Source organism: Eubalaena glacialis, chromosome 10, assembly GCF_028564815.1.
Source record: "Eubalaena glacialis isolate mEubGla1 chromosome 10, mEubGla1.1.hap2.+ XY, whole genome shotgun sequence".
NCBI lineage: Eukaryota > Metazoa > Chordata > Mammalia > Artiodactyla > Balaenidae > Eubalaena > Eubalaena glacialis.
In genome coordinates, this window is record NC_083725.1 from 23,674,111 (window position 1) to 23,818,289 (window position 144,179).

At 39.4% G+C, this 144,179-nt stretch overlaps 2 protein-coding genes and 3 pseudogenes across 5 annotated transcripts; 4 read left to right on the forward strand and 1 right to left on the reverse strand.

The window, feature by feature from the left end:
• The first annotated feature begins 15,167 nt into the window (after positions 1–15,167).
• On the forward strand, positions 15,168–25,137 carry LOC133099811 (ankyrin repeat domain-containing protein 17-like; annotated as a pseudogene).
• A 1,321-nt stretch (positions 25,138–26,458) lies between these two features.
• LOC133099812 (thimet oligopeptidase-like) lies at positions 26,459–30,009 on the reverse strand (annotated as a pseudogene).
• A 785-nt stretch (positions 30,010–30,794) lies between these two features.
• On the forward strand, positions 30,795–33,738 carry LOC133099813 (serine/arginine-rich splicing factor 3-like; annotated as a pseudogene).
• A 23,097-nt stretch (positions 33,739–56,835) lies between these two features.
• LOC133099104 (large ribosomal subunit protein uL1m) lies at positions 56,836–108,901 on the forward strand. Of its 4 annotated transcripts, none has more exons than XM_061202566.1 (9): positions 56,836–56,930; positions 65,582–65,693; positions 75,750–76,008; positions 78,476–78,559; positions 79,688–79,759; positions 83,116–83,227; positions 89,081–89,187; positions 107,242–107,323; positions 108,741–108,901. In XM_061202566.1, the coding sequence occupies exons 1-9, from the start codon at positions 56,891–56,893 to the stop codon at positions 108,857–108,859; spliced, it is 987 nt and encodes a 328-aa protein (XP_061058549.1). In that variant the 5' UTR covers positions 56,836–56,890; the 3' UTR covers positions 108,860–108,901. The 4 variants fall into 4 exon arrangements, with proteins under 4 accessions (XP_061058549.1, XP_061058553.1, XP_061058552.1 ...); XM_061202570.1 differs by having other exon boundaries at positions 75,750–75,900; XM_061202568.1 differs by lacking the exon at positions 56,836–56,930 and adding an exon at positions 56,951–57,019.
• Positions 108,902–126,227: 17,326 nt separating this feature from the next.
• On the forward strand, positions 126,228–127,280 carry LOC133099814 (pro-neuregulin-2, membrane-bound isoform-like). Its single transcript, XM_061203684.1, has one exon. It carries the CDS (start codon positions 126,228–126,230, stop codon positions 127,278–127,280), a length of 1,053 nt encoding a protein of 350 aa, XP_061059667.1.
• Positions 127,281–144,179: the final 16,899 nt, after the last annotated feature.

The following is a 144,179-nucleotide window of genomic DNA, read 5'->3' on the forward strand; positions in this document are numbered from 1 at the left end:
GGATTGCTTTTTCACACCTCTGTTTTCAACTTTTATGACAAAAAAATTTAGATCTCTCTCTTGTAATAGCATATAGTTGAGTTTTTTCCTTTTTTTTTTTTTTAATCCTAATCTACATGTCAGTTTTAAAATAAGAGGAATTTTCCCATTCACTTTTATATTAACTTGGTCTTTTGGTCTTTGTTCTTTTTCCTAACATTGAAGATTATGGAGAAGATGTATTTTCTTATTATCCCACCCCCCAACCCCTTGTCTTTAACTGAATTGGAGTTTTTAAAATTCTGTTTCCCTCCCAGTTTGAAAAATATGTTTTCTTCCTGTTCTTCAGCAGGCATTGGATTGAATTAAACACTGTTTGTAACTAGTTGCTCCCTTTCCCTTAACGTAGGCTTTTAACATTATTTCATTCAAACTTGACTTTACTATTTTTTAAATAATTTGAAATTTTAGTAATATATTTGTTTTAATATGCTTTTACTTTTTTAACTTTAAGGAATTATTTATTAACAACTACCTGAAATGTTAATGAAAGATTATTTTCTACTAATTTCTTTTCTAACTCCTTAGTCTTATGATTCCAAGGCTGTCCTTTTCTTGGATTCATTTTTGTTGTTAAGGCATACATTCTCTAAATTGAGACATGTTTGTGGTTTTTAAATTTTCAGAGTGCTTACATCTCTAAAAAATTACCTTGTTCTACAGTTTAGACTTTTTAGAAATAATTGTGCTTCATTTCTTTTCATTGCAAATTGTCTTCTAAGATCTAGTTTTGTATTTGAAAAGTCTAATATCAATCTGATTTTTAATTCTCTTATTAACAGCAGCCCCCTGGAATCTTTCTAGACTTTATATCCTTGGAATTCTCACATTTTACCAGGTCACGACTCTGTGTGTAGGTGTGTAATCTGTATGTGTGTGTATATCTGCATGTGCATTTTAATGCCATCTTACAGGAAATTGTTTTATTTTGAGGCTCTTTTTATGATAATTGATGAATAATGATAAATAGCAGAAGTAGGCTGAATTTATAATTAAATTGCATTGTATTATTGATATTGAACTTAAGGAAACCCTTGAAATAATCTATAACTAATTCTGTTAGCAAAAAATCTACTTAAAAACTCTAGATTTGAGAATTCCATACAATTTTTACTTATTTTAAACATTAATAATTTGTTCACTTTATAAAGTTTATAATTAATGTCAAAAATTTCATATTGTATTGATAATTCAATACTGAGTTGTTGCAGGCAGGTAAGTACTTTGAAGCATAAGAAAAGACGTCATGTCTTGTATTAGCTCTGTGAGAACACTGCTGTGTTTTCCAGTATATCACTGATGCTTAGCACATTCCTAGATCTTAACTAAAATTTATTAGATGGATAGATGAGTATGAATGAAAGAATATAGGTATAAATCAGTGTTTTCTTAATGAATAGACTTTTGAAAGCTAAATTTATTTTAGTCAGGTTCACTTTAGTTTTATTTGCTTTAATCTCAGGATACCAATACCATAATGTCAGACTATTAATTGATACTCTTCTTACAAGGACTTTAAGTGGGCTTTTATTTTATTTTCTTATTTTATTTTAATGTATACATAAATCAGTATTCAGGGACTCCACTAGTACAGAAAAATTATACCCCAAATATATTAATTTTGGGATAATTTACTCTTTATTAAGAGTTGCGGTATTTTAGCTGAGTTTTACCCTATTTAAGACTATATAGAGTGGGATGAATTGGGAGACTGGGATTCACATATATACACTAATATGTATAAAATAGATAACTAATGAGAACCTGCTGTATAACACAGGGAACTCTACTTCACTTTGCTGTGCAGTAGAAACTAATACAACATTGTAAAACAACTATACCCCCCCACGCCCCCCCAAAAAAAGACTATAAAAAATACAGAGCAAAGAAATTTTTATTAGATTTTAGGACCATGTACAGAAGAAAATAATTATGATGACTATGATGATGACTATTTCTTATAATAATAAATATGTGTTTGTATTCAAAGAACTAGGAAGAACACATACCATATTTTTCTGGGCTTGTTTGAGAGACGTAGTGTAAACTATTAAGAATTTATTCAATCAGTGTTATAAAATTATCATAGATTCAAATTAATCTCTTTTTTAATATTTACCTTTCTATATACAGCCTTTTAATATTATTATCATCTTGAAATTCAGATTACCAGCTTGACATTCAATGATAAGTGGAGGGTGGTTTCCAGAACAACAAAAGCAGTAATAAATTGGTGGATAGTGATGAGATGGGAGGATGGGGAGTGTTAAAGGTCAAGAAATCCAAATTCTGTAGTTGCTAGCATTCTCGTTTCTTAAAGTATGTTTACTCTCGAAGACTGACCCTTTTTCCTATCCCCACCTTGCATAATCTTTCATTTGATATATTGATCAAATGATTGATAATTCCTAATTGGTTTCTTTGTCTCTGTTGTCCTGTCTATCCAAAACCATCTTTCACGTGGCCTCTATCTTTCTAGAACACTGAGTATTTATTTTAGTGCTTAAACCCTTCAGTAAGCTCCCATATAAATTCTGAACTTCTCAGCAAGATACTGAAAGACCCCCATCTTACTTAAGCATTATTCTTTTTACTATTTTCATTCAGAATTGTCTTTTCCTTCCTCTGTACAATCACTGTATTAGTATCTATTTTGTACTATTTTCCAATCTTGTTTGATATAGTTAGCTATTTGTACATAGAGTTGCCTTTCTATATTTATATTTGTGGAAGGCATTGATTATTAAAAAAAATCATTTTGTATTACCATTCTCCTGTGGCTGTCCTGCTGCTTTGCACATAGTATGTAATTGGCAGTGAATTTATTCATTAAATTGAATGGAGTTTGTATATATGATGTCTAGTTAATCAGAATGTACTGTATCCTTATTCTTTGGAGTGAATACCAGTTTATTACACTACCAAATGGACTGCTCTTCTCTTATATAGCAGTGATAATACATTTGTTCTGAAGAGGAGTTAGTTTGAAATGTTATGCTAATTTTCACAGTTGGTCCAAATGACGCTGCATTTCCACATTTTCATGTGACTTTGTGTTTTGAGTATACAAGGATTGGGAATACCATTAATAGCATAAACAACTTCATTCAGCTCTGACCATTGTTAAAAGACCTTGCTTTTTATTGTTAAGCATTTGTGTTAAGTTTATTTTGGGGAGCAAGTAAAAAATCCTTTTTTTGAATTTTATTATTTTTTTTATACAGCAGGTTCTTATTAGTTATCTGTTTTATATATATTAGTGTATACATGTCAATCCCAATCTCCCAGTTCATCACACCACCACCCCACCCCCACTTTCCCCCCTTGGTGTCCATACGTTTGTTCTCTACATCTGTGTCTCTATTTCTGCCCTGCAAACTGGTTAAAAAATACTTTGTTAATCGAATAGTATTACCGTTAAATAATTTTTTTAAACAAAAGCAACCTCTGCAGTAAAACATCACCTTTAATCTTTAAAAACTAAAAGGATTTAATGTGCACAAAAGTATAGAGACTAATAAAATAAAGCCTCTATAAATCTCTTTTTCAGATCACCATTATCAAAAATTTGCCACACCACTTTGTTTTAAATTCCTGACAATATTTCTGTAGACTACAATATGCATCTCTAAAAGATAAGGGCATTTTCTTACCTAACCAGAGTAATTCCTTTATACTATTTAATGTACAGTTCATATTCAGATTTCTTCATTTTCCTTGAACATTTCAAATAAGGTCTATATTATTTTGATGGTTATGTCTCTGGAATTTCTTTAATTTAGAACAGTTCTTCCCTTTTACTGTCTCTCTCTCTCTTTTAAAACATGTTCTAGATTTTAGTTTAGTCTGTGTGCTTCTGTTTAATTCAGTGGTTCCCAGTTTCCCACCCCCAGGGGTTTTTTTTGTTTTTTCCTCCAGGGGGACATTTGGCAATGTCTGGAGATATTTTTAGTATCACAACCTGTGATAGGGTTGCTACTGGCATGTAGTGGGTAGAGGCCAGGGATGCTGCTAAACAAACGTCTTGAAGTGTATATGTAGGACAGCTCCCAACAACAAAGAATTATCTGGCTCAAAATGTCAGTGGTGCCAAGATTGAGGAGCCCTGATTTAACTTTTTCCTGATATTTGCCTTAATAATTTTTATAAACTGCAAGTTATTTCAGGGAGGCAAGAGTACTTCATAGGAGGTACTGTGTATTTTATGTTGCATAAATCAGGGGCATATAATGTTTAGTTGTCTCACTTTTAGTAATTAAACATTGGGTTCAGGTGTTGACAGCTTTATCCCTTAAATATAGAATTTAAAGTCAGCTTTTCTAGAGCAGAGTCAAACAACAGCCTCTTTTTCTGGTGGAAAGAATATTGAACTTGTTAATTGGATAACTGATCTCTTGGTGTTAGATCTTTAGAAACTTGCTATTTATATAAGGATCCTGTGCTTCTGTTTTCTCATCTGTAGCAATGAATTGAACCTGGTGATTTCTAAGACCCTTGCATTTTGATGGTTCTTTGTATTAGACAAGAATTTGATGCACAAATACCATTTCATAAAATATCCAGCTAGTCAAAACAGCATATCCAAAATAGCTTAGATATAACTTAAATTGTCATGCTTTGAATATTGATAACTTTGACAGATTATTTCCCTTAGGGATGAATAAACTTAGTAAGGCCATCCCTTTCCTTCTGTCTCTCCCCTCTTCAGGAAAGTTATTTATACATTTCATTTAAGGAAAATGTTTCAGAATATTTATGTGAATTTCTTATTCAGACCATTTTTAATGTTCCAGAACTTGGCCATTATTCAAAATGAATTTTTTTCTATAGAAATAATATGATAAAAATGAGTTAGGTTTCAATGGGAAAATGCATTTTAGTCTTTCATCTGAATTTCCTCAACTAAGGATATGTTAAAGAGGTATATGCCCATAACTTAGTTGACATTTGAATAAAGGGTTACTTATTTTTGTATTTTTATAAGACTGCATCTCCTTATATCAGTCTCTCTACTTGTTCTGTAATGTAGCACAAGAATTTTTCCAGGTGGGAAAAGAGGAATTGGTGTTAAAGGAGGAAGTCCTCTTCTGCTTCCTCTTCAGAACTCCTATGGCTCTTTTTTTTTCCTCTCTTCATCTTATGCACTTTCTACCTTATATTATTGTTATTGTATACTTTTACTCTCACATTAAAGAAATAAGCTCCTAGGTAGTAGGCTTAATTTTACACATCTCATAGTAGTAAACAGCAATATCTCTTGTACAAAGACTGTTTGTAATAAAAGTGTGTTTAATAAATCAATGAAGATAGCATTTTGCCCTACCTGCTACCTAATATTTGATTTTTCTATATCTATAAAATATACCTTTAAATTTATTTTTTGTAACTACCTCTCCCTTCTCCAAATACACTGCAACCTTTTAGAATCTGAAAGGGAAGGGTCCCCAAACCATCTTTTTATTTATTCAAGAGTTATTTGAGTCCTGACAATGTGATGAGCATAGTTCTAGTTGCTGTATATATATCAGTGCTCCAAACAAAGTGCCTAGTTCCATGGAGTTTAGAAAGACAGTAAATATGTATAATAAGTCATGTGAAAAATTCATGAAAAAATTACGCAGAATAAGCATCTAGAGATGGCTGAGAGACTTGCTTAGGTCTCACAGGTAGCAGATGAAGCAGTAATGGTACCTAGGTCTTTAGATCCTAACAGTATCCTTGAAATTAGTTTATTCTTCATTAATCTTAAACTGGGGGGTGGGAGAGAATATAATAGACATCCTTTCCTATTCTTTTCTTTCATCCTAATGTCTTTTTAAAAATCTATATATAGAATTTCATAGTCACTTGAATCTACTGATTTTTAAGTTATCAAGTTTTTCACATATCAAGAATAGTGGGCTTTAAAAATCAATATGAACACTTTTATGGATGGGAATTCCCTGGCGGTCCAGTGGTCAGGACTCCGGGCTCTCACTGCTGAGGGCACGGGTTGGATCCCTGGTCAGAGATCTAAGATCCCACAAGTTGTGCTGCGCGGCCAAAGAAAAAGAACTTTTATGGAGACGTTTTAAATCAATAAGAAAACATATTTCTTCTGCACTTAGTATCCCTCATGAAAAGACTGAGATGCATTTTTCTTAGTAAATTTACACCAAACTTAGTTAAGATACAATGTGGCATAAGGGGACCTTGTGTCAGAAAAGCACTTTTGATTGAAATTTAATACCTTCTGTGATCTAACTTGTAGCTTTGACTTTTCCTATAGTAAACCCTGTGTTCTAGCATCTAGAAATGTTATGCTCGTCTACCAGTGCTACACTCCTTCTCTTTTTTTCTTATACCAATTAGTTATTTTGGTCAAAATCCTTTCATATTCTTTCTGCATGCACTGTCTCCTTTAAACAGTTTTAGTACCTTTGATCTGTACTTTTGGTTTGGCACTTTGCACTGCTCTTTGATATCTTTTGTTTTCTTAAACCTTAATCTGAAACATTATTTAATTTTTCACTTATTCATTTTAACCTGTGTTCATTTTTCCATGATTATTTCCTCTTTTTTTTTTTTTTTTTTTTTGTCTTCTCCCATTGGGTTGAAAAATTGTAGATATTTTAAGAGAAAATTTCATTGGGATGCAACTTTTTCTCCAGAAGGCTCATTGTCTGGACCATGGTTAAAGATAGGAGGACGTAGTTTTTACCACTCTATAATATTGAATCACATGTGTCTATGACCAAACCATGCTGAAAAGTCCCCTTCCTAATGTATAACACTTATGCTTTCACTACTGCCTTTAAAAATAAAAGTTTAAAAAAAACGATTGTCTCGCGAGCTCGCCAGCCTGCAGGCGGGTCGCTACCGGGCGTGGAGCCGGCCGCCCGGGGCGATGGGTGAGTACAGGAAGCGGCCGAGAGGAAAGCACGGGGCTCCCCCGGCCTCCGCGTGGAGTGAGCGGAAGCACGAAGGAGGGTCTGAGGAGGCCGCCTGCACGGCCCTCTGGCGCGGCCGTTGAGGACTCACCACCCCCCGCCCTCCGCGCGCGCGCAGTGCGCCCCCTGCCCCCCGGTGCGCCCCGCCGTTCCCGCGCGCGCCGTCCGGGGTGGGACCTGCAGCCGCAGGGCCCAGCTCTTGCCTCCCAGCTCTGTCGCCCGCTGCCGGGCTTCGCTGGGCCGGGAGCGCCGTCCGACTGCCGGAACGAGCCTTTCCGGCTGAGGAGGCAGTGCGTTCATTTGGGCGCGCCCCGGGAAGGAAGGTGCCTCCCGGCGCGCATCGAGAGCGGGGCGGGGAGGGGCCGGGCTTTGCCTGCGGCCCGGGAGAGCGGCGTTGGGACCGCGGAAGGGCGCCTGCCCCCTCGGGGTCTGGGATTCCGGGACCCCTGGCTCCGTTGAATGTCCGGGACGGAAGGGGCCTGGTCGACCCCGTCCGCCACCCTCCCCTCCCCCTTACCACAGACTGGGGAAATGGACGCCTGGAGAGCGGAAATCCAGTTATCAAAGTTGACTCCAGAAGAGAGAACCTAACAGACCTAACAATGGAAGAAATTGAGAAAGTTATCAAAAAGCTACCATCCCCCAAAACACCAGTCCCAGATGGTGTTTCAGGTGAATTCTTTTAACTTTCAAGAAAAAGATAATGATAAGATTTAAATTGTTCACCAGCTTAAAGAAGGAAAAATGACAGATTTCTTTTACAAAGCCAGTGGAACATTGACACCTGAACTTGACATGAAGATAGTACTGGAATTGGAAACTTGGTTAAAAAAATCCTTCCCGAAGAAGATCTTAAGCAGAGTTAACGTGTTTCTTTTGGTATTTCTGATTGGAATAAATTTTTTTTAAGTAAAAAAAAAAAAAAAAAATTATTGTCTTTTTCTTAACTCCCTCCTATCATATAGATATTTAAGGTTAATATATAGCAAAATATTTGAAAATTTTCAAATATTTACGGAGATTATTTTCAGAGTGTTCTGTGTCTATTTATATTTGAAATACTAGAAATCTGAAATGTTATTTCATATTAAACTGCATTAGCTTAACGGAAATTTAGAAAGAAGCATATTATTTCCCCCTAAACTTAACATTCAATATTAAATATGTATTGATTAAATATAGGATTTATGCCTGGTTGCTAGACAGGTGACTTTTAAAGATGGAACAATAGAGTTTCTGATGTTAGGTTGGTTAAGAATTTTATTTCCGAAGTTTTAAAATCTTATTTCTGACAGCTAGATACTAGGCATGAGGGTAATTGTGTTCTAGGTTGTTAGTAACTTTTATATCTATTTTAGTTATTACAGTGTTAGAAGTACTTTAGACTTGTGAAATAAATTTCACCTGATCATGTTAGTGATTTTTATATAATAATTATCAACTTTTGATCAGCAAACTGTAAAGAATTATATCTTTATACCTATCGGTAAGTAGCACTATGACAAGGGATGTCAAAACAAAACTTTTCCCCGTGTCTTAAGAGTTGCTATTTCTAATTCTTTACATTTCTTTTAATTGAATCTGGTCTATGTTACTGTATCAGTGGTTCTCAGTGTATGGTCTGCAGCCCTCTCAAGTTCCCAGAAATCATTTCAGGATGTTCAAGAGGTCAAAAATGTTTTCATCACAATACTAATATGTTATTTGCCTTTTGACTGGATTGATATTTGCACTGATGATACAAAAGCAATGGTAGGTAAAACTGCTGGCCTCTTAAGGCCATGGCACCAAATTGTGCTAGTATCATTGTAGTTATCACTGCCATATACTCACAGTTAAAAAAATAAAATGAAAGGCCAGTTTCACCTGAAGAATAATCTTGATAGAGCAATAAATGTTAATTTTTTGAAATTTCCACTTTGGAATACATGTCCTTTTAATGTTATTGTGTGACAAAATGGGAATTACACATAAAGCACTTATGCATATAAAAGTATGGTGGTGTTTGAGGGAAAAGCACTTGGGCTTTTTTGAGATGTGAGGTGAATAGTCCACTTTTTTTTTCATGAAATGTCTTTTTTGCTGGAAAAATATAAAAGACAGACATACTATGCCTGTCAAACTTGGGCATTTGGCAAATGTTCTCAGAAATGATCGAAGTGAGCCTATTACTTTAAGGGAAACAATCAACAGTATTTGTCACCAATGATAAAATTAAGCTTTCAAGCACAAACTAGAATTTTGGAAATTTTATTTGCCTGGGCTTGACAGCGTTCCAGTACTTAAAAACTTTTGTAATGAAACCAGTAGTGATATTAATGTTTTGATTTTGTGATATTGTAGTTTGATTTCAAATACGGTAAATATTAATAAATATAACCCTTATATGAAGTCCTTGGGAGCAGCACAGTACTTTATAGGTGTATAAAGGTGTCCTGAGAACAAAAGATTTAAGAACAGCTAATTTAGGTCCTCTACCAAAGTCAAAGGTTTCACGTCTAAGTATTAACCTCATAACCTCTCCCATCCACTACCCTTCCCCCATGAAATTAGAATAGAAAAGAATACGTATGATTTCAGTAAGAAAAGAAAATAGACTACATATGATATGAATAATACATTCCTAAATTATTCTACAAATGTAATTTTCTCCTTTAAACTGTGGGCTTATCTATCCCATTGAAATTATTCAGGATTGCATTGTATTTATCATTGATTTTGATGTTAAAATATTTTTCTCTTCTCTTCCTTTTTCTTCTGTTTATTGCTCTTCCAACTTTCCTTTTCTCCTTTCATTCCTCCCTTTCTTCTTTTTTTGGTATTTGTTTTCTAGGTGGAGTCTTTCATTTTGGATCAGGAGGATTTGGAAAATCCAATGCTGGAAACGGCTTCCAAGTTCCTCTTGTCAGGTGCTGCTGATGGTGCAGACCTCAGGACAGTAGATCCAGAAACACAAGCTAGACTGGAAGCTTTACTAGAAGCTGCAGGTAAGTCTGCAAACTCTACATATATAATAAGCCTAATTTTCCAAAGTTCTACATAACTCTTAAAAATTCCGGTTATTATAAATGTATGATGTTGTATATTTAGTATAAGACTATTCATAAAGGTTAATGGATTACTTTCTAGAGCATTACATGCAACATTTCATATAAGTATAGTTTCATTACCTGAATAAAATTGACAGGTTGTTGTAAACCTTATAAACAGAGACTTCTTTTTTAATTTTATTTATTTTGGCTGCGTTGGGTCTCCGTTGCTCCGCGTGGGCTTTCTCTAGTTGCGGCGAGCAGGGCTACTGTGTTGCGGTGTGCGGGCTCCTCATTGCGGTGGCTTCTCTTGTTGTGGAGCACGGGCTCTAGGCGCGCGGGCTTCAGTAGTTGTGGCACATGGGCTCAGTAGTTGTGGCTCATGGACTCTAGAGCACAGGCTCAGTAGTTGTGGTGCACAGGCTTAGTTGCTCCGTGGCATGTGGGATCTTCCTGGACCAGGGCTCGAACCTGTGTCCCCTGCATTGGCAGGTGGATTCTTAACCGCTGCGCCACCAGGGAAGTCCAAACAGAGACTTCTTATACAGTTAGTTTTCGTTAGTCCTGAATTCCATCTTTGCAAATTCACCTACTTTATAAAATGTATTTATACCCCCAAATTATAGTGCTTTCTCAGTCTTTCATAGAAATGCACAGAATGGTGAAAATTTTGAGTTGTTCTGCGTGCATGTTTTCTGCTGAAGTGATGCTCTCTGCCTTCTTGTTTCAGCTCTCATACTGTAAACAAGTGTCCTTTCCATGGTCTACTTAGTGCCACATTTTCCACATTTTTGTGCCTTTTGTTGGTGATTTCAAATGGCCTCCAAGTATAATGCTGAAGTGCTATCTAGTGTTACTAAATGTGCGAAGGCTGTGATGTGCCTTTTGTAGAATATACGTGTATTAGATAAGCCTCTTCAGCATGAGTTATAGTGCTGTTGGCTGTGAGTTCAATGTTAATGAATCAAGTATAATATATTAAATAAGATTGTATTTAAACAAAAACACACATAAAACAAGCTTATGTATTGACTGGTTAATGCAAATGCTGTGGCCAGAGACTTGCAGGCACCTAGCCCCGTATTTCCCCTTGGAGCAGTGGTTCAGTATTCATTAGTTCAGTGTTCCCAGTGACTTTACAGAACATAACTACCATGAATAATAAGAATCGACTGTGTATAATTCCCTCCACTTTTTTGTCACAGATTGTCTTTTAAAACCTTGTAAAGTGAATCATCATTATATTTTTGTAAAGTGGATCATCATTATATTGTCCTCATAGGAAGTGTTTTAGTTAGAGTTTATATACATAACCAAGAGTAAGCATCATGATATGTAATATGCCTTAAATATAAGGGAACAGTAACTCTAAATCTCTATGATCATTTAAAATAACCATATTTTCTTAACTTTCCTAAAGTGGACATAAATATATGGTGAACATTAATTGTTCATGGCTTGAGCACCCTGAACCAATGCTAGATTCTGTACATTCAATGCATATAAACTGATATTTCATTATAGCATAAAACTGACCTATTGCTGTTTGATAATCCTTTCAATAAATATCTCATAACACAGCATCTAAATATTTGAAGGACTCATGGTTAAGTTTGATTTCTATCCTGGGTAAAATTCTAGAATGGATTATTAAGGGAATCTTGACCAAATACAGATGAAAACATAGTAGGGGCACATGCAAGGTTCTTTCCTTGAGTATGGAAAACTGTACAGGGTAGCAGTGATATAATTTAACATTTGCCTGAAATTTGATGTTGCTTTAGGAGTTTACCTGAGAGAAATGAGGATTGTGAAATTATTTGAAACCATGTCATAAGAGGAACAGGGAATGTTTCTCCTGAAGATGAGAAGACTCAAGTTGAATATAAGAGGGATATTTGTTTTCTGTGGTTCGAAGAGGCAGAACCAGGCTTAAAGAGGCTACATGAAGGTAGATTTCAGCTGAAAGGAGCTACTTTTGGAGGTAGAGTTCCTTTTTATAGGATGCTAATAGTTGCTTCCTTTTTCTCATTTCTGTGTTTATTCCCTTTTTTTTCCCGTTTTCTTTATAATAGCTAACAATCAATCAAGGTGTCAGCTAAGCTGAGTTCTCATCTGTAGGCTGTAGAAGAAAATCCATTTCCAAGTTTATTATTGTTGGCAGCAGAATTTAATTCCTTGGAATTGTGGGACTGAGATCCTGATATTCGTACAGACTGTCAGCTGAAACTGCTCTCACCTCTTTGAGGTCGCCCACATTCCCCCCATCTTCACATCAGCATGGCATGTGGAATCCTTGTGCTTTGAATATCTGACTTCCTCTCCTCCAACCAGCCAAAGAAATCTCTTTGGTCTTGCTGCGGTCATGTGATAAGGTCAGGTCCACCCAGATAGCCTTCTTATCTTCAGGTCAACTATGCCATATAGCATAACCTAATCATGGGGATAAAATCTATCAAATTCACAGTCCCAAAGATTATATAGAGTGTGTACACCAGAGCTGGGTAATCTTGGGAACATTTTAGAATTCCTAGTTTACCAGTGATTGGACAGAAGCCTCTCCATTTCTTTGAGAACCCCCAAATGTCAATATCTTTAAGTCTTTTCTCTGTGGCTGTTTAATTTCTTTTTTTTTTTTAATTTATTTATATTTATTTATTTTTGCTGTGTTGGGTCTTAGTTTCTGTGCGAGGGCTTTCTCTAGTTGCGGCAAGTGGGGGCCACTCTTCATCGCGGTGCGCGGGCCTGTCACCATCGCGGCCTCTCCCGTTGCGGAGCACAGGCTCCAGACGCGCAGGCTCAGTAATTGTGGCTCACAGGCCTAGTAGCTCCGCAGCATGTGGGATCTTCCCAGACCAGGGCTCGAACCCGTGTCCCCTGCATTGGCAGGCAGATTCTCAACCACTGCGCCACCAGGGAAGCCCCTGTTTAATTTCTTGAGAGACACATCTGCCTGTTTTTGTCTAGTGAATTATAAATGCTGGCTGCCAGCATTTGGGGAGCTGAGAGTAGAAAAGGGGCTAAGGATTTCACTGGTTATCACGCATATGTTCACTTAATCCTCATTTTCAATTTAGTACTATCTCTTCCTCATCTATAGCCAATATCTTCTAGCCCAGGGTCTTTCTGGCTTAGTCTCTTTAGAGAATAATTATCTGGCTGTGCAGTTTGGGATGGAGTCTTAAATGTCTGACTGCTCCTCACAGGTGTTCAGCCAGTCTCTCTGTTTTCCAACCCAAGCCTCACCCCTGAACCTGGAATCTGTATATAACTCCTGAGTCCTATTGGGCTGATCACTTTGTTTCTCGCTGATTTCTATGTTTCTGCTTATTCTGTTCTGCTAAGTCAGTTACTCTCCTCTTTACTATGTCTTCATGAATATTAGCTTTGATTTACAAATTTCTTCTAGTTTTATCAAAGATGGAGTTCCTGTTGTATTTTAGTTCTCCTTTGAGTAAGTTCTGAGAAGAAAAAGGGGGGAAATAATTTTCTTAAAATCATCTTGAAATCAGAAATCTAGATAATCATTTAATACACCTTTTCTCTGAAATTATATGGTTCTGTTCAATTGATTAAATGTCATAACTTGGAAAGAATAATTTGGTCATCGTGTATCTTTTCTGTTATTGATCTTCACTGATTAATATCTAATAATTGAATAAGACCAGTAAAAAAGATCACCATAATCCAGAGTAGCTAGATAAATTCATTTCCAATCACTGTTTATTTATTTGAAAGGTTACAATGTATTTCTTAGGTTACTTCCTAGTTATTTTTACTAAAATAGTTATCTTTACTTATGAAGATATGAGAAGTTCATAAAAATTTAATATGGAATATTTTATTTTAAATGTTATTTTTTTTTAAAACAGGGATTACTTTCTTCTGATCCGGACGTATCCTCTTGTTTAGTTCTTTTTTGTCACTGACAAATAGTTGTTGTATAGCCCATCTGAGTTGGCTAAAATATTGGAGCTAATTCTCTCATGTGAGAATGCATCTGTGATATTGGTCTCAATAATGTTAGGATACTTAACTAACCACAGATATCTTATTGAATAAATACTACTATAGCACGTTCAGACTACAGTTGGCTTTTAATATTAGTGACACAAATTATGCAGTAGGTATCAGTCTTACCAGATTAAGACTGTTTTTATCCTTTGTACATCTTGATTGTAGCAGACACTAAATTTGACTGCTCTGAACATTTGTTGTATCTAAATATCTAAAATCAGAAAGGCTTTTTGCCATATTTATTCCATAAGATGTAATATTTCATATCTTGGATTTGTCAGAAGGAAAAGCAAACACGTATAAAGTTTTCTTAAAATAAACTTCAAACACAAACTTATATGATATTATTGAGTCCTTCCACTATTAAAAGAAATCTGTACAGATATGTTTATTATCACTTGGGAGATCTTTTTGGTCTTTGTCTTAGTTAAATAGTTTGTTTTAAAACCTCTAATAGTGTTTCTTAAACCTTAATTGCGTTTGAATCACTTGGGGATCTTTTTTAAAAATGCAGGTTATTGATCAGTAAATTTTAGGGTCTCAGATTCTGCATTTCTAACAAGCTCCCAAGTGACAGTAATGCTTCTATCAGTAGTTCATGAACCACATGTCGAGTAGTGGGGTTCTGTAATATCCATTATAACATTAGATGTTTTATCTTCAAGTTAGAGCAAAGGTTCTTAATCCTGGCTGTGCATCAGAATCTCCTTAGAGCCTTTAAAGTATGTAGATCCCTAGGCCTTCCTTTTACTTACTGAATTCTATCTTTAGATATAGGAGAGTTCAGCGGTCTGTACTTTTGAAAGGCTCCACTGATGGGCAGACTGGATTAAGCAGCACTGAGTTTAGAATAATAAAGGTTAGAGATCAGCTTGCTTTATAGTGATATGTAGAATAGCAACAAGTTGTGTTTCATGTACATGGTAACTAACCATTTCTGCTTTTGAAATTTAAAAAAAAATTGTCTATTCTGAATATTTTTTAGATATGGTGTTTTTAGACATGATTTTGGGTGTATGTAGTAAATTGTAGTCGTAATTTGAAGCAAATAGGTACTCATAGATAGGTGATCTTTTATATAACCTATAATGGCTTATATGGCCAGTTTTTGGTCACAAGTGGTAGTAGCCCAACTAAACATTCTTAAACGAAAATGGGCATTTACCAAAGGTATAGGGATGGTGCTGGCTTCTGGCACTACTAGTGTCAATGAGTCAAATATAACTTGATCAGAACTGTCTCCTTCCTATTTCTCTGCTCTCCTCTCCTCTATGTTGACTTATTTTGGGTAGTCTTTTTCTCTTGGTGGTGATAAAAGTGACCAAATAGCTCATGACTCACAATTTAGCAACCTTTGAGCATAGGTTCTTCTTGCAAACGTACGGCAGAAGTCTGAGTGAGGACACCCGATTGTCCCAGCATAGACCAACGACCCATTTCTAGAACCAGAGAGTCACAGAGTTGAGCACTTATGGACCACATGGAAGGAATAAGACTACTAGAAAACTGGAGAACAGTGATTTCCCAGAAGATTCTGGCCAGGCAATATATATGTCCAGTGTATCATTTGGAGTTTAACATAAATAGAGTTAAGTAACTTGAATTTTGCTTTGTTTCTCCTTTTGGGTATATCCGAATTGGTGTGAAAATAATAGAATAGGAGTAGGCAAATTATCTACGGCTGATGGTAAAGCCTTTGCAGATCCTGAAGTGCTTCGGAGGTTGACATCATCTGTTAGTTGTGCGTTGGATGAAGCTGCTGCTGCACTTACCCGTGTGAGAGCTGAAAGCACAGCAAATGCAGGGCAGTCGGACAAGTAAGTGTGTTTCCACTGTGATCAGTATAAAAACATTTTCTTAAAAATAATTAAAATAGCTAACATTTACTGAGCATGTATTTTGTGCCTGGCACCATGCTAACCACTTTACCTGTGATATCTTACTTATACTCACAAAAAGCCGTAGGCATGGATTTTGCTTTTATTCCCATTTTACTCATGAACAGCTGAAAAGAAGTAACTTAAGATTGAATAGGTAACAAGTAGCAGAGGCAGGACACCAGTGTCTGTCTGACTACAAGGGTGACTTCTTAGCCAATATGTTATAAAAGACCTTTTGCTTATTTAGATTTTGTTTTCTTTTAATGTTTTGGTGACAAAGAAGTAAATGATTTCTAATTAGTCATGCCATTTTCTACTTCATGTGCATAGTTCTGACCATTTTAAAGGGCAGGGCTTTTATTTGTTTATTTGTTTGATGAATGTTCAAAAACGTCAAAGATCTAGTTTCCGTAACTTGAATGTAAGTGAGTTCCAGGGATGTTATTTTTATTTGTCCTATAATTCCTTTTATATAATATTTCACGTTTAGTAAGAACTCCGTAAATATTTTCTGACTTGGCCTTTAAAGTTTTTCTGATGATGTTATGCAATAAGAAACAATCACACCATCTTGTATATAAAACAATTATGGATAGTATAATGAAAAATACAATGCCAAGGAAGCAGCTGGAAAAGAACCATTAATACATGTTACTGTCTTCACCCTTCAGAGGCTTCTTTTTTTTTTTTTTTTTTTTAAACATCTTTATTGAAGTATAATTGCTTCAGAGGCTTCTTTTTTTTCCCTTTAACTGAAAAGAAGCCATTAAGCCATTTTATTTACAGTTGACTCTTGAACAACACAGATCTGAACTGCACAGGTTCACTTATACACAGGGTTTTTTTCTTTCTTTTCTTCTTTCTTTTTTTTTTTTTCTTTTGTCCACGCCACGTGGCTTGTGGATCTCAGTTTCCCGACCAGGGATTAAACCCAGGCCACGGCAGTGAAAGCCGAATCCTAACCACTGGACTACCAGGGAACTCCCAGCACAGGTTTTTTTCAGTGGTGAATACTACATTACTGCACAGTCTGTGGTTGGTTGAATCCATGGATGCAGAAACGTGGATATAGAGATTTGGAGGAACTGCATTTCTGGAGGGCAGACTGATTAAGTTATTTGCAGATTTTCAGCTGAGTGGAGTGTGGTTACCCCTAACCCCCGTGTCGTTCAAGGGTCAACTGTATTTTAGCAGTTACCTTTAAATAGTTGAAAAAATGAGAATACTCTTCTATATATGAGTTTAGAGAATAAAAAATAGCATTCAAGAATTGTCTTTTATATAATAGTGTTTTTATGCAACGTCTTTTAGTATTAACAAGAGTGTGAATTTGCTGTTTCTCTTAACTCTGTGTTTGTCTTCATTCATCTAAGTTTTCCGTTTTCATTAATTTATTTTACCATCCTTCTCATAGATTGACTCTCCTTCTTTAGTTAACTTCCAGTTCTATTCCTTAGTTAACGTTCAGTTTTTCTAGCCTACGATATTATTGATATTCTCCAGATATTTTTTAATGTGCCTTCTGGGACTGGCAGGACACCTTGAAGAGTATATTAAAGCCAGTTCAAGCAGGAAATAGAATAGAAAAAGAAAGAGTCATAGATTCTTTGGCACTGACACTACTAAAAGTGATCAGCAAAACACTAGACCATGTTTGTGACGTCATATTTGTTCAGCAAAGCTTGAGAAACAGTGGCGCGCAGTGGGTGTTATGTGCCAGGTTTTACATTAGTTAAGGGTGGTGCCACGTGCCAGATTTAACATACCCTTTGCTCAGAAGTTGTGAAGTTCAACCGTTGCTAGAGTAGTTCCTGAAAGGCTCTTTTAAAGCTAACACACCTAAGGAAATTGAATGAAAGTTCCAATGGGAAAATAAAGGAGGATGTGTGCCTGAGGGGGAGAGAGAGAATGAGGACCACCCGAAAGGGAGAAAAAGTATGTTCTTATACATGAAATGTCTTGTGGGAGGGATTTGTCCTGAACTTCCTTAAAGGTGATAGAGAACATTGAGTCTAGAGACTGTCATTGCCTATAAAATGGGAAATTAAGAGACAAACTTATTAAGTGCTATTTGAGACTTTCACTTTGGCCGGGGACAGTACAGTTAACAGGTAGACAAAATATATAGTATGTCATACAATGATAACGATTATGGGCAGAAGAAATTGAATGGGGAAGTGCTAAGGCAGTGTTTGGGGTCAGGGATCATGTTGCATTTTTAAGAGGGTAGTCAGGGAAAGCCTCATTTAAAAGGTGGCTTTTTAGCAAAGACCTGAAATAGATAAGGCAGTGAGCTGCGCCTGGGAGAAGCTTTTTTGTCAGAGGGATAGCAGATACATAAATCTTGGAGTTGCAGCTTAATTAGCATTTTTGATGAAAAACAGGAAAGCCAATTTGGCTAAAACGGAAAGAGTAAGTGAGAATAGTAGGTGATGAAACCAGAGAAGTAAAAGGAGGAGTTTGAGATCCTACCACTGGACAGGTCTTACAAGGATTCTGACTTTTACTGTGGGTAAGGTTAAAGGCCAGTGGAGGATTCTGAGCAGAGGAGTGACAGGTCTACTTCCTTTTAAGCAAGATCTCTCTGGCTCCTTCACTGAAAAGAGCCTGAAGGAGAGCAAGGGTAAAAGCAGGGAGACTGCTTAGGAGACTTCGCCATAATCTTGGCTAAGGATGATGTTCTTAAAACTGGGTGGTAGTGATAATATGGGTGTAGAAAACAGGTTATCCATGGATGATGGCTTTAGTACCTGAAGTGACAGGGCCACGTTTTAAGAGGAGGTTGTAAGAATTGAAGTATATTTGAAATAAAGAGAATATTAATGAAGAGACTTGGATTTAGTGTTTTTCTAAGAATGAATTGTAGCCGCAAGTGAAGGAATCTTTAGAAATGTCCATAGTTGAAGTTCTTTTGGAAGATTTACAGGGCAAATGCTTTACTCTAAATATAACTTTCTGTTGTTCCACCACTTTTTGCACTCTCCTTTTGCTTGAATTAAGCCTTTGCCTTACCTGGATATTTTTCATACTTCCCCAAAACATGATGGCATAAGTAAATACTTCAAAAAAAGAATCTCCTTCTCAGTTATTCATAGATTAGTCAAAATTACATGCTCACAACTTTCCTATCTGATTTCCCTTTACTTGATTGAAGAACTCAGATAGGCGTTTATAATTAGTAAAAGTTTTACCCATTTCATTAAATCTTATAAAATTTTTCTAGTGACTAAACAAACAGAAGTGTAATTATAACTTGTATTTCCTTCATGTGATTTTTCTATACAATTTTATATTTTAATATTTTGGATTTTTCCCCTACTTATAGTAACTTAGACTTTATCTTTCAGTTACATGACTGAAAACATTTTGTAATGTGGATAATTTTAATTCAGTGACTTTTATATGTAGATTTTAAAAACTCAGTGAACTGAATCATTTTATTTTCTTTTTGTTATGAGTCATATTGAAATAATGATTCTTTTTAGCACTACTGTCCAGATTAATTTCAAAAAATCATCACTTATGCCGGGCAATTTTTTATATTCTTATATCCTGATATTACAATATTCTTCCCCCAATAGCCGCAGTTTGGCAGAAGCCTGTTCAGAAGGAGATGTAAATGCTGTGCGAAAGTTACTCATTGAAGGGCGACGTGTAAATGAACACACTGAGGAAGGGGAGAGCCTCCTTTGTTTAGCTGGTTCTGCTGGATATTATGAGCTTGCACAGGTTTGTATTATCAAAATAAAGCTCACAGTTTTTTGATTGTTTTGTCTTAATTTGGACTGTGTATTAAGGAAATAATAAAATAAAATCAACCATCAGGCTCATTTCAAGAAATAGTTTTGTTAGATACATTTTTTTTGTTTATTGGCTCTTTTGCTTATTGGCTCTGTAGTATGACTAGGTAGGTGTTAACATAAATATATGTTCAAAAAATTTTGATGAAAATATCATTTTCTAATATCCTTTAAACTTTTTCTTTCATAAGGTTTTGTTGGCAATGCATGCCAATGTGGAAGATAGGGGGATCAAAGGTGACATTCCACCTTTAATGGCTGCTGCTAATGGAGGACATGTCAAAATTGTGAAGTTGCTGCTAGCTCATAAAGCTGATGTCAATGCACAGTCTTCAACAGGTTATGCATACTTCTTTTTCAGTTTTTAAATATTAACACCCTCTGATAGTAATTAATTTACATGAAAGTGATCATTAGTGATGCTTTTGCAGTTATCAATGCTGCACATTTGTATATATCTGTGCATTAGGCTTAAAGTACATAGAATGTATTTTGAATGAAATTTCTCCTGTTTTGTGTATGAGTGCTATTAACTGGCCTTGGTTCTTTTCTATTAAACACTGGCCCAGTTAAAAGGACCATCCTCTTGGAAGTGGAGAGGATGGTCTCCACCTCTCAAACCCAAGTTTCCTATTTATCAGGGGAAAATGGAAGGGAAGGTAGGGAGAATAAGAAGGCTATGCAACAGAAGGCAGGTCTGTCATTGCCTAGTGTTAATAAATTGCGGCCTATAGAAAAAGAAAGTATTATGAAGACATTGTGTTACACAAGAGACAATGTTAGCCTAAATCAGTTTTTTTTTTCTTTCAAATTTGGGCATAGATGGATTTGTGTAAAAGCTCTAAAATATATGAAAATATATTTTGTGCATTTCCTTCATGCAAGATTTTTAAATTTATTAAATATTTTAAATCATTTTAAAGGTCTGCATGTTCTGGTTTGAGGAAGTTTTAGGAATTCTTATTTTACCCAGAAGTTAACTTTTTTTCCCCTGTAACATGGGAGATTTTTATCATTATGAGGGAATGTTTTTGAAATTATTTTAACTTTGGCCACCAGTTAACTGATGTGTAAAGTTGTAGTGAAAACAGTACATGATTCAAAGTAACGGTATGAGGTATATCTATATGTGATGAATAATTATAATCCAAAGAAAAAATAAAGCTTGGGAAACATTTCTCTGAATAAAGTTAGAATCAGTGTAACTTTTTCCTCATGTGGGAAGTTAGTTTCAGAATTGCTCAGTGCTTTTATAACTCTACAATTGTGATAAGTGTATCTGATTTTCCACATGTGTTTGACCCTGATTTTTAAATGGAAAGAATAGGGAGTTGATTTCAGTAAGATAAAATGTAATGAAGAAAAGAATTATATATATAAGTGTAATAGCTAAATTTATTAAGATTATAGTCTCTCATTTCAGTTTTGTCTTTGATACTAGATAAACCTCTGTTTTATTCTGGTATTTTATGTTAATGTCTTTGTTTTTCTTCATTCAAACAGGCAATACAGCACTTACATATGCTTGTGCTGGAGGTTATGTAGATGTTGTAAAGGTGCTCTTGGAATCCGGTGCTAGTATTGAGGACCATAATGAAAATGGTCATACTCCTCTTATGGAAGCTGGAAGTGCTGGACATGTGGAAGTAGCCAGATTGCTGCTAGAAAATGGGGCTGGCATTAATACGCATTCCAATGAATTTAAAGAGAGTGCCCTTACGTTAGCTTGTTACAAAGGTACAGTAAAGAACTTGTATTTTTAAACAAAGTTTTTAAACTCATGCAATGACAGTTACTTCATATAGAATGGTTAGTCACTTAAAATAAAAAATAAAATATGGTAATAGTACATTATAAATAAGTGTTTAAAGTGTTTTAGAATTTAAAAGTTTAATATATAAACTTTATATATTAAACTTTATATATTAAACTTTTAAAATATACACTCAATATTATAAATATTGTCAATGAAAAATGACTATTGATCCAGTTGTTTTATTAGAAACAGTTATTTAATTTTAATATGCACTGTATTTTTTAATGATTTTGCTTGTCAGAGTATTTTGCCTGGTTTACACAAAAGAATCCAGAAGTATTTCGCCTGTAAATTTAAAGTAAATGCAATTAAAGCTAGAATGAGGGGCTTCCCTGGCGGTCCAGTGGTTAAGACTCCGCGCTTCCACTGCAGGGGGCGTGGGTTAGATCCCTGGTAGGGGAACTAAGATCCCACGTGCCGCGCGATACGGCCAGTAAAGAAAGAAAGAAAGAAATAGAAGCTAGAATGATTTATTAACAAGAAGGTGCTTAAGCTATTTCTCATGATACCAAGAAGAAAGGAAAAAAATTGAAGAGAAAGGAGGATATGTGAAAAGAAAAATAAAAAGTGGTGTGGAGGGAGTTTGTATTCAAAAGAACAATTTTAGAGTATCATCAACACGTTTAATAAAGTTAGAAGGAAGAGCTGGTAGAAATTGAGAATACCTACCAATATATAGCTGTACAAAGAGGGTACATAGTGTTCTAAATGATGTCGATCAACCTGAAAATATTGATAATAGAGTCAAATATCTTCTTTTGGGGGGCAAGATAATTGTCTGGAAAGATACTTGGTCTTCAGCTAGTTAATCTAGATTCTAGATTCTAAAAAGACAGCCACAGAGCCAGACATTTTTCGGAATCAACCTTTTTGACAGATAAATTGCTATGAACTAAGAAACTTTTTTAAAAAATTTCATGAAATTTTATACCTGCATAGCCATTCACTTCAATGTTTTCTACCATCTGCAGCTGTGTCATGATTGTATCATAAAATAAGTGATACATTTTTGACCCAGAGGCATCAAGAAAAAGCTCTTGCAAGGCAAGGTACAAAAGTGAAGGAGGCACTCACTCTCAATGGCTGAATCTTCACGTACACTAGCTTGTGAGTGAATGTCTCCTTAAATTTTGCACCCAGGGCTTTGATTCCTTTCCCCTTGTGTTGGCCCTCCTGTTGTTTTGTTTCATTCTATCAGTACTTCAGAGTGGCCAGGGTTTTGTTAGGTCTTTTGGAATAACTTCACTTAAAAAACATGGCTAAAATACTCCTTAGCCACATAAATGACTAAAATTTAAGTTAAATGTAAAAATGTGCTCTAAAGGACTTTTGATTATCTCGTGTTACAGATAATTCAGATTAAGGGTACTTAGGAAGCACACCTGAGGTCTCTTCCTTCTCCAGTTGTGTTTAGTAGTTACGCAGAGGTTGATCTTCATTGGGAGGGGAGGAATTAAGCCTTGGGGCAGCCTCTCCAGGGCAGGCTGATTGGGTGGCTCTGTCTCACCTTTCCATCAAATACTTTTGAAACCGGAACCAGCTCCATTTTACTACTGAGACCCAGCTGGCCAATGAGCTTTGAGATGGGGCTATGTATAACTCCTGTTCCCTCTCTCCTATGCTTGTAGCCCCACCATGCTGAGGTTGGGGCTTGCAGGCTTTTGTTAGAGAAACTGGATATAGAACTGAGCTGGTAGAGAACATCTCTACTACTTCCAAGGATCCATGGACACTCTTACTTTCCTCTATTTCTGGTGAGGTCTCTTAGGATACAGATTGACAAGGAGGAGATGGGGAAGGGATAGAATTCAGGCGGAGACTAAGCACTGATGTGGATCTTTGGGAAGGGAGAATGACAGAGAGGAAGGAGAGATCGTTTGTTAGCAAAAACAAGGCATGGCAGGTGCTACACTTATTCACCAGAGTTAATTTTAACTGTTCATGATTCCGCCATCCACTCCTTCCTCCATTCCCAGTTGACTGAAAATTGACTGCAGCTCATTCCAGATGAAGTTGGAAAAAAATTAGTCACTTTTCTACTGTTTCTTACATAGTATCTGAAGTCCCTTTTAAAATATAATTGATGTTCATTGTAACTACTCACAAGGTAATCTTTATCTGAACTGAAGCATATGGTTTATTTGAAACTCCATAAATATATGTGTGTGTGTATATATATGTATGTGTATATATATATTTATATCTAAATAAATGAATAAATATAAATGGTGGTGTTTCAAGAATATTTTTATACATACGGTTTCCAACTTACAAGCAGGTTGTTCCTAAAATGTCTGTGAGTTAGTTATTGAACCTTAAAGCTCATTTCCTCATAGAAATAACTTCAGTGATGATTATCATCCCAGGCTACTAGTTGACAAAAACGAATTTAGTCTATAGTATAAATAAAATAACTATGGCATGCCTGGGCCCTAAAAAGGTTGTAGAGGTGATATTCTGGGTGTTGCATTTTAGGGCCACCTTTGCTCACCTACAGCAAGGATTTTAGTAATAGCAGTTTCTAGGGTAACAGGGTAAGGAGTAGAACAGCACAGATCACTTGTATAATTTGTGTTGGGCAGTTGAGGGTGGCTTGTAGCTGACTTTAGTATTATGGTAATAAATGTGTTGCTATAAGTTAAATATAACTTTTCAAAATATTGTAATTTTATTTTTGGGGAATAATAAAATATTTTTAAGTAATCTCATAAACTTTTGGTTTAGGACATCTAGAGATGGTGCGATTTCTTTTGGAAGCAGGCGCAGATCAAGAGCATACAACAGATGAAATGCACACTGCTTGAATGGAGGCTTGCATGGTAAGATTGGTGAAATACATACATGAAATATATTTATATATTAGGTAGAGACAGAGCCAGTGTATAGTGAGTGAGTGCCGTTTCCTTGGGTTCAAAGATTCTGTTTATCATGACTTGTGGATCAGAACCTCAGCTATCTGAGTTATAAGAGCCAGTTGTGCAATATTAACTTCTATCAGAGGTGCTTTCTGAAGCTTTGTAGCACTACCTTCATTTTCTGGTTTTATGTAATTGGCACAAAAAGTGACTTTTTAAAAGATGGATCAAGGATATTAAAAATGAGAACATAATCCACAGAGTCTGCACATAATACTACTAAGTAAAACATGTTCATCAAACCCGTAATGTAAAATTTATGAAAAATTTGAAATTAGCATATTATTTGCATTACATAATTCTCCCTCTGTCATTCTCCTTTCCCAAGGATCCCTTTCCAAAGATTCTCCCTTCCCAAAGATCCTCTATCGTGGTCTTTTCTCAGCCCTGAATTCCTTTTTTTAAGAACTTTTTTTTAAATTTGTACTTGAGAATGCGTAATAATAGTACTCTTAAACTTTTGTATCTCAGTCTATGACTTGTGGCACAGAAATGAATCAGAATAACATTATAGACAGATTTATGAGAAAAACACACCAAGGATAAAACAGACCCTAAATTAATTTTAAGTTTCTTGTCTCAGCTTCCCTTCAGAGAATGATTATTGAAAGGCTGTTAAATTTTAATTACTAATTAAAAAAAAAATTAAGTAGCCATTTAAGACTTGAGTTATTTTTTGTTTTTCTTATTGCCATACCAGTGTTTGCTTTAGTAACTTATTCTTTTGATTAAACAAGTTTTCTGGGAGGGTTTTGAGTTCCCCATCTGTGAAAATAATATCCTTCTCTAGGGTTGTTGTGAGGATTAAATGACATAATGTGTGTAAGGAACTTAAAACATCCTTGCCGCCCCCATTAGAGAAACAAACTATATGTAGATTAAAAAATTAAAGTGGAATATTCTGTAGACCTACTCTGCATGCAATGGAAGTGTTATAAGTAGATGAAAGATACTAGTAGGGGCCATACGTTTGGAGACTTGCTAAGAGACTGAGGTTTTAAACTGGACTTTAAAGGAAATGTAGGAGTTGACTACTTATGGAGGGAGAAAATTCTGAGCTAAAGGAACAGCAAAGTAACCACAGTGATAGGACTTTAAAGTTGTGCAATATGGCAAGTACCAAGGCAAAAATGGGCATGACATGTTCAAAAGAAGATGAACATGTCGTCCTTTGTGGGGGCGAAGGGCCGGAGGCAGGGCCCCCGAGGAGCTCAAAGGCCAGGGAAGGACACACAGGACGGTCCAGACCCACCCTAGCGCTCCAGTGGGGCAGCACCCTCTCTGAATTCCTACTGCCACCAAACCACATCCCTAAGGGCTTTGGGAAGAATCGCTAGGACCCAGGAAGGCGGCCCCTTGCTGTGGTCCAGACTTCAGCAGCTGCCGATGAGCGGAGGGAGCCAGCCGGCCGGCCGTGAGCAGGAGGACAGGGCACGGGGACAGGGACAGCCACAGCCGGGCTTCCCGCAGCTGTGCCCACCGCCGGAACCAGCTGCAGCCAATCACAGCCCCCGACATGCCAAACAGTGCCGGGCAGGCGAGAGGCCGGCAGGAACCTGACACCCCCTCACTGGAGAGCCGGCCCCGCCGGGGTAGGCGGAGCCATCCCCGTCTGAACTCACCCCACAGCTCAGCCATCTCCCAGTGACCCAGACGCTACACCAGCAGAGAGCAGCCTGCAACGGCCGCAGGGCTGATCCCCGACCAAGGTCAGAACTCCCCCCAGTGTGACGGCCCCCATGCCGCTCCTGTGGTGGGAGGGACCGCAGGCAGAGAGCAGGAGTGGAGTCTTTTTATGAATGGCTGCGTTTTCAAAGAACCGTTTTGTAAGCAGGAAAGCTCCCCAGGAAGGGATTGCATTAGTGCAACGAGGGGGAGCCTTGACGCCAGGCTCTCCAGACACGTCCAGGTGGAGACTTTTGGCCGAGGCCGGCCGCCAGGGACTCAGGGGCTGGGAGGACACGCGGCCCCTCCCCCGCCCCGGCGGGGCGCTAAGGCACCAGGCCCGCCTGGGTGGGCAGAACCCTGAGCCGTCAGCAGGCCGGCGGCTTGCAGCCCTCAACCTGCAGCCCTTTGCTCAGGAGGAAGGCATCCTGCGTGGGGTCACAACCCAGGAAGAGCTTCACGATGCCCTTGGCATCCTCGGAGCCGCCTGGCCTCAGAATGCAGCTTCTGTAGTCCATGGCAACCTGCCGAGAGGGGGCGGGGCTACAGGAGGGTGGAGCTCCGCCTTCACTGAGGGTGTGGGTGTGGCCACCTCTGCTGTGACTGAACAAAGGGCAGGGGAGCAGGAGGTCCAGGGCAGGGCCCTCAGAGCCTGGCAGGCCCAGGCGGGCAGCACAAGCATCTAGGCCCAGGCCAAAGCCCTCCGTGTTGGTTTGCGCGGCAGGACGGCCTCTCACCTGGCCACTCAGGACGCCCTCCTGCTTGAAGCGTGTGTGGAACGTGTCCGCGGTGTACACCTCGCTGCACAGGTAGCCATAGGACTGGGCGTTGTATCTTCCTGCCAGGCGGCCGCAGGTCGCAGGCAGGTGGGTCCCTGGGACACACGCGGAGAGGCTCCTGCCCGGCCCCCTGGCCGCTCAGTGCCCCTTCCCCAGAGCGGGGGCCTCCAACAGCCCTGTCTGAGTCCCCTGCCACTAGAGGGAGTATTGGCCCAACACTTGTAGAAAACGGGGACCTTGCAGGCAACTCAGTGGAGGGACACAAATCAATCTTTGCCGACTTTCTGCTGAAGCTCACGAGGGTTCACCCCTAAGCCTCTTACAAGGTCAGCTGCCGAGGCTCTGAGGGATGAGTCAGGGCTCGCCCTCCAGCACGGGGAGAGCGCAGGTTAAAGCGCTCACGAGGGAGTGAAGCGCGTGTCCACACCTACACGCACAGGCAAACCTCGTCGACGCGTTCCGTCCAGGCTATGAAGCCCTCTCCTGCCTCTTCCAGGCTCTCCAGAAAGCACGTGCAGATACGCCCACCCCACCCTCGGACTCCGCGGGCCACAGCTGGAGGGACCAGCCAAGGAACCGAGGCAGGAAGAGGCCAGAGGTCACCGGGCCTCGGCCAGAGCCTGTCAGTCGGTCCCCTTTCACACACCACCAGACGATCCTCTTGACCTGGGCAGTAGCCGCCAACCGACCGCTAAGGTGGGCCCGGCTCGCGCTTGGCTACCTGGCATGGCTGGGCCCCCGAGGATCTCCTGGCAGAGGCGGGCATTCTCCTGGGCCGGGAGGAAGGAGATGGGGGGATGGCACTGTGTCCAGGCCGCGCTTTCCAGCCGGGCGGTCCAGGTGCCCCCTTCCCTTCCCTCGGCCCCGCCACACCTGGGTTGGCCTGCGGGGACTTGATGAGCTTGTCCCGCAGCCCCTGGGGGATGGCGCTGCCCGTGCGCCACTGAGACTGGCAGCAGCGCCAAGGCCTCACAGGATGCGGTGCCCCCGGCCCCAGAGCCTGCCCTCTGGTTCTCATCACCGGCTGTCACCAGACTCGAAGGCAACGTGCCTTTCTTTTCTTTTGTCTTTTTTCCGGCCCTCAGCCACGCAAAGGGGTGAAGCCCTGACACTCGCTGCCACGTGCATGGACCCTGAGAACACGATGCTCAGCGAGAGAAGTCAGACACAGAAGGACACACAGGGTGTGACCCTACTGAGGGGAAACATCCAGAACAGGTAGATCCACAGAGTCAGAGAGTGGGTTCCTGGTTGTCAGGGGCTGGGGAGGGGAGGGAGTGATAACTAAGGACGTGAGGGACATTTTTGGGGTGATGGAAATGTTCCAAAACAGGGCAATAGTGATGGCTGCACAGCTCAGTAAACTGTCCCCACACACTCCGGTGCAGCCTGTGAGAGCATCGCTCTCAGGACGAAGGGCTGACTGCAGGAAGACTGAACGAGCAGTGGGTCCTGGGCCCAGACGCTGAGCTGGGGCCCCCCCGCCCCTCGCCGTGAAGTCACTGGGACTTGCTGAGCCTCCACCGAGACTGGCAGCAGCCCCAGGGCCTCACAGGGCGTGGCGCTTCAGGTCCCAAAGCTTTCCCTCTGGTTCTCATCGCCGCCTGTCACCAGACTTGCATGCAACGGGCCTTTCTTTTCTTTTGTCTTTTTTAAAGGCAACTCTTGAGTACATGTACTGAACATGCAGGGAACCAGTCCTGACTCCTTGATCTGGGGCTTCCAGCCTCCAGAGTCTCGAGGACATCCATTTCTGTTGTTTACGCGCCCAGTGCGTGGGCTTTGATGACGGAAGCTGACACCGAGGGCGTCGCCACGTGCGGGGTGACATCAGCGGAAGAATCCCGTGGCGAGGGCCTGCCTGAGGACCACGCGTGCCCGGGCCCTGCCCGGCCCCTGCCCGCAGCCCCGCGCCCGCACCCACCTGAGAGCGGAGCTGGTGCATCGCTTGCCAGAACTCATGGAAGTAGGTCTCCAGCTCATCATGCTGCAACAGGGAGGGCGGGTTGGGCGTGGGCTTGGTGAAGTTGGCCACCATGGCCACGATGGCGATCTGGCGGCTCCCATCCTGCTGCAGGCAGCCCGGCTGCAGGCCGAAGCAGGCCGCGTGCCCGGACTTCCCTTCCCTGGGGAGGGACGCAGGGTGAGCACAGGCCCAGCTTCCGCAGAGGAGCTCCGGCCCACGGCCGACAGGTTCCCGCACGCACGCACGCACGCACCGAGGGTAGAGGTCCAGGTAGAACTTGCCGATGGATGACCTTGCCCGAGGCCGCGTCCCGGACCGTGTAGAGCCTCACGTCTTCGTGACACACGTTGGCGCCCTCCTCCAGGTCGAAGGTCAGCCCCAGCAGCTCCTGGGAGATGCCCAGCAGCCCGCGCGTGACCACCTGCATGGGGAAGGACTCATTGAGCAGGTACTGGTCCTCGTGGTAGCGCGTCTCCTCCCCCTGGTTCATGTAGTAGCGCAGGTCCCAGGCGTTGATGGGCCCGTCAGAGTGCAGGCCCCGCCTCTGGCACTCGGCCTTCTTAACTCCAGGATCACGGCCGCTCCTGCTCCCCGAGGGGCTTCAGCTTCTGGGCCAGCTCATCTGCAGGCGGAGGGGAGAGGCTCGGCTACGTCCCTGTGGCGGCCCCCCAGCCGCCCCCCACCCTGCGCCCCTCGAGGCAGAATGAGGGGTCCGGGAAGGTGACCCCCAAGGGCTGACACAGTGGGGTCTCAGGCAGCACCACGTCCAGTTAAGGTCCGCCTGACGCCCTCCCCACTGGGACTCAGGTGGAGGCGGGGTTACCTAGGAAAGTGGCCACCACCTGGCTGGTCTTGGCCATGTTCATCTCCAGCACGGAGTCGGCACGCGTGCTGAACCCCAGCAGGCAGGACTTCTGGGCCTGCAGCCTCACCAGCTCCCCAAGGATCGTGCAGTTCTCCTGGAACCCAGAGCCGGCCGGCGCTGGGGACCGTGGGCCATGCCCTCCCCGTGGGGCCCCGGGCCAGGTCTCTGCGGGCGGGCAGGGCTCTCAGGCCACTGGCGGGCACAGCGAATCCCCCTCCCTCCTCCTCCTGGCCCGGATTTCTAGACACTGGTGCTGTCCTAACACGTGGTCTTTATGAACACAGGTCCTTTTGGAACCAGAAAGGGCATGAACCTGATGAGCTCTAAGGCCACGGGCAGGAAGAAATGCGACCAGGCTCTCCAGGAGCCACCCAGGGGCCTCCCCGGGCTCAACAATACAAACTCGGCTGCCGTGCAGACAGCAGCTCATCCCCACGGCGCCCGAACACCCAGCCCCTGGACGGCGAGAGGCCTGTTGCTGCAGGTGGCCCGTGGCTGGCTGGTGAGGCCCGGCCCCAGGCGTACGCCACCTTCTCTGGGGCCACCTCTCCGGTTCTGCGGTGGGGTTCTCCTGGGAGCCCCCAGTCACCACAGGACCAACGTGGCCTGTCTGCAGCCCAAGAAGGTGGGGACACAGGGCTGTTCCCCGTGCCCCCCGCATCGCCCGCGAGGCCCGGTGAGCACCAGTGGTGTCTGCGGGGAAGATGAAGGGCTCGTGCACAGCCCCCATCTACTGAAGATGCTAAACAGCAGAAGCACAGACTGCAGCCACACGCGGTATGGACCAAACACAAGTGTCCTTGCAGGAACCGATGTCTGAATGTCAAGGCCGTGCCCGGGCCACAGTGAGAAGGCCCAGACCCCACGCAAGGCACAGAGAGGGGATGGGGGGAACATCTGCGACTCTGAGCTCATCAGGCATCACCCCAGAGGGAGAGGGAGAGGGAGACAGGCAGAAGGAGATACGGAGGGAGAGGGAGAGAGAGGGAGGGAGAGACTTCTCTCCCTTCCCCGGGGGTTCTTCTAGTGCAGCCAAGGCCGAAAACCACTGCATTTCGGAAATGGGTCCTCGTAGAAAAGTTAAATAATAGCTCATGGCGTTATGGACACATATTAAAAAGGCCCAAAATCTTGGGGAGTCAGAGAGGGGAGCTGGCGGCTGCCTCGTAAACGAGGAGAGATTGGGCGTCAGAGAAGGGGCCTGTGCAGCCCGCCGCCCAGGGCCCCGTAGACTTCATCTCCCAGCTGTGGTCCAGGGCTGGAAGTCAGCGGGGAGGTCAGGCCGTCCAAGCATCAACGTTGACTTCAGGGCTGATCTAAAAGGTGCCTGGTGTCTGTTGAAGCAGAAAAAAGAGAAAGCAGTGGGGAGAGCATGGGAGGGGGAGGGAGCCCCCCTCCTCAGCCCTTCTCCCTCTCTTCCTCCCTCCCTCTCCCTCCCTCTCCCTCCCTGGCTGTCACTCTCCCTCTCCCTCCATCTCTGCCTCTGCCTCTCTGTCCCTTCCTCTCCCTCTCTCCCTGTCCCTCTCTCCCTCCCTCTCTCCCTCTCCCCCTTTCCCTCTCCCCCTCTCCCTCTCCCTCTCTCCCTCTCCCTCTCTCCCTCCCAATTTCCCTGTCCCACTTTCCCTATCCCTCTCTCCCTCTACGTCTTTCCCTCTCCCTCTCTCCCTCCCTCTCTCCCTCTCTCCCTCTCCCTCCATCTCTCTCCCTCTCCCTCTCCCTCCACCTCCTTCCCTCTGGAGAGGGAAGGAGGTGGAGGGAGAGGGAGACAGAGAGTGGGAGAGGGAGGTGGGAGAGGGAGAGGGAGGTGGGAGAAGGAGAGGGAGAGGGATAGAGGAAGGGAGAGAGAGATTGGGAGAGGGAGAGGGAGGTGGGAGAAGGAGAGGGAGAGGGATAGAGGAAGGGAGAGAGACACGTCTCTCTCCCTTCCTCTATCCCTCTCTCCCTCCCTCTCTCCCTCTCCCTCTCCCTCTCTCCCTCTCCTCCCTCTCCCTCTCCCTCCAACTCTCCCTCTCCCTCCGTCTCTCCATCTCCTCACTCCCTCCCAGAGGGAGACACAGAGGGAGAGGCAGAGACGAGGGAGAGGGAGACAGGGAGAGGGAGAGGGAGGGGGCAGAGAGGGAGAGGGAGGGGGGAGACAGGGAGAGGGGAGAGAGGGAGGGAAACAGAGAGAGAGAGGGAAGGAGACTCTCCTTCCCTCTCTCTCTCTGTTTCCCTCTCCCTCTCTCCCCTCTCCCTCCCTCCTCCCTCTCCCTCCCTCCCTCTCTCCCCCCTCTCCCTCTCCCTCCGTCTCTAGAGGGTGAGACGGAGGGAGAGGGAGAGGGAGAGGGAGGGAGGGAGAGGGAGGAGCGAGGGTGATGGAGGGAGGGAGAGGGAGAAGGAGGGAAGGTGATGGAGGGAGGGAGAGGGAGAGAGGGTGAGGGAGAGAGGGAGAGAAGGAGGAGAGAGGGAGAGGGAGGGAGGAAGAGACCTCCCTCCCTCTCCCTCTCTCCCTCTCCCTCTATCCCTCTCCCTCTCTCCCTCTCCCTCTTCCCCTCTCCCTCTTTCCTCTCCCTCTTTCCTCTCCCTCTTTCCTCTCCCTCTTTCCTCTCCCTCTTTCCTCTCCCTCTTTCCCTCTCCCTCTTCCCTCTCCGTCTTTCCTCTCCCTCTTTCCCCTCCCTCTTTCCTCTCCCTCTTTCCTCTCCCTCTTTCCTCTCCCTCTTTCCAGCTTTCCTCTCCCTCTTCCCTCTCCCTCTCCCTCTCCCTCTCCCCCCTCCCTCTTTCCTCTCCCTCTTTCCTCTCCCTCTTTCCTCTCCCTCTTTCCTCTCCCTCTCTCCCTCTCCCTTCCTCCCTCTCCCTCCCTCTCCCTCTGAGTCTCCCTCTCTCACACTCTGTCTATCCTCTCTCAGGAAGGAGTGGGAGCAGGAGGGAAGGAGAGGCAGAGAGGGAGAGGGACAGAGAGAGAGAGACAGACAGTCAGAGACAGAGAGAGAGGAGAGGAAGCAGGGAGAAAACAGAGAAAGAACATACCATCTACATTTCTGTCAAATGACACCGGGGATCCTTACATAACCAGGAGAAAATTACAGAGCGAAGCTCTTTCTCCGCTGGAACTGGAACTGCAGACGGGGCCAAACACCACCAGGCTGGCCACACATGTCCAGCCGCTGCCCCAGTCCCGTGAGTCCGGTCAACAGGGCTCTGAGTGTCTGCTTCAGGGAGCTGGGGTTCACCCTCTCACCCGGGAGGCCGGGCCAAGCCAGTAGGGCCCCGGGCTGGACACAGGGGGGGAAAAGCATCCCCACAGGACAGCTTGTGCGAGCAGATTCAGCTGCCAGATTCTAGAGGCCCGGGATCACCCTGTGGCCCGTGAAACCCAGGAGCCACGAGGGTCTTGCATCGTGATTCCTGTCCGTTGGACTGTCAAGTTTATGTAGGGAATCTTGGAAACAGTGGTAACAAGACTGAATTGGAACGAGCTTTAGGCCATTATGGACCACTCTGAAGTGTGTGGGTTGCTAAAAACCCTCCCGTCTTCGCTCTTGTTGAACGTGAAGATCCCCGAGATGCAGCCGATGCTGTCCGAGAACTAGATGGGAGAACACTATGTGGCTGCCGAGTAAGAGTGGACCTGTCGAATGGGGAAAAGAGAAGTCGAAATCGAAATCGTGACCGCCTCCTTCTTGGGGTCGTGGCCCTCGAGATGATTATCGGAGGAGGAGTCCTCCACCTCGCCACACATCTCCGAGACGGAGAAGCTTCTCCCTCAGCCAGAGCAGGTCCCTTTCTAGATATAGGAGAAGAGAGAGATCCCTGTCCCAGGAGAGAAATCACAAGCCGTCCCGATCTTTCTCTAGGTCTCCTAGCCGATCTAGGTCAAATGAAAGGAAATAGAAGACCACTTTGCAAGAGGAGTGGTGTACAGGAAATAACTTCATTTGACAGGAGTATGTCCAGAAAATTCAAGTTGTGTTTGAGACTTCCGAAGCTTGGTGCACTTTTTAAATGTTTTAGCTGTTCACATTTGTTTGTCTCTTGGGACAGTGACACATAAAGGTGTCATTCTCTATGGTTTGAAATGGGTCCTATGAGGCATGTAATATGAAGAATTGTTACCTTTCAATGTTCCCTTAAGCAAAATTGAATTTGCTTTGAATTTTTGGTCTTGCCTAGACTGATAATAAAACTATGACTCCTGCCCAGCTCAAGTGTGATGTTTACTATTATGGAAACAACACTGGCAAACATTGAAAAGGCTTTCTGTAGCTGGGATATGGCATGCAGCTGTAGTTAAGCAAGCAGTCTTTAAAAGGTGCTGTGAACACAAGGCAGCAGGTAAAACTTAAAGCTGCACCCTTACCCTAGATTAGAAGTTTAAAAATTCCACTAGTCTTCACACCGGCCAAGAGGTTGTCCAGTGACTTTAGAATCAAAGAAGTTTCAAGAAAGTTAGTTTACCTTTGATTTAGGTCATAAGTCCCCTGTGTGATTGCTGTACATGAATACAAAGCTCTTTGTAATATTACTTGGGAATTTGAGAGTATTCAAGACACCAATGTCCTGCCAGATTAAGAGTATATTGTAGAGCTGAACTTTGAGATACTGTGCAGTTTTTTTTTCATGCTGCCATTTGTAATATGTTTTGTGACAATCCTTGGGATTAAAGTTTTGGTTCCAAAAGAAAAAAAGAATCCGCCTGCCAATGCAGGGGACGCGGGTTCGAGCCCTGGTCCATGAAGATCCCACGTGCCTCAGATCAACTAAGCCCGTGGGCCACAACTACTGAGCCTGCGCTCTAGATCCTGGGAGCCACAACTACTGAGCCCCCGTGCCACAACTACAGAACCCGGCACGTCTAGAGCCCGTGCTCCGAAACGAAAGAAGGCACCGTAATGAGAGGCATGTGCCCGCAACGAAGAGGAGACCCCGCTCGCCGCAACTAGAGAAAGCCCGCGTGCAGCAACGAAGACCCAACGCAGCCAAAAATTAATTAATTAATTAATGTTTAAAAGAAGAGCGCCATTGGGACGGCTGGGGGACAGCTCCACGCTCTGCTTCCCGAGGGGGGCCTGCACCCGGGGACTCAGGAGGCGCCCTTGCTCCTGGCGATGCGTCCAGAAGCCCCAGCGCAGGAAAAGCACACATGGCATCCACGTAGGGAGGCCGGGCCCGGGGAGCACACGGGGTCTCCCTGGTACTATTCTTGCCACTTCCCTACAGGTGTGAAGTTTTCAAAATAAAGCATTCGGGGAAGAGGGCAGAAGCTGAAAGAGCCGCCCAGGCCCCAGCCCTTCAAGACCCCACGCCGGGTCAGGTGCGGGAGGACCCTGTGAGATTAAAGAAACATCACAGGAGAGCAGGGGCGGGGCGGGGTCTCGAGGGAGAACCTCCTTCGGGGCAGAATCTCCGTAGACAGACTGCCACCTTCCCCTAGGAAGGATCCAGAACCTTGGGACCCAAACACTCTGAGCGCCTCAGGAGAAGAAGGCCCTCCCGGGGGCAGGGCACACGGACGCCTCTCGACCACCCCGCGGGGCCCGCACGCATCCAGCTCCTCGCGCGTGAATGGCAGGAAGGTCACGTCCCCGTTCAGGTTCTTGTTGAAGTCGATGCACAGGAGACTCAGCTTATTTTTTTTACTTTTTAAAACTGAAAAAATTAATTAATTAATGAATTAATTTGTGGCTGCATTGGGTCTTCGTTGCTGCACACGGGCTTTCTCCAGTTGCGGTGAGCAGGTTTCTCATTGTAGTGGCTTCTCTTGTTGCGGAGCATGGGCTCTAGGCGCACGGGCTTCAGCAGTTGTGGCAAACAGGCTCAGTAATTGTGGCTCACGGGATCTAAAGCGCTGGATCAATAGTTGTGGCGCACGGGCTTAGCTGCTCCGTGGCATGTGGGATCTTCCCGGACCAGGGCTAAAACCCATGTCTCCTGCATGGGCAGGCGGATTCTTAACCGCTGCGCTATCAGGGAAGTCCTCAGCTTCTTCTTGATGCTCTTGATTTTCTGAAGGAAGAAGACGGCCGTAAAATCGGGGGGCGGGGGCGCGGAGGGGGGTTCAAGGAGAAGAGGCGGATGAGGCGGACGAGAGGAGGGAGATGGGAAAGAAAGGGCCTCGGGTCCTGTTAGGACCCTCCTCAGGAGTTACCCCAAGGTGACAGCCTAAGCTTCAGCCGTTTCAACGGAGCTAAGTTTCTGTCCCTTCAGGGTCTATCTGGTTTGCAGAAACAGGTAGAAATGGACCAGCCTGGGGGAGGGAGCGACGTGGGGCGCAGAGGAAGGTGCCGGTTCCCCGGGGCCCCTGCCGGGCCAGCAGCAGGCGGGGCGCCTCGAGGACCTGCCCAGGCTGCGCCCCCTGCCCAGCCCAGGACTCAGCGCGCCCGGCCCCGCTCCCGGGCTGAGCAGACGTGCCTGTCCGAGGACAGGAGGGGCGCTGGGGGAGCGTGCCCGCTGGCTCTGCCAGGCGCAGGGGCTCGTCGGGCACGCCTGGCTCACAAGCAGCCCGAGGGACGCCGGGCCTCTGCGGGCAGCAGGCGCCGTGCCGGGAACTGGCCTCCCTGCAGCCTCACGGCCCCACCGACCACGACTGGGCAGGAGCACAGGGCGCCCTGGGAGGGCGGGGCGGCACTCAGGACCCCGCCCCGCGCCAGCAGGCCGCCTCTCCTGGGCGGCCCCCTCCACGGGCGTCCCCGTGGTCCCTCGGGCCAGTGGTTCTCAAGTGTCAAGGTAGTCTGCGCAGCCCCACTGTCCACACCCTCACCTCCCCCAGCCTCGAAGCTCCATGGGCCTGCCGCTCCGGAGGACTTCGGGGCCCACGTGCCCGGGCCCCACCCTGGAGGCCGGAGTCCCACAGTCCTCTGAGTCCCGGTTTCCTCCACCGCAAGGCACAGCACCGGCCGAAGCGGGACAGCGTTTGTGTTGAGGAACAAGAACTGTCGCTGAGCCCTGGGTCGGGCCTGGTAGCTGCGTTCACCGCGTCTGTCACTTTCTGACGCAAACCAGCCAGCGCAGGGCTGCACCCCAGCCCCTTGGGTACGGGGCTCCCACTCTCGGGGCCACCGTCCCCCTGCCCTCATCACCCCGGAGAGGCCCGGAGCCCCGGGGTCATTCTAGCCAATCCTGAGCCTGCTCCTTCCCGGGGACCCACACCTCAGGCTCCAGTCCCCAGCCACCCCTCCCCTCATTCCTGCCGAACCCTCGTGTTCCTGGGAGGCCCTGGGTGACAAGGCGTGCCCCTGCCCAGAACCATGAGTGACAAGCTCTTTCTTCATCTGCTGGCCTCACTGTTCTCTGTGCTCCACACAAACCGACTCGGTCAGCCCTCACGACCACCTGTGAGGGGGTCCTCGGGTCACGCACGTTGCAGATGGTGAACAAGGACAATGGGGTCCAGTGACCGGCCTCCGGGGACCCAGCCAGTTGGTGGCAGAGCTGGGTCTGATCCCGGCCATCAAGATGCGTGTAGCCACGGCGCCCCACGCCACGCACCGAGGTGACGCGCTCGACCATGGGTGACTCGCAGTGCCCGCCCCCCTCCCCACCCCACGGGGCTGCCTCCCGGGAGGGGCCGGGCTGCCCATCGCCCGCCTGTCCAGGGTGCCGCAGGGACCCCCGTCCTGCTGGACCAGGAGTGGGAAGAGCTGAGGGCTCTGGGGTCCACGCTGGGGGCAGAGGGGTGTCAGGCAGCTGGGAGGACCTGAAGAGACAGGCCCCCCCCCCCGGAGAGGGGCCCACTGGGAACCCGCGCGGCCGCAGGGCTCAGCCAAGAGAGGAGGGAGGGGGTGAAGGCGGACGCCATGCTCTTCAGCCTCCCGTCGTCCCCCAGCCTCCGTGCCCAGCAGGAGCCGCGCTGTGAATTACGGGAGAAATGGGTCGGGTCTTGGCCCCCAGTCCTGGCACACAGCTCCTAAACCTAAAGCCGCAGGCCGGGTTGCACCTTACAGCCCCCCTGCCTGCCCACCTCCTGTGAGGTGAGAGGGCCAGGGGTTGCAACGTGAATCCGTTGCCCATGGCCCCCGCTGTAATCGTGCTCATGGAACAAAATCTCGGTAAACACGGGGTTCAGAGAGCTGCGGGCTGGGTGCCTGCAGGCGGCCTGGAAGCCCCGCGCCCCGCCCCACGCCTCCCCACCTCCTCCTTCCACCTGGCTGTTCCTTTCTAATAGCCCGGTGCTCTAGTCCGTGGACTGGGGGCCTGTGTTCTGGGGGCCCGCGCTAGCCAACGAACGGAACTCGGGCTGGGGGCGTGGGAACTCCTGACACAGCCTGTCGGCCACAAGCGCAGAGGACGACGTGGACCTGTGGCTGGCGTGGCGCCGAGCCCTGACCTGCGGGCTCTGACTCCGGGTAGATAGAGTCCGAACTGAAGAACTGCAGAAACCCGGCAGTCCCAGCGCTGCTGCTGCGGGAGCCCCACGGGCCTGGCGTCGGGACGGAAGCTCTGTGGGAGCGGGGAGTGAGGGTGGAGTAGGCTCGGAGGAGGGGGTCCTTCCTTGAGACCCTCCCACCAAAGCCACGGGGGGCGGGGGGCCCGGATGAGGCGGGGGTGGGGCGGGACGCAGGGAGGGGCCCCCGCCGCCCGTGCTCTGGGGAAGCCCTGTGACCGTGAGGACCGAGGGCACAGCAGGTGCAGAGGGAGCGCTGGTCCACGTGGACCTTCCCTGCTGGGGTTGAGGCGGCAGAGAGATGGGCAGAGGCCGGCACGCGGGGCTCAGGCCAGGCGCTCCCCTACTGCGAAACTTCCTCAAAAAGCAGCCGTCGCAGGACTCGGCAACCGCAGTCATGGGCACTTACCCCGGGGAAATGGAGACTGAAGTCCACACAGAAGCTGTACACAAACGCTCGCCTGACTGGGAAGAGCCCCAGACCGAAAGCCGCCGGGGGCCTTTCCAGGGCAACGGATGACAGGGGCAGTCGTGTCAACGTCAGGATCCTGCTGGGACGCTGACTTGACTTTCACAAGAGGTGACATTGGGGAAAAGTGGGCAATGTAGTTTCGCTTTCTAGGAAGCTGGCCAACTCCTTTCCAAAGTGGCTGCACTGTCTTCCGCTCCCTCAAGCGACGACTCCCCTGTTCTGTGCTGCCTCGCCAGCACTGGGCACCGTTTCCTTGTTCTGCTGTGAGCAGAACTTAGGTTTTCTAGTTCTAGGAGAAGCTCCAGAGTGACTCGCTAAGGCCATTAGCGAGTAATTATTTCCCAATGAGTGGCTATTTCCAGTTAAAACCAAAAGCCACCTAATTATTGCTTTTCCCATAAAATTAAATATGAAATCTACATTATGTAATTGTACAGTTATTTCCCCCTTTGTGTATTCTAATTTCTTCCTGAGAAACCTAAGATGCCATCTTGCAGACTGCCCACAGTCGCTACGATTTGGGCAGCAGCAAAGGTCAACTTTAAACATTTTGCATCTAAAGTGGCTTTGGATACCTTTGGATACAAAGTACAGTCTGAGCCATTTTACAAAATGTGCGGCCATTTTACAAAACAGCTTGACAGTTCCTGCAAGTGTTAAACATAGAGTTACCCTATGACCCAGCAGTTCCACTACTAAATATATACCTAAGAGAAATAGAAACTTACGTCTGCACAAAAGCTTGTACGTGAATGTTCATAGAAGCATATTTCTGAAAACAAAAGGTGGAAAAAATTCAAATGTCAATCTGACAAGTGAATAAACAAAATGTGGAATATCCGTACGATAGAACAGCATTCAGCTATAAAAAGGAATGAAATATTGATCCATGTTACAACATGGATGAACCGTGAAAGCATTCTGTAAAGAAAAGCAGCCACTCTCAAAAGATCACATATTGTATGGTCCCATTTATATGAAATGCCCATAATAGCAAATCTGTAGAGACAGAAAGGAGATTAGTGCTTGCCTAGAGCTGAGAGGGTTGAGAGAATGAAAAAACATTGTTAATGTGTAATGGGTTTCTTTGTGGGGGGACAGAAATCTAAAATTGGATGGTTGTGATGGTTACACACGTCTTTTAGTGGTTACACTAAGAACCACTGAATTGTATACATTAAAGGGTTAAATTATGGTATGTAAATTACATCCCGATAAAGCTGTTAAAATTAAAATTTTATATTTATAAATTTGAAAATTCATCCAAAATTACAAACTCTTAAAACACGCAACCTAACAAGACTAACCCAAGAAAAGAAATATCTAAAAAATCTATATCTACTCAAAAAGTTGTTTGTATAATTAAGTACCTTTACAGAAAATGATTTCCAGGGATAAATGGCTTTCCAAGTAAATTCTTCCAAATATTTAGGGAAGAAATATTGGTAATCTTACATAAAACCCTTCCAGGAAACAGAAAATAATATATTGCTCAAAATTTTTATAAGGCCAACATAAGCTTCAGATCAAAAGTAAAAAGAATATTACAAGAATAGAATCATAGGCCAGTTTCTCTTTTGAACATGCATGCAAAATTTGTAAATAAAAGCACAAACTGTATCCATGGTATGTAAAACAGTAATATATCACAATCAAAGTGGCTTTATTCTAGTAATGCAAGGTTGGTTTAATGTTCCCACATGAAACTGATCCCAGGAATGAATCAGAGTGGGAAAAGAAGTCATTTAAAAAAGAAGTCTTGGGAATTCCCTGGTGGTCCAGTGGTTAGGACTTGGCGCTTTCACTGCTGGGGGCCTGGGGTTCAATCCCTGGTCAGGGAACTAAGATCCTGCAAGCCATGAGGCAGGGCCCCCCCCAAAAAAAAGAAAAAATGAAGTTTTAACCAGGAGAAGCACAAGAGTGAATAAACATAACAGATAACGCCTTATGAAAAGTAGGTGAAGATTATGGAATATTCTAAACTTTTAAAACAGAAATTGCTAAAGATTCAAGAGGATGTGACAAATGTTGTACATAGGCAAAAAATAAAATAAAATAAAATATACAAATGATGGGAGCCCCAAAATCCAACTGCCCAAGTCCCATCTCTGAAAATCCTCATTCAATGGGTTCTGGATTTCCTCTATGTTTAAAAACCTACAGGTGATTCTGATACGATTCATAGACACAATGTAAAGCTTCTGCTTTACAGGAAATAATACCAGATTATTTTGTTATTTTATAGTTATATTAACAGGCTGTACTATTGACGGATAAGTCTGATGTCAAAATGCACTCCCCACTAGAGTTAAAAAAGGAACTAGTACTCTCTACTGCTACTTGGTGGCAGCACGCATATATTGCAATGGCAATTATTGTAGGAAGCCAAATTAATGGAACATTTTAGAACTGGAAGACTACATAGAGGTCACCTAGTCAAACTTCCAACTATTATAGTTGTGAAAACTAAGGCCCATATAAATGAAATGATTTATCTCCAAAGAGGGTTAGTGGAAGAGTAGGAAATAAAAAATATCTCTGAACTTTTAATTTAGTACTATTTTTTATTAATCTCAATATTAGCTCAAACTTCAGTGTGACAGATTTGGGATTGAATTCTTGCTTGAATTTAGTGGCTGCATGCCTTTTAGTAAGTTACTAAAACACTTTTAACTTCGCTTTTCACATATGTAAAATGGTGAGCCTTGACTGATACAGAGTATGAGATAGCCTAGCACTGTTTTTAACACAAACAAGTACTTAAAAGTTTTTGCCTCTCATCCCTCTTAAACAACCTCTATCCTCTTAACAATAAAAGTGTCTTTCAGCTAGCAAAGCACCCCAGAGCTGACCACATTCTGGCAAGAGATATAGGATTCCTTTTCTTACTGAGGGCTCTTTATACCTGATATTTGAACTGCACTGAAACATGAACATCTCTTGTTTATACTGTATTAATGGATTTGATAGATGAATTTTCAAAAGTAATATGCAGGAGTTAAGCTGCATTAGTCTCAAGAAATATAATTCGATAGTGGTGGCTAGAATGATAAACAGTGTTTGGACAGGGAGTCCATATTGGATATGAACAACCTGTACTCCCATTCGTCTATTAAGAATAAATAAAATCCTTTCAAAATCTGTTTTAAAGGGCAGTTAGTTTCTTCTGCCTCATTTAAGTTACCTGCAAGAAAAAGACAATCTCCTGAATCCTTGTTTAAAAGGCTTTTAATATAAAGCAAATAATTTTTTGCAACATTTCCCAAACTTTTCATTATCAAATTAGCTGAGGCTTCTCAACGATTATCATTTCACAACAATATCTCCACTTTCACCTTCGTTAAATGAATTGGCCTAATAGATGTGCCATTAAAACAGAGCTTCACCCTCAACATATTTTAAAGTTTGTATTCAAACAGTATGAAGAAAACAGTATCAAGGGATTCAGCCATAAAAGTGAATGGATTACTGATACATGCTACATCATGGATGCAACTAAGTGAAAGAAATCAGGCACGAAAGGCCACATATTGTATGGTTCCATTTATACGAAATGTCCAGCAGTGGCAAATCCATACACATGGAAAATATTATACATTAGTGGTTGCCAGGGGTTTGGAAGAGAGGGAAATAGGGAATGACTGCTTAAAATGGGTGTAGGTTTCCTTTTGGGGTGATGAAAATGTTTTGCAACTAGGCAGTGGTGACAGTTGCACAGCATTGTGACAGTACTAAATTCCACTGAATGGTACAGTGAATTGTAAAATGATCAAAATGGTGAATTTTATGTTATGTTCATTTTACTACAACAAAAAGGAGGAAGAAATAGGGAAAGACTTTGAGTTTGGGAAAGTAAGGTGAACTGGTCAAGAAAAAGACAGCTCTACTGTTCAGTTTTCTCTCAGCTCTCCCAGTGCATTAATCGTCAGCAAAAAGTAGCCTGAACTTGTAGATGACAGTCATTCAACAGACTCCAGGGAAAAGTAAATAAAATAAAACCCAACTATTCTGATTTAGCACATCTATGACAGGTTAACTTCCTGCTCAGCCACATGGACATTCATGAGGACGTTTCAAGTTAGGTGTCCTCTACTCCAGTACTTTATTCACAGCTCATTCACACATGTATGCAACAGCATTTCTTAATTTAATGGACTCTGCAGTGCTGGTTGTGATCAGTCTCACGAAAAGGAAAGGAGGAAAAAGCCTCCACACTGGCTTGGTGGTCTTGGGATGAAATGGATGCAGAAGACAGCTTGATTGTCAAACTGGAAACTTTTATTTTCCTTTTCCTCTTCTTTTTATCTTTCCTATCAGGTCTTCTGTCCACTTCCCACTGCCTTCTTTCAAACAGGAAAGACACTGATTAGCTGCTGGATTTTTTTTTTTTAAAACAACTATTGTTTTAGATTTCTTGTTGTTCGCTGAATGTTATTGTTTTTACTGCCAAATGAGCTTCAGTGGTTGATGTAGGGGGTCTCTTGGGAACTTAACTTTTTCAAGTTGAAGTGGAAAAGCTTTTTTGTTTGAATTGGCTTTTACTGGGTGCTTCAAGATTTGCTCTTAGCTCTTTGATGGGGGACTGAATAGCACTATGCTTCCTTTGAGGTCCCAGTAAATAAAGGATCCCATGTCCTCCTGGGCACTTTATCGGGATTTTGCAGTGTGTGCTCTCTAACAGCCAGATGCAGATTCCAGGAAAATGACATATAAGTGAATATAAATAATCTAATATTTTTAGAATTTGCTTTGGCCATACTCCTGGTCTCATTCTACTTCTTGTAGCAGATGGCTTTAAAGAGCATTAGCTATGTATATATTCAATATAATATACATATACCAATATTAAATATTATATTGGTGTATAAATGTAATATATTACTGTTTATGTGACTGTATAACAATTATGTATTATATTAACATGTATTTTTGCATAGCATATATTGTACACAAACTATATGACTAATGCAATGTATTTATATGTTTAATATGTTCACAGTATTAATATGATATATCATGTAATATTGATTATAAAACAATTATATCATAGAAATATATCATTATTATTATCTGATATAATACATTATGTTTAATGTATTCTACATAACACAATACAGAATGTATTATTATAAAACAAGTACATTATATAATATAAATATACTTATATAAAAGTATATATATTTTAATTATACACTACAATACAAGTATGTATAACTATTTATAATTTTATTTACGTAGGAATCTGTTCATAACAATTTACGTAAAAATATGCAATATTTTAAATGAAATGGGCCATAATCTCACTACCTACACATAACTACTTTTAAAATCTTGAACCCTGTCTAAATCATGCTTACATATCTCTCAACCTGTTTTTCTACACATGCACGTATACACACATTTATACACAATATATATGTATACTACCACTTTTCAGTTCAATGTATATAAATATATGATATATATAATTATATTCCTGTGTATGTAGACAAATATAAATCAAAGGTATGTGTATAGGTATGTATTTCACATATTTATATAAATATATCATGTAAATAATGTATGTGTATATAAATACATGAATATATATATACATACACAGAAATATACTTATTTAAACAAAAGAGACCAAAATAAACATAGTTCTCGAAGAATAAAACTAGTTATGTCTCACCGTTTCAAGAACAGTTTATAGTTTTCTACTGTATGTGCTTCTATAATTGTTATGAACAATTCCCATTTGTTGAATGTTAAGTTGTTTTAATTTTTTGCCATTATTAATGAAGCTCTGAAGAATATGGTGGGCAAGATTACTTGAAAAACTCTCCTAAAAGAAAAGAGTTCGGTATGCTAGGTTAAATGTAAACAACTTATTTTTAAGTGCATGTCTGATTTTTGAAGTGTGCAGTAGAAATTTCCAGGACCCCTGAAAGAAGGGGGGTACATGTGTGAGAGTTATAGCTATATTAAGAGTGGATTGAAGATCTTGATCGCTTAGAACAGAAGCTGGCAATCCTGTTTTAATGGAGTGAAATAGCAAATATTTTAGGCTTTGTGGACCAAAGAGGCAAAATTGAGGATATTATTTAGGTACTTAAGTAACCATTTAAAATATTACCAGTTAAAATGTGAACATTATCCATAGCTCATAGGCCATAAAAAATAGGCAGCTGTCTGGATTTGGAATACAGGCCATAGTTTAATGACACACCTGACCTGACGCAGAGACTTGTTGTTAAAATGGCCATGACCACATGGGAGGCAGGAGATAAGACTCCATCCCTCCTAGATGGGAAGTTAGAACTAAACCTATCTATCCCTAGGTTCACCTTTAATGAAAGGGTGTGCCAGTAAAAAAAATATCTGCTGGCAAATGGAGGCTAAGACCAAATTCTCTTGGCCTCTGCTCTGGGTAGGAAACAGGTAGGAAATCTTGAGAATTCTGAACCCCAGATCTGTGTTCACAGTGTTTGGGTTGCAAATTTATTTGCGGTCTTGCAAACAGAAGGTAAGAAATTACCTTAAAATGCTCCCAGATGGGTGGTATTCCAAACACAGAACTAAACACCCTCTGGAGAGGTAGACCTTCAACCCAGGCCTATAGCGTTCCCACAGATAAAGTTTAGCTAAACATGAGCTCATGATCTAAATTTACACAATAATGAAGAAATCAGCTACAATGGGAGAGAATCAGCAAAAACAATCAATACCAGAATTAGATTCCCAAGGCCATCCATTGAATGTTGGAATTATCAGGTGCAAGGCAGAAAATAGACATAAAACTAGAACTGAAACAAGGAACAGGATGTTTTAAAAGAGTGGGTAAGCTCTTTAAAAAATTTCTAAAGTACATGTCATTGATAAAGCTAAAAACTCAAAGGTTGTGTAAAACAGCAGATTAATCATGGAGAAAAGTGAAATTATGCTGTTTTTAAAAATATGGCAAATCAGATTTTCTGCCTAGTTATATAAGTAGATTTATCTTAAAAAAAATACACATATTTTAAAGACTTATTGGCTGTAAAATAACTAAAGGATATTTCAGAGGGCTTCTCTCCAAAGAAAAGTGAGAAGTAGCAAAACACAGAAAGTCGAGGGGAAAAATTGTCAATATATACATTGCTATAGGGTGCACTAAGCCTTAGGCCAGCAACAATGTGGAGGTGCTGACCCTTAGATACTTACAACTAAGCTGGCATCTTCAAAAAGTTCAACTATTTATAACTAAAAAGATTTATTAAAATTAATAACCAAGTGTTTTAATTGACATCAGAAGAGCAAAACAATAAATCCTGAGAACATAGAAAAAACAGATAATAAAGATATGAGCAGAACTTAATAAAACAGAAAAAAGTATAAAATTGAGGTGATTTAGTGAGTCAAAAGAATACTCTTTGAAAAGATTTTAAAAACACACTTTGATTAAGCAAAACAAAAACATAAGTAAATAATACACAGAAAGAATCAGGACAATGTTACAGCAGAGAGTACAAACAGAGAATATATGAAATGCCAGTAAATTTGAACATTTATGTAAAGTGGACAATTTCCTAGCTCCTAAAGTTTACCAAAACTGACACAAGAGGAAGTATATAGCTGGAGTTCTTTCACCAGTAAAGGAATTAAGTCAATAGTTTACAATCTTTCACCAAGAAAATACCAGACCCACCCAGAACGTTTGGGTGGGGAATTCTATCAAACTTCTATTAAACAGATAACATCAGTATTAATAAAGAAAAACTTCTAGAGAGTAGCAAAGGGAGAATGCTCCTTTATTCATCTTAGGAAGTCTATATAATCCTAATACTGAAAATAGATTAGGACTGTAAGGAAAAAGAAATTCACAGGTCAAATTTACTTGTAAATATAAAAGCAAACATTTTAAGCTATGATATTAGCTACCCAGGTTCACTAGAGTAAGAAAAAGCATGAGCAAGTTAGGTCATCCAATGAATGAAAAGGTAGTTTAATGTCAAGAATATATATCAATAGATTGAAATCACCACATTTTATTTCTTTCATCTGTCTCTTTAAAAAATTGATAAGTACTTCTATTGATCTCTCTTGTACTAGGCACTGTCCTAAGTCATTTACATATTTACTCCTTTAAACCTTCTATTATCCCTGGGGGAAGGTTCTATTTTGCTTCCATTTCTTAGCTAAGACTCTAACCCCCAGGAAAGTAAAGCAACGTTTGCAAGTTTTTGTGGATGGTCAGTGATGGGACCAGTACAGGAACATCCAAAGTCTGTGCTTGGAAACAGTGCCCCATGTTGACACTCACATTACAGATGAAAGGAAAGGAACCATGCACTTACCATACAGATGAAATCTCACATTACAGGTTAAAGGAAAGGAACCATGCACTTACATTATAGGTTAATACCCACATAACAGGTTAAAAGAAAAAGAAACATGTGCTTCTCTCAAAAGTTGTAAAGAGAGCATATCTATTTCTAAATATATTTCCCAATTTCTTTTGCTTGTTTTCTGACCTTTGTAGTGCATTTTGCCATGAGGAAAATTTTAATTCTTATATAATTAAATGTATCCTTTTTTCTTTGCATCTTAGAAAGGTGTTCCTCATGAATAATTTATTTCAAGTCTCCCAGGTTTCTGATACCTTTACAGTTTCATGACGTTTTTACTTTTAACTAGTTGCTATATCTAGAATTTATTAATGATAGCCATATTTTCCAACTTTTGTTGAATAAGTTTGGCTACTGATCCAAAATGTCAATTTTATTTTAATCTCAAATCCCTTACGCTCTTGCATCTAATTTTAAGATGCTTCCTATTCCACTGGTTGTTTTGTCTATCTGAAACAAAATGCTACCTTAATTATAATGTAATTCTAATATAATAAATGTAATTAGTAAACATAATACCATATATAATAAATAGCATAATATAAAATAACCAAATATAATTTACCATATAACAAGGTCAAAAGAGAACAAAACTATACAATCAGTTGAAATATCCCCCAAAGACATTTTATAAAATTCAATATTCATTTCTAATTTAAAAGAAATAGTAAAATAGGGATTGATGAATGCTTCCACAGTAAGAAGAAATTGTATATCTAAAAGAGAAAGAGGTAAATGATAACCTTTAGTAACACTGGCAATAAATACAGGACAAGATGAAGATGCCTGATATAATGTTAAAGAAAAACTATTATGTAACATTGTCTTTGCAGCACTGATGAGTTCAGTGAAAAGAGAATCTCATAGAAAAGAGTATCTCGTTCTTCTTAATGTCTGGACACTTGTCCATTGCATGAACATAACAGCTTATTTAACCAATATGTTACTGATCTGCATCTGGATTTCTAGGTTTTCATGGAATTTTATTATGCACAATTGTTACAAGCTCTAGGACTTCCTCTTATGTTTATATCTTTTGAAAGAAACAATATCTCCACAGATGATTTATCTGGGCTGGCTGCTAGCCGACTATGGCTACTTCTCAGTTCTTCCCTTTACATTCCTAGTCAATATGAAAACGGAAGGCAAGAAGGTCTTCTGTTTAGAGACTGTAAAGATAGGTCTTGGTGATAAAGTCTTGGTGGTAAAGGCTAAACATATCAACCCAGAACAAGTGTTTTTCCAGCTGTAACTATGTGTGATTCCCTTGGCTTGATTCTGTAGAGGATGTAAGACAAGACTGTAGGATCTGCCCTCAAAGTGCTTCCAGTAAGATGAGCTAAGTCAAGTATGGTGGCATATCTAATTCAAGTCAAAATATAATGGCTCCTTTTCTCTCATAGCAAAACTTCGTGGAGTGAATGTACAAGTCACTGTAGGCTCTTAATTAAAGGAACACAATAAATCTTGTATTGGAAGGTGATTATTCTGGTCTCTTTGTAGAGGTGAATTGGAAATTGTCTAGAAGAAGGAAAATTAGCTTAACCAAAGTTAAACTCATAAATAATTGAGCATTAATTAAACATCTGTGGCCTATGTTTCTCTTTGATCATAATTTCTACCAATTTATACACCTCTTTGATACCCGATTAATCATTGTCAAAGATGCAATTAACAATGATTATTACTGTGTATTAGGTTTTGCCTCAATTGGCAGGAGGATTCTTAACCTCTGCGTCACCAGGGAAGTCCCAGGGGTGGTACAGTTTAAAAGAGTCAGTCACCAAGGATACACTTAGCAGGGTGGACAGGATAAATAAAGGATATAGTTGGTAGCAAATGGAGTATAACCAGTACAGTATTCTTTTAAAATAAGAAATTATCAATAATTAGCAGATTACAGCAAGGAGAAACAATGTCAGGAAAAAATGAGTATAAGATAATGAAGCATTTTTGTAGCAGGTGGATTTTTGGCAACATGATAAGGGCAGAACAGTTTTGTAAAAGTAAAGCTTCGTTCTAATCTACTAAATTATTTGAAAGAGGCAACATAAATGACAAAGGAGGATTAGCCAGTGAGCATAATTTATTCAGATTTTGCCATGAATTGTGATAATGCTTTCTTACTGTAGACTATGAAGGATACTTAATTCTCATAGAATAAGAGATATGATAAATAGTCATAGGCAACTTGATAAGATTTAGGAAATTAGACCAGGATTTCATATTAATTCAGTTAATAGTAAGTTAAGATACATGGTCCAGTGTGTCATATTTTATTATGTAAACTGGAATTATATACTTTACAGAAAGGTACAAGGGAAAAAACCCTGCTAATCTTTGGCCAAAGAAAATTTAGGAGAATTAAACATTAAATGAAACCTAGTAAATAATTGGGCAACAGTATTGTAAAAAAATATAATCATACTTGCTTGTCTTACTCTCAGAGCGTTTTCTGCACGCAGCTGCTGTTTTCCAGACTGAGGGTGAACTAGAATTTGATTATTTCTCTGCCTTTAGGACACGACCAATAATTATTGGTTCTATATTTCACCCTAATATGCTCGCAAGCTCTCCCAAGTTCTGGATGGATGTAAGGATTGTAACAAGGGAGCGTCTCATCGGGTGTTCCCAAACACACTTGCTACTGCCTGGCATCAGCGCTTTTCATCCTCTTCTGCTGCTTTTGGTTACTGTCTGTAAGAAAGGTGCCAAAGCCATCAAAGCTGTCCCGAGTGTGTCAATGCACATAGCATTGAAGAGTTTCTCTGATGTCCTCTCTGTTACCTGGTTCCCATAGGCAAGAAGTTCTGTGCTCACAGGTCCCCCAGAGGTCTTTTATATATTTTTCTTTTGCCTCCCTGCCCAGGTTCTAACGCTCATCCTCGGAAGGCAACATGCAGAAGCGGGGCCCTGAAGAACACACCCAGAATTGCCTTCCCTTCACACTGGCCCTGTGCCCTTCAAATGCTCTCACCTCCCTTAGGATGTCCTCAGAGCCATGCAAAACACACTGCAGGTCCTTTGTCCGTCCAACACGTGTCTGGATCTTAGGGTGCACACCACTTGGGTTAAGAGGAGCCCTCCCGTAATACAGCCACTACTTCCTGAATCCGTTCTGTGTGCTGTGTAAATGGTGAATTGTGGTAACCCTGCAAAAATCCCCACCCTCACTGTCGGCCATGGAAGGGGTTGGGCCTTTTCCTATAGTGGAGCCTTGAGCACCAGGGTGTCTTACTCTCCCTAATCTTCTGTAGCCCTCCCCCGGAGAGGGTTCAGGAGAGTGATGTATTCTTGTATCTTCTTGAAGAATCACATGTTTTCTGCCAGTTATAATGGTTCAAACTAATGAAAGATAAGCAATTGCCAGTACATATTTTAGAACCTAAATTATTACAGTTGAAAAGAAATTTTATTTAGTAAAAAATTTCCATTCTTATCTCTATGCCCAGCCATTATTATTTTCCTTTGATTTTTGGAGAAATCTATTTATTTTTCTAAATACAATCTATTTTCCCTGATGGGTCAGAAATGCTAATTACTCCCTCCCCATGGGTCCCCGCATATCCCTTTGACCTGTTGTGTTTTTGTTTTTGTTTTTTGCTTGGGTTAGAGCTCTGTCATCTGTCCCAGAGGAGCCAGAAAAGCATCTATTATTTACCCGTTAAAAATTAACCCTTAACAATTATCCATAGTTATTTAGCATACATTCACAAGGTGTCACTGAAGCTGAGGAACTGCAGTGGAGAATCAAGTGCCACAAAAATGTTGTCGTTCCTATTTTCACATGGAAAAACTGAGGCACTGGGTGGGGACACAGCTTGCTGGGGTTGGCCATGCCACGAAAACCTGAACTGAACCTCTGGCTTCTTGATTATTAAAGCCCGCTCCACTCTGAGCCTCTTTTCTTCCCATCCCATCCCCTATTCCCTCCAACACCACCACTGTTCTACCTCTTCCACCTGATAACCATGGGAAGAAGAAAAAGGCTAACCCAGTAGCAACAACAGAAAAACTGTTAGACGGAATACAATAATTTAGACCAAGATGAGATGCTGCTATACATGGGTGAATACTGGAGTATTTGATTCAATAATTTTCAGATAAAAATAACTAAGAAATAATTACTTAATCTTAATAATAAGATTATTAACCCCTTATTAGTCCCTAAGGTCAGACCTTGGAAAGGAACTCAGCCTCTGTCTGATCTAATCTAAAAGAAAGGACCTGAAAGGAGTGCAACAACAAAATGTCAAGTTCACTTCTAAGTCAACAAAACAATAAAGCCACACAGCACAGAAGGGAGGACGAGAGTCACATCCTTTTAATCCTTACTGCTTCCTCTCATGAGTTTGCACACTCTTCTATAAAAATAAAACCTCTTCCTGAGAATTCCTTTGTTGCTATTGTTACTTTTCTCAGATTTATAACATTTAAAAAAAATGCATTGCCATGTTTTAGATAAATATTTCAAACAAGGTTTACCTCTGCATGCATTAGAGATAAAAAAAAACTAACTCCAGTTGGTGTTTTGTTGGTGCTTGTGATTTCCACCCTTGGCTTTGAAGAAAAAAAATAATGTATAGGTGCTTACATGTTATTTACTTTCTTCCACACACTCTGATATTACCTGGCCATTTTCTAATGTAAAAAATTGGCATGAGAAATATTGAGTCATAGGTGTATGTATGTATAAACACCAGAGTTTCAGGGTGGCAGTGAAGCAGGAGGCGGGGGTGATGGTCAAATGCACTGACTGTGTTGTTAGGCTCGAACACTACTTGTGTGGCCTTGGGCAACTCACTAACTTTTTGGAGCCTCAGTTTCTTTATCTTTAATTAAGCAAGCTACTACATGCTTAGCACAATGTCCAGCAAGAAATATGTGTGTGATACATGTATACTGGTGGTTACAAACATAGACTCTGGAGTCAGGCATCCTGGATTCAAATCCCAACTCAACTATGTACAAATTGGGCAAGTTACTGAACTTCTCAGTGCCTCTGTTCCTTCATCTGTAACCAGAAATTTAAGAGTATCATAGAGAGGGTTTATACATCTAACTTTTCAAACTCTGAGATTCCATGACTAAGGCTTTGCTACTAATTCTGGCAGAGAGCTGCCAATTCATGCATCTTGACTAGAATAACTAGAGTCCCATGATTTTAATTGGGTCTTTGTTTGTTGGTTTAGAAAATAAAGACATTCACTGGTGAAAGCTCAAGAAAACAGGAGTTATTGTAGGGATATATATGGTAGATATGGATCTCACAAGGAGGCAGGGAGAGGAACAGTGATACTGCAGGCCTGATGGAAATAGGAACTGAGGCAGCATTTGCTATCTTTCTCTCAGAGGCAGGTAGCTCTCTTTCTTCTTCATGATATTTCTGCTTTTCAAGGCATCCTCACTCCATTCTATTCTTGAAACTGACTGGCTTCATGTGACTCTACTCAGGCATCATTTCTGCTTGCTAATAACCCCAGCTTGCCTTTCAAGGCTTCTCTAGCCTTGAATCTACGCCATGACCTTACAGCTTGAGTTCTCCCACCTAAATGTTTCAGCCCTTCATTTTCCCAATTCCAGTTCTGTGAGAAGGACGACTGGCCCAGCTTCTCTTTTCAAGCCAGATCACTGGCTACAGTATGAACAGATTTTCCTTGAGTCAGATGGTTTCCACTGATCCAAATAGCTGGGGCTTGTGGAATTTTATTTATGTGGGAGAGGAAAGTTTCCAACAGCAGCAGATGTAGGCGGGGCAGAAAGTTAGTGATATTTCTAGTATCTCCACTGAGTGATGGAGGTCATGGAGTTTATACCTAGAAATTTGGGAATCCACTTAAGTTTATACTCTGTATTAGGAAGAGACCTGTTCAGAAGGTTCTGGTTTGGGACTAACGATGGAAATATGAATTTTGCTCCAGGATGTGTTCTAGGACCTTGCTACTCAAAGTGTGGTCCATGGACCAGCAGCCTCAATATCACTTAGGAGCCAACAGATTTTTAACAAGAAATCAGAATCTCAGGCTCTACCTCAGACCTACTAAGTTAGAATCTACATATTAATAAGATTCTCAGATGATTTGTATTTACATTAAAGTTTGAGACGTGTGGCTCTAGGATGAATTGGTTTAGTGTAGGCCTTCTAAAAGTAACCAAAGGCTTTTACTAAGAAACTTCCGGTAGTGCTGTAGTCATGTGAGAACCAAGTGCCAGGTTGTCAGAATTTTGTGAGTTGGTTGATTTGATGTATGATAGCTTGAAATCATCTATTTTGGGAATGTTTACACCATGGAGATTGGCAAATACTATAAATTTGTGTCTTTTGTACTGGAAAGCTGGTTGTCAAACATTTACCAGCATTCCACTGGACAGTTCTAAACCTCCTAATTCAATCTGGAATTAAAAATCTCCTAGGGGTTGTTGGACAGAGAAACTCCCATATATGGAAAGGACAAGACAAAATGAGTTTCAATTCTTCACCAAACTTTCAATCTTCTAAGAAATTATTATTCTAGATAGTGATTTCTTTATTAAAAAAATAATCTGAGTATAAAGTAAGCACAAGGAGGGAAGGGAACCTAGGAGTTGGTAATACTTAAAATCCAGATAGGTAGACAGGCAGACATTGAAAATTCTCCCAGCTGACAGCTGGACAGTTTTGGAGCTGAAATCCAGATGTGGAATAGCAGTTTCCGTATAAAGGAGAAGATAAGAGTGGGTAGAGTCTGGTCCTGGAGACATATCACATGGGGAAATTCATGCTTTTATTGCTTATATTATATCGAGTATAAAATTGTTAAACAAAACGACTCCTCCCCAAGTTAATGATAGGTATGGATGTAAATGTTTCATGATATTACATAGGAAGTGGATTTTAAAGTGTGGTCTCTAGACTAGTATATAAGCATCACCCAGAAACCTATTATAAATGCAAATTAATGAGCCCTGCCCCAGGCCTACTGGATCAGAAACTCGGGGGTAGAGCACAGCAATCTGAGTTTTAACAAACCTTCTGGGTGATTCTGTTGCACACTAATGAAGTAGGAAATGTCATAGAGTTCCTTTTTTTGTCCAATCAGAGTACTCATTTTCAACTTGAACTACAAATGGGAAGAGAGTCTTCTTGCAAAGGAGTTTCCAGCTCAATTGGAAGATAGTTGAGGAAGGCAGAGAACACAGATCAAGAGAACTACAAGGTTGGGCAAATATTGAGAAACTTTTCCCAAGGAAATTAGCCAGGCAGGCAGCTGGCATGATGCCAAGACTCCTGGAGAGTAAAAACCTTCCTAGAAATCAATTGGGAAAAGTTGCTTTAAAGCGAACTTTGAGGAAGTACATAAGCACAGCCTAAAGACTTTCTGAAAATACTAATGAGTTCTCATATAAAGAAGGTGACATCCTAGCACATATAGGAACAAGAATAGCATATATCATACTAAGAATTAAGCAGATATTGGAAGAAAGGTTACTAGAACAGCTTATTCATTTTACCTCTCTGGTTAAGAGCTCTCCCTGGTTCCTTAGTAATGACAACATTTAACATTTAATGAGTGTTTACTCTGTGCCAGGTATGGTAGTAAGTACCTCAGTAAATTATCTCACAGGTGAGGAAACTGAGGCCCAGAAAGGTATAGTAACTTGCCCCAAGTCACACAACTAGTAAGTGATGATACTGGGATTCAAACCTGGGAAGTTTTGCTCCAGAGCACCACTGTTTAACTAAAACGCTCTATTGTTTCTCTTTAATGAGAACCTCATTGTGTGTTAAATATTTAGAGGCTTGGAGTTCCCATCTCAGAGTGTTCATTTTTGTGGTTTTTACAAGTCTCAAGCTAAATAACCTCTTTATATATTATTATATATAGATAACTGGACTCTGGACCCCGCCTGACTAATGCTATCAAGTTCTGGTGCCCAAAGTGGACAATCAGGTAAGCTGCACCTCTACAGGACATTGCTTCAATAAAGCTACTACTACAAGCACATTAAATGTTACTCTAAATCCTAATATCGGATGTTTAAATTCTCTTATTATAACAGGAGACATAAAGAAGCACACACATGGGGGCCAACTGATCCCAACTACGAAAAGGAAGGGATGTAGGGTCTAAGGACCAGAATCTCTAATCCGGATGTTTGGTTTTTGTCTGAGATAAATTAAGTGAACTTGCTCTAATTCTGGCATTTACCCTTACATGAAATTCATTTTTAAGTATCATGAGAGCAACGGCTCTTTTATTCACCATATCTGTGCATAGCCAAGCACACTGCTTGACACATGGCAGGCACTCATGTATTTGTGAAAGGAAGGGAGGAAGGGTAAGGAGGGAGACAGGAAAGAAAGTTATAAAGGTAGACTCAGTTTTTTCTAATTTTTTTTGTATAACAGCCATAAATGGGTGTGGAACTTTTGAAGTAACTGCTTAGGTGTTGGCAAGTCAGGACAATAAATTAGAAATCTTATACTTCATGTAGATGAGTACAGTATACAAATACACAATAAAGCATTTGTGAAAATCCTACTTTGATCCAGTCCTATGGGCAGCTTCATGGAAGCAAATTTGCAAGCTTGCCATTCTAATCGAGTCAATAATTCATGTGTGCATGTAACATTCACTTATTCAACAAATATTTGTTGAGAGCCTCCTATGTGCCAGGCAGGTAGTATGTGCTGAGTTTACAAAAATGAGTAAGACATGATTTCTGTCCCTAAGAGCTCAGATGATTAGTTGAGAAAAACATAACATTGTGGTGATGGTCACACAACTCTATAAATATACTAAAACCCATTGAATTGTACAATTTAGACTGGTGAATTGTATGGTATGTGAATTATAACTCAATAAAATTGTATAAAACAAACAGATAAACAAAAACAGGTGTAAGCCTTGTACAAAACCGGGAAGAGGTGGCCATAAATCAGCCTGGGAAGGGAAGAGGTAGGCTTCATCAGTGAATAAACCCTGAGTTGAAGTCTTAAATAAAAAATAAAAAATAAAAAAAAGTTACCGAGGTGATACGGTACAGGACGTTCCAGAGGGGACAGAGTGAACAAAGGCCTGGAGGTGAGAAACCGTGTGTGTGAATGGGGTTGAATGGGGGTGGGCTGCGGGCAGAGGGTTGAGGCCGGGGAGGTAGGCGGAGGCCAGAAGCGAGCTCGAGGTAGTCACGGGAGGGTTTTATATTAAACTGGGAAGTGATATAATTCGTGATCAGATTTGTTTTAGATAAACTACACTGACAGTTGTGACGTAATGGAAAGGATACTGATTTTTCTTCCCCCCGGTCAGAATAACCTGTGCGTAGCTTTTAGATCTGCCATTTTAAAACTAGAAGTGTTATACAAATTTGTCAAGTTTTATTATTCAGTTGATCCTAATGGCAGTTTGTCAGCAGCGGGAAAATGTAGAACTGCTTAATGTTCAGATTAACTGAAAACCACGCTGATCTTGCGATGAGTTCAAAAGAGTTTGTTAGTGAGTGGGACACCCCCCTTGGGTGGCAGTGGACAGCCTGGTTAATTTTTAAAAGTCTTTACGAGGCTGGAAATGTGGCGGTGGAAGCTGGTGAGATTATTCAGATTTTGTTTTTCATGCTCTCCTGGGTACTCTCACAATTTATTAATAAAATGATCGTTCTGAGTACACTTGCAGAATCAAAAAGAAAAAAATAAAACGGAATAAAATAGTTGGAGCATCGCCAACAGGACCGTACTTTCCAGGAAGGGCAGGTTTTCCTGAAGATGGTTGAACTGTCGAACTGCAACCAGGAAACACTGGGCCCTACACAGCACGCAGGACTAAGGGGAACACAGCCACAGGGCACCCGCGCGGTGCGCCCTCCCGCGCCGGCTCGAGGGCTTACTTTGGTCCCACCTCCTTTCCTCTTGCTCCTTCGAATCCCTTCCCCCGCCGCCATTTCCGGATAGGAACCCTTTGTAAATTCTTTCCAAGTTGAAGCGTGGGACCAATTTCGTCCACACAATCCGGAATGGTCAACATGGCGGCAGCTGTAAGATGCCTCGGTAGAGGTAAAGTGAGGGGTCGTCTGGGCTTGCGGGGAAAATAGCTCTGGCGCCGGGTCTCCTGTGGCTGCACAGTGCAAGCCGGACTCTCCTAGGTGCGGGTCTGCACTGGGGGCTCGATAAGCCTCTACTCTTTCTGGACTCTTAAGTTCTCTAGAGGGTCGTTGCTACTTAAAAACGACCTTATCAGGGGTTTCACTCCTTTCTGGAGCTGTCCACCCTAGGACGGGAGTGGGAGGGGGTATACATTGACACCCTTCCAGCCACCCGTAGGGACCGAGGCAGAGACTTGGTTCTATCTCCGATGCTGGGGTTGTGGACTGCGGGGGGAAAGGAGTTTGATACGTGAAGAGAGATCTGGAATGGAAAAGGTGGTATATTTCAGTGGCTTACATCCGTAAACTTAGAATACTTGGTGCTTTCGGAGCACATCGTTGCAGGCAATTCCAATTCTTAAACTTCCAGATGTTGTCCAGTTTGGATCAACATTTATCATTTGGAGGCTAGTTCCGTGGTACTTCTTGCTAGCAACTCTTCTCAGCAGTTAATAAGGTCTAATTTGTTGACTAGGATGACAACCCTTTTTGGGTACAATACTTAAAATTGTTTTGTGTTTTTGAAGTACAGTGATACGTATTGTTATTTAATTATGGTGGATTTTTGGGTGGAGGCAGCAGCCAGGATCACCCCCATTTTACAGAGGAAGAAACTGATTCTGTTAAGTATGTGGCCAAGTTTATATAACTACTTAGTGGCAGAGGAAGACTGAAGCTTAACTCCTAGGCCAGTGATTAATTGATTTTTTTTTTTTTTTTCTAACAGCATCATAGTCTTCTCTTTGAGCTTCTTAACAGGAAAGCTCAGTGTAAAGACCAGCATTCGCTATTTGGGATAGTTGTTGCTTAAAAGATAGGGGTGACAAGAGATCACAACAGACCCTGATAACTACTAAGTGAGCAAACCAAAAAGTGTATCTTTACTGAAAAGAGATTAATGACACTATCTTCATGTATGACAGAAATAACATTATGTTAGACAAACTAAAGGAACCAAAAGGAGAATCAAAGGTTATCATTCTCTCCTTGCCACATTTTCTTCTCTTGGGTCTCAGGATGCCTCACTCTCTTAATTTTCTTTTTATCTCACTTGTCTCTTCTCACATTACTTTGCTGGTTCCTCCTCTTCTTCCCAACCTCTTACCTTGGAATGTCTCAGGAGCAAGGATTCCATCCTTCATCCTCATGTCTTTTGTATCTAAATTCACTCTTTCAGTGATCTCATCCAAGTTTTGTGGCTTTGACTATTGTCTGTATGTTAATGGTTCTCAAAATTATCTACAATCAGGACCTCTCTCCTGAACTTTAGATTCTTAAACTCATCTCTCTGTTCTAGATCTCCACTTGTATATCTAATCAGCACCTAACACTTGTCTAAAATCAAACTCATTGTCATCGCCTGGAGTCTTCCCCATCTCATTAGATGGTTACTGCATCCTTTCAATTGCTCAGACCAGAACCTCAGAATATCCTTGACTCCCCCTCTTTTTCTCACACTTCACATTAAATGGTTGACAAATCCTTTCTGCTTTACCCTCAAAATAAATCCAGAATCTGACTTCTTCTCACTACTTCACTGCAACTACCTTCCAAGACACTACCATCCCTCACGTAGATTTCTCTACAGTGTACTCTCAAAAAGTAGTCAGATTGGTCCTTTAAGAACTTAAATCAAATCATGTTACTCCTATGCTCAAAACTCTGCAAAACCTCCCCATTTTTCTAAATCTAAAGTCCTTAGAATGGCCTACAGCTGTGCTGTCCATTTTGTTATCCACAACTGAGCACTTCAAATGTGGCTAATCCAAACTGAGTGTATTAAATACACATTAGATTTTGAGGCCTTAGCACCAAAAAAAGTAAAATATCTCAATAATTTTTTTATATTGATAACATGTTGGAATGATAATATTTTGGGGGTATTAGCTGTAATAAAATATGTTAATTTTTATTATTAATTGATTTCCCTGATTTCTGTTTCACCTTTTTGTTATTGTGGCTATTAGAAAATTTAAAGTTATGCATGTGGCTTACATTATAATTCCATTGGACAGCACTGGCCTAGGGTCTTCCATATCATTTTGTGCCTACCTTCTTCCACCTCCATTCACCCAGCTTACCACTCTGAGTTCTTCTCCAGCTGCCCTCCTTCTCACTCACTGTGCTGTGGCACATTGGCTTCTTTGTTCCTTAAACACACCGAGAACATTCCTTTGTTGGGAGGACTTTTTCTCCCAAGTGGAGGGGGCCTGGAACACTTTCTCTAGATATTTGCATGACCGACTTTCTCATTTCTTTCAAGCCTTTGCTCAAATGTCACCTTTTTAAAAGGGCCTACCTTAACCTTCCTATTTAAAACTGCAGCCCACTTTCCCCTTGATTCTCAATTCCTTTTACCCAGTGGGTTTCCTCTTACCAGTACCGTTTTATGTTTGTTAGTATTGTCTATCCCCAGTAGGATGTAAGCTCCGTGAGGACAGGGATTTTATTTGTTTTGTTCACTAAATACTTAAAGCAGTGCTAGCACATGTTTCGTTGGCATAATCGTTGTCGAATAAATAAATGAGTGAATGAATACATGGATCTTCAACAAAATGCCACCCCTCTTCCATGTGTTGTAATGAATATTAAAGTAATTTGAATCCAGTTTTTGCTCTCATTAGTTGACATTTCCTTCTTTCATTCAACAGATGTTTATCATGTCTTCATTTGCCAAACACTGTGTTTTGTGTTAGGAACAGAATAGTGAAAAAGTTATATACACTCCTTGGCCATGGTACTTATCATCTATTGAAGAGCGGACGTTCATTGTATAATTATTTTTTTAATTACAGTTGTCCTGAGTGCTGTGAAGGAGAAGTACAAGTTGTTATAAGAGTGTATATGAGAGACCTTAATCTATTCTGAGTCTTCAGGGAAGTCTTTTCTGAAGGAGTAGCTTAAGCAGAGTCCCTGAAAGATCATTGGATAGTTACGAATTAGCTATTGGAAGGGGGAGTGGGAAGTAGTAGGGGAGAATGTCACAGATGGAGGGAAGATTATATTTGAAAATCTGAAGGTTGTAAAAACCACGGTGTGTTCAAGAAACTGAAAAGAGGCCAGTGTATTTGAAGTGTGGCAAGCATGAGAGAGAATGGTGTTAGATGACGCTCGCTAAATAGGTTAGAAGCAGCTCATGGAGGACCTTTTTAAGAATTTACTTTTTTTTTTATTTTTATTTTTATTAAAAAAAATTTTTTTTTTACTAGATCTTTATTGGAGTATAATTGCTTCACAATACTGTGTTAGTTTTTGTTGTACAACAAAGTGAATCAGCCATATGCATACATATATCCCCATATCCCCTCCCTCTTGAACCTCCCTTCCACCCTCCCTATCCCACCCCTCTAGGTGGTCACAAAGCACCAAGCTGATGGCCCTGTGCTATGCTGCTGCTTCCCACTAGCTATCTGTTTTACATTTGGTAGTGTATATATGTCCATGCTACTCTCACTTCGCTCCAGCTTCCCCCTCCCACCCCGTGTCCTCAAGTCCATTCTCTATGTCTACATCTTTATTCCTGTCCTGCCACTAGGCTCATCAGTACCTTTTTTTTTTTTTTTTAGATTCCATATATATGTGTTAGCATGTGGTATTGGTTTTTCTCTTTCTGACTGACTTCACTCTGTATGACAGACTTTGGGTCCATTCACCTCACTACAAATAACTCAATTTCGCTTAAGAATTTACTTTATTCAGAGAGCAAGGTGAAGCCATCCAAGTGTTGTAAGGATATGACGAGATTTCGTTTTTAAATCATCCCTCTTACTAGTAGGTGGAAAAGAAATGGAAAGGGCCAAGAGTAGTAGAATAGTTTGGAGTCTGTCGCAGTGTTCCGTGTAGTAGATGATGGTGGCCTGGACTACAGTGCTTATGGTGGGAAGGCAAAGACTAGATGGATAAGACCTCCTGGGGAAAGTGAGGATTATAGAGTTAGGTTGAGAAGCCCTGGGGAACTCTAACCTTTCAGTATCATGTTTAAGAGAAGCAGCTAACAAAGGAGACGGAGTTATTTCCATCTCATTGCCATGGGGTAGGGGTGAGGATAACTTTTGAGAATGAGTGCAGATTCAGTTAGGTTCCTAAGTAGTGGAGGAAGTTCTGAGGGCTTCTGTTTTCTCTGAAGTAGCGAGTGAGGTTATTTGCTAAGAGTGAGAGGAGAAGAAATATATTAAAGGAATGTAATAAAATACTACAGATAGATAAATTGACTACGGAAGGACTGAAAATACAGATATCATGGCCTAGCAGTGCTATTTAAGTAGTGGTATTTTTGTAGTTTATTTTTTCTTAGTCTGTAGCAGTTTGATTTCTGTTGAAAATTTTAATTTCTGGTTGTCATGACTGGGGATTCTAAAAGTAGTGGTTGAGTATTTTATAGCAGGTTGCAATTGATGTATTCAAGAGAATTATTATTTTGAGGATCCTGCCAAGGTTGTGGTATTCTTGTTTAGTACAATTAGAATTATTTTTTGGAAGTGTTTTCCAAATCTTGAGTGGATAATTGCTCTTCCTTCATTTACCATATGTGATTTTTCAAGATAGCTGGCTTCTTTAAAAATGTGGAGAATCTCCTCTTAGACTGTTGCATACCAGCATAGCCCACTAAATTTGAGACTCTGGAGGTCAGGAACTGGATCTCATTAGTCTATTTCTCTTCTTTTTCCTAGCCATTAAAACCCCTTGTGGCTTTTGTGCCACAGTAATAAACAGGTTTCCTATACTGTCCCAAATGTCGGACCCATATGTGCACAGAATTCACAGTTTTGGTGGTTTTCTTGTACTTCAACTTTGTTTTGGAAGATTAGAATTAGAGATGAAATTGAGTTGTTAGGCATGTGGCTTTGATGACGTTTGAGCTGATGATAAGGAGTAGGCCAGGGGAAGATATGGAGCTGGTGCATCCCTGTCAAATGTAACATTAACTGTAAAGGCCCTGAGTGAGGAATAAACTTGAGGGACTCTAGGGATTCAAGGATCTGAAAGAAGGTTCATAGTGAGCCAGTAGGAGAGTGGTATGGAGTGATAGGCAGGGGCCAGCTCACATAGGGCCTTGTAGACCACAGTGAGGACTCGGTAGCTCTTCTGCATGCGCAGTGCCTTGCACTTGGAAACTTAACTCATGAAATGAATTCATTTGATGTGTAGACAAGTCTTACAGTTTACATGCTATTGGTTTATATAATGAGTGGATTTTAAGATATTAGATTTTAACAGTTATTTTACATGAAAACCTAGTTGTAGAGCACTAATTGAAAAAGTTGAGTTTAGAGAGTTCCCTGGTGGCCTAGTGGTTAGGATTCTGGGCTTTCACTGCCATGGCCCAGGTTCAGTCCCTGGTCGGGGAACTGACGTCCTGCAAACCACATGGCACAGCCAAAAAAAAAAAAGAAAACAAAATTGAGTTTAAGCCCAATTAAACAGAAAAGAAAATATAGATGACCAAACATGAAAACATATTCAGCCTAATTCATAAGGAAATGCAAATTAAAACAACTCTGCATACCATCTTTCATCTACTAGATTGACGAATATCAACATGTTTGGTAACATACTGTGTTGGCATGAGTGTATGGAAACAGGCAACCTTTTCATTGCTGGTTGAAATGTATACGGCACTGTTATTGTAGAGAGCAGTATTTATCAAAATTACAAACGTTCATATCCTTTGACCCAGCAAATTCCCTTCTTGAATTTATCCTATGAATATACTTGTATGTGTGCAAAATGATGTTTGTACAAGGTCGTTCACTGCAGCACTGTTTATAATAGCAAAATATTATAAATGAACTAATGGCTGGTCACTGATTATGATACAACCACCCAGTGTAGTACTTTTGCAGCTCTGAAGAGATGAAGTCTTTATGAACTGATATGAAATTATTGCTGTAATATATACGTATAAATGTACCTTTATGAAAGGCATACATGAGATTATATATACACATCTCTTATAAATAATGTGTGTACATCTATATCTAATATATGTGTGAAAATGGGCTCTAATACCTTTACATGAAAAATAAAGGTGTAGAACCGTGAGTAGAGTGTGCTACCATTTAATAAAAGAGTAGGGAAATAATATTTCTAGAGAGATGCATAAATTACTAACGTGGGAGGGAAGCTGGGTTTTAGGGGTTGGAGGAAGACTTTACTTTTGTATATTCTTTTGTAATCCTTAAATAAAAATATTTTCCTAGTATTTCTACATACAAAAGATATTTATAACATATAAAGAATAATAACTTAAAATTCTGGATACTTACTAGTAAGCTTAAAAAAAAAAAAGAACATTATCAATACCTTCAAAGGCCCAAGTACCTTTGTCTTATTTGATCTGCTTCTTCCCCAGAGGTAAGGCACTTTTCCTGAATTTCTATTTTATCACTCCATTGTTTTTCTGTATAGTTTTTTTTTTTTTTTTTTTTTGGCTGCATTGGGTCTTCGTTGCTGCATGCAGGCTTTCTCTAGTTGTGGTGAGCGGGGGCTACTCTTTGTTGCGGTGCGCGGGCTTCTCATTGTGGTGGCTTCTCTTGTTGCGGAACGTGGGCTCTAGGTGCATGGGCTTCAGTAGTTGTGGTGCGTGGGCTCAGTAGTTGTGCGTGGGCTTAGTAGTTGTGGTGCACGGGCTTAGTTGCTCCACAGCATGTGGGATCTTCCCAGACCAGGGCTCGAACCCATGTCCCTGCGTTGGCAGGAGGATTCTTAACCACTGAGCCACCAGGGGAGTCCCCTTCTGTATAGTTTACACACACACACACACACACACACACACACACACTCCTAAATACAATATTGAATACTTATGCATGTTTTTGAATTTAAATAATACCAAATGAATTCTTTTGCCAGTGACATTTTTGCTCAAATTATGTTTGTAAGATCCATCTATATATATGGCATATAGTTTATTCATTTTTACAGTCCTGTAGCTTTCCATTATAGGAATATACCACAAATTATTTATCCATCCTACTGTAGATACACACTTGGGTTCTTTTCTTCAGTTTTGCCATTTCAACGATGTGATGATCATTCTTGTGCATGTCTCTTAGTACACGTGTGCAGGAGTTCCTCTAGGGTCCATGCCCAGGAGTAGAATTGCTGCAACATTGAGGTGTGCGTGCCCATCCTCTTTGGGTAATGCCGTATTGTTTTCCAAAATGGTATTGCAATTCATGCTCTTAACTGCTATGTGTAAAATTTATCCTTATGTGATATTTTCAGCTATACAGGATTTTAAAAAATGTTTTGCCAATTTGCTACATGTAAAACAGTGCTACTTAAATTATCTCATCTACAAACTGTTACCTGTCCAAAATAAGATCAAAGCACTCTTTCTTCATTGAGAAAGTCTTGTGGAAAAAAATTTGTCAGCTGCACTAAATAATATACTTACTTAGTGATGTGTTTGATTTACATGCTGGGGTAATTTTAATTTGGTAACAGATAGGCTGTAACAGGCTCACAGACCACTCTTTAAGTAGCACCATAAAATGATATTTTATTGTGGTTGAAATTAACATTTACCTGATTACTAATGAGACTGTACATTTTTTATATGTTTATGCATCATTTGTATTTCCTTTTCAGTTAGAAGTCTATTCATCTCTTTTGTTTATTTTTCAATTGGGTTGATCTTATATATTCTGGATATTAATCCTTAGTCCAGTATGTATGTTACTATTATAATCTCCCAGTTTTTGGCTTGTCTTTTCACTTTCTTTAAAGTATCTTTTGATAAACAGGTGTTCTTAACACTAATGTAGTCACTTTTTGGTTAGTGCTTTTGGATTTTGTTTGTGAAATTGTTCCCTTCTCAAAGGTCATAAAGATATTTTCCCATATTCTGAGAACCTTTAAGTTTTGCCATTCACATGTAAGTCCTTAGTCCATCTAGATTTGATTGATTGTGTGTGTGTGTGTGTGTTTGTGTGTGTGGTGTGAAATAGGGATCTAAATATACTCTTTTCCCTGTTGATAATCACTTGTCTTAGCACCACTTATTGAATTCTTTGCACAGTGATTTGCAATAACATCTCTGTCATATTTCAGTATCCATATGTACATGGGCTTGTTGCTGGGCTGTTTATTGTTTCATTAGTCTATTTTTCTATACTTGTGCCAATACCAAAGTGTCTTAATTACCATAGCTTTATAACAAGTCTTGACCTCTGGTAAGACAGTACCCTCCACTTTCTTATCCTTCAGAAGTACCTTGGGCAACTTGAATGTATTATCTATACAAGAAAAAAAAAAAGAAGAAGAAGAAAATTTAAATTAAAAATTCAGGATACGTATTTGTAATCTATAATAATAGAGCTAACATACTTTGTTGAGCCTTAACTAGACTAAGTTAAAAATAAATTAGGACAGAATTCTTCAATTAGATATGTTTACTTGGCTTTAGTTTCAAGAGGTACAGTTTCCATTTTTACACTTTTTAAAGATTGTGGTTAACTCACAAATATTGAATATTTTTGTTTTAGAGAACACTGAGAATGTAAAAACTATGTATGTAGTGATTAATATTAATATTTTACATGTTTTTTTTCTTTCAAGTCTTGATACATCATCAAAGGCATAGTCTTTCCAAGATGGCTTCTCAGACGTCTCTTTATCCTTGTTCTGTATACGTTCCGGTGCCCAACAGACATTTTGCTGCTGCTACAAGGTAAGTTTTTTTGTTTTGTTTTTGGTTTTTTAGTTATTTCATTTGCTATCATTTAAATCTTTGATTAAAAAACAATATGCTTGGGGGGCTTCCCTGGTGGCGCAGTGGTTAAGAATCCTCCTGCCAATGCAGGGCACATGGGTTTGATCCCTGGGCCGGAAAGATCCCACATGCTACGGAGCAACTAAGCCCGTGCTCCACAGCTACTGAGCCTGCGCTGTAGAGCCCGCGAGCCACAACTACTGAAGCCCGCGTGCCTAGAGCCCGTGCTCCGCAACAAGAGAGGCCACTGCACTGAGAAGCCCACGCACCACAATGAAGACCCAATGCAGCCAAGAATAAATAAATAAATTAAAAAAAATAAAAACCAATATGCTTGGTTCTGTAAAGACATACAGGGATATATAGTTGTAAAAGTTTATCATCTCTGCTTCTTTGACCTGATAGTCCTGAAGGAGAGGCATGACTTATTATAATAATACTTCACATGTATTGAATACTAACATTCAATAACTAATTTAATACCTACAGCAACCTTATGTGGAAGCCATTGTTATGCTCTTTTTTAGAGGCAGAAAGCAAGGAACCAATAGACTATGTAACTTGCCCAAGGTCACAGAGCTAGTAAGTGTTGGAGCTAGGATTCTGTGACATAATAAGAACTATTTATATTGGGCTCTGCCACCAGCTCCTGACACAGAGCTCATAAAATCCTTGTGATGTCCTGAGTGATAGGGATGCTAGGAGCATTTTTCAAAAATATTTGGTCTTTGACCCAGTTCCTGATACAGAGCTCATAAAACCCTTAATTTTCTGGGTGATAGGAGTGTCTTTTTGTCTAGTGAGGCAACTCTTGGTGGACTCCTGTATGGGGACTGGTCACTAGAAAGACCAAGCTGTGATTACAAGCTTGGAACTTTTAGCCCTACCTTCCATCCTCCAGGGAGGAGAGAGGGGCTAGAGATTGCGTTCATAATTGCTCATGCCTACATGATGAAGCCTCCATAAAAATCCCTGAACTATGGGGTTTGGAGAACTGCTGGGTTGGTGAACACATCCACGTGCTGAAAGGGTGGTACACCCAAACCCTACAGGGACAGAAGCTCCTGTGCTCCAGACCCTTCTGGACCTTGTCCCCTGTACCTATTCATCTGGCTGTTCATCTGTATCCTTTATCATATCGTTTCTTATGTCATAAACCAGTAAATGTTAAGTAAGCGTTTGTCTGAGTTCTGCAAGCCATTCTAGCAAATTATGAAGCCTGAGGAGGGAGGTCCTGGGGCCCCCCCGATATATAGCTGTTGACCAAAAGTACCGGAGGCCCGGACTTGCAATTGGCATCTGAAGTAGGGGCAGTCTTGTGGGACAGAACCCTTAACTTGTGGGATCTGATGTTTAATCCAAATAGTGTCAGAATTGTGTTGAATTACAGGCTATCCAGCTGATGTTGGATAATTGGAGGGTGTGGGGAAAAAAATCCACACATTTAGTGTCAGAATTGTTGTGAGTAGAGGAAAATAGTTTCCTGTCTAACTATACACCCTGTCTGCATCTCACTTCCTTGCTTCTAACTTAACAGTGTATCTTGGAGATTGTTTCAGATGGAGCTGTTTAGTCATTTTTTAAAAATTGCGATATGATCGACATATATTAGTTTCAGGTATGCAACATAATGATTTAATATTTGTATATATTGGGAAGTGCTTACTACAGTAAGTCTAGTTAACATCCATCACCATTCAGAGTTACAAATTTTTTTTGTGTGGTGAGAACTATTAAGATCTACTCTCTTAGCAACTTTCAAATATACATTACAGTATTATTAATTATAGTCACCATGCTGTACATTACATCCCTATGGCTTATTTATTTTATAACCAGAAGTTTGTACCTTTTGACCATCTTTACCTATTTCATCTACACCCCACTCCCCCTGCCTCTGGCAATCACCAATCTGTTTTCTGCATCTGTAAGTGCATTTTTTTTTTTTTTTTTTAGATTACACATATAAGTGAGATCATATGATATTTGTCTCTCTTTGGCCGACTTAGTTCACTTAGCATAAGAGAAAGGTCCATCCATATTGTTGCAAATGGCAAGATTTCATTCTTTTTATGGCTGAATAATATTCCTCTGTGTGTGTGTGTGTGTGTGTGTGTGTGTGTGTGTATTACATTTTCTTTATCCATTTATCTCCATTAGTGGACTCTTAGATTGCTTCCGTGTCTTGGCTATTGTATATATTGCTACAGTGAACATGGGTATAATATTTCATTGTGTGAATATACCATAACTTACTTAACCATTCCCTTATTGAAACACATTTTGGAAATGTCTTTCCAAAAGACATTTGCCTTTTGCTATTACAAATGATCCTGCATTGAATAATCATGTACATAGATCTTGTCAAATATTATGAATATATTTGTAGTATGAACTCAGAAATAGAGTTGAATCAAAAGATGTGTGCATTTATAATTTTGATAGGTAATACCAAATTGCCTTCATAGAGATCTTGCCAATTTATGTCCTTATCAGCAAGTATTGTTAGAATGCCTATTTTCCCATATACAATGTAGTCAAAATTTTTGAACTTTGCCAATTTGATAGGTAATAAATGGTATCATCATGGTTTTAATTTATATTTTATTACTGTTATTATTGAGGTTGTATATCTTTTTATCTGTTTAAGAGCCATCTATATTTTCTTTACTGTGAATTTTCTGTTCATGTCCTATTCCTATTTTTTTGTTGTTGATTAGTAGGAGCTCTTTATACATTATAAATTAGCACATATCTGCACTATAATGTGTCTTTACTGCTGTAGTAGAGGAATGGACCAGGTACTGTGGGATCACAGATGAAAGGTCAATTAATTCTTCCTGGAGGAGAATATGGCAAGAAGTATTTGAGCTAGGTCTTTTTTTTTTTTTTAAATAAATTTATTTATTTTATTTTATTTATTTTTTGCTGCATTGGGTCTTCATCGCTGAGCACGGTCTTTCTCTAGTTGCGGCGAGTGGGGCTACTCTTCGTTGCGGTGTGCAGGCTTCTCATTGCGGTGGCTTCTCCTTGCGGAGCACAGGCTCTAGGCATACAAGCTTCAGTAGTTGTGGCACGCGGGCTCAGTAGTTGTGGCTCTCGGGCTGTAGAGCGCAGGCTCAGTAGTTGTGGTGCGCGGGCTTAGTTGCTCCGTGGCATGTGGGATCTTCCCAGACCAGGGCTTGAACTCGTGTCGCCTGCGTTGGCAGGCAGATTCTTAACCACTGCGCCACCAGGGAAGCCCTGAGCTGGGTCTTGAAAGATAGATAGGATTTTGCAGGGGAATTGGGAGAAAGGTATTTCACTGGTGCAGAAGGATGAAAGTGAATGATATAGCTTGAATATAGGATTAAGAGAGAGGAGGCAGAAATGATGCTAGAATGGAGGCTTCCTTTGAGTTTGAATAGTACCTGGATTCTTTTTGAGAATTTGGAGGAGTATTGGTTGTACCAATTTACATCCCTACCCAGCAGTGAGTGAGAGTGCCCACATTTTTAACAACTCTGGATATCATCAATCTTTATTGGTGTTTCTTCACTGTGTGTCTAATTTATATCTTTTGCCCATTTTTCTATTGGGCTGTTTGTCTTTTTCTTTCTGCTTTGTGGAAGTATTCGTTTATTAGGGACATAAATTATTTTGAGAATATTTTATCTTTAAGTGTTGTTTTCTTTTATCCTATAGAAATTTTTCATTTTATGTCTTCCCCATATTCTATTCCAGTACAACTTTAAAAGGAGTTTCCATTCACCTAAAAACTGTAGCATAAGAAATATGCATGTTTAAAAAAAAAACTGTGAAAATTTATTAGCAGATAATTTTTTCCACGTCTAACAATGAGAGTTATTCAGTAGCTTGATGAGAATCATAGTATTCGTAATTTTAATTGTGGTTTTAATTTTTTAATGTATTGACTTTATAATATACTAAAAAAATAGTTTTTTCATGGCTGATTTTTTATCAGGATCTGAGACAGGGTAGAGGGGCTTGTGCTCGCGTCTCTCTTCTCTCTTGTCACTCTGAGTCTCCTCTCTTCTCCGTGTATGTGCATATACTCATGGTTTGCCAGTGGCATCTCTGACTCTGGTTTTGCTTCTCTCTTGACAATAGGTTCTTTTTCTTGCTTCTTTGTGTATCTCAGAATATTTTATTGACTGCTAGATATTTTGTTCAAACAGTTGAGACTAAAGTACATACTATTTATGCCTGGAAATGGGCATGCCTCATCTGTCACAGTGTTAAGTCAGTCCAGTCAAAAGTTGAGCTGGGGTTTGGTTTTGTTACTGCTATGGTTACCACCACCAGCTTCAGATTTCTGTACTGTTACCTTGTGCTTAGGATGGGGGCTGGGTTGCTGGAAGGTTTTTTTCCTCAGTGTTGCTGTTGCATGCTCAGTTTTCAGCCTTGCCTGTGCAGCTATGCCTCAGAAGGGGGTCACTCTCCATACCCTTGCTCCTCCCCAAGTAGAAGACTGCTGTTGCTTATTACTCAGTGCTTGTCAGGCTGGTGATGGGTGCAGGAGGGATTCTGTGTTTTCCAAATTCAGCCATTGTCTTAAGTAGGCGCAGTGTTGCTGGTCCTTGGGGATGAGGTTTTCTCAGTATTTCTCTCCCTCCCCCCATGGTATGTATCTATTGCAGGTCTTGTGCCATAGTGTCTGGGCCCTTGCATAGCTTTATTGGTAGATGATACTGCATTCAGGACTATTTCCTGCCCTACCCCCGAGGATAGAAGTTTTAGTGTTTTTTCTTCTTTCTAGTGTTTTTTTCTTCTTTTGTTTCCCTACATACAGTGGGTGTTTACCTGTGCCCTAGAGGGCTTCAGGGTTACTTGCCTTTCCGGACGTAGTAGCTGATCTTCTCCATACTGCACCCTTGAAGGAGGCTCCCTAGTCCCCTGGCCTGCTCCCGTCTTTCCCGGGAGCATCTGGTGGAGGTCTGTGGAAAAGGCCCACGCAATGAGTGTGAACTCCCCTTGTGTCTGGATCTCTCAGGGGGTTTATACGTTAGTGCTAAAAGTTCAGCTGATTTTTTTCCTGCCTGCTTGCCTTCCTCTTATTCTCTGCTACAGGTGAGACTCTCCTGGCTGTATGCATATGGAGTGGGGTTGTGGGGAGATTTCAGACCTACTTGGTTGCCCTACGATCTCAGCTCTGTGATGGGTTCAAGAAAAGTTGTGATTTTATCTGACTCTGTCATTGTTAATGCTCTTTCCAGCTTTTATTTGTATTATTATCGACTAGGTTTTATTCTATCAGTTTTTACATTTTAGGTATAAGCAGAACTTCTGCATTTAGTTTATTTATTTATTTTTAAAAATTATTTATTTATTTGTTGCTTGGGGTCTTAGTTGTGGCAGGTGGTCTCTTTAGTTGTGGCACACGAACTCTTAGTTGTGGCATGCATGTGGGATCTAGTTCCCTGATCAGGGATTAAACCTGGGCCCCCTGCATTGGAGCGCGGAGTCCTATTCACTGCGCCACCAGGAAGTCCCTGCATTTAAGTTTAATGAATAAACCAGCATCAGAGGTGGGTGTTTGTGATTTTATTTATGTGATTACACTGAGAAGTAAGAATTCCAAACATTGGGTTCCATTAATAGTTATATGCCCTAGGCATTTTCTCTTTAGTTCTGTTTAGTTCAGTTTAGTTTGACTGAGGTTGTGTACCCTCCTGCCTCCACCCCAATTCCTCAGAGTAAAGGCTTCTTCAGCCTTAAAAGGACTTGGATCTCTGGGGTCACAGATCTTCAAGGATCTTGAAGTGAGCTTTATTATAGCACTGATTTTTTTTCTTATCTTGTTTTATTTGGGTATGACCGTGGAATTATTTTTTCATTTCATTCTCTTGGAGGTAGGAGACAGGTGAAGCAGGGAGAAAGTTATTACCTGAAAACAGTCTCTTATTACTCATTTAATCTGTGTGGTTTAGTTACCCAGGTAACTACAGCTAAATTCTGTTCTCTCTAATTCAGACTGCCAGGTGTTTCTCCCTCATCTTCCCCAAAACCTTTCTAATATGATTATTTTATTCTCTGAGAATCATAGTATTTAAGTTCTCCTGATAGGGCCTTACATAACTGCATGAACAACAGAGTTCTTCTAGATGTGATTCTTATGAATAAAGGCAGACAATTTTTGGAGCGTCATGGAAAACAACAGGTGGTGGGTTTATAAAATTAATTATTATTGACAGATTTTATTCAATTGCAGTTTTGTTTTTTTTTTAATTTTGGAAGACAGTGCTTTCCTTAGAGTCCTATTTGCTCTGTGTTATAATGATGTACTTTATTTTTTTTTACTAAAATAGTGGTCTGTTTGTAACTTAATATTTTCACTGAACCATCTCAAATATTTTGTGAAACAAGGTCTAAAGTATAAATAAGTAAACTGCTGTATATCCCAACTCAGTCTCGTTATGTATCAGACTTATATTGGGTTTTGCAAATATTTATTACTTTAAAAATCATATTTTAGCCTCTGGGAACTTCATATTACTAATTGCAAATTAAATGGACAGGTTCAGTCATAGTTAAAAATATAGTGGTGAAATCAGCATTTACATAAAGTAAATCTGTAGGTTATAGTTACAATATTTATTCCTTTGTTTATCTTAGAGAGTTTATTACTAAAACAGGCTCTCTAGGCTCCTTCTTCTATTGGCCTCACTGCTCTTTTACTAAATATAAAATGTGATTTCTCCAGTTTGGAAGGTTTCAGGATTTTGTGGTGTACTCCCAAGTACCATTGGGGCATGTCGCATCATCCACTCGGGCACCTACTTAGACTTATCAGCAGTCCAGTGGTAGGATACCTGTGTCCCATTAAAAATGAGCACTGTCATTATCTTCTATTCGGTCAAATTGCTTGTTAGTTGGGAGGATACTCTTATTAGCTATGGTAATAAGGATTCATCGAGTGCTATAAGTGAGAATGGAATTATATGTTGGATTGGTTTTTGAGGTTCTTTTTTAAAATATCATTTTACTGTCATCCATTTCTTTTGCATAAATTTTATAGGACCCCATATTAGTTTTCTGTTGCTGCTGTAACAAATTACCACAAACCTCGTGGCTTGAAACAACTCAAGTTTATTATCTTGCAGTTCTGTAGGTCAGAATTCTGACATGGATCTCACTGGACTAAAATCAAGGAGTCATCAGAGCTTCGTTCCTTTCTAGAGGCTCTAGGGGAGAATCTATTTCCTTGCCATTCCCAGCTTCGAGAGGCTACCCATATTCCTTGGCTCATGGCTCCCCCTTCCTCCATCTTCAAAGCTAGGAATGGCATATTGAGTCCCTTTCATGCTCAATAAATTTCTCCTGTCTCTTCCCATCTCTATCAGATGCGGATGAGAAAGGAGAAAGTTTCTCTGCTTTCAAGGACTGTGTGATTTGGGCCCACCTGGGTAGTCCAGGATAATCTCCCCATCTCAAGTTCTTTAACCTTAATCACGTCTGCAGAGTCCTTTTTGCCAGGTAGATATGGACATCTTTGGGAAGCCATTATTCTGTCTACCTTAGAACCCAGACATCTTTCTAAAATATTATTTCACTGATTTAAAACTTTTATGGTTAAAAGATTAAAGGTGTGATTTGAATTAATGCTGAGAAAATATATCACCTCTAGCTCTGACTTCTTAACTTCAAACTCTTACCTGTAATTTTCTGTTGAACATATTTTCTTAGTTTGTAAGCATCTTGTTAGCATTTGCTATGTAACAAACTACCTTATAATTAATTATCATTGCCCACACATCTCTGGGTGAGCTGATCTAAGCTAGGTTTGGATGGGTGTCTCTGATGACCTTGGCTGGGCTTGCTGTGCATCCGTGAGTCTGCTGCAGGTCAGCTGAGAATTGTCTGATCTAGGGGCTCTGTGGGGCACCTGTGTTTCACACTTCTCGCATCCTCCCACCTTGGGCTACCCCGGGCCTATTCTTATGAAAATGGCAGAAATACAAACTTATAAGTGGAAACAGGTGAAGCCTCTTATGCCTTAAGCTTAGAGCATAGAAACTGTCACTTTTGCTTTATTCTATTGGTCTACTAGTCACATGACCAAATCAAGGCACTGAGAAATATACTCCACCCTTTTAATTGGGAGGAACTGCAGAGTCACTTAGCAGAGGGACTTGAATAGAGAGAGGGGGTAAGGAATTGGGGCCAGTGATGCAACTAACCCCACACTCAAACTCTATTGCCCCAAACTGAACTCATCTCTGTGACTACCTCCCTCATACGAAACCTGTTTTGCTTTCTTTATTTCTGGTTTTAGTTAATGATACTACTCTATGTCTAGTCACCCAAGCCAGAACCTTACGAAGTATTCTAGAGTCTTTTCTTTCCCCTTTCCCTATCTTCAATATTTACCTTGTAAAATATCTCTATAATCTGTCCAGCCTATTACCATCACTGCTCTGGTTCAGGCTGTCATACCTCCTTAAGAAGAGAGGGAGCGAGTTGTCTCTTAATTGCCTCCAATCTAGCTTCCTTCAAATCCATCCCTTATATTGCAGCCAGAATACTCTACCTGAAGTACAGATCCCACTCCTGTTCAGTGGCTTCTCATTGCTTCTAGAGGAGGCCCTCTGTGATCTAGATTTGCCAGCCTCATGTGCTGCTGTTTCCTGCCTTTTGCTTTACCTTTAGTTCAGGAGTCAGCAAAATATGGCCAGGGGGCCAAAAAATCTGGCCTGCCATCTATTTTTGTACAGTTCATGAGCTGAGAATGTTTTTCACATTTTTAAGTGATTAGGAAAAAAACAGGAAAAAAGGAACTATTTTGTGACACATGAAAATTATAAAATTTAAACCAGTGTTCATAAATAAAGTTTTCTTGGAACACAGCTACACTCATTCATTTTTGAATTGGCTGTGGCTGCTTTCACATTACAATGGCAGAGTTGAGTCATTGAGACAAGAGACCGTAAAATATTTGCTCTCTGATCCCTTACAGAAAAAGTTTACCAACCCCTGCTCTAGTCAGCTAGAACTTATAATAACTCCCCTTATGTACCATTCTGTTTATCATGCCTCAGTACTTTTATTACATTGTTTCTTTACCTGGATAACTCTATAGCTTTATTGCGATATAATTTACGTACCAAACAATTCACCCATTTAAAGTGTACAATTCAGTGGTTTTTAGTATATTCACAGCATTGTGCAACCATCACCACAGTCAGTTTTAGAACATTTTCATTATCTTCCCTCAAAACCTCATGCCCATTAGCAGTCGCTCCCCAGTTCCTTAACCCTCTCCCCTGGCCCTAGACAACCACCAAATCTACTTTCAGTTTTTATAGATGTGCCCATTCTTGATATTTCCTATAAATGGAACCATACAACATGTGGTGCTTTTGTGACTGGCTTCTTTCACTTAGCATAATGTGTTTAAGGTTTATACAAATTATAGCATGTATCAGTGCTTCATTTCCTTTCATTGCCTATTAATATTCTGCTGTATGAATATACCACATTTTGTGTATCCATTCATCAGTTGATGGACATCTGGGTTGTTTTACTTTTTGACTCTTTTGAGTAATGCTGCTATGAATATTTGTGTACAAGTGTTTGTGTAGTCATATATTTTCATTTCTCTTGGGTATATATCTGGGCTAATTCTTCCTTATCCTTCAAGAATTGACTTTGGGGTCATCTCTTTCAGAACTCTTCCCTTCCTCCTAGGCTGCGTTAATGTCTTTTCCCTATGGCCCTGATAACATTCTCAAAGTATTTACCACATCATATTGAAATTATCTCTTTGCATGTCTGTCTCCTCTAAGTTTCTGGAGAGCAACATCAATGCCTTATCCAACTTTGTATCAATTGCAAACAGTTCAAAAGTTCACTTAATATTTGTTGCACTAGAAAAACTATAAAATAATCTATGCTTTTGAATTAAAATAAACTTTATCTTTTGTCTTTTTTTGGTCTAATGTACATTGCCTTTTTTTTAAGTCTCTTGGACTACATATTGAGATAACTGATCTTGAACTTTTTTCTTTTTTTAAGGCCTGCAAAGAAAACAAAAAAAGGTGCCAAAGAGAAAGCATCGGATGAGAAAAAAGATGAGATAGAAAAAATAAAGTCATATCCCTTTATGGAAGGTGAACCTGAAGATGATGTCTACCTAAAACGCTTATATCCAAGGCAGATATACGAGGTGGAGAAAGCTATTCACTTACTTAAGAAATTTCAAGTTCTGGACTTTACTAATCCAAAGCAAGGTGTCTATCTTGATTTGACACTGGATATGACACTGGGGAAGAAAGTATGTAGACTCAATTAAAATTTATTTGTGAACAGTGGTTGAATGAATTGCTGTTTCTTCATTTAAACAATTTTTGTCTCCTGTAATAATTTTTAGAAAATCTTGTGCTCTTTCTGAACTTTAGGTTGAAAAATATGTTTGTTTGTCTTAATTTTCCAAATATAAAATAAAATGTTGAATGTACTCTGCAGAGTTGATGAACATATATCTCTTCTTCATCTGAAAGTCACTGGTATAAATTTCAACAAAAGTAGTGTTAAAATTAATTGAGGTATTGCTGTAACTTTGAAAAATGACTTAGGCTGCCTGGGTATGTTGTTCCTTCTCTGTAAATGAGGACTTTGGATTAGCTTAGTAGTCTTCAGATGTGTTCCTTAGAATCCTAAAGTTGAGACTAAGTTTGGGTGGGGTGCCAAGCCCCTTACTCTCATCTCAGCCAGAACCTTTCTACTTTGTCTGTTTATATATTGCAGTTCCATGGAAGACTTGTTTATAAAATTCTAAAAGTGGGAAAAACACTAGATTAGATTTGAGGTCCATTACAGCTCTAAATTTTATAAGCTTCTCACTTAAGAAGTCTAATTTTTTTGGAGATGATATTTTAATTTTTATTTTGAGAATGTCTTTTTTTGGTCAAACTAGAAGGTATGTATTTTTGAATACAATTTAACAGCCTCAACGACAACAATTAATTGAGCACGTAGAAGGAGGCAGTACAGCATAGTGCTTAAGAGCATAGGCTCTGGAGTCGGGTTACAGTACAGGCCAGAATCCTGGCATCACCAATTACCTGCTCTTTGAGCTTCTGGTTTAACCTCTCTAAATCTCAGTTTTTTCCTCTCTTTATAAAGGGGGATAAAATGCTTATTAGTTCATTTGGTTATAGTGAGGATTAAATGAGATGATAGTGAAGGATTTGGTAAGAGTTTAATAATAATGATCAACATTTACTGGAAACTTTCTATGTACCAGCCACAATGAGATGATAGTGAAGGATTTGGTAAGAGTTTAATAATAATGATCAACATTTACTGGAAACTTTCTATGTACCAGCCACAGTGCTAAATGCTTTGCATGCATTTGCTCATTTAATTCTATAATGATCTCAGAAGAGGAAGCTGAGACACAGAAAGTGAAGTAACTTGCTCAAGGTCCCAGAGTAGGGGGTGGAGTTAGGATTTGAACCAAGGTCTGTCTCATTTCTTAGTTCTTATTTATTATAGTTCATACCAGCCCTGTTGTAATTTTATTTTATACCATAGTGTTACTGTTCTTTTATTTTAAAATGTTGTAGTGTCCAAGATAATCACTTTCTCAGTCAACCATTAATGTAGTTTATAACAAAGTCTTGTAGGACCACAGGTTTCATTTCATAAATGGAAGCCACTTGTAAAAACATTGAAAGGGTACAGTTGTTTTCCTGAGACATTTTTTGTTATTGATAGAGTGCTTGTAAAACAAGCCAGCATTCCCCCAGGGGATGCTATTGTTGTGATTGCTTGCCATTGAAAAATTTACTGAAGTCAGTTGTGACATGTTAATGGCAAAGGAATGCCAGTCAGTAAAACTGAGTTGCATGCCTGATATAAAGTGTTAAGAGTTTGTGCCTTCTTGTCTGAAAAGAAATTCTCAGGAGGTTATCTCTATGCAAAGCTTTTCTAAAAATATAATCTTTCAATCAGTTTTAATTAGGCAGCAACTCTTCTCTTTCTTCCAGACCTTAAGGCTGCACCAAAACTATGGGCCTAGAACTTGTTTCCCTGTGATGTCTCCCTAAGAGATCTGAGCCATAGGCCTAGACAGGTCCTTGACCCAATGACTGAACATATTAGTTCTGAGGCCCTGTAGAAACTCCACCTGTATTAGGGCGCCTCAAATGCATTCCATTATTTATTTGGGATTTTCCAACTGGCTTCCCAAATATATCTGAAAGTGGTGGGTGGTCCAGGTAATTTCAAAATAGACCCACTCAGAAGAGCCTTTCAGGTTTGGCAATCTATCTTGGATTTAAAGTTAATATCATCTGATTTACCTGATGGTTTAGAGCCAATGATGGAAATTAGGGGTGACCTACTGAGCAGATCAGCTGGATATTGTTCAATATGCATAGCTATATACATGTCCTACCTGATGGTATAAAAAAAATTACATGTTCTTTCGAATTTAATTCAGGGTAGCAAACATTTATTGGCATCCATCATGTGGAAAGCATTGTACTAGGTGCTGGGGAAGATATGGATTGTGCAAACACATCTCTTAATATGTGAGAGACTGTGATGAATGATATAGAGATAGAAGCCAAGTGCCACGGGAGTATGGAGCTGGGGAGAGAGATTTAGATTTTTATTAGGATTTCTTACAAAAGAAATTTAATCTCTTATGCCTTAAAGTGTAACCAGTGAATATTTCAGATATAGAAAAGCTGAATGAATTTTTCATAATTGTTTTTCCATTGTTGTGTATTTAGAAAAAAGTGGAGCCATTTGCCAGTGTTCTTAGTTTGCCATACCCATTTGTTTCAGAGATCAGTAAAGTTGCTGTATTTACAGGGGTGAGTAACCTTTGTCAACTTTTCATATCGTTTAATTTTTTTTACATATCACATTAGTCAATGATTAGAATAACTGAATGAGTAGAGTTAGAGGAAACCTTAGCATTCCTCTAGACTTATTTTCCCCACATGAAGCTCAAAGCAATTAGATGACTTATTTGAGGTTATGTCATTAGCTTGAGAAAGAGCTAAGCCACCACATTAACTTCATCATTATTCATCTACCATATTATGTTTCTCACAAGAAACTGAAGAGAAGTATAGAATTTATCCTACTAGCTGCTGCTTCCTACTGAAACTCTTCAAACAAGAATAACATTGACGTTAAAGCAGTGGGCCCATTTAGTGCTGTGAAGACATAGAAACCACACTTTTAAAATGGTCTAGTCTGGAAAGTCAAGAAAGTCAAGGCGATAACAAGTGTAGTAATACAGCTCTTTGTCATTCTTTTTGTATTATAAACATTTGTTTATGACATGTTCATGAATTTGTTTTGTAAGATGTTTTGATTCTTCTCTATCTTGTCTCACTTTCAATGAAGAAGTTCTTTACTCTTTTCCTAGGAAAGTAGAGAATATAGCTCTTGGAATGCCACAAAACTTGAGTAAATAAGGGAGTGATATATTTTCACAGTAAAACCAAATGGCATGAATGGAACATATAGAAAAAAAAAACCCCTAATACTGTGCATTTTTCTTTTGAATTTTCAGACAATAGGCTAAATTTTGGTTCTTGTTTCTTAAATTAAAAAAATTTTACTCTTGTATATTAGTTTGATAAAATGTCTCCATTTAAATTAGCAAAATAAATATATTTTAATCTTTTACTTTTGGAAGATGATGTATTGATAGCATTGGAGACTAAGGACCAGTTGGTGGGTTCCTAATATGCAATTTTGATGTGTTTCCTCATATGTTAAGTCAAGAAACACTTTAATCACCTCTAAACTAAACTTGTTCTGGATGTAATATCTCTGATGCATCTAGTTGAAAATTGATGCACATTCAATTAAAAGTAAAAAAAAAAACCACAGTTTTTATTTTGAACTGTGGTATTATTTCTGACAAATACTTGAAAGCAGACTGAATTTGCTTAAAGATTGATGTTCATACTATTGTGTTTTGGTAGAATGCATCAGAGATAAAAATCGCAGAAGAAAATGGAGCTGCATTTGCAGGAGGAACTAATCTGATTCAGAAGGTACAGTATTGTTTTCATGTTCATTAGTTATAGAAGTTGTTCTGTTATCTTTGCCATCTATTGATTTATTACATGTGAAACATAACCACTCTGTTCATATCTTTTGATAAATGGTTAGTAGAGCTTTACAGAACAGGGGAAAATTTTCCTACTCTTTTGAGTCTCAAAATCAAGCTAAGAAAAAACTATCCAGACTTTCTGATATTAACTATGCTTGATTTATATTGTGATTTTTTTTTTCTTTGCTTCCTATATGTTTGTGAGAGTTCTGTGGGTAGACCGGAAAGGGCAGTATGCCTCTTTCTGGTTTTGAATGTGAGATTTGAGATGAAGTGCAAAAGGTAGCACACATGGATATCTCTATTCATGTTTTGAAGGTCAGATATTTGTTTTGCTTTCTTGGAGTGAAAAGTGTGATTTGCTTTAGTAGATCACAAAGGATAGTATCTGACCTCTATAATATGGTACTTTTAGTTACTCTTAACTTTTACCTCCCCAACTTCATCAGTTCAAGTCATGTAGGCTTAGCACGGAGGCAAAAAAATGATTATATAGCCTGCCTTGAGAAAATAACAAAGAATTTGTGGAGCCCATTTGAAACAAAGACAACATTTTTCTTTTTAAAAGAGGGGGGGAGGGGAATTTTCTGGTGGTCCAGTGGTTAGGACTCCTCACTTTCAATGACGAAGGAACTAAGATCCCACATGGCCAAAAAAAAAAAAAAAAAAAGACGTGGGGAGAAGAGGCACATCTGTTGAATTTTGGGAGTTATTTCTGAAATACAAAAGATTTCCCTAACATTCTCTAAAATCTTCTCTTCTAAATTTAATCCTTTAGACTGTGGAATACTTATTGTTTTGTTTTTAGAACGGGAGAAAGTGATTTGAAAATTTATCTTTTGTCCTGTATCCAGATTTTGATTTGGGGGAAGTTTTAACTGGATCATTAACTGGACCAAGCACAACAGTGCTTGTAGCGTGTTTTTTTCTACCCCAGTAGGTCTCTAAATTTGGTGTGGATTCTGGATTTTTAAGGGGAATCTCGAGAATTATTTTTGGGAGCAGAACTAATGGAAAATATGAAAAGACTGTACTTTCATACAGCTTCTAGGTCAAAGTCAGAGGGTGGTACCCAATTCTCTCTGATGTATCATAAATTTTAATTTAGTAAGATTATTAAAATTCTTTTAATATTAAAAAATAAACAATACCACAGATTCTTTGGAATTTGAGAGTGTAGCTTGGACCCCGGAGTCAGAGAACTAACTATTCTTATTAAACTTGTGTACTGCCTTCCATCTGTTTTCTTCCGCAAACATAAGAGTATCTTATAGAACTGTCATAGCAACAGTGGAGTTAGATATCTCCACTTTTTAAATGTTAAGTAAGAAGTTACTTCTCAAGAAAGAAATGGTATGGGAGCAGAAAGTATTCTGTATCATTAAGTTCATTAAATAAAATATTTTGAAAAAAGTAACCCAAATAAGGAAACCAGGTGCATTTTGAAATTATTTGGTAAGTAAAATATTACAGGTACAGAATTTCTCTTTAGGTGCCCCACTAATGATCTATTATTAGAGGGAAAAATGCCACCTATATAAGGCATCAAAACCAATATATTCTTGCAGATTACCCCCTGGTATCTTTTAAAACTCATCCATTTTATTTTTGAAAGGTATTCAGGTTGTGAAATAAATTCAGTACAGTTTTGTAAATAGTATCATGGCTGCAATTTTTTTTTTACACATTCTTCTATTTTTTAATTAGTTTAAATATCAATACTGTTTTACTTAGTGCTTATAATAGGTAAATGTAGGATGAATTTACTGAACTTTTAGTCATTTCTTAGGTAAGACTTTATTTACTAAATTCATTTTGCTTTAATTACAATACTTCTGAAATATCACAAGTATGCTTGGTTCTGAGGGATTTTTAAATAGTTTCATTTTTACTTGTGTCTAAAGCATGATTTTCATCCACATAGTTTTATATTATTCAATGATATGATCTTAAGGTTAACTATAGCATAACTTTCAAACATAATTTTAAATTTAATTCAAAGGAACATGTTTTAGAATCAGTATTACAGGATGTTGGAGTAGAAATGTCACATTCAGTTCTTTGACATTTCAAAATTGCCTCTGCTTTCATGTTTCTAGTGATGAGAGCCCTGGTTCTGGAACCACACTGCCTGTGTTTCACTTCTGGGTCTGCCTCTTAAAAGTGCACAGATTGACTCGTCCTCCTTAAGCCCTCCATTTCCTTATGTGGATTGTGTGGTCAATAGTACTTTCTTCGTAGATTTATTGTAAAGACTTGATGAACTAAACCATGTATGATGCTTAGCAGAATGCTTGGCATGTTATCAGTTCTCTTTTAAAGTAAGTTGTTATTGTTTAGGGGAGCACAGTATGTTGTTTAGGGAGTAAAGAATTTGTAAAAAGAAGAAATAGTAACAGGAAGATAAAATTCCAGAATCACACTTAATTTTGCCAGAGTCCAGGTTTTTACAGTTCAGTGTGTAACCCCAAACCAAGGCTTTGAATGACATACTGTGATAAGACTTTATGCAAAAAAATCATTGGTAAAATATTTGTTGCCCAGGCAGTATTGTTCTAAAAAGTTGCTTCATTTTATAATCAACTGAATTTTTAAATGGAGTATACTGTAGGAGTAAAACAATTATTTTGGGTGCCTGCCTGAATTAATTTAAAATGTCTTTTAAAAATTGAAATTATTTTCTTTGCTCTTAGAATGGAAATAGAGTATGGATAATAAACTATAAGTAAACTTGTCTTTGACCATTCCACTCCTCTTTTATTTTTTGGAGGCAAAGAGAATTTTGGTTTCAATTCTTTGTGAAAATAATTATAGATTCAGTTCTCCTGATGCTCCAAATTTAGGAAAGCAGTGTAGTTGCTAGTGATTTGGCAGCTAGTAGTTATTAATTTTACATGTGATCTATTACAAAATTTTCAACATATTTCTTCAGTTTTGATGGACATATGAATTCAACTTTGTGGGACTGTATGAGCTGTGTACACATCAGTGATATGTTCTAGCTTGTAACACTTTGCCTAACATAATGCCATGGAAGAATTAAGCCCATTAAATGTTTGTTTGTTTGTTTGTTTTTAATGGATGTGGCTATTTTTAAAAGAAAACATCAGAAAATGTTTTGCTTCTGATGGTTTTCATAATTGATAAATGTGTTCGAATGATCCTTGTGGTTAAAGAATTGTGCTTAATAGCTATTTTCTAAATTGTAAGGGAAATTATTGCTACATTAGACTTTATTTTTAGAAGGATAAAGCTTTTTATACAATCTAAGGTTATCTTTTCCCCCCTGATTTTTAGATTTTGGATGATGAAATTCAACCAGACTTTTATGTAGCTGTTCCAGAAATAATGCCGGAGCTTAATCCATTAAGGAAGAAACTGAAAAAAAGATTTCCTAAGCTTACTCGAAGTAAGGGAGAATTCTTTTACTATTTCAATATGCTATCAACAACTTTCTAATATATATGTTTAGTTAGAAAACAAAATTGCTAATATATGTGTAGAATAAATAATATGTTCTGGTGTTTGAGTTTTGTGTTATATAGGAACATATGGATTTAATATTTTTTTCCTTTGGCATTAATATTGGTGATTTAATGTAATTTGAAGACCTACTTACTTTATAATACCAGATCTTTAAATTTAGGCCATATTCTAGTTTTAAATTAGTGGAACATATTACCCACTAGGTATGTTATCATCATACTATTTTATACCTCTTTATCAATATAACATGTCTGCTCATTTATGTTAGCATTCAGCATATATGTATGAATGCTTACTGTGTATGGTTCTGCAGTTATTTCCCTTGAGCAACTTTTCCCTTGTGGATATTTCTGCCTTATGAAACCTAGTAAGAGAAGTAAGGGTGCTACATAAATAGCCTTGTTATAAAGTATGAAGTATTATATGATAAATTCACAAGGTGCTGTAGGTGTTCAGTAGAGGAGGAATTTATACGTAGGTGGGGAAATCAGAGAAGGCACCCTGAAGGGGGTGACATTTAAACTATACCTTGAATAATTTGGTGAGCAGATTAAGGGGGATATTATTTTAAGTGGAAAGAATCTGTTAATCATAGACACTGAAGTAAGTTAGAAATTATAGGCTACATTCCAGAAATATCAGTTAGTTCTCTTTGGCCGTAGTGAATGGTACCCTTACTTTGAAATGAAAGAGGATATGTTGGACAGGTAGATTGATGCCATGTTGAGCAGAATCTTGAATAAGATCCTAATAAATTTGGACTTTTATTCTGTATTCAGCAGGAATCTCTTAGAAGTTTTTAAGGTGGGGGATTCTTCAGAGCTTTAATTTAGCAAGAGTTTGTAAGATGTGTTGGCATGAATCAAACGTAGAGGCAGGGAGACCAGTTCAGGTGCAATCGCCAGAGACTAATAAAGGTAATGTTTAAAGTCTTCATAATGAGACTGGAGTGAAGAGGACGGATGTCAAAGATAATAGGACTTTGCACTAAGTAGTTAGGAAGGGACATGTTGAGAGAGAGAAAGGGAAGAGTCAAATGATGCTGAGATTTAAACCTTGGGATCTCTCCTAATAAGTTCATGTCATTAGTGGAAACAGGGAGTAGATTTGGGAGGAAAAGTAAGTTCATTTGCAGACATTGTTTCTTTTAGATGGTGCTGGATATCTGCTATAGATAGATGTTATTTCAAATAAAATTTTATAAGGTAAAAGAGCAAGTATTTTAAAATCATTTTAGTAGATTGGTCTTCAAATTTTAACTCTAGTTGAGCTAAAAAAAAATCCTGCGAAAATTCTTCATACATGATAGCCACTAATGCTCATCTGAATTATAGATCATGTTCTATGCTGTAAGCAAATTCAAATGTACTCTTCAGTTTTGTTGTACTAGTGTTTTGTTTATTCTTGATAGCCTGCATTGAATAACACATCCTTTTGAGATATTGGACTGAGGTTTGACACTTTTTATTAGGGATTTCCAATACAGTAGTGTTTGTTTTCATGGAAGCACACTTACCTTCTTTCCTAAGTAGGACCTGAAATTAAACATTATTTAAAAAATTAAACCAGAGTTGCAGTTGAATTTGAAAATAATTCTCATATTTTTTTCTAATTAAATTCAAGCTCAACAAAGCCAAACAATATTAAGTATAGTCAATTAAAACTGAAACTGAATACTGATTATATCTGTATTCAGCTCGCTCCTCGCTTTGCATGGTTAACTGGTTTTTCACAGAAATTAATTTTGTCACCTTTGCTGCTTTATCCCTTCTTTGAATAACTCTTTTGGCCTCAATTTTCTTTAGCGTTGAGGTTTTTTATTACCATTTTCATTGCAAATTTTGCGACTGAAAGGTTTTCAGATAACTTACTTCTTTATTTCAAATAAGAAAAGTTTCTGTTGAAAATGTTTATTTTTATTAGTGGGCTTTGTTTCTGCTTTCATAATGAATCATAGCTTGTGTATACCATGGTCAAGTTACCTAGGTATGTTCTCCCCACCCAGCCCCCCCAATTTGCTTAACAAATCATCTTGGAAAACCAGGCAGACCTTTCTCCTTCCCTAACTTTTTCTTTTCAGCCCCACACGATCTGCTTAACAGCACTGGCAAAACATTTGTGTTCTTTAAACATGAAGACAAATGATTAACCTGTCAAAAATGTAAAAACAGAATACGCCAGATGTGCATTAGAACAAATGAAGCTTGTATTATGCATTTTTAGAGCTTATTCAGAATCTTGTTTAGGAACACTTGATTCCCCTTACATCCAACGAAAGAGGTAAGGGTAAAATAGAAATTACGTTTTGAGCAAATGGATGGAATTAAAAAACAAACAAACAAGCCCCTGCAGCTGAGCTCATTAGTTTCCCATTTTATCTTACATTTTGTTTTTCTAGTGGGAGTGGGTGTAACCAACTTGGCTGGATTGAATGTGCACATTTTGCAGCATGTTTAATGCTGCAGTTTTATTTGTTTTATTTTAATTGCTTACGTAACTATAGGCAAGTTCTCTATTTTTCCAGTGCACATTTGGCTTGTTTTCTGAGTATTTCTTTTTTATCTCATTAAAAAAAGACATTTAAAACTTGCTTTTTAAAGTTTCTTGGAAGAAATTGGCCTTCATTTTGCTTGTCAACTTAGCTTTTTTTTTCTCCACAATACAAATGCCCTCTGAAATTCTTTCATATCTAGTATAGATATATCTTATTGATATTTTTTGATTTTCTTTATTTCTAATCTATTTTTTAGCATTTACTAAACAAAAAATACTAGTATGAAAAATATCTTGACTTAATGGAATCAGTTTTCTATTACACATATTAAGCCATAGTAGGTACTATGGCATATGTGGAAATAGTTGAATTCTTTTAAAGCATACTAAGTTGTTGGCAGGTAAGGGATATGATTAGAAAACTGGACCCACTACTGTGTGTTCCTCTTAACACATAGTTCTTAGGATTGAACATCAGTGCTCCAGTTGGAGTCTTGTCAAAAGGATATTCCAGCAGACTTGTCCAAAGAGTATTCACATCTACTGAGTAGGACACTGCTTTCTGTATGGAAGTTGGTATTGTATCATATTTGAGAGTAATGGATATAAAATTATTGAAATCTAATGTAAATTATTTTTAACTCATAGATTGACATGCTGTACTTCAGAGTATTGCTTGCATTATTGAAACAATTTGATTATATAAAGAAAAATGCTAAAACACAGGGAAGTTTTGCAGGGTAACCAATTTGAAATATTTCTAAATTTCCCTCTCTCATGTGTTAGTTTAAAAACTATTTATGTGTGAAAGACTCCAATGATGATTAGGTATGATTATAATTATTATAGATGAATTATTGATATATTACAGCTGGTTCTGTTGCTCTCCTTCATTTCCCTTACTCCAGCCATAGTGGCCTCTTTGCCCTTCTTTATACGCACTAAGTGTTCTTCTTTCTCAGGTCTTTGGACTCATTGTCCCATCTGTCTGTAATGCTCTTTGCTAATTTGCCTGGCTCACATTCTTATTCAAATATCACCTTAAACAGAGAAGCCTTCTGTAACCATCATGTATAAAATATTAATCTCCACTTCCCATTATCACCGGATTTCTCATTATTGTGTTGTTTTTTTGTTTTTTTTTGGTTTTTTTTGGCAGCATTGGGTCTTCGTTGCTGTGCGCAGGCTTTCTCTAGTTGCGGCGAGTGGGGGCTAGTCTTCGTTGTGGTGCGCAGGTTTCTCACTGTGGTGGCTTCTCTTGTTGCAGAGCACGGGCTCTAGGGTGTGCGGGCTTCAGTAGTTGTGGCGCACGGGCTTAATTGCTCTGCAGCATGTGGGATCTTCCTGGACCAGGGCTTGAACCTGTGTCCCCTGCATTGGGAGGCGGATTCTTAACCACTGTGCCACCAGGGAAGTCCCCATGTATTTTTTTGAATTATAGTTTTGTCTGGATATATGCCCAGGAGTGGGATTGCTGGATCATATGGTAATTCTAATTTTAGTTTTTTGAGGAACCTCCATACTGTTTTCCACAGTGGCTACATATAATGAGATTTTCCTCTTGACTTATCATGGGAAGAGCTGCTGGAGACACACTGAGAGTGGTGTGTCTCTAGTGGTATGTTCCTTATTGTATTTCTTACCCTTCAAATAAATCACATTTTCTAGGTACAAAATTGAAATTTTTTCAGGTTAAGTTATGGTATTGTAGAATATTAGAAGTATGTATGCAACTAGAGATTATCATACTAAGTGAAGTAAGTCAGAAAGAGAAAGACAAATACCATATGATATCACTTATATGTGGAATCTAAAATATGACACAAATGAACCTATCTGTGAAACAGAAACAGAATCAGGGACATAGAGAGTAGACTGGTGGTTGCCAAGAGGGAGGGGGATGGGAGAGGGTTGGATTGGAAGTTTGGGATTAGCGGATGCAAACTGGTATATATAGAATGGATAAACAACAAGGTCCTACTGTACAGCACAGGGAACTATATTCAATATCCTGTGATAAACCATAATGGAAAAGAATATGAAAAAGAATATATATATGTATAACTGAGTCACTTTGCTGTAGAGCAGTAATTAACACAACATTGTAATTCAACTATCCTTCAATAAAAAATAAATTTAAAGTAAAACTAAAAAATATATATGTATATTTTTATGTGTTGAATTTGAGTTAAAATGTTAATGATTAAAGATTAAGAAGGTATAGTTTACGTTTGGAGTCTCCTCCATGATCCTTTGAAAATTCTTAGTTTTTACCTTGATTCCTTTTTTCTCCTTTCTTTATTCAGTTGCATGTTTTTTTCCACCCTAATGGAGGACAAAGTGACATTAGAATCCAATAAAGTCTCAATTCTTAACTCTTTCTTCCTGCCAGCTTCTGTAACCATTTGTCTAGCAATGAGCTGCTTCCAGACTGTACCACTCAACTGAGATATTATTTCTACTGCTAGATCTTGCTACTTTTCTAGTTCCTTCCCTTCTTTATGGTAAGGCAGGTCAGACAAATTTCACACAAAGGTAAGTAAAAATTTCTTCAAAGATTTCAAGACTCTACTGTCAGCTTTTATCATGGGTTATTTTATAGGTTTTATTTTAATTTGTCATCAGTGTTTCTAAAGTATAAACATCATCATTGTATATACTTATTTATTAGTTATTTATTACTGTACAACAATAATATCACAAATTTAGTGGCTTAAAACAACACACATTTACTATCTCAGCTTCTGTGTGTCAGGAATATGTATACAGCTAAGCTAGGTTCTCTGCTTCAGGGTCTCATAAAGCTACAATCAAGGTGTCAGCTGGGGCTGTGATTTTATCTGAGACTTGACTGGGGAAAGTTCCCTTCCAGATTCATGTGGCTTTTTGGCAGAATCCAGTTCCTTGCAGGTTTCTGGACTGAGGATCTCAGTTTCTTGACCCATGGCTCTCTCCATATGCCACCTCACAACATTGTAGCTTGCTTCTTCAAAGCCAGTAGGAAGAGAGACTCCTCCAAGATAGGCATTGCAGTTTTATGTAATGTAATCAGGTATGCATAATCATACTGTCTCTTGCTTAGAAGCACGTTGCAACTCTCATCCGTATGCAAGGGGAAGGGATCACACAAAGGCATGAACACCAGGAATTGGGCCACCCTAAAGTCTCTCTGCCAGAAATCATTTTTTATATCTTAACTTGGTTGAATGTTTCTCTTATTCAGTAATTTTTGCTACTTGTTTAGATGTAGTGATAACTTTGGATTTTCTCCTTTTCTAACCAGATTCCATTGGCCGAGACATCCCCAAAATGCTTGAATTATTTAAAACTGGACATGAAATTAAGGTAGATGAAGAAAGGGAGAACTTTCTGGAGACCAAAATAGCAACAGTAAGTTACAGTGAAAATTATTCAGTAACCCCTTTTAATTTTTGCTTAAGTGATTCATTAATAACTTATAACATACCAGCCCTTTGAACTTGTCCTTGTCAGTAGCATTAGGAGTGGCACTAAATATATACATAGATTTTTTTTTATGGGTTGAATTCATAAATTTTAGTGGTGCTTTAGAATTCCTTCTTTTCTAGAGTTATGTGCCACTCTTTGACATTTACTTGTACTTTGCCTTATTAGTCTATTCTATGTTATTTTTGCTAATATTTTAAGCATTTTGGGAGTTGGGTCTAGATCTTACATGTACCTTATAGAGTATTGCATAATGCTGAGTCCATAGTAAGTATTTAATACTACTTTAATGGAATTGAGTAATTTGCTTTATTTTAATGAATTGTTTCTGATTATCCCTGCTTGTGTTTTAAAAGCTGTTTGCCCACTTATAGAAGATGCTGGAAATTAATTTCCAAAGCCATTTTTGGGACACTAATATAGATAAATCAGATTTTTATAGGACTGTGTTTCAAAAGATATAGTTTTTTGCTAATATTTCTTAATCCTACAGAATTTCTAACATGCCTATTTAATGTATGTAATTTTTTCCTGTGCAGTAACTATAGGAGTAATAATAATATTGTTAGCCAAATTTAAACAGTGCCTACCAAGTGCTAGGCACTATTCCAGACATTTTTCATATATTCTGTCTTTTAATCCTGAACCCTGTAAGAGGTAAGTTATCATCCCTAATTTTTAGATGAAGGAATGGAAGCCCAAAGAGGTTAAGTAATTTTTCCAGTGTCTCACAGCTAGTATGAGGCATACTTGGTATTTAAACCTTGGGATTCTCCTCAAGAGTCCAGGCTCTTTAGCCTGTTTTGCCTCATGACTGGAGTTATTTGAAGAGCTATTATTCCTCCTCCCATCCTACTCCTGAGAGTAATTCTGCATTATAGCCCACCACTAGCAGTCCAAACTCATTGAGCTGTGCCTATTGTAAATCATCAGAAATATATAGAAGGAACTTATCTAGTTTTATGGAAGGAAAACTTGCTTTAGAAAGGGGGCAAAGCAAGTTTAATCCAGTCAGGGGTTGGGAAACCCCCCATCGCCTTCATTATCATCAAAGCTTAGCTCTAATTCAGTTGGCGTTGAGCTCTGCTTGAATCTGATGTTGGAATTTCCTTGTTCCCAAAAGGCCTGTGGCAGTGTGTCTTGTTTCTCAGGGATGGCAACATTGCAATGTGAAACACAAACAGAAAACCAAATACAAATTTTAAGAGACTATTCTAGAGCTGTAGAGACTTGGGCTTGAATACCTGTTCTGCTACTTAAGGGATGGCAGATTTTAGACAAGTTTCTTTTCTTTTTTTTTAAATGTTTCTTTAATTGAAGTATGGTTGATGTACAATATTATATAAGTTACAGATGTACAATATAGTGACTCACAATTTTTAGAAGTTATAATCCATTTATAGTTATTATAAAATATTGTTTATGTTCCCCATGTTGTACAATATATCCTGGTAGCTTAGTTTATACATAATAGTTTGTACCTCTTAACCCCTTACTCCTATATTGCCCGTCCTCCCAAACAAGTTTCTTAATGTTGTTGTGTCTCAAATTTCCTCATCTATAAAATTTGTATAGTAATATCTATTTCACAATGTGGTATCAAAGATTAAATAAAATTTTAGAATGATAACACCTATTGTTACTGTTTTAGTTGGACTGTTTAGGTCTGTAAAGTATCTTTATAAGACTCTTTCTTCCTAGATGTATCTTTTTTCTTAAGTAATGTTTTCAGTATATTGAGTAGTTAATAGTTCATATAGATCCTAACTCAGTGTATAAGAAACCATGGCATCTCATTCATTCTTTTTAACAAATACCGTAGTGATTAAGACATGGGCTCCAGCCCAGACTACCTGGATCTTTTAGAGATGTAATGCTTTTTCTTAATGAAAAAGAAATTAATCTGTGTGCCTCAAGAGAATCTTTTCTGAGTACTATTTCAATAGTATAGTATAGTAGGAGGTTAAGAGAAGGGGTTTTAGATTCATATGTGTGGATTCAAATCCTAGTTCCAGATTAGAACTGTGTTACCTTGCTCTCTGAGCCTCAGTCTTCCCCCATTCCCCATTTTCCCTATATGTAAAATGATGTTGATAATGATATATACTTTCTAGATTAGGAAGGAGTAGATGAGATAATGACCTAATAACTATTAAACAGAATTCTACTTCTGGCTAAGATGGAGTAACAGGGACCTGATTTACTCTCCCACCTAAAGCAATTAGCATTACCTTGATACCAAAACCAGACAAAGGAAATCACAGTCCAGCATCATTCATGAATGTAGATATTAAAATTATAAACTAAACTTTAGCAAATAGAATCCAGCAATGTATAAAAAGAATAGCATATCATGACCGAGTAGGGCTTATCCTAGGAATTCAGGGTTAGTTTAACATTCAACAATCAATCATTATAATTTACCACATTAACAAACTAAAAATCAAAAGTCATGTGATCATCTCAGTAGATACAGAGAAAACATTTGACAGAATCCAACACTTGTTCCTGACTGAAATGTCTCAGCAAACTAGGAATAGAAGTTAATGTCCTCAACCAGATAAAGGGCATCTAAGAAAAAGCAACAGCTGATATCATAGTGATGAAAGGCTGAATGCTTTCCTCCTAAGATCAGGAGCAAGATAAGGATATCCACTCTCACCACTTCTGTTCAGCATTAATCTAGGGATTCTAAGTAGTGTAGTCAGGCAAAAAAAAGAGGCATCAGATTAGAAAGGAAGAAGTAAAACTCATTTTTCAAAGGGTGAAATGATCTAGTTACTAGAACAAGGAAGTGAGTTAAGTAAGTTGAAGGATACAAGATCAATATACAGAAATCAGTTTGCTTCTATATAACAGCAATGAACATTTACAAATTAAAATTTAAAACTAAGGAATGCCATTTATAGTGGTATTAAAAAATATGAAATACTTAGGGATAAATCTGACAAAAGATGTGAAAGACCCATACACTGGAAACTTCAAAACATAGTGGAGAGAAATTAAATAAAGAAGATCTAAATAAATGATGGAATGAACTATGTTCAGGGATTAGTAAACTTAATATTGTTAAGGTGTCAATTATCCCCAAAGTAATGTATAGATTCAGTACATTCTCAGTCAAAATCCCATTAAGGTTTTTTGTAGAATTGACATGATTCTAAAATCCATGTGAAAATACAAAGGATCTAGACTAGCCGAAACATCTTTAACAAAGGACAAAGTTGGAGGTCTATCTGATTTCAAGATTTATAAAGCTACAGGAATTAACACAATGTGATGTTGATGTCAAAAGAGACAAAACAATCAATGGAGTAGAATAGAGAGTCCAAAAAAAAAAAAAAAGGACAAAACACATATGGACAACTGATTTAAAACAAGATGCAAAAGCATTTTTAATGGTGAAACAAGTCTTTTCAACAAACGGCACTGGAACAATTAGGTATCTGTATCTGATAAAATGAACTTTGATCCACACTTCATACCATATATAATTACCTCAAAATGTGTCAAAGACCTAAATGTAAAGCTTAAAATTATAAAACTTCTAGAAGAAAATGTTGGGTCAGGGAATAATTTCTTAGATATGACACCAACAGCATGATCCACAAAAGAACAACTTGATAAATTGTACTTTTTAAAAATTAAAAGCTTTTTCTCTTTAAAAGATACTGTTAAGAGAATGAAAAGGTAAATTGCAGATTGGGATAAAATATTTGTAAATCATCTGTCTGATAAATCCACGATATATAAAGAACTCTTAAAACTCAACAATAAAACAATCCAGTTTTAAAAATCAAAAGATTTGAACACACCTCACTAAGGGGTGACAAACACATGGCAGACAAATGACAAACACGTTGAAAGATGCTCAACATTATTGTAGTTGTTAAGGAAATACAAATTAAAATCACAATGAGATATCATTACACATCTATTGGAATGACTAAAATTAAAAAGACTGATCATACCAATGTTGGTGAGGATGTGGAGCGACTGGAATGTTCATATGCTGCTGTGGGAATGTAAAATGATGCAACCTCTTTGGCAAACAGTTTGGTAGATTAAGAAGTTTAATACCCACCTACTATATGATCCCACTACTTCACATTTAGATATTTACTCAGGAGAAATGGAAACATATGGTTATGCAAAGATTTGTAAACAAATATATCAGATTTATTTGTAATAGCCAAAACCCAGAAACATTTCACGTGTCCATTGACAGGTGAATGTATAAACAAAACTTTGTTATGTCTATACAATTGAATATTCTTTAATACAGTAATAAAAAGAAACAATTGATGCATGCTTTAACATGAATGAATTTTTTAAAAATCATGCTGAATGAAAGAAGCCAGTATAAAAAGAGTACATACTGTGTGATTCCATTTATGTAAAATTCTGGCAAATGCAAAGTAATGTATAGTGACAGAAACTAGACTGGTAGTTGCCTTGGGGACAAGGTGGCTGGGATGGGATGGGGAGGAGGGATTACAAAGGAGCACAAGGAATTTTGGGGATGATTGACATGTTTGTTATCTTGACTGGTGATGGTTTGAGTGTATACATATGTCAAAACTTAATAAATTGACACTTTAAGAATGTGCAACATATCCCTTGGAATACTGTTTAGCAATAAGAAGGAACAAACTATGGATACATGCTATGATGTGGATGAACCTCAAAAACATTATGCTTAGTGAAAGAAAGCAGATGCAGAAACCACATTTATGTGAAATGTCCAAAAAAAGGGTGAAACTGTAAAGACAAAAAGTAGATTAGTGGTTGCCTGGGGCGAGGGGGTGGGAGGAAACAGGCATTAACAGTAAATGTGCCTCAGGGATCATCAGTTTTAAAACTGATTTATGGTGTTGGTTGATAAAAGTACTAAAAAATCATTGAATTATAAATTAGAAAATGGTGAATAACATAATAGGCAAAATATACCTCTATAAAGTTATCAAGTATACCTCAATAAAGTTGTTGAAAAAGGAATAAAAATCTGTCTACAATTGTATCTAATACAATATAACTATTCCATAAAAATATTTATTTTTATAATTATCAGAGGTAACAGATTTTTTTTAAAAGATTTCAAAGCAAAGTAATATATCTTCCTTAAAAGTTGGCGATTTCCACGAGTGATGTTATTCTTATTATATAGTTGGAAATACTAAAGGTTTATTTTTGTTGTTGCTTTGTTTCTGTTGTTGCCACCTGTATGATACAAGGATTGGATTTAGGATGAGTGTGCAGATGAAGGGGCACTGACAGCATTACATGCCCATTCAGGGTCCGCCTCATTTTGGATAAAAGGGGGCTATCCAGAGCAGGGTCAACAAACCCATGTACGGCCATGGGCCAAATCCAGTTGTGGCCTGTTTTTTTTTTATAACCTGTGACCTAAGAATCGTCTTTACAGTTTTAAATGGTTTTAAAAAACAAGCAAAACAAAGAGTTTGCAGAGATTATATGTAGCCTACAAAGCTTAAAATATTTACTGTCTGGATCTTTAGAGAAAAGTTTTGCTGACTCCTAATCTAGAAAGATGTTTTGAGGGAGAGTGAAATGTATTAGTTTTGTGTTTTTATTTGCTTGTATGGGAGAGACTATCTTACTTTAGTTAAATCACCTAGAATTCCCTTGTTATAATTCTGTACTGCCACATTGCTTCAGGATCCAATTCTAATACTGCTGTAATGTGAAATTGATCTTGAGTAGTTTAAGCTGGTTTTTCTTCTGTATCAAAGTGATAAATACAGTCAGTTGAATGATCTTTCTTAATTATCTGACTTGAGGATTAGCATCTTGGGTATTAGAACTCAACCACTAATGCCTTTGTATATCAGAACTTTACTAATGCTCTTATAGCCAGCCAGTATCTAACATTTGTCCGCATTACTTGCAGGTAAATTAGTTTCCTTCGTAATCTTTCCTACCATTTGTACCTGTAGTTTACATATTCATGAAATTGTTTATGTCTACACGCACTATCAGATAAAATACTCATATCAGTGAAAATGTCATTCAGATGATATATTGAACATCATGCTGACAGAACAGACTATTATTGGAATATTTTATTTTTCAGTCTCTTATATTGCTGTTATGCAATCACCATTTATTTTCTCTCTTGGCATGAAGAATAAGTTGGTTGGGATAAAAGTGAGTTGCTAAGTGATCAGGTTCAAGGGAAATGTCTTAAAGCATAAAACTAAAAATAAAGGTTTACAGGGGAGAAAAAGCACATTTCTTCAACTGGACCTTAAGTTTTTTAAAAATTTAAATTATGACTCTTTCCACGAAATAGAAATGAAACTAAGGCAGATTCTCAAAAAATGAAATTGAGACATAATGTGTCTCAGTATATATATTCTAAATAGCAGTTTAATTTCAGGTAGTAATTAGATAATTTACAAATAATTAATCTGAGTTTAATATTTAGAAAACAATATCATAGTTATAATTCTGCTGCCAGGAACAGAACAATTCCGTGGAAGTATCTACTCTGGATTAGGAATTATTTCTTGTGTAATTTTTATTACGTTGTAATTAAGTGTCCATTTCTTTGGAGATACCCAAGCCCTCCCTGCTCCCCCAACCCGTCCTCTTACTTTTTAGAACAGTTCTGATTCCTCTTAGTTCACCTCATTTTCTTTTGAAGAAAACTAGCAAAAGAGAAATGAGTCTCCTTGCCTTCTAAAACAGCTTGTTTTTGTATCTCTTTATATAGAGTGGCTATAGTTTCTAAACCAAAAATCACCATAAAAGAATATACCAAAAATACAGAAAAAAAAATTTTTTAATGTCTCAGATTTCTGTTTATAATAAATCATGCCAAGACCTGATTTAACTAGTGTTTCTTGTCTGGGTTTCAAATATACTTGGATCTTTGACATACTTAATATAAAGGCAGTGTCTTTGATGTGCTTTTTCCCCCCTCTTTTTAAAGTTGTAGACATGGTCCATTCATAGGTGTGTATCACTATGTTTTGCTTGTGTAATAGTGAATTGTTTTGTGGCAAGAATATTGTCAACTTGCCAGCTGATAAAAGATGATGTATATGGTAACAGAAATAAACAAGTTCAGGGCAAGGGAATATAAGCACAGTAAAATCTTGTGTTGAAAGCAGAGCCTTCAGATTTAGCGAACATGTTAGAACAGGAAAAGTGAATGTGTCGGAGTTCAGTTAAACAAGATGTGAATAGTATAGCGCATGGAAAATGAAGCCTTATTTTGAAGCATCTAGATCCACAAGTTGAGAAAGTGGCAAGCAAGGAGTATTGCTTAAATCAATTAGATACAAACAATAGTTGGATACAAGGCGGCAGCTCATTGGCTCATGGCTCATTGCCACTTCCCCTCCTCCTTTTCCTCCGTTTCTTCCAGTTGATGATTAACTTTTCTTTCGTTGCATTATTTTTGGTATATTGCAGTGTACTGTGTCATAGATAAGGAAATTTAAAGGTGGAAAATAAACTGTAGAATATGAAAGTCAAATTCTATACTTTCTGGTTCTCATTAAAAATAAAAGAAGTAGACTGGCAGTAGATCTTAGATTTCTAAAAGTATGGGGCTAAGAAAGAGGAGAAAATAAGGTTTATCCTGGACCCAGTATGTGCCAGTATTTTGCTTGATGCTTTATTGTGAGAGATGTATATTTATTTAACTGGGATGAATAGTCCTTGTAGTATTTTAGGGTATATCCATTGTATGGATTTTTATCAGTGTTCTTACCAGAAGGCATATTAGAATTAAAAATAGTTTATTATCATTTTTAGTTTTCTTATCTATACTGTCATGAAATCAGATTTTAATTTCCCAGAACTTTTGGGATTGGAAGTGTGACTCTCCCCTTCAATCAGATATAAATAATAGCATAAGAAGAACCATACCATTTGAGAGAAACAGCTAACTTTGCTTTTTAATTCATTGCAGTAACTCAACAATGTAGTGATCATTGATCAATAGAATAACACATGATGAAAAATATGTGACATAACATGCAGTAGGGAAGTAAACTGACTTGCTTTCCTTTGTTTGCCAACCCATTTGTTAATAAGTAATTGTCAGTATACTGCACACACAGCTTTCTTTTGTTAGCTTTATTTCAAAAACCAGTGATAAGTATGATAGCTTTTACTGAATTCTGTCTTTATCCAAATCCTGGTAGAAGAAATTGAATGGATCTGAAAGATAATTCCCTGCAATTTTCATTAGTGTTACTTCTAAACAAATAATAACATTTAGTAATATAGTATTTACAGTAAACAATAAAACATCTATAAGATCCTATTATGAATTATTAAATATATTAAATGTAACACAAAATTACGGATTTTTCAAACAACTTTATCATGAGCAATGATGAAGGCTGCTTTTGCCTTACAGCGCCCGTAGATTTTGGTAAAGATATTGATTTGTTAAAGTGATGTAAAGCATAAATCATACTACAACTTGTCTTTGCATGAATTTTTGTATACTTGGAGATAAATAATGTATTCTAATACAGGAGTTGGAAAACAATGGCTCTATGGTCTGTTTTTGTACCACCTGTGAGCTTAGAATGGTCTTTTAAGAGGTTGTATAAAAAAAGAATATGCAACAGAAATCATATGTGACCCTCCAAGCCTAAAATATTTACTCTTTGGTCCTTTACAGAAAAAGTTTGCCAACCCTAAAATATAAATATATAAAACATAAGCCTGGGAAGTTCTGGTTCCAAGTGAGATGGTGTAATAATCACATGACACCCTATCTCTCTCAATGAGTGCACCTATTATAAAACCTGGACAGAATGCATGGAGCAGCTATTTGAAGACTCTGAAAAGTCAATAGTAGCAGGTGAATTAGGGAAGGCCAGAATTTGAAGTACCACCAAGCTGGCGGTGAGTTTGCCATTTTTCCTTTTGTGTTGTCACATGGCCTGGTCTCAACATAGCCTGAAACCGGGAAGTGGACATCGATGCAGGCAGAGAGAGCCCCAGGAGAGCTCTAAGAGAAGCCCTCTACCTCAGGCTTGGGAAATAGAGATCATAGCTCCTCACAGTGACAGTGGGTGCAAAGGAAGACACAGGTATCTAAAATTGAGGAAAGGGGCTGCCTTACTTTCTGATTGGAGGATCTATGGTCTCAAGAGGTAGGGGCATGCACCCTTTTCTTATCTTCTCTGTCTTCCTGCCAGTTGGCCCCCACTGCCAAAACAGTTGGAGGAAGTAAGAGGCAAAATGTAAGTAAAACCTCAGCTTTCTGGGCAGAGTGCTGAAAAGGAGAGCCCCAGGGAACCAGAAAGTACTGGGGATATCAAGGGGTGGGGTACTTAGGAAAGGAATCTCATAAAAATTGTGTATTAACTTCTGGAGCTGAAATTAATGGAGGTGACAGAGGAAAGAGTCAGAGAACTTGAAGGTAGATCATAAAAATTATTCAATCTAAAAAACAGAGATGAAAGATTGGAAAAAAAAAAAAAGACCATCAAGGCCCTATGGGACGATAACAAAGATCTAACTTTCATATCATCGGCATTTCAAAAGGAAAGGAGGAAGTATTGTGCAGAAAATTACTTTTTAAAAAAATGGCAAGATTATGGAGAAACTCTCATACGTTGATGGTTGGAATACAAAATAGTACAGCCACTCTAGAAAACAGTTTGATAGTGTCTTGTAAAGCTAAACATACGTTTACTGTAAGGTCCACCAATCCCATTCCCATAGAGTTGAAACATTTGTGGTGAAATCAAAACTTAACGTTCACACAAATATCTGAACACAAATATTTATAGGAACTGTATTGATAATCATCAAAAGATGGAAAAAACTCAGTTATCCTTCTATGTGTGAATGGATTAAAAAAAAAAACATGTGGTACATCCGTATAATGGAGTATTACTCAGTGATAAAAAAAGGTGTGAACTATTGATAGACACAACAATTTAGGTCAGTCTCAAAAGGTTACATACGGTAACCTGAGTGAAAGTATCTCAGAAGGTTACATACTGACACCAAAAGCACAGGTAACAAAAGAGATAAATTGTATTTTATCAAAACAAGACTTTTGTGCATCAAAGGACACTATCAACAGAATGATATGGCAAGCCACTGAATGGCAGAAAATATCTGCAAACTATATATATACCTGATAAGAGACTTGTATCTAAAATATACAAAGTACTCTTATAACTCAATAATAAAAAGATAAATAAAGTGAGCAAAGTATCTGAACATACATTTCTCCAAGTAAGATATACAAATAGCCAATAAACACATGAAAGATGGTCAGCATCATTAGCCATCAAGAAAATGCAAATTAAAACCAAATGAGATGCTGCACTACACCTACTGAAATGGCTGTTACCAAAAAAACAGAAATTAGTGTTGGCGAGAATGGGGAGCATTGCTGGTGGGATGTGAAGTGGTACAGCTGCTGTGGAAGATGGTATGGCGGTTCCTCAAAAAATTAAACAGAATTACCATAAGATCCATCAATTCCACTTATAGATATATACCCCAAAGAATTGAAAGCAGGGACTCAGAGAGGTATATGTATACCCATGTTCATAGCAGCATTGTTCACAATAGCCAAAAGGTGGAAGCAACCCAAGTGTCCATCTAAGGCTGGACGGATAAACAAAATGCATATGTACATACAGTAGAATATTATTCAGCCTTAAAAAGGAAGGAAATTCTGACACTTGCACTTCCTACACTCTAAGGACAAATATTATATGATTCCAGATGTGATGTGAGGTACCTAGAGCAGTTAAATTCATAGAAACAGAAAGTAGAATGGTAGTTGTCAGGGGCTGGGGGTTGAAGGGAATGGGGAGTTAGTGTTTAATGGGTACAGACTTTTAGATGCAGGAGATAGAAAGAGTTCTAGAGATAGATGGTGGTCAGAGTTGTACAACAATGTGAATGTACTTAATGCCACTGAACTGTATACTTCAGAATGGTTAAAATGGTAAATTTTATGTATATTTTACCATAATTTTTTAAATTATGGAGGAAAGAAAACAAAGGTTACATATAATTATTCCATCTGTGTGACATTTTTAAAGAGATGAAAAGTTGCCAGGGATTAGGAGTGGCTAAGAGAGGCCACATGAGGGATGAGGAAGGATTTTTTGGGTTCTGTGTCCAGTACTGTGGTAGTAGTTACTCAAATATATGCAGAAGTTAAAATTTATAGAACTGTACACCCCCAAAAAGGTTACTTTTACTGCCTTTCAATTCAAAAAATATAATTAAATATATATATAAGCCTGTAACAACATAATTAGCTGTTAGGACCCATGGTGGTGGGGGGATGTGGAGGTCTGGGTCTATCCCTCAGTACCAACAGTGAGAATGGTTTTTATTTTGTTTCAGGGAAACGTGAAGAAATAAAGTATGCCTTGTCATTTATAGCATCTTAAAGGACTGGTTTTATAGTTTAAAATGCTAAACTAAAACTAGTTTGTTTGTTTTTTTTTTATCAACAGGTGATAACATGCACATAATAATATTTGAAAAATACTGAATAGCATAAATAAGAATATAAACGTTATTTTAAAATTGCAATTGGTAACATTTTAGTGCTTTTCATTACTGCTCTTTCTCTATGCATGTATTTGTGTGTGTGTGTAGCAGAGCAGAAACCTTATTCAGAAACCTTGATGAAGGAATGGAAAAGGGAAGCCTCGAGCCCTAAAAACACCTTCTCCCTGAGGGGAGGGGAGTAAATGAATTTTAAGGGGTAGGAGGCAGGCATATATCATCAGGGCTCTAGGAAAGGGGAGGAGATTTCCAAGGCACTATGCATTTATTTTTTATGTAATTGCTGTCATACTATATATTGAGTTTTCTATTCTCGTTTCCTTAATTACTGTATCTTGAATATTCTCCGAAATCATTAAAATTCTTACAAAGTACTATTTTCATAGCTGTATTGTGGATATATCGTAATTTACTCAATTTTACTCCTTTTCTTGGGCATTTAGATTGTTTCCAGTATCACTCATTATTATAACCATGATTCCTATGAACATAAATTCACATAAATTCTCATGTGCACAGAATACAGTCTATGTGTAAATGTACAGCTCTATTGAAAAGTCTGAATTTAGTGGAGTACAAATATGAAATAGTCTTCTCCATCCCCTGATTCCAAGTGTGCCATGTACAATTTTTCTTCTCTGTTATGCACAGGTATGTTAGGTGACAGGCATAATTCGAGTGGCTCTCAGTAATTAAAAGTGCAGTGAGATTCAGTTCAAAACTGTAATCTCATATCCAGAGATTTTCCTTGTTCAATTTGGAACCATGCTTTTATAGCTCGTGATCTGAAGCAGGGAAGGCTTAGTAAAATTTCACTCACCTTCTCCCACTCTAGACTGTAGAGTGCTGCAGTGACTTGATGCAGTTCTAAATACCTCACCCCACTCCCTGTTCCAGGCCTAACTCTTCTGTGGTGGAGGCTTAGCAAAGGGAATAAGGGAGAAGAGGCAGCTGCCCCGTCTCGTCTGCCTGTACTTGTGGTCCCTGCTGTGGTTGTTGCCGCTTCTCTGGCCAGTGGCCAGCTCGTACTGATCTGATGTCCTTCAAGCAGATGTTCAGCAAGCGAGTATCTTCTTCTGGCAGTGCCCCCAGTCTCTACACAAGAGCCTCTTGGAGCCTTGCCTCTTGGCCTGCTTCTACTTAGCATGGTTGTTGATGATGGTGAGAACTTTTTGGCCTTAATTGTTGGCATCTTTCTTTAAAATATAGGGCACACACTACATGCCTTTTTTGCTTTCAGATTTAGGCCCTGGTCATCAGTCCTGAAGAAACTTCCAGAAAGGCCCCATGCAACTTCTTGTTTCAAGTGCATATATAAAATTTATGGCAGTTGTTGAAACAGTTGCTAAGCGTTTTTCCTACTTTTATTTTAAATGGCAGCGCAATTCTTAGCTTGACAAAACATTTTTTTGCCTCATCTGCATAGTAGATGCATTGTAGGATACCAAAAGTCTATCAGCACCCAACAAAGCTTTCTGTTAAACACAACAAAACAAAAATCTTTTCTGCTTTAGCAAAAAGTAATGGTTTCTTTTGCCCATTCACTTTCTCAGACATCCTTTGGTCTATCTTCCACACCAGAGGTCTGCAAACTGTGGCCTGTGGGCCACTTCCAGCTCTCCACCTGTTTTTGTAAGTAAAGTTTTCTTGAAGCACAGCTGTGGTCATTTGTTTATGTATTGTCTATGATGACATTTGCACCGCAACAGCAGAATTGAGTATTTGCGACAGAAACCGTTAGGCCTGCAAAGCCCAAAACATTTACTGTCTGACCATTTACAGAGAAAGTTTGCCAACTCCTGTTTTACACCCTTCCTCTAAAATTCTTTCTAAAATGTAAACCAGAAATACCATTTGTCTGCTTAAAAACATTAAGTAGCTTCTCACTGTTGGCAGAATATATTCTAAAATCTTTAGCTTTACATTCAGATCTTTTTATAATTTAGTGTCAAATCACTATGTCAAGTTCAAATTCAGGATTTCCTGTTATGTTCAGTGATGCAGCTTGAAGTCTAGAGTTACAAATTGGCAGCTTACAGGCTGAGTTTGGCCCCCAGACTTGTTTTGTTTTATTGATTCAGCATTTAAAAACTAGATGATGTCGCATAGAAATCCAGATTTCTAGTTGTTCTTCACCAGTCAAGAGTTCTGATACACCGGCCTCAGAGCCCTCAGTGTAACGTTCTGTTAGCACTGAACGGCTGCTGCCTCTTCCCTATGGAGTGGTGCTCTCCACCTGTGCACAGCCTGTGTCCCGTGGGTCCTGTGTGCACATGCACTCCAGCCCAGTCCTCTGCAGTCATGCATGTCACCTGCTCTGGCCACTGTGGCCATTTGAGTTTGCAACCCTGGGCCTGGATGTAGTGAGCTGCCTTCTGGGCACCCGATCCACCTGTTCTCACATTACCTCTTGCTGCTCCGTCTGCCTAGAAGACCCTCTTTGTCCTTCAGAATTCTTCATCCTTTAAGACTCAATTTGAATATAACCTTTGTGAAGCCTTCTCTGTCAAAGTCAGTCACTTCTTCCTCTCTACCCTTGTGGCACTTTGTTCCTGTGATGAGAGTAGCCCCTGTCGTGTTGTATTGTAGTGACCAGATGGGAAGCTCCTTGACGGTGAGGTTTGTATCTTACTCAGCTTTCTGTTCCTATTCCCCAGCATGTTGCTCCACAAGGAGTGAAGGCCAAGTAAATGTTGCTGGATTGTATGCTGTTAACATCTAAAAACTGGGAAGGTAGGAAAGGATTCATTAGGTGGAAAGAAAAATTCATATTTTTCCCACTTAAATGTATATTCTTTCCCTTTCAGTATTTCACTTAGTTTCCTCTTTTTCTCCCTTTAGTTTATAACCAACTCATTTGTGTTTCCCAGACAACTGACACTTTAATTTTCATAAGGATTACCAACACTTACTAGCTGTGTCCAGGGTCACAAGCTAGTAAATGGTGGAAATGGGGTTCAGAGTCACATTTCTCTGCCTTTAGAGCTCATGCACATAGCTGCTGGGCCACTCCTTATCATGTGGGTGCTTTTGAATAAGTTACAAAGTTTTCTAAGTCTCAGTTTCTAATTGTAAAAGAGGAATGATAATGGTTCCCATCTTTAGAATACTTGGGAGAAATGAATGAGAATATCTATGTAATGCTTAGAACAGAGTTTGGCTTAGAGTAAGCACCCAATAAATAGAGCTGCTCTAGTATTATTATTATTATTACTGCTGCCGCTGCCGCTGCTGCTGCTACTACTACTACTACTAATACTACTATTACTTAATGTTGTATAGGAGGTACACAGACTGTCTTGTCTTCCTTTTCTTGGTTTAGACTTTCAGGAGTCAAGGGAATTGAGTATTGGCCCACCTGCAGAAACCATTGCCAGGCTACCCTTTTTGTAACCCTAGAACATTGCACTTGGAAGGGGTTTTGGAGGTCAGGTGTTCTAACAAGTGCTTATCCAAAGCAGCAGTCCTCTCTGCAGTTCCCAGCTAGAGATGATCAGTCATCTAGAGGCTGTTACAACATTTACAGTGACACAAGCTGGCCACTTTAGGTGGAACATGTGATTGTTTAAAAACTGTGCACACATACTTTGCTTTTTCTTTTTTATTTCTGTCCTCTGTAAAATGTAGAAAATTAAGTTGAATCCTTTTTCCATACTGTTGTCCTTAGTCCTTCAAAGTATTTGAGCGGAATTAAACAGCGACACTGGTGGTTCTCAAAGTGTAGCCCTTTGAACTGAGCCCCTTTCCTCAGGAGCCTTTCTTCTCTCTTCCCCTTTCTTTTAAAGAATCCTTGAAGACCCTAAAAGCATAGGCTAAAATTTTTGTGTGCCTGTGTGCATTTTTCTGAAGCAAGGTTTGATAACCCGAAAAAAGTTTAAGAATCACTGTCTTAGACACTCTCATGACTGTAGTTTGTCCTGCATATGTCTGCATCTCAAAGGGACAAACAATGGTTAAGAACCACAGTTTTTTAGTTTTCTCATAATGGTAGAGAGTGATTGAAGACAAAGGTTAGGAATTGCATAGAAAGAGGAAAATCTGATAGTTAAAGCAAAGAGGTATAGTTCAGCTGTATCGATTGAGCCACCACCCTGACATCTTTGGGAAGTCTTCCATCTAGTCTGCTTAGGGAATTATTTCTGATATAATAAGGATGTTAAGCAGAAGGGAGGATTCAGTAAATCAGTCTTTTCTTAAAAACATTTATGCTACGGAACAAGGAATAACTATTTTGCCCTGTAGTGGACAATCACTTTAGCTAAACATAGGTACTGTTGTGACTATTATATATTCAAATACACACATATGTACACACACAAATACAATGCTTAACATAGTTCAATATTGCCTTCAAGGTCAACCCGTTCCACTCCCCCCGTCCCCACTTTTTTCCTGCTTTGCCAAGTCTAATGCTCTGCTATTGAGAATCGAACAGATAATATATCCTCAAAATGGTCCTCCTTACCTTTGTCAGGCCACAAAATGTTACGGTGTGGAAAAGCACTACTGGAAGAACAGAGCAACTGAGATATAGATGGAGAAGCTTGTAAATGTTGCTTTCCTGAGTTATCTCTAGATCATTGTTGGCCCAAATAAATTTCCTATGCAAGTTTTGATAAAATGCATGCATGCATGCATACATTTGTTTTTTACATAGCTATCTTGTCATCGGTAGTCAACTGTGTAACCAAAGTTATGCCCATAAAGTATATCTTTTTCATAATTTTACAAAATATCTAAAAGAAAAAGTAAAATGAGGTATTATGGCTAAAAATATATTTTAAGATTCAGTAGAGGACATAGTACTGATAATTAGAGGTGCTAAAATTTGGACAAAAGTGTAAACTATATTTTAAAACAATTTGTATATTTTAAAACTTAATGAAACCATTGAAGGCATCTGTTTTGCATTTCCTTTTTGTTCTTGTTGTTGTTGTTTTTTTTGTTTTGCATTTCTAAAGCCTATGTTGTTAGCTTATTGTAGGAATGGCAATATAAGGCTGCAGAAAGTACAATTACAAAAATCTGAGAAGTTTAGTATATACAGTCCAACAGTATAGCTTGTAACTATCAAGGAAGATATATTGGACCTCTTGCTTTTTCTTGTATCTATTGCTTTCCCAAATCTAAGGTAGGTATAGGTCTTTACAAAGGGTAAAGGAGCTCCTTAGAGCTGTGTTGGTTACTTCAGTTGATAATAGAAAGGAGGACATTTTGAGGGAAAGTGGAGAATTAAGAGAGGAATGAAAGGACACATGTTGGTACCCTTGGTGTTTTGTTTTCTTTTCTTTTTTTACCATAGCAAATGTAAGGTGCCCTGTCTGTCAGTGAACTACTTACTTCAATACAACTTAAAGTCTATAAGTTCTATGGATTTAATAAGGAGAACTAAGCATTGCTTGATTTTTTCCCTCTCCAAACTCCCACTTGTGGATTGGCATAAAGTGAAAATTCCTCCAGTAATGCCCAAACCTTCTCATTTAGAGTTTGGTACTGCATCATGCCTAAGTGAATGTCGAATAAATGTTGTCTGATGATGATGATAATAATTTGTTTCAGGAGGAATTCTCTTTATGCTTATGTACCACATTTCTCACAATGGTCTCAAGAGTCATTGGAAAATAGAATTCTTGTTTGAACTCTTACTGTCTAATTTTTGCCAATTACACTATTGTAAGTTTTATATGAATTTTAAAATCTGGATTCATTTGGCAAAGTGCAAAATCCTCTAAACATAGGAATGCAATAGAACTGATTTTAACTGGTATATTTAAGAAGAATAACATGCACTGAATTTGAATGATAAACTCAAGGACTTTCCAAAGATGTGTGCTGGGTTTAGGTGTTTTATGAATAGGGCTCATTCACTATATATTTACTTACTGTAGCTTTTACTAAGTAGCAGGATAATTGTTACTGCAGAGTTAGAGTGTTAGCATAGCATCTTGAAAATGTCTCTGTGTGGGATATGTTATGTGAATGTGTGTTGTCAAGTAGTTTCATTTTGGACTTTTGAAAGCATTAACTTCTAAATATTTTCTTAGTTTCTTTTAAAAAATAAACAAATAACTTGAAGAAAGAATATCACTAATTCCTTGGTGATAGGGAAGGGGTGGGGGGAATGGTGTATTCTGCCCCAGGATATGCTTTGGGGAAATTACTTGAAATTCAAGGAATCGAAAAGTGGAGCAACTTTAAAACACTTTGCTATAATGTGTTCTAAAAGGTAATTAAGTCTTGACATGTATAGACATGTTAATGTAGTATTCTGAAAAAAGAGTTATGGAAGTTTTTTTCTTTCACAGTAGGGTCTCCTAATACATAATTTGCACTAGTTGAATATTTGAAAAAACTGTCTGGAACAACTACTGATACAGTTACCAAAAATTGTATTATCATCTCACTTTCACATCATTAACGTTATATATCCTTTTCTTTCAGCTGGATATGTCAAGTGACCAGATAGCTGCCAATCTGCAAGCAGTTATCAGTGAAGTTTGTAGGCAAAGACCGCTGAATTTGGGTAAGTGGTTCTCTGGGGTAGACTTCCTTGTAGCTCTGTGATACTTTAAAAATGTAAAATATTAAGAAAACAATTCAGTTAATATACAACTGCAATAACAATAATATTTCCAGGGATTAAAGAAATACAATTTAATTCTCCAAAGGATTCCTAATGACCTTATTAAGAAGTTGTAGTTGTTTGGAGAGGAGACCTCTTTAACATTAATAAGGAATACATTGTGAAACCTTTATAAATTCCCACATTATTTCTACCATTAAATGTAATAAAGTTTGAAAGAAAACTGTAACAGATTGCCTTAAACTTACAATAGTGTTTAAGCAGAAACTAAAGTCATTTATGAGATAGATGGTATTTTGAAGCCAGACCATTCACTTTGTCACTGGTACTAGCAGTTGGCTTTCTTAATCTTATTTATTTTAGAAAAGAAACAAGGTTTTTAATCATGTCACAAGAATCACTATTTATAAATGGGGTGATTCATGGAGAACAGTGAAACTTGATGTGGAAGCTGTGTCATAGGCTAGGAACACGTGTAGCACCCACTGCATTACCTGCCGTTCACAGTCCTTCTTCAGGCAAACGTGTTCTCTTTCCGCTGCTTGAAAGCAAGCAAGAGTCTGTAACCCTCAATTGACTCTGCACTTACAGGCTTACCATTATAGGAATCTGTCATGTTTCATTTTATAAACCAAGTGTATAATTAAAACACAATCTCACGTTATGTTTAACCTTCTTTGGGAGTTAAACACACTGGTGAATAAATACCTCATTTGTTAATTCTGTTGTGCTAGATATGACCATAGTACTTAGTGATTGTATGTGTATAGATTCTTCTCTTTCATGGAGAACTTTGTTTTGAGTATAGGAGCCTCTGAACCTATATCAGGAGTAGAATGATGAACAGTAAATCTCTAAAAGCAATGTAGTTATCTTCTCTTTGCCATTTTAACTGAGGGTCCCTTAACATTGTTCTTATGAAAGGCTTTTTAATTTTTAAGGAATTTTACTAAATGTTTGGTAACACAGAGTTAGCATCTGTGCTGACTGTTTTAAATAAATATTTAGAATCTTGCCATCAAATGTAAATATCATCACCTGTTCCCTTTACTGTTGACTTTGCAATGAAATAAATTCTAGGTGATCACCTTCTGAAAGAGAGAAATGAATTATTAGTGAATATGTGTAGTTTCATCTATAAATCTCTCATATACTATGGTACAGCTAGTTTGTCTTCTACTCTAGAAATGAAGCGATCTTCCCTTTGTTATAATTCAAAATAATAGTTCAGTAATATCAGTTACTTTTCAAGTGAAAATATAACACGAGTCCTATAAAGTTTCTTGTTGTATGTTTGTATTTGCTCATTAGGTATCTGTGGAATAAAATGAAAATTGATTCTTGTCTTTGTTTTCAGGACCCTTTGTGGTACGTGCTTTCCTTAGAAGTTCAACAAGTGAAGGTTTGTTACTAAAGATCGAGTCATTATTGCCTAAAGAAGTAGAACCCAAAGAAAGTGACAAAAAAGTTGCCTAAATGTGTTGCATTGAGAAATTATTTTCAGTGGGTCAAGAAACAACAGAGAAAATTAAAAACTGTTTAATTTCTAAGTTTGGTGTCTTGTTATTTCTTGATCATCATACTTGAAAGTAAATTTTAACACTGGAAAATCTTATAACACTTTCAAAACTAAGAAAATAAAATTTGCTCTGTGTCTGAACCTAACTTTTAGATCGTGTTAAATTTTCTTCCTTAGTATTCAGATTCTACAATCTGGTAATTATAGCAGCAATTTCTAGCTTAATAACTTTCCCTTGAGAGCCATACCATCTGAGGGAAAAGGAACATCCTCAGTTCCCATAAGACAGAGAATGGCAGAATCATGAGCTACATCACAAATATGACTATTTTCTAAAGAAAAAATATGGAAAATCTTCATTCTAATAATTCCTTAATGTCTTTTGTGATAGCATGAATATAGAAAATGATTAAGCCCTTAAAACAAGTGGATGGAAAACCTTTTTTTCCTCTTAGGAATCAATTTACAGTATTTGTATTTTTTTGTAATAACAATATTGTATATTTTATTTATTTATTTATTTTTAAAAATATTGTATATTTTAATGGTGCTTTGTAATATACAAGGCACTGTGTATGGTGTTTTTATGTACTTTATTTGATCCTGAATTCCTCTGCTTAATAGCAAGTTGTTAGTGTTTGTTGAATGAATATCCCATGAGGTAGATAAAACAACTTAATTTATGGATGAAGAATCGGGCTACCAGTTTGCTTACTGGTGTTGGTCCTTAAGTGTTTACTGGTATGTGACAAAACAAAAAAAATAAGGATAATTTTGTCATGCAGTTGCCAACTGTCCTTTCTTGGGAACGATTTCTTTTACTCTGAGACTGTCTTTCACTTTTTTTAAGGGATGTTCAAGGGCTTTTTCTTATATGAAATAATAGTCCTGGTAAATTTGTTGGTGGGTTTTTTTTTTTTTTTTGGCTGTGTTGGGTCTTCGTTTCTGTGCGAGGGCTTTCTCTAGTTGCGGCGAGCAGGGGCCACTCTTCATCGCGGTGCGCGGGCCTCTCACTGTCGCGGCCTCTCTTGTTGCGGAGCACAGGCTCCAGACGCGCAGGCTCAGTGGTTGTGGCTCACGGGCTTAGTCGCTCCGCGGCATGTGGGATCTTCCCAGACCAGGGCTCGAACCCGTGTCCCCTGCATTGGCAGGCAGATTCTTAACCACTGCGCCACCAGGGAAGCCCTGTTGGTGGGTTTTAATAACACTCACTTTGTAAAGAATATTTTGATGGCTCCATATAGGTCTCCCCAATTGTTTTTGAAATTTTAGTGGTCTAAGAAGTCCAAAAGATGTGAACAACCACTGTACTCCACTAAGCCTTTTTTCCCACAGGAAAATTAAAATTTAAGGGCTGTTTACTAAAAACAACTGTAGCATTAACTACAAAACAGTAACAGCAGTTACCTTTTATTGAGTGCCTACTACTATCTTATGCTTTATATGCATTCTCTCATTTCATCCTCGCTGGAGTTTAGTAAGAAGGGCGGTACTCTCATTTTACAGTTAAGGAAATTGAAACTTGTGTGAGGTCCTATAAGTGGCAAACTAAGATTCAAACCTACATTTGTCTGATTTTGAAGCCTGTTCTCTTAACCATTAGGCTATTTTACCTCCTTTTTATGTGTTCTAAGATAAATTAAACTATTTAACCAATTTTAAATTTTTAAAATATTAAATAATTACACTTCAGTTTCTCGGTATGTCTGGTTATGGGGTTATGGCAGAGTGATGTGAAGAAAGTTGAAATAAAAGGGTTGGAGGAGTGGGATGAGAAAAGAGCAGTGCAGGATGGAGAGAAAAAGATATCTACTTGTTTCCCACATTTATGGTCTTCTGAAAGCATACTGATTGTTATTTAAAGACCCTAGTTCACAGAGTAGAAACTCTATTACTGTATTTGTGGGTTTTCTTCTGATTAATAGAGTAAGTATACTCTTATTATAGAGAACTTTAGAAACACTAATAAATATAAAAAAATAAATCACTCAGAGTCCTACTACTCAGATAACCAGTATTAATATTTTGGTGCTTCCCATTATCTTTTTCAATTGACAGAGAAAGAGAGACAGAGAAACAGAGGGAACATGTACGCACATGATGTTATATAAAGTAAGCATTTCCCCATATTATTTAAAATCTCATATGAAAAACATTTTAATGATTGAGCAATATTTCATCCTATTGATGCTCTAATTTATGGAGTCATTTCTTAGTTTTGGGGCATTTAACTTGCTTTCAGGTCCCCCTTAACCTTATTATTTACAATGCTTTGGAGAAAACCTTTGAGCATAATTTAGTTTCCTCTATATTTCTAGAACTGACATTCCTGAGTTAAAAGGTATGATATGGCTAAAGGTCTTAATTATGTCTTAGAAAGATGCCTTTCTGAGCAGAACAAACCAGAACAAGGAAATATGGTTGGAAAACTTGCTCTGGGCAAGAGCATTCCAGGGTCTTATTAACTGGCCTATGAATAAATTATTCCCTAACCTTCCATTAAAGCATTTTTCCTATTGGCTAGCTAGAACTAATGTTGAGTGTTCATAATGGTATGCTTCTGGAAAAATAGTAGAATGGCACTAGATTACTCTTCACATAAACCTCTCTCTTTTGTGTTATTAATGTATTTTCTTCTTTCTGAGAAAGCAGTAAATTAAAATCTTATATTTAAAAAGAGTAAAAAGTTTTAAATAATTATGGTAAATATCAATACTAGTAATTCTCAAACATTAGCCTGCATCCAAATCACCTGGAGGGCTTGCAGGCACAAATTGCTTGGCACCAGTCAGCATCTGGGGTGGACCTTGAAAATTTACATTTCTAATAAGTTCCCGTTGCCAAACCCAGTTCGTGCGCCTGGTGCACAGTGAGGCCAAACAAACCAAAATGTTGGAGTTTGGAGCAGAGAAAGGTTTATTGCAAGGGCCGAACAATGAGAATGGGCTGCTGGTGCTCAAAAAGCCTGAACTCTCCCAAGGTTTTTAGGGAAGAGTTTTCATAGGCAAAATGTGGGGGGAGGACTGAAAGGTGTGTGACCTTCCCCTGATTGGTTGGTGGTGAGGTAACGGGATGATGTTCCACGAAGCTCAATCATTAGCCTTCTGGTTCCCACCTGTCTGGGATCCAGAGCTTGTGCTCTGACTGAAGTTACCATCCTCTACCTGGGTGGGATAGTTCCTGGAGAACTATCAGATTGTTATGTATAGCCCTTCAGGAGGAACCGGGACCCTGCCCCATCGCTGCACTGCTTCTTGACTGCCTTTCCTTTGTTTCTGCATTCCTTCACTCTTCTGTTTGAATCTGCCCTCTGGAACTCAGGGAACATCTAGGAGGCTAAGCCTTTTTCCTGCAAGCCAGGAAGTGGAGGACAAGGAAAGGCTTTGTCCACAGGGTCCTGCTCAGTTTCATTCGCAGGTGATGGTGATGTTGCTGGTTCAAAGACTATATTTTGAGAACCACTGATACTTACTAATGGATCTTTTAACCCTGGATAAAAAAAATCTCTGGCTTTGGTATCAGCATTAGTTTATTTTCAAATTTGACAGGTAATTCTTGTGCAGCAAGGTTGAGAATCACTGGTGTATGCAATTAACCAAGTTATAAGAGGTGAAAAATGTTTAATAAAAGTCAAGATTTTAAAAGACTGAGATGAAAAAAAAGATAATGCACTGAATTTAAGAGCCAGGAGTAGTTTCTAGCTTCCTGGTCTATCCCTATGTGTAAACAATTTAAATTCCTATGGGCAAACAATTCAAAATCTGGGATCTTCTGTAAAACAAGGACATCATAAGGTGATCATCAATGTACTTTCTAACAAAAATTTTATGACACAGCTTTTGTAGTTGGCATTTCATGTTGTTAGAAATGATGTGATATAACATTATTAATTAACATTACTAATATAAACACACGTAAACATAAGTTTAATGGTATTACTTATCATTATCTTGTTAAAGACCAGGGGCTTATGGTGGGATGGGGAGACCTACTCAATAGTGACTGTTTTTTTAATAGCAAGTAGTAATCGCAGTGTCCAGTAGGTGGCAATAGTAACCTTTCATACAACTTTTAAATAGTTGTGTACTTATTGGTAAATATTTGTTTTCTCATTTGACTATACAAATAAAATAGCAAAAATACTTCATAGACCCCTTGGAGCTTTGTTTATTTATTTATTTTTTGTTCTGTTTTGGGCATGTTACAGAGGTTGCTTTAGTTGTCACTCTGTAATAATGCATTTTTAGAATTTAAAGAATTTGTTTGTTTTAACTTTTATTATAGAATTTTTTCAAATATACAGAAAAAAAGAACACCCATTTACTTACCACCCAGCTTCAGCAATTATCAACATTATGCTCTTGTTCTAGGTACATCTATCCCTTCCATCTACCTACCACTCCCCAGCTCGTCCTCATCCTTGCTAGAGTAATTAAAAGCAAATCCCTATAAAGAGTTTTAAGAATAATCAAGCTATAAGTACAAGAAAATTTTAGGTCCATTTTTCAGAACCCAATGTTTTTGTGTTCTCCTCTGGCCATTGAGGGCATTTAGGTTCTTTGGATTGTATTTTGCATGTAATAATGGGCAAAACACCTATTTCTAGTGCTTTGAGAACTTAAGAGTACATAGTAACAGAACTAGCCACAAAAGGTTGTATATAAATATCAATACTTTAAAAAATAAGAAGGAAGAAATTGGTATCTTCACTTAAATTTTTGTTTTTGAATCAAAATATGAAATTAGAAATGTAACTATTATAAGGGATAGGTTGAAATAATAGTTTTCATTCTGAAGGTATTCAAAGGAACAAAAAGTTTTACTGTATTGCTTTATTTTAAAAAATAGAAGGACATTAAATAAATTTGGCAAGTAGAGAAAGGAAGAACACAATCAAAAATTTAAAGAAAACAATGACCCATAATTCCTTAAATAACTGCTTAACATTTCGTATACTTCCTTTTTTTCTTCTCCCCATGGGGAGGTCTCCTTTTTCTCCCTGAAATAACATGGTTGTGATCATGTTGGGTATAGGGTAGGAAGAGAGATGTCTTGGCTTTGGCGGTTTCCCACATCTCCAGCTCTTTAGTCACTTTTATTTGAAAAAAGCCAACCAAAGGCAATTTTCAAGTATTTGCTAAATGAAAGGTTTAACACTTTCTATATCTTGTCATATGTTGCATAGAACTTTATAGTATTGTTTCCTAAGTTGGTAATTACTTTAATGAAAATTAATTTATGTAAATTTTAAGTTGAATAACCCAGTGTTTCCCAAAGGGCAATAAGTGTACCAAGGAAGACCAAGAAATGAATTTTGATGGTAAGTGAGCCACATCTTTAAGAGTTTAGTATGTTTTTACTATATTATAGGAAAATATAACTTGCACATAAATGACCATGACTTCATGGGCATTGTTGCCTAGGATGACATTGCCTAGATGATTATTTGTAAAGTCTATTTAAAAATATTGTGTAAATTATGTAAATATATAAACTATATAAACTGCTTTCCAAAGTGGTTATACAATTTTACATTCCCTCCAGTAGTGCATAAGGGTTCCAGTCTCTCCACATCCTTGCCAACACTTGGAATTGTCTGTCTTTTTTATTATAGCCATTCTAGTGAGTGTGTAGTAGTCATATATGTTTTAATTTGAAAATAAATTATTTTGCTGAGAAAGTGCTTGGGGATAAATGATAGAGTTTTAAATGTGTGCCATTTAGAAGATGGAGTATATTTATAATATGAAGCTCCAGAAGTGGAGGTAGGACTAATGTAGACTTTATAGGGAAGCAAATTCTGGCAAAAAGTTGAGCAAAAGTTAAATACTATGGACTTTCTTGCAAAGTTGTAGTAACCTTTTTATTGAATATATTTACATCCAGCTGTTTCAGTGTTTCCTCAGTTACAGTCAACAGAAATTAACCAGAGAAGAAATGTAATGTAAGGATATGTAGTGATTCACAGAATCTAAGGAAAAGTTAAACAACTGGTACTTGGAAAGGATAGGAAGCAGTGCAGCTTAAGGGATCTAAGTAGCAGGAACCAATGGACAGCTTCTTCAGAGAGCTACTGTCAAGGTGAATTTGTTTTCTGACCTTGTGTCACTCTACTCAAGATTTAAATTTTAAGGGGAAAGAGTCTGTTTGGCCTAGTTTAGTTTACACGCCCACTCCTTGGTCAGGAGAAGGCAGAATTGATAATCTCACCAAAACTGCATGCAGTAGGGTAGAAGAAATTGCCCAGGGGGAATATTGAAATGCCTTTACCAAAAGAAGGGGCTCACTGGGTGCTGGGCAGGCAAGACCAATAGATGTCCACTATATCACGTCACTATCTCTGATGAATGACTAGGAAGAATTAATAGCAATGATAGGAGGGTCAACAAATCTCTAAGGGTCATTCATTCCTTGAATAGTTATTAAATGTCTCTTCCTATGATTTCTATGAAATCAATGTATTTCTTTGAATGAAAAACATTTACTTTGTTACTCAAAGTATTTTTACATACATAGCAAATATTCTTTGAATGCAAAAAAAATGTTGCCCATTTATTTTTTGGAGGGGAGAAATGTCAATTTCATTTTATTAAACATAAATAGGAACACATGAACAGATTCCCATGGTAAAAAGTTTAAATCAGATACAGCAAAACTTCTATGATTCTCCCAATCAGCCTCCCTTGTGGCTCCATGTGGATCTTCTATACTTGTACAAATTATGTTCCTACATTTACAGTTAATTGCCTGTTGGCATATGTAGGTTTTTCATATTTAAAAATAGATAGTATTAGCAAGTACTTCTTTAAGGTAGATTGCTAAAATAGTATAGTGGTTAAGAGCACAGACCCTAGAGACAAACTATAAGGATTCAAGTTCTAGCTCTCCTATGTAGCTGTATATTGTAGGTATTGCCCAGTAATTTTAAGGAAACTTTTTATTGACTTACAACACAAATTCATAACTATGAACAACTTGATGAATTTTCCTAAAGTGAACATGTACCTAGCATATAGGTCAAGAAGTAGATAATACCAGTACCCCAGAAACCCCTTTGTTCCCTCCTTGAAAAATACTCCTCTTCAAGGTAACCACTATCATGACTTCTAAGAACATGTATTTGTTATTCATCTTTTTGAACTTTATGTAAATGGAATAATAATTACCATATGCATTTTGTGGGGGAGGCCCAGGTTCACTCAGTATGTTTATGAAACTCATCCATGTTGTATGTATTTATATTTTATTAATTCTCATTGCTGTTTTAGTATTCCATTGTGTGAATATATCACAATTTATCCATTCTACTGTTGATGGACATGTGGATTCTTTACAATTTGAGGTATTACGAATAATGCTATTCCGAACATTCTTACACAGTTTTTTGGGGGGAGGTTTTAGGGATTTTACAAATAATGCTATTTATTAACATTCTCGTTCACTTCTTTTGGTGAACATATGTATGCATTTCCCTTAGATATATACCTAAGAGCAGAATTGCTGGATCATAAGTTAGGTATATGTTCATTTATAGTAGATAATGCTTCACAGTCTTCTAAAGTAGTTGTACCAATATAACTTCCAACGGTGTGTGAGAGTTCCCACTGATCTATATCCTTGCCGATAATTGGTTTATCTTTTTCATTTTAACCATTTTGCTGAACGTGACATGGTCCAGTAATTTTTGAAGAATGTAAAAATTCCATTAGTGGGGAAGACAGAATGTAGGGTGTCACTCCCCAGTGATTGAAGTTGGCTCTGAGGTCGGGCAAGGCCCGGGCTGGGCAGACCCACCCTAGGGGTGAGGGGTTGCTGGCATGTCAGCACTCCTGCCCTTCTTCATTACCCTCTCCCTGTATCGGGGCCCACATGCCCTTTGGAAAAAGGGATCACCTGAGAAGCACAATACAAGGGCTTGTCCCTTGCATCTGGGCTGGTGATCTGGGCAGAGGCTGGGACAGGAGCCGCAAGAGTCAGATAGTTTTCCCAGGAGAGGCCCAGTGCCTCCCTCCTTCCCAGGGTCACCACCTTCCTGGCTCCTCCTGCCTTGTGCCCCCTCAGGCCTTCCAGCCCCTTGTACCTTTACTGCTGTTTGGTTAAAGCCTCTATTTTGTTAAAAAAAAAAAAAAATTATCAGGTGATCTAGAGTTTTATGGGATTTATAAAGTAACTTTTTCTTTAAAAAATTAAGAGATGGAAGAAATCTGTTATTCTCTGACTCCAACAAGTTACTATCTTCTGGGGAAAGGATTAATTTGGTTTGGATTATCCTATGTAATAAAGGGCCCTCCATCAGACTCTAGAACCTGGTTTTGAACATTACCCCTTCTTTATATCTAAATCCCATATTTGGTAAAATTAGGTGTTTAAGGTTTTAAAATTATTGTTCCTGGTATATTATGCAATTTCAAATATTACTACTCTTAACCTAGACTGGAGACTGCAAATACCTGGCTCACATTCTGTCATCTCTTGTTTCCAACCAGGCAGGTTATGACAGATGACGTGACTCACAGAATGTTTTCCCACTGATCTCTCTGTGGTCTCAGATTTTTTTTTTCTTAGTACAGCGCTCCACGTGGTCACACTGTTGAATAGAAGTGCGATGGAAGATTAAAACACTCTTTTCATCCTGTACCTCAAGGTACAAGGTAATCAGCTGAGTCTTAAAATTTTCTTAAGTATTGCCATTGTTGGTTGGCCCTATATTATACTGAGAGAAATGTGACTCATTCTTAGAAAGCTGTCATTTAAATCTATTACTTGGTCATGCTAACTGAGGAGCTGGCTTACTTTTATTTTATTCTTGTTTAAAATTTTTTGTTTTTCTTTCTATATGATTGATTTTTTTTTTCTTTTGGACTAGGAAAAATTCTGAGAAGTTTGCTGCAGCTTCATAGGTCAAAGTAAGTTAGAGGAAATGACTTGAAAGAGGAGGAAAGATGATGCAGATACAGGGTTACACATGAATACTGACAGTTTGGGGGTTAGGGAGACCTTTAGAGGCCTATATGGTTTTGGAGTATATTGGTTATGGTATGATATATATTGATTATAGCTTGTCACTTGAAATTAAAATTAAAAATAATTTATGGTAGTGAATTACAAAGTAGCATTTTTCAAAGTGAAATGTTAGAGAATAAGTTGCTTCTTTAAAAATTTTGACTATGCTAAAATGATAAAGCTGATGATTAAAACCTAAGATGAAAGATAATTAAAACCTGAAGGGGATAAAGAAGGAAGGAAGGATGGATGAAAAATAAAAGAGTTTGGTGATATAGATGAAACCAGGAGATAAGTTTTAGCAGTAGTAGTTTATGCTAATGTCATATTCCCAGCTCCAGCCCTTACTAAGTGTGTTACTTTGAGCATTCACTTGCCTTATGAGCCTCAATCTTTTTGACTATAACACAATCATAAGAAAGGTCACCTTTATTAACTCAAAGTGTTGTGAAAACTACTCAGGTAATGTAAATGAAATTATTTTATAAAATGAAGGTACAATTAACTGCTGTTATCATAAATACTAGGATAATATGTGAGCCTCAACATGTAAATAGCTCAAACTAGGTTAAAAAAAAAAAAAATTCTAGCTTTCCTTTTCTGCCCATAATGGAATAACGTATACCAGACTTGCCCTCTACCTGTGAACAGCTAGAAAACTGGACAAAAATATTTGAAGCTACTGTTTGCTGACCTTGGAAAACATGCAGTACGGGTGTGTGTTCTCTGAATGGATGGAGACAAATAAGTCGTACAAAAGCCTCAGCATTCTGCCTGATGTCACTTTCCAGACCCTGCACAGGAAGAGGGAAACCAAGGAAAGCATGGCAGTCTCTTTATAGAAGTCACTGAGATCAGATTTGGGGAAGGCTGTGGCAGCTTCAGTTTGTGAGGCATGGCACCAGAGATGTAGGCGCTATGCAGGGAAGCTCCAGGACTCTGCAGGGGGGTTCACTGAGACTTCTGCTCTGTGCTAAGATGGGCCTGCATAGAGTGAAATGCCACAAGGCTAGACGAAACGCAATTATTGGGGAGCTTTAAGTTGAACAATTTCCAGAACTTACATGTGGCTGAGAGACATTTGAGTTTTGACCACCAGAGTGGCAAGACATTATTGAAAATCCTGGGCATTCAGTAGATGCCCCAGAGTTGTGCCTTCAAATAGGGCTAAAAGAGCTCTAGAGTAGAGGCTACTCTGGACCACCAATAACAGTTTAAAAACAACCTCAAAAGGATCAAATTGACTGGCAAGGAAGTTAACTGCCTGCCAAATTCAACACTCTTTTTTTTTAAACTTTTATTTTTTATTTTTTTTATTTTTGGCTGTGTTGGGTCTTCGTTTCTGTGTGAGGGCTTTCTCTAGTTGCGGCGAGCGGGGGCCACTCTTCATCGCGGTGCGCGGGCCTCATTATCGCGGCCTCTCTTGTTGCGGAGCACAGGCTCCAGACGCGCAGGCTCAGTAGCTGTGGCGCACGGGCCCAGTTGCTCCGCAGCATGTGGGATCTTCCCAGATCAGAGCTCGAACCCGTGTTCCTTGCATTGGCGCCACCAGGGAAGCCCCAAATTCAACACTCTTTAAATGCAGAAAACAAAATCCAAAATTTTAAGAACATAGCTTTTATGGTGTCTGGTACCCAATAAAAATTATGACATGCAAAAAGGAAGGAATATGTAAGGAAGAAAATCAGTCAATAGAAACTGACTCAGAAATTATGGAGATGAATGAAGTAGCTGACAAGGGCTTTAAAACAACTATAGTAAATATGTACAAGTGTATAATGAAAAACATGAACATAATGAGGAGAGAAATAGAAGACATTAAAGAAGGCAAAGGGAGCTTTAGAGCTGCAATGCAATTTAGAAATGCAGTATCTGAACGGAAAATTCACCAATGGATTAACACCTATAGCCACTGCAGAAGAAAAGAAGCATGACTTAAAGATACTGCAATAGGAACTATACAAATTGAGGTACAGAATGAAAATAATAATAGTAATAAAAGGCCAGATCCTCAGTGATCTGAGGAATATTCCAAGTGATCTAACATATGTGTAATTGGAGTATCTGAAAAGGGCAGAGGAGAGGAGCCAGAAAATATATATTTGAAGTAATAATGGTTTAATTTTTAACAAACAGGATGAAAACTATGATTTCTAAATCTAAGTAAATGAACTTCAAGCAGGATAATTGAAAGGAAAAGCATTCTAAGGCATATCATATTCAATTTGTTGAGAACGAGTGGTAACATAAAACTCAAAAGCCAGCCAGAGAGAAAAAGAAACGTTAAATACAGGGTACCAAGATAAGAATTACTGATTTCTTGTCAGAAATAATGCAAGCCAAATAGGGAATGGAATGATAACGTTAACATGCTTAAAAAAAAGTTAATGTAGAATTCTATGTCAAGTGAAAATATCCTTCAAAAATGAGAGAAGCATAAGACTTTTTTGACAAATAAAACACAGAAAATTTATTTTCAGCAGACCTGAGTTACAAGAAATGTTAAAGGAAGTCCTTCTAGAGGAAGAAAACTGATACCAGTACAAACCCAGTTCCATACAAATGAATGAAGAATGCCAGAAATGGAAAATATGTGGGAAAATGCGAAAAATGCTTTTCTGATTGTTATCCTTTCTTTTAAAAAAATTACCTTTTAAAAGCAAATGTAATAACAGTGTATGGTGGGGTTTATAACAGTTTGAAGTAAAATGTAGGAAAATAGCACAAAGGCTGGCATGGTATATACTTACACTTGGCTTATTTCAGTTGCGTGCAGCTTTCTGTGTTCATCTAGTATTTTTAGTGGATGAAATCACATGTAAAATCAAAAGTCAAGTTAATACTAAAAATTTTTGTTATTGTGTTAAAACAAGTTTACATTTTTAAAAACAAACATTGTAGTAGAACTGACTGTATAGTTCACCTAGTATGACAAAAGTTTGCACCCATGTTACCATGATGAAAATCAAGATACAGAAAATTTCCATCACCCCTAAAAGTTTACTTGTACACTTTGTACTGATTCTTGCCTTCAGCTCCAAGCAACAATAGATTTGTGTTCTGTCACTATAGTTTTGCTTGCTGTAGAATTTCATATGGATGGATCATACACTTATGTATATGTTTTAATATTTTAAAATTCATCCACATTGCTGCATGTATCAAATAGATCATTCTTTTCTATTGCTGAAATATATTCCATTGTATAGATATGCCAAATGTATTTATCCATTCACTCACCTGTTGATGGGTATTTGTGTTGTTTCCAGTTTGTGGTTATTATGAATAAAATTTCTCTGAACATTAATGTACAGGGTTTTTTTGGTGGGCATTTGCTTTCTTCTCCCTTGGATTAATAATGGAACTGCTAGGTCATATGGTGACAGCTTTCATAAGAAACAACCAAATAGGTCTCCAAAGTGGTTGTACTATTTTATACCCCCAACAGCAATGTCTGAAAGTTGAAATTGCTTCATATCCTTGGGAAAAGTTGGATTTTTAATGTTTGATTTTAGCTATTCTAGTGGGTGTGTAGTGATATCTCATTGTGATTTTAACTTGCATTTCCCTAGTGACTAATGATGTTAAGCATCTTTTTATGTGCTAATTATTCTTCTATCTCCTTTGGTAATTAGTACAAAGTGTCTATTCAAATCTTCTGCTCTTTTGAAAAGTTGGATTGTTTGTCTTCTTATTGAATTGTAAGGTTACTTTATATTATCTGGTTTCAAGCCCTTTGTCAAATATATGTATTGCAAATATCTTCTTCCAGTTGAGGACTGACTTCATTTTCTTAGTTGTGTCTTTCAAAGAGCAGAATTTTATAATTTTCATAAAGACTATTTTATTAATATTTATTGTATGGTTAGAGCTTTCTGTGTCCTAATATATCTTTTCCCTCACAAAAGTTGCAAAATTTTTCTTCTGTGTTTTCCTCTATTACATGTCTTTTATAAGGTTAATAAGTTTTAACCTTTACTTTTAGATTTATGATTTATTTCAAATAAATATTTTGCATGATGTCATGAAGGAAGTATATTTGTTCCATACTGATATCCAATTGCCCCAGCACCATTTGTTGAAAAGACTATTTCCCTAGACTTCGCACCTTGGTCAAAAATTTACTAACCATATATATGTAGGTTTATTTTTGAACTCTGTTTTGTTCCACTGATCTATTTGTCTATCATCATACTACTGCCACATTGTCCTAATAACTGTAATTTATGGTAAGTCTTGAAGTCAGAAAATATAAGCACTCCCACTTTGTTCTTTTTTTTAAGTACTTGTTCTGGCTGTATCATTTGTATTTCTACTTAAATTTTAGAATCAGGGAATTCCCTGGCGGTCCAGTGGTTAGGATTTGGCGCTTTCACTGTGGTGGCCCATGTTCAGTCCCTGGTTGGGGAACTAAGATCCCGCAAGCTGTGCAGCGCGGCCAAGAAAAGAAAAATTTTTTTAGAATCAACTTGTCAATTTCTACCACAAAGGCTTCTGGGATTTTGATTGAGATTTCATTGAATCTACTATATTCTAATTTAGAGAGAACTGGTACCTTAACAATACTGAGTCTTCTAATCCATGACTGGTATATCTCTCAACTTATTTAAATCTTCTTTAATGGCTCTCAGCAAGAAGTTTGAGGAAATTCCTTTCTATGCCTAATTTGATGAGAGTTTTTGGTTGTCACTGTTGTTCCTGAGTAGGTGTTAAATTTTATCAAGTGCTTTTTCTGAATCTATTTAGAGAACCACGTGGATTTCCTTTTTTAGTTTGTTAACATGGTGAATTTTGTTGATTATTTTTAAAAGGTTAGACCAACTTTCTGTTACTGGGGTAAATCCCACTTGGTCATGATGCATTATCCTTTTTATATGTTGCTAAGTTAGATTTGATAATATTTTATTAGGAACTTTCCAACTAGGCTCAGGAGAGAGATTGGTTTTTAATTTTCTTTTCTTGTGATAGCTTTACTTTAGGTGTCAGAGTAACAGTAGACTCATAATAAGTTGAGAAGTATTCCCTCTATTTTCTGAAACTTTCTGTAAGACAACTATTATATCTTCCTCAAATGTTGGATAAAATTCACCAGTGAATGCATATGGATTTAGGGTATTTTTTGTTGGAAGATTTTAAGTTATTTCGTTTATTCAGATGATATAGGGCTATTCAGGTATTTAATTTTTTTTTTTTTTTTTGCCAGTTTTGGTTTTGTAAATTTTGGCTATCAAGGACTTGGTCTGTTTCTTAAAAGTTGTCAAATTTATTGCAAGAAATATGATTAAAACATTTCTCTTTGACTCTTTTAATATATATGGAATCTATGGTGATATCCCTCTTTCATTTTTATACTGGTAATTCATGTCTATTTTTTTCTTGATTCTTCTAAGCTAGTTTATTATTTTATTGATCTTTTTAAAAAAAATCAGCTTGAATTTCACTGGTTTTTCTCTGTTGTTTGTGCATTTTAAATTAAATTAAAAATAATTGGAATTTTCATATACCATGTAATTCACCCATTTAAAGCATACACTCAGGGTTGTTTGTTTGTTTTGTTTTGTTTAGTACATTCAGAGTTGTACAACCATCACCATAATGAATTTAAGAACAGTTTCATAACCCCAAAAAGGAATCTATCCAGTCACTCTTCATTTTCCCCACATACCCTTCCCCAGTACCAGGCGCCAACTAAACTACTTTATATCTCTATAAATTTGCCTATTCTGGACATTTCATATAAATGGAATCATGTAATTTGTGGTCTTTTGTGACTGGCTTCTTTCACTTAGCATAATGTTTTCAAGGTTCATCTATGCTGTAGCATGTATCATGCTTCATTTATTTTTATTGTTGAATAATATTCTATTGTATGGCTACATCTTACAAAGTATTATTTTCATAGCTGTATTGTGGATATATCATAATTTATTCAATTTTACTCCTTTTCTTGGGCATTTAGATTGTTTCCAGTATCACTCATTATTATAACCATGATTCCTATGAACATAAATTCACATAAATTCTCATGTGCACAGAATACAGTCTATGTGTAAGCCTGTTGAAAGGAAAGAGACCACATCCATTAAGAGATGATCTGTCTCAGCTGAGGCCATCTGAGACTAGTCAGCGCCCAGCAGCACCATCAGTGAGCCCAGTTAAAATCGCCGATCCACAGAATCCTGGGCTATGTGAGTCAATATTGTTTTAGGCCAACAAATTTTGGACTGGTTTGCCATATAGCAGTAGATAGCTGATACAAGGTCTGAAAGGTGGAGAGGAAGGGAGAAAGCGTTCTAGGCTGGAGTTGCAACTCCAAACAGGTCGAGAGTCAGAAATGTGTGAGGTCAGGTCAAAGAAAAGTGAAGACACCAGTAGGGTTGGATGTCTGACCACTTTCTTCCAGTAAATCAGGAGGAGCATGAGTGTTTAAGAGAACATATACTGGAAGTCAGACCTGCACTATTACAATTCTTGAAGCACACCATCAGGCCGTAACAAATAGGAATGCCCACATGTTGAAACACACAGTGAGCTTCAGGACCCCATCTGTCCAAGATGTACTTTGAGAGAGTAAGGCATTGTTTTCTAGCCAACTGTATTATGACAAGGGGGAAAAAAGAAAAGATCTTTGTGGCTTACAATCTGCTTTTACTTTTCATATAGAGAAGTCTAAAGTTTATGTGACTGACTTTCAAGAAACTGCTAGAGGCAACTTCACAGAATCCCAGAGTAAAGGATATTATGTAGCTAGAGTGCTTTTAAAATCTTATTCTCACAACGTGGATCTAGTAGGCCATTGAATAACAAACAGCTTCGACTCAATTTTATTAGGTCATTGAATATATTTGTCACCATAAAAAGCACAAGAGAAATACTTTCCTTTAAATGCTAAAAATGTGTTCTTTCTGTTGAGTGGTACTTGCCGGGACAGAACATCCCTGGGAGATGACGGATTCTTGTTTCAAAAGTAGCTTCTTAAATTTGGCGGGACAGCGGGTGGAGGGTTCAGAGGGGGATGGGATGAGTTAGGGTGGGGCGGGTGTGATATTCAGATGGAACAATATTTAACCTACAGCCCCTCATGCCTGGGATCCTTTGTACCAGCAGGCACGGAGGCGTCCTTCGTTTCATTCAGTTATTTTTTTAAAAAAACGGACTAGTTGACGAAGTGCCAGAAACTTTATACCAAATGGCCTTATTGAGCCACTATTTTATTCAAGCAGTGCTCAGATCAGCAGTACCCCACAGGTCAGAAAATCACGGCGAACGGGGAATTTTCACAGCAGAAAAGGCAAGGGTAATCAAGCCTGAAGCGTCCCACGAGGGGAGCCGTGGAAGAGGCAGCAAACCTGAAGAGCTCCCTGTGTGTGCGCGTTAGCAGGGGAGCGAGCGAGACAGAAAGTTGTTCTAATTGCAGCCTGTCTCCTGCGAACGTGTTGCTCCCTTTGGGCTCTCCGGTAACCAGTTCACCCAAAACTTTTCTGCCACGAGGCCCCGCATCTCCCGCGTGCCCCCTTCCTTCCTGCGCCGGCTAACAGGTCCCCGGTCACCGAAGCGTCACCTCTCAGCCCCCGGAAAATCTCCGCAGCCCCCTCGGACTGCAGCCTGGTCGCCGCCCGGCCTCCCAGTGCAGCAGTCGGGGCGACGGAGAGGGAGGCGGCGCGCAGGCCGGGGAAGGCCCGGGAGGACCGACTCGCGGGCCGGGCTCGGGCATCAGCATGGGGAAGGGAGGCGCGGGCCGAGCGCGCCCCGCAGGTAAACAGGCCGGCGAGGCGCAGGGCGCTGTCGCCGCGGCCGCCCAGCGATTTCCAGGCACGCAACTCCGCCTCCAGGGCTCTCTGCCTCGCGCGCTGGCCCCGCCGCCCGCTCGCAGCCTCAGCAGCCGCCGCAGCATCACTTCACACAAAGGACTGTTCCCCGCCGAGCCGCTCCTCCACCTCCACGTCCTCCTCCGGTGACTGCAGCCCCGACAGCCGGGCTTGGGCGCGGCGGCGGCGCGGGGAGGACCTGTCACTCCCAGCAACCGCGGCGGCGGCTTTTTTTTTTTTTTTTTTTTCTATTTTGCTTAAAAAAAACTTTTTTTTTTTTTTTTTTTTTTTGCCCTTATACTGCTTGGCCTTTCTGTGGTTCCACCCACCTCTTCTCTCCCTTCCTCCTCCTCCTCCCGTAAACAACTCTCCCACAACTCCCGCCAATAAATAAATTAGGAGGAGGGCAAGGGGGAGGGGTGCGGGGGGAGGAGGGGAGAGGAAAAGGGAGGCAGCGTGAGAGAGCGAGGCAGAGTCCAAACCGACAGCCAGGAGCCTGCACGCACCTCGCACCATGAGATGGCGACGCGCCCCGCGCCGCTCCGGGAGGACCGGCCCCCGGGCCCCGCGCCCCGGCCCCGCCGCCCGCTCGCCGCCGCCGCCGCCGCCGCCGCTGCTGTGGACCGCGGCCCTGGCGCCGGGGGCGGCCGCCGGCGACGAGGCGGCTCCCGCGGGGGCCTCGGTGTGCTACGCGTCCCCGCCCAGCGTGGGCTCGGTGCAGGAGCTGGCTCAGCGCGCCGCGGTGATGATCGAGGGAAAGGTGCACGCGCCGCGGCGGCAGCAGGGGGCACTCGACAGGAAGGCGGCGGCGGGCGAGGCAGGGGGGTGGGGAGGCGAGCGCCAGCCGTCAGCCGCGGGCCCGGGAGCGCTGCCCGCCGCCAACGGGACCGTGTCCCCCTGGCCCGCGGGCCCCGCGCCCAGCGCCGCTGAGCCCGGAGACGAGGCGCCCTATCTGGTGAAGGTGCACCAGGTGTGGGCGGTGAAAGCCGGGGGCTTGAAGAAGGACTCGCTCACCGTGCGCCTGGGCGCCTGGGGCCACCCCGCGTTCCCCTCCTGCGGGCGGCTCAAGGAGGACAGCAGGTACATCTTCTTCATGGAGCCCGATGCCAACAGCAGCGGCCGCGCGCCGGCCGCCTTCCGAGCATCCTTCCCTCCTCTGGAGACGGGCCGGAACCTCAAGAAGGAAGTCAGCCGGGTGCTGTGCAAGCGGTGCGGTAAGTTCCTCGCCTCGCGGGGCGCGCTCGGGCGGGGCGGGGAGGGCGCACTCCCGGGGCGCGGCGGGCGCCGGGCTTCGACGGCTTCCGGGCGGACGCGGTCTGAGCGGTGGAGTTTCGGGCTTGGAAGACTCTGGGCGATCCTCAGAGGAGGAGGGTTCGCGGATTGGATTCCACGGGCAGCGCCTTCTCCAGTGTCCCTGTTTCGAGGCATTGCCATTGGTGAAAGCCCAAGTTTGGTCCTCGGTTGGGGCCGCCTCAAACTTTTTAATTCCTTGGGGTTTCGTTCGCTAAGTAGAATGGAAATGGGCCGGCTGCTTTCTTGCGCGTGCCTTCTTGAACTCTTTCGTTAGGAGTTGCTGTTAAGGGCAGCCGTGAGGGGCTTTTTCCTCTGAAGGAGGAAAGGTGAGTCGGACAGGACTGTAAAGTCTTCCCATCACTTCGAGTCCGGAGTGTGGACTTGGTCAGGGGTTTGTGTCTGTGGAGAGTCCAACAAGAGCAGGACGGAGCACAGCGATTCCCCTTGCGATGTGGCAGAGTTTTTGGCGAAGTCATGTCCGAACAGACAGGTGCAGTCTGCACCTTGTGAAAATGTGTATGTGAGAAGTATAAAGTTGGGTGTTTTCTTTTTGGTGACATCGTGTCAAGAATTTTTGTTTTCCCAGTCTTTTCGTTTGGAGTATGCTTTGGCACGTCAGTGCGTCAGAACAGATGAGCGTCATTGTAGAGCTTCACATGTAGGCCCTTAAGGAGAATTTCGGAAGATAAGTTTAGCAATCGTGTTTCAAAGACCTTTCCCGATTTTACCACGGCAGAGGGTTCTTCCCAGATCTCCTTAGTATTATCAGGTCTGAGAAATCAGCTGATAATCTGATTACATTTCTGAAGTAGCATTACGTTTATGCCATTCATAAAGTAATTTCTAGGTTCTAAATATTTGTGTAATTTCCTGATGATCATGTAATCAATAAAACATAGAGGGGTTTCTTCTCAAACCAAAAATTAACATGATTACACATCACAAATTCTAACATGCATAATAGATTTTCCCCTGGTCTTGATGTATCTGTCTGATAGATGGCTGTGTTAATTGAATTTTTACAAAACTCAGCACCATGCCATGCTCAGTTTGCCTGTGATGCAGAGTGTGTCAGCTCTTTTCAATTCGTATCAGGTGATGGCCAGTTATTTAAATTTCTGATTGGCATTTCTGATGATTGTAGCCTGCGGTTAATTAATGCCTAACGATTTGGTTTTGATGTCAGGGAAGAGCATTGCTTATCCTCCACTGCCTTATTTTCCCAATGCACTTTGTGCGCCAGAGACCTGTTAAGATTGCACCACTCTGTGGCCGGAAGCTGTTCTCAAACAGTGGTGCTGAAGAAAGCTGAGTGACGTTGGGATTCCCCGGGTCTGGCTGATAGATGTCACTGTAAAACATGGGAAACTCTCTGCTGGGAGCTGTCTTATTAGGAAACACAAAAGCTCCTCACCATTGTACTGCATCATATGTTATTCTGTTAGAGAATCTGAAACAAAACATTTTAAGCCACGCTGTCATCGCATTTTCACGTGTTTTATTGTATGCAGTTCAGGAAGGATTTTGCTTTTACCCCAAACCATGTGAGTTGTGGACCATCTACTGCACGTGGTGGAAGTTAATATAAAGGGGATCGTAGTTGGCAGTGATGCCTAGGATGGGGGGTGGGGTGTTGCTAGATAAGCCATGGTGTTAGTTACGCCTTCTAACTAGAAAGAGATGTCAGTTTTCAGGGGTAAACTTCTTATAAGGGTCCAGAGGACGCTTGGATAATGGAAAATTCATGTTGTCTGGAGAAATACTATTTTCGTGCTTCTAAGCCGAAAAAGCTTCACTAAAGGTAGTTTTGCCCTTTTGTTTGCCAGTCAAAGGAAATACATAGTTGTAAGTTGTGGCATGCTAAACAAAGCAGGGTTTTTTTTTTAATGAACTGGAAATCTCCTGCGTGTAATGTAGTTGATGAAGAAATCATGAAGTTACTGCTTCAGGTTTGTGTAATTATTGTGTATGTTTGGTGATTTTAGGGTTATGTACTTTAAAGTACGATACTGCGTGAAACTTTAACTAATAGATTTAGCTAAAGACTAACTGAAATCGTGCTCAAAGTTTCTCTTGGATTTTTACGAACGTAGTAGTTATTGTGACATTGTAGGCTATAAGTAAATAGTGTAAGCTATTTTATATAATGGAAACTCAGTAAATCCATACTTGGAATATGGGGTGTAAAAGTGTGTATGTGTGTGAAAACTTGTGAATTCTTCCAGTTGTGTGGTCTGGTTTAACAATGCCATTCAGAGCCTACCAGGCAAAGGAACACAAATTGGAAAAAAAAAAAATGTACACAGAGAATAGGGACTGATGTGTCGTGGTCGAGCTGCTTCTGTGTGCTTCTGGTCAGGAGATTTCAGGGAGAGTGATGCAGCAGAGGGCTCTCATCTAACCACACGAAGCTGCCCTGGGGGCGCAACGGTTGTGTTCCTGCCTGAGCCCTGGTGCTAGGCTGGAGAGGGGATATAGGCAAGTCATTTTGTGATATCATACCCAGGGGAACAGTTTCCAGCTCTCCTTTGCTCAGCTGCAGTGTTGTTTCCTACAAGTTGCTTACTAGTGTAGAAACTACACGTGCAACAGATTAGCCTTAGGGTTGAGCTAATGGAAGTCTTCCCTGAATTATTTTTTCTCTCCTCCCCGCCCCCTCTCCCCATCTAAGAGAAACTCCTGAGTAGAGTCTGTATAAAAAGAAGCTCTTCTCTGAACAATGGACTTTTGGAAACAAAAACTGTGTAGTGTATTTTAGATGACAACACAGAATCTCATAGCTTGTTTGCTTTATGTTTGAGGTTTGTGTGAATTGCACTTCCTTTACAGTTAAATTCTTCCCAGTCTTTGCTTTCTCTCTTGCTCACTACACAGGCTAAGACATTTCTAGGTTTTATATTTATTGGAATGCAAAATAATTTCAATTATTTTGTTCAATTAAATTGCCGTTATTCAAACAAAACATTGTTTGATGTACTACACTTCTAGTTTTCAAAGCATTGCCGTTATACTAGGCTGTAACTGATTCCCAAAAAGGAGTAAAAATACTGATGTTGAATAACATCTGTAATTGGGCCATGCAAGATTTGTACATCACTTGTGTTCTTGCAAGCCAATCTAAATATTCAGTATATCATATTGGAATGTATAATAATGCAAACATGTTTATCAAATATTTATGATCAATGTCTTTCTTTTTCTCATGTTCTCAATAACTATTTAATAAAGTGTGCTGACCTTATGGTGTTATGAAAATGACAGAAATGCTGCAGGAATTTTCCAGCCAACTATTGAAGAGAATTGTTCTTAATAAAAGCTATATTAAGGGCATAGCAATAAAAACAGATACAGCTTGACTGCTTGTCTTTCATAAATACATGTGTAAATGTAATTTCCCAAGTGCTTGTGATGGCTCTCTTTAAACTGTATAAATCTTACTGTCAATTCTATACTGTATATAGAACACTTCTTTCTGTTGAGTAGAGAAACCGTGTATGTATTTATATATATTTATGTTAAAAAATGAAACCGAGATGGGTCATTTGGGAAAACAACTCTTTGGAATAAAAATATTTTAAAAGGTGAATTTAAATATCTGAATCAGAATATATTACAAGCACTAGGGGATCGTTCTCATCAGTTGTGGGAGATCTATAAATCCTCTGGATCTAGGGAAAGTTTTACCATATGTCTTAATATATTAGGTAAGACCAGGAAGCTTAAACAGCCCTGAGGGTCAAAACAATGGGCCGTGCTTCTGCTGGCCTGTATACTTATAGCAAATGAGAGCAAAAGAGGTGATTGGGCGGGTTATTGCCCTTGTCAAATGCAATCTATTCATTGTTCAGGAAATCTCCTTTGCTTCGATGCCCATTTTCTTCCTGTTATTTTTTTCTTAATTATAAATGTAACATCTTTTAAAACCTATTTTTAAATTTCAGTGACAAGTGATGAACTGGCCAGATGTCCAAAGATCTTGAAACTCTCATCTGCCCTCAGCACTTAGCAATACTTAGGTTTTTTGTTTGGTTGTTTTTGATATGCTCAAATGACGTGGAAAAATTATGTCTATAGATAGTTCTGATTGAATGGGTATCTTGATTAGCCTTATATAAATGAATGATAATGAAAACAAAGTATATAATGAGAAACAGTGGTAGGGATTCATGAATTATTAGTCATTGAAAGTATATAATAAAGTTTGTAAAGAAGACAACAGGTAAAAAAAAATTAGGGCTCTTATGGACTCATGCAATTTGTTACCAAAAACAATAGTGTAACAACATGTTTTCAACAAAGTTTTCATAAGAAAGTGAGAATGAATTTTTTATGTCCTTACTTTTAAATAACAGAAATGGCTATTGTAGACAGTTTTCCATTCATGTATGAATGCTCTAAATTTGTGCATGCACATTTTACTCTGTGCTGTTATGTTATCATGAAATTTAAGTTAAAATGAAAGTAACATTATGGAAGAATGTATGACCTAATGTATGACTCTCCCAAATATCAGTCACTTTCTAATACTTGAGCAGCTGATTAGTGATACAGCCTATCACATTTTAACATCTAAAGTTGAATTATTTGCAAATGTACAGAATTCAGACCTAAGTCTTATTGAGTTAAGTGCTAGTTGAGAGGCTGTATTTCATATTACTGTGTTTTCATATTGTTTAGGGCTGTGATGGGCTTGAGGTAAGCCTGTTTCTGAAGGCTTGTCTCCTGACTCTCCATCTGCAAATGATCCATACAGGTCGAAGAAGATTTAAAAAAAAGAAATTTTGGTGAAGTTGAAAGCTTAAAATGGGTTGACGAATCTCTGCTTGGCATAGATCCGATAGTTAGGAAATAGTCCCCCCCAACATAGACTTGCCACCCAGCCATCCTAGAAAGAGATGCCTAAGTGGTAATTGACATTATTTTTTTAGTCTTCCAGAGAACCAGGATATTTTTCCCTTTGGAAAATAGTTTCCTGAGAAACTGTATCCTAACTTTGGTTCTCCCCATTAGGACCTAGCCATATTTATATCCTGTTTTTGTTTTTTTTTTAATAATTAAAAAAACAAAAACAAAAAGAAACTTAGTTTACTCACAGCTTGGATGGTACAGGGGAGACAGAGCTATCAGTTCCTAACTCAGGCTTCAGCTGTGTCTTCCCTTCATCTCTGTTTCCTTTGTGAGGACACTGCAGGGTAAAGCTTTAGGTAAATGATGGGGCCCATGAGTGGATCTGAGTCTTCAAGAGAGCAAGTATGTACTGATGCCTGCTCATGGCCACACTGACAAGTCTTCTCTTGACACCTTGGAATTCGGCTGTCTGGGTCTAAGTGTGTCAGAATATGGAAGTCCTAGATCACAAGATGTGAATGTTGGGAGTTCCCTGGTGGCCTAGTGGTTAGGATTCTAGGCTTTCACTATCATGGCCTGGGTTCAATCCCTGGTCACGGAACTGAGATGCTGCAAGCTGCACGGTGCAAAAAAAAAGAAGATGTGAATTTACAATAGGTGTCTTTCAGTTCCTGATAGGCTCTTTGTCCCTCCCATGAAGACATAGATGGTAACCTGCATTGCATCTCTATTTCAGGGGCTTCCCTGCTACAAAGCCCAGGGCTCTGGCTTTGGAGATCTGCCCCAGTCAGTGTGCTGGGAACTAGAAGAGCACAGCTCCGAGTGCTGCCTGCTTCTGGAGCTGGGGGCCAGGTTTAGGAGGTCAGGCCCAGAACCTAGAGGAGGGAATTACTTCTTTCGGTCTACTGTGCCAGCAAGTGTGAGCTGAACAGAGCCCAGCACAAGGGGACATGCCTGATGTGGGCCCTAGGGTCTTGGTAGTGGGCACACCCGTGAGCCCGGGGCATGGAGGGGTCATGATCAGAGAGGTGAAGCCCTCTCTGCTTTGCTGCGTTTGGAAAGTCACAGCAGTGATACTGTCGTCCCAAATGTTTGTCTCTAGCCTGGGAATTGCTGTTAAGGCAAAGGAAGCTAAAAAATTGAGGGGCTTACTAAGACCACCGAGTTATAACTATCACTCATTGAGTTTGTATCTTTTTTCCTCTTTGATAGACACATATTGCCTGACCTGTGTGGGTTAAATACGTGTTGAATAATCAAATGAATAAATGAGTGAAGCATCCCGGATGCTTGTTGGAGGGTGTTGTTGGATGGTGGCAATCACTGTTCTAGGCTGAATTTTGGAGAAAACAAGCAAAACCTCTGATTCTTTCTCTTCAGGTCTGTGATTTGGTGAGCTAGCCTCTTTGTAGGAAGTAGCATTTAGAACAGGACACCATTTCCTCCTCCGGATCAACCTTTGGGCTTCCGAGAAAGCTTATTTAATTTCCTAAAATTTGTTTTTTCATAACTTATTCCTGGATTTTAATATTCCGTATTCTGTGTACTCTATAGCCCCAGCTGGGGAACAGAATTCCCTGTGTTGTAAACACTTCCAAGCACAGAAGGGGTTTTCGATCGTCAATGAATCCCTGCCACTGTTTTGAGCAGACCCATTACCACATCATCCCAACCAATTTTATTTTAGGTACTAGATCTCAGCTCTCAGAAATTCTATGTTCTCCCTGATCTCCCCCATAGGTGTTTCACCACATCAGCCCTGTAAGTTCAGTTCTTGTAACTGAAGATGGAAAAGACTGCTTGTATCCCTCAGAAGTAATAAGAAAAGAGTTTGGGTGACTTACTTTTCACTTTTTCTTTCCTTTGTCGTGAACATCCTGTCAGCTCTTGGTTAGAATGTTAGGTGGGACGGCGCCTGTCCATTTGGGCTCTGGTGAACAATGAGATCCTTTTCCTCCATTTTCTTGGCTGGCCCTGGAGACACCACGGGCGATGTGTCATCCGTGAAGCAGCAGATGCAGTGGCAGCATTTTCTTCTACCGCAGGGAGCATCCTGGCTGCAACTCAGTGCAGACCTGGAGCGGAGGTTCTGTCTACCGAGGAGGAGAAGGGCAGCTGTCGTGGTTTCAGGTAAAATTTGCCATTAGACTTTGTCCTCGGGCGGTGATTCTGACAGTGAAGGCTCTTTGGTGGCTGCCTGCACGGAGATGTTCTGCTCAGAGTTCGTTGTCATGCCATCAGCACACAAGGACCACAGCTTTGAAATTTCCCCGGCTCTCGATTTCTTTGCAAGTCTGGACACCTCTGAGATACTCTTTCCTCCAAGGTCCTCATTCCCATCCACTGAGATGGCTCACATCTTTTCCTCAGAAACCGTGGCAACTTTTCTTTCATTGCAGTGGGAATTTTATTAAAAAGTCAAGCAGTTTTGGACCACAGTCTTATTCTGGTGAGTGTTTTTCCCAAGTTGTAATAACATAAAATTTACCATGTAAATTATTTCTAAGTTGCAGTTCAGTGGCATTAAGCATTCACATTCACAGGCCACCATCACCACCATCGATCTCCAAAAGTTTTTCATCTTCCCAAACTGAAACTCCAAACCAATTAAACAATAATTCCCTTTTCCCTCTCCTCCAGCCCCTGGCAACTACCAGTCTAATTTGTCTCCATAATTTGACTATATTTTACCTCATTTTAGTGGAACCACACAGTATTTGCCTTTTTGTTACTGGCTTATTTCCCTCGGCATAATGTCTTTAAGACTCATCTATGTTGTAGCATGTGTCAGAATTTCATTCCGTTTGAAGGCTGAATAATATTCCATTGCATGTATCTGTTTATCTGTCAGTGGACACTTGGGTTGTTCCTACCTTTTGGCTATTGTCAATAATGCTTCTGTGAACGTGGGTGTACAAATATCTGTTTGAGACCCTGCTTTCAGTTCTTCTGGATACGTATCCGGAAGTGGAATTGCTGGATCATATGGTAATTTTATGTTTAATTTTTGGAAGAACTGCCATGGTGTTTTCCACAGCAGCTGTACCATTTTACATTCCCACCAGCAATGCACAAGGGTTCCAATTTCTTCACATTCCCGCCAATGTGTATTATTTTCTATTGGTTTGATGATAGGCATCCTGATGGGTGTGAAGTGGTGGTGAGCAGTTTTTGTATTGTTGTTGTTTTCTATTCAAAGTTAGTGCTTCTAATTACACTGTCATTAATAAACAAAAGTTCTCAGAAACAGAGGTGTTCATCTATTCAACTCTTAATTTACCCAGCATTTAGGCTCCTGAATCTGAAGCCACCAGATAACAAAATTACAATAGATCATAGCTTAATAAAAACCAGTAAAAGGTTTAAAGATTAAACTTAGCCTTTAGTCACCATAAGAATGTTGTACTCCTATTCATATTGCTATCAACATGGTCCAGAGAGATACCTTATCATACTTGGATTAGTATCAGCATCTTTTAATTGATTTTATTTATTCATTAAGTTTCCTTTTTTATAATTTCCCTGCCTCTATTCTGTCCATTGCTCCAAACTGACTTTCGTTAGACCCTGCACTGGAGGAGGAATCATTTTAAAATACTACTTTTTTTAGACCTCTTTTTCTGCTCAAACTTTCAATGGATGCATCATAGTTACCTCTAGACCCCGACATTCAGGGTCCTCGTTAATCCAAACCAAGCCTAATCTTTGTCACTTGTACTATGTGAACGATTTTATCCAGTCTGCTTCATGAACAGGCCATGTACTTTCCTCATCCTCTCGTTTTTACATATGCTACTTCCTCTGCCTGGGTCTGCTTCTTCCCTCATTTCTGTCCACGGAAATTCTATGTCTCCTTCAAGGGACAGCTATATCCTACTGCTTCCATGACAGTCCTAATAACGATCCTGCCAGAAATACTCACTCTAGCCTTTGAATACAGAGCACCATATAAAGTATGTTTTACTCCATACTTTATACGTGGTGCATTTCAAATTTCCCTTATGTTATCTTTGTTTTTTAAAAACTGATGTGTTTAACAGTTTTTCTAGCTGTGAATGTCTTGCCTCATCTGGGAGACCACAGTATCCTTGCAGCCAGACACTTGGGGTGTCCTCAGCTTATTCACAAGTGAAAAGTGCCCCAGCCTTAGAGTCAGGAGAACTCCTTTCCACTTCTAGCTTTGTAGTTTAGTACCTGGGTGGTTTGGGGTGAGTAACTTTACCTCTTTGGGCCTCAATTCCCTAATATGCAGCATGAGAAGGTGGAAGTAAAGAGCTTTCCATGGTCCATTCAAACTGCATCTGGTCGTCATCTCAGAAATGACCCAACATGCAGACCCCTTCTGCTGCTGCCCGTGGAGCTTTTCTCTTCCTCTCTTCTCATTTTAGTCTTGTTCTGCGAAGAGCAGTCATGGAAAAACAATTGTGAAACTTTTGGACACTCCGAAAGAGGAGTGACAGCTTAAGGAGAGTGAAAAAGTATCTCCCCTTTCCTCCAAAGCTTTTCACCTCCCTTGCCTTTTGGGTCATTTTATTACACTGTCAGAAATAGTTATTTGTGTTCACGAGCATTGTCTTTTCAAGAAGCAGATACTGTCTTTGAAGCTATAAAGTATGATTAATATATTAATTTACAACTGTAAACTTTTAAAGCAAGAAGTTCAGTCATTTGTTTTATGAAATGACAAAGAAGATTCAAAGTGCTTTACTATGAATTTTTATTTATTTATTTTAACAGTGTAAATCTGACACTGTTTTGGGTTTTAATAATTAGTGCTGTTGTGGAAATGGATGAGACCAGCACAGAGAGTAGGGAAATCTTGGTTTCCAGCCGGATGGCACCAGTTCTGTTGATGGTGGGGAGAGAGTTCCCACCTTCATGCAGAATTGGGTTAAAAGACCTTCTTTCTCAGCTTATGATATTTATGGTTGGGGCAAGAAGATGATGTATTTTAGTCCTTTGTGAGTAGAAGGATCGATACAGAAACAAGTTGTCAAATGAGAAATAATTTGATCTTTGTAAATCACTGCATGCAGAGACGCTGGCAGTGCCACAGGGGCCGGGCACGACTCAACTGTGTTGTGTCTAGTTTTGTTTTGCTCCTTCCTTTGCCTCTGGTGAGTTCAGCTATTCCAGCAGATCCAATGGTGCTTATAAACCATGGCTCCTAGGTCCATATCTCTAGCCCAGACCCTATTTTCTGGCTCCAGATCAGTATATTCAAGCACTTACCAGATAACCCACCCAAATGTCCTATAGACACTTCATGGTAAATATATTAAACAGGATCTCATCACGTCCCCTGCAGTCCATCTGGACACCTGGATACTAATGATGAAACTGCTATCACTACTCCTATTACAGTCACTGCTGTTACTACCAGCGGCTTCCTGGAGTGACAGCTTATTCTATGCCACATAGAGTAGTAAGTGCTCATAAGAGCTTAGTTAACCCCTCACCATATGGTAGCATCAGTGTCTTCCTAGTTAGCCCAACCGGAAACCTCTCCTTCTGCCCCATAGCCATTTGGTGACCAGATCTTATTGATTCTACCTCCTTAACACAGACCCCTCCCTTCTACCCCAACTCCACTGTTTCTGTAGCAGTTCTCAGCCTTACTGTAATAGCCTCTTATCTTTGCTCAGGGATTCTCCTCATCTTAAATTCATTCTCTGAACTATTGCTAATGATCTTTCTGAAGCAGAAAAGATGGTACTATACCCTTGCTTAAACCTCTTCAGCTGCCATCAGGATAAAATCTGAACTCCTTAGAATGGCTTAGAAGGCATTCACCTTTTATCCAAGTGTTCTTATCCAATTTCTTCTCCTACCTGGAACCCCGTGCTACACTGATGGCATGGCTCCCCACGTGCCAAGTGGCTGGAGGGATCTTTACATTTACACCTACTGTTCATTCTTCCCCATAATGGTCTGCTTCTCTATCTACTTTCTGTACCTTTGCTACCCGTTGTTCCAGACTATGTCCTTCAGTGGGAGGATGGTTACATAAAACTTTATGGCTATATAATGGATTGTGTTGCCTTTAAGAATCTTGTTGTAGAAGAAAGTATAATGACTTACAGATACATTCATAGTATATTGTCAAGTGAAAAAATATTATAATGCAGACTGTGTATAATTGTTTTTACTATTATCTATCTATTTATATCCATCTGTCAATCTAAAGAGAAATAAAAACCTGGAAAGCTATATAACAAAATGTTATCAGTGAGGCATTAGAATTATTGATGTTAGGAATTTCATGTGTACTTCTAAAATTTCTATAGTGATTGTATATTCCTTTTAATAAGGAAAAGGAATACATGCTGTTTTTAATAGAAATACTGACAAAGACTGAATCTTACTTAAGGGAATTTGTCCCTTATGAACATTGCCTTTCTCATAGTAGATGTACTAGTTAGGGTAGGCTAACTGCTGTAACAAGTGGTACCCCAAATATATTACAGTGCAAATTCAGTAGTTTATTTCTGCCAGTGAGTAGACGGACACAAGATATTCTAGTCTTTCCTTTCCTCTGAAAGAGACTGGTGCTGACACCTGAGGCATAGCTGAACCTCACTTCCGACCAAATTGGTTGAAATAGGCAGGGTTCCAATTTGCAATGGTCGTTTTATTCTTAATGGCTCAGCTGTCCTTTGGAAAGGAGACAGATTTGCCTTTTGCTCCCTCATTGCAGTGGGTGAGCCGAATAGTTACATGCAGAGCAGACATAACAGCCATCCATGTTTACGGTAGATAAATACCATATGAACTACGTGCTCTTTCTTGTGTTCAACTTCGCATTTTGCAGGTTGGTTTTGCATTAAATCTTTTTTTTTAACATTTTATTTTATACTGGAGTATAGTTGATTAACAGTGTTGTGTTTTGGGTGGCCAGCAAAGTGATTCAGTTATACATATACATGTATCTATTCTTTTTCAAATTCTTTTCCCATTCAGGTTGTTACGTAATACTGAGCAGAGTTCCCTGCGCTATACAGTAGGTCTTTGTTGGTTATCCATTTTATTTTATTTTTTTCCTTTATAGCAGCGTGTACATGTCAGTCCCCAACTCCCTAACTATCCCTCCCCCCGACTATTCCCCCCTGGTAACCATAAGTTCTCTAAGTCTGTGAGTCTATTTCTGTTTTGTAAATAAGTTCATTTGTATCATTTTTTTTTAAGATTCTGCATATAAGTGATATCATACAATATTTCTTTCTCTGTCTGACTTCACTAAATCTTTAAGGTTTTGCGCTAACACTTAAAGGTGGGATGCTCACTATGTCTGATTTCATCTGCTACCACTGGAAATGCAGAGGGTCAGGCCATAGTCACTGCCTTTCACTGGCATGTTGAGGATGCCTTTTAAAGCTCTGTGTTTAACAAATCATTTTGATATAGGGGCTGTGGAGAAATACTCTCAGGCTTTATCAACTGCCGACTTAATTGGGTTTCATGATCACATTACTTAGTAGGATAAATTAAAAATGGCTGGTCAAACTGCCTGTAAAAAGCAAAATTGTTAGGTTCAACCTGCCCAGTGTATTAACTGTATTGATGAGTAATTGTTCCACCATTTTAAATCACTTTTGTTAACTTTTTTCATAGTTGTATTTCCAGGAACTTGCTAAATAACTGTCATTATGTACTCAGTAATATTTCTTTTTAAAATACTATCGAAAAGTCCATGAAAATGATTAAGTTGCCAATATTATCCACCTACTTCCTGTTAGTAAGAATTGTTGGCAATTTTATGATGCGCTGGTTGTATGCCAGTGCTTCCTTTGTGCAGCCCAGGAGGAAAAGGAACCAACTCGTAACAGGTGAATGGAGACAATAAATGCGTGGTTGTGAAGCTGTGTAAAATAATTAGTCTTTTGTGCATCTACATCATGCATGTTATTGTTGTGCTCTCTTAAAATTTTTTTTTTAATAAATTTATTTATTTATTTTTGGCTGTGTTGGGTCTTCGTTTCTGTGGGAGGGCTTTCTCTAGTTGTGGTGAGCGGGGGCCACGCTTCATCGCGGTGCGCGGGCCTCTCACTATCGCGGCCTCTCTTGTTGCGGAGCACAGGCTCCAGACGCGCAGGCTCAGTAGTTGTGGCTCACGGGCCTAGTTGCTCCGTGGCATGTGGGATCCTCCCAGACCAGGGCTCGAACCCATGTCCCCTGCATTGGCAGGCAGATTCTCAACCACTGCGCCACCAGGGAAGCCCCAGAGGATACTTAAGAATTATGTGTAGGGATGTCCCTGGTGGTCCAGTGGTGAAGACTCCGTGCTTCCACATCAGGGGGTGTGAGTTCGGTCCCTGGTCGGGGAACGAAGATCCCACATGCCACATGGCGGGACCAAAAAACAAAACTAAAAAAAATTATGTGTAAAAGATAGAGACTAATCATATATGTGTGGTACTCTTCTTCAACCTCATCCTCATCATGGGCCATTTGGCTCCGCGAGGTCCTTGGGTTCCAGAACAGCTTAAGGCAATGTCCTACCTGCAGGTCAGTCAAGGACGTATCTGTTCATTCATTAAAATGGATTAGAAATTTGTCGTTAATTTACCACTTCTTCAATGAATTTGTGTAGCCCCCCCAAATCCTATTCCTTTCCTCTTAGATTTAGGCACTCCTGACCTGTGAGAGAGATTGGAGGGGCCATTCTGAGGATGTTGCTTAAATAAATTACGAGAATCATGAGATCGCTTAACAGTGTAGGTAAGTGATAGAAAAAGAGAAGCAGTGAGTGCACTTTACTGATTTACTGCTTCAACAAATATTTACTGGGCATCCATTATTTGCTAGTCTTTCTACTGCTTTCTGGAATCCTGGTGATGAAGAAATTAGGCATGGTTCTTTCCGAGCTAATAGGGTAGAATTAACAGTTACATAAAGGTTTGTGATATATATTATATATATTATTGTAGATATATATATATAATTGTGCTAAGTTTTTATAGGGGCAAAAGTACCAGGTATCATGAGAACATAGAGCAGAAGACTGTAACTTAGTTTGAAAGATATCAGAAAGTCTCCTTGAGAAAGAGACATTTCTGATGGGAGTGGGAAGAGGAAGAGGAGAAAGGAAGAGAGAAGGACATTTCCATTCCTGATGCAGGGAAGGGGAACAGCAGAGAGGGCTGTCAGTGCAAAGGAGGCAAGACTGAGGTCTGAGAGGTAAGGAGAAAAATCAGATTATTTTGGAATTTTTAGGGTTCTGGACTTTGTCGTAAAAGCCTGGGAAACCACTGTAGGGTTTTTAAGTACATCAGTTATAAAATTTCCATTTTGAAAATGTCACAACTGGCGGTTGTGCAGAGAACGGACAGAAAGGGATGTTGGGTGCCTGCAGGGAACTCGGGGCTCCGAGTGGGGTGAGGATGTGGGCTCGCTCTAGAGAGGGAGCAGGAGGGATGAAGAGAAGCAAGAGGATTCGAGATGGTTTTGGAGGCATCTCTTCAGCTTGGTTATGACGGGGGATTGCTTGTAAAGGGGGCTGTGGAGGCTGACTCCTGGGTTTCTGGTACGAACCCTTGTGTGCGCGTTAGGAAGGGGATGGGGAATGCTGCAGAAGGAGGGTGAAGCTTCCTGTGTTTTTGATCCGTGCAAATGGAAATGCCAAGTCAGCACTTGGATGGCTGGAACTCAGAAAAAGAAGTCTGAGTTGGATTTAGGAACATGGGAGTTTTGGACAAGGACGTGGTTATTTCTGTCCCCAGGGAGTAGATACAGTTGCTTGAGGGAAAGTGGGTAAAGGGTGAGGAAAGGTGAGTAGAAGATGAAGCGTGAAGGACAGCAAACTTTAATGGTGAGGCAGAGGAGGGGACAGAGGTGACAGGGAAGGAGCAACCAGAGAAGGAAAAGGAAGACTTAGCAAGGAATCAGGATGGAAGAAGCGGTCAGCTGTGTCCCTAGAAAAATCATGTCGGAAGGTGGGGAAGGGAGAGCCTGCCCAAAGCAGCACTTCCTGAGTGCTGACTGCTGCCAAACGCTTTGCATTTTATTATTTTTTATTTTTTAAAATTTATTGGAGTATAGTTGATTTACAATGTTTTTAGTTTCAGGTGTACAGCAAAGTGAATCAGTTATACATATACATATATTCACTCTTTTTTTGATTCTTTTCCCATCTAGGTCATCACAGAGTATTGAGTAGAGTTCCTTGTGCTATACAGTAGGTCCTTATTAATTATCTATTTTATATATAGTAGTGCGTATTTGTCAATCCCAATGTCCCAATTTATCTCCCCTGCCCCCGCTTTCCCCCATGGTAACCATAAGTTTGTTTTCTACATCTGTGACTGTTTTTGTTTTGTAAGTTCATTTGTACCATTTTTTGCATTTTAAAGTGCACATAGTTTGTTAACAGCATGGAGGCTTTGTAAAGAGTTCTGGCCAAGTGCCAGGGGTGGACTCCAGACAGGGGTGGGTTGAAGTACTCATGGCCAGCTTCTGGATTATCAAGACTGGCTTTTAGCAATATTTTTATTTATTTGAACCTAGGTAGCAGGAAGCCATTTTAAAAACGCAACCAGGACTTCCCTGGTGGTGCAGTGGTTAAGAATCCGCCTGCCAATGCAGGGGACACGGGTTCGAGCCCTGGTCCGGGAAGATCCCACATACCGCGGAGCAACTAAGCCTGTGCGCCGCAACTACTGAGCCTGCGCTCTAGAGCCCGTGAGCCACAACTACTGAGTCTGTGTGCTACAACTCCTGAAGCCCGCACGCCTAGAGCCCGTGCTCCGCAACAAGAAAGGCCACTGCAATGAGAAGCCCGCATACCACAAGGAAGAGTAACCCCTGCTCGCCTCAACTAGAGAAAGCCCATGTGCAGCAACAAAGACCCGACACAGCCAAAAATAAATAAATGAATAAATATATAAAAACGCAACCTTTTTTTTGACATGGGGTTGGGAAGAGCGATTCTACTTGAAGGATCTAATGGGTAGTTTGTATAAAGATATGATTTTTAAAAAAATCATCAAATTGTTACATATAGTGTAACTAAAGTGTTGCTGAAGGTCACCCTTTTATTAGTGTTTTTCCCCTTGGCTAAGAGTTCTTTTCTACATACCACATAAGCCACTTCAGTGACAGATAATGGTTCAAATATTTCTTGACACGCAGACTTGAGAACTAACTACTGTCTCTCTAGTAGGTACCTGGGTCCTATGGGAATTTAATGCTTCGTCACGTAAGGACTTGAGAAGTGACATCTATCAATCTAATTAAAAAAATATTTGAGTCTAAAAGTCCTCGGACTGTGCATTAGAGCTACCTTTATCTGAAGCTCTGACTGGGCATTTTAACGAGCGCCAGTCAAGAAATGCAAAGTTATTATTCTGACAGTAACTGAATGCGTTTCTCCTGCCCGTCTATATACAGTCATTCTATTGTCTAGTCAGCTGCTGAATTGATGCATTCATACCTGTATTTGCATGAGGACTTGGAGCTACCATAGGAAGAATGGTTTTGAATTTCCTGTTTTCATTTGTTTACTTTCTGTGCAATAATAGTGTTTTCGTGCAAGGATTTTTTTTTACATTGGGTTTGCCTAATTTTAATACAGTGTACGTAAGCTAAGAATCAGATTTATGAAAACTGTACATTTATAAATCAAAAGAAATGGAGAAAGGGATGAAAAGGAAATCTCCAAAAAAATAGGAAGAACAGTTCTGAAACCTTTGACCTCAGCAGCAGGCCCCTTGGTCTAATTCACCCCGTAGAACCACAGATGGGTTTTTGGACCAAATGTTCTGATCTTGGACAAACAGGTGGTTTGCAAGCAGGGTTTGTACATTAGAGTATACAGATCCCTGGGCTTAACTCCTGGAGCTAATAATTCATTTGGTCCAGGGTTTTGTCCTGAGACTCTGCGTTTTGGGAACTCTCCTCAGGTGATCTGGGAGTCCTTGGACTCTGGGTCCCTAATGTGTTTTCAATGCGTAAAGTTGAGGATTTTCTGGAAAATCAGAAGCTGGGTAAGAAAAGAGAGAATTAGAATTTACTGAGTTTCTCGTATGTGCCAAACATTCTTTACATATTTTACCTCCTTTATTCCTGAACACCATCTTGCGAGGTATATCACTCTATTCCAATTTTAACCCAAGATTCAAAGAGGTTTACAGAACTTTAAAGGTCAGGCAGCTGCTGGGAGGCAGAACATCTTTTTGCATTCGGTTCATTTGATTTCCTCTGTTAGAACCATGATGAGGATCGAAGCAGTGCAGTCGGGGAGAATTCTAGTGACACCATCCTTTGAGCGAGGCCATCTTGCCCTCTTTGTCGTGGGGAGCACCCACGTTTGCTAGTGGACACTTTCCTA

Coding starts and splice junctions, on each gene's coding strand:
- LOC133099814 (XM_061203684.1), top strand. CDS start 126,228: ATGAGATGGCGACGCGCCCCGCGCCGCTCCGGGAGGACCGGCCCCCGG.
- LOC133099104 (XM_061202566.1), top strand. CDS start 56,891: ATGGTCAACATGGCGGCAGCTGTAAGATGCCTCGGTAGAG. Junction 56,931..65,581: donor TGTAAGATGCCTCGGTAGAG/GTAAAGTGAGGG, acceptor TTTTCTTTCAAG/TCTTGATACATCATCAAAGG. Junction 89,188..107,241: donor TGGAGACCAAAATAGCAACA/GTAAGTTACAGT, acceptor CTTTTCTTTCAG/CTGGATATGTCAAGTGACCA.